The 121,896-nt window shown below is 42.6% G+C and overlaps 1 long non-coding RNA gene across 2 annotated transcripts; it reads left to right on the forward strand.

Annotated features, from left to right (window-relative positions):
* Window positions 1–36,202: 36,202 nt before the first annotated feature.
* Window positions 36,203–120,657, forward strand: LOC117196198 (uncharacterized). 2 transcript variants are annotated; one of them, XR_007477633.1, is made up of 7 exons: window positions 36,203–36,345; window positions 40,212–40,286; window positions 109,825–109,951; window positions 111,344–111,381; window positions 111,845–115,554; window positions 115,889–116,003; window positions 118,868–120,657. It is a non-coding gene; the product is annotated as an uncharacterized LOC117196198 (long non-coding RNA). The 2 variants fall into 2 exon arrangements; XR_004476274.2 differs by lacking the exon at window positions 118,868–120,657 and having other exon boundaries at window positions 115,889–118,302.
* The last annotated feature ends 1,239 nt before the right edge of the window (window positions 120,658–121,896 follow it).

Genomic DNA, 121,896 nt, shown 5'->3' on the forward strand with positions numbered 1-121,896 from the left:
CTAGGCATAAAATTCTATATTCTATACTAAAAATGATTTTTCCTCAGAACTTTGAACCATGGGCTTTGAACCATAGGCTCCTAGCATTCAGTAGAGCTAATGAGAAGAAATCTCACGTCAGTCTGAATCTTACTTTTCAGGGTACCAATTTTTCCTTGCTCTGTAAGCTTTTATACATTTTGTTTTTATCCTTTGAGTTCTGTCATTCCTTCAGAATGCGTCTTGATGTTGGTCTTTGATATATAAATCCTTCTTGACACTGTGTGAACTGTTTCAAACTGAAGACTCCTGATTTCTTCAGTTCATGAAATGTTTCTTCTATTTTTTAGATGTTTATTTTCTATTAAAACTCCTACCGGGCAGATTATGAACCTTCTGATGTATCTTCCATGTCTCTTGGCTTTTCTCTATTTTCTCTCTTTGTACTTTTGTTCTATATTCTAGAGATTTCCTTTCCAAATTACGAATTTGGTTTTCAGTCTTGTCCATTACATTATTCAGCTTATCCCATTGAATATTTATTTATTTATTTGTTTGTTTATTTTTGGCTGCGTTTGGTCTTCGTTGCTGTGCACGGGCTTTCTCCAGTTGCAGGGAGCGGGGGATACTCTTCGTTGTGGTGCGCAGGCTTCTCATTGCGTTGGCTTCTCTTGTTGCAGAGCACAGGCTCTAGGCGTGCGGGCTTCAGTAGTTGTGGCTCTCGGGCTCTGGAGTGCAGGCTCAGTAGTTGTGGCATATGGGCTTTGTTGCTCTGCGGCACTTGGGATCTTCCTGGACAAGGGCTCAAACCCGTGTCCCCTGCATCGGCAGGCGGATTCTTAATCATTGCACCACCAGGGAAGTCCCCCATTGAATTTTTAATTTCATCAGTCATGCTTTGAATTTCTACACTGTCTTTGTTCTTGTTCTCAGGTGACTTTTCACATCTGAGAAACAAGTCTACTTCGGTTTTATGGATGCAATACCCTCTTGATCTTTCTGAATGCCATTACAATATTAAGAAAACATTCTTAGTGGTTCATTGAATTATGTCTGATTCTTCCAGGCTAGCTGGTGCTTATTTATGACTTTAGCATCCCTCAAACGTCAAGAGGAGGTAGGCAGAAGGATGTGCATTCAGGAAACACATTTGAATCTCAGAACAGAGGGGCATGTATAGTTTGGAAACTATACATATTCACAAAGAGATAAACATAACCCACAGTTTAAAAAACTCCATAGGTGGTTCTGTTACAAGTCACATCCTACCCCCACCTACATGCCCTTTCCATCCCCCCCACTTTGACTGAGAACTGGTGGACAAGATCAGCAATTCTCAATCCTGGTGGAACATTAGAATGAACTAGAGAACTTCTAAAACCTACCCACGCCTGGGAACCCCCAGGTAAAGCTGGCGTGCATGTAAGGTTGTGAATAATTAGAATAGACTATTTCTAAGGTCTTACTTTTGTAACTGTGGTCCATGAACCAGCAGTATCAGCAACACCTGGGAACTTGTTAGAACTGCAGAAGCATGGACTCACCCCAGGTGTTCTGAATCAGAATCTGCATTTAAACAAGATCGGCAGTGATTGATAATTAAAGTTCGAGGAGCACTACTTTATGGGAGATCATAAGGCAGAGTGGTGTGTTTGGGTGTGACTTCCAGAATCTAACAGATCTGAACTTGAAGTACAGCTCCGTCACTTAACTAATTCATGAGTACATTAAAGGGAGACCGACGTGGCTGTAGAGCACTTAGCACAGTGCCTGGCTGCTGGCAGAGGCTCAGTAAATGTCATTCCCTTCCTCATCTACTTCTTTGAATATTCCTTCCCAGGTTTGAGATTCTTCGGCAGGAATGTTTCTCCTGTGCCTCCATTTCTCTCCTGTCTGTGAATCATCTGATTAATCACACTCTTTGATCTTTCCCTTCTCTCGTACTCTCAGAGCTGAACCATCAAGTCACTCTTTCTAGCACTGTCTTAAAGGATGGCTTCTGGTCTCCCTTGTAAAATTTAATAGCAAAATGCTTTTGATATGCAAGCTTCTTTGAAGTCGACCCAATCTATATTCCCAAGTTAAAAAGATGTTCTGCATTGTGACTCTTTCTTATATGAACCTGGAGTGTCAGTTGAAAAGAGAGCTGTGCTCTCTGCTCTGCTAGTTCCATTTTCCCTGGTTCCATTTGGAGTTTTCTGGAGAAGCACGGGAAATCTCTTCTGTGTCAGGAGACGAAGACACCATCCTGTGGCTGTGATTCATGTTGAGGCCACCTTTGATTCACCACCAACTTTATGGAGCTCAAAATGCTCCACAGGACTTTCTAATTTGTCCTCCCTACCCAACTCCCACCATCACCACCCAAAGCCTAGGTTAGAGGCAGAGATGTCTGCCTCTGCTCCACAAATGAGGAAACAAATGCAGAGAGGGTGGGACACTTTCCAAAGAACGAACGCACACACACAAACACACACACACACACACACACGCACAGTCTTGATCCTACGTCTTCTTAACTAGATTCAGTGTCCCAAGAAAACTAGAGGAAATCCTAGTTTCCTCTAGTTGCTGCTAGCCATCAAGTCTGGAGGTAATTAACCAGCCAGCATCCCCTCCCCAAGGATTCAGTCACTTTAGGAATCACCATATGCAGCTGTTTAAAGCAAACCATCACGCGGCGCTTCCTAGAAAAAGCTCTCTCCACACGCCCCCTGCTCTCCTCTCCTCCCTGCACTACCTCAGGGGGCACGCCCTTCCCCAACCCATGTACCTGAGAGCTTGGCTCACAGAGGAGGGCCAGGTCACTTGTGATAATTTCTCAGTGATGCTGAAAAGGATCGTGCCCATGTGTGCTCATCCCAGGCCCGCTCTCTGTCTGCCTCTGTCTCTATTTGTCTCTCTCTCATATACACACAGAGGAATACCCCAGAACTTCTCTCAACCACTCTTAGGTGGGACGAGAGGGCTTCCCTGTTGGCAGAAGTGAAACTAGGAAAAGCCATTGCACCACTGTGTTGGAGCCGTGCTCCTAAGACTTTCATGGTCACACACACACTCCTGGGTGGTCTTGTTCAATAAATGTCAGATTCTGATTCCATAGGTCTGGAGCAGGGGGCTCTGAGATTCTGCGTTTTGGATAAGCTCCCTGGTGATCCTGAAGCTGCTGGTCCATGGGCCACACTTTGAATGGCAAGAGATGAGAATGACTGCCTCATCCTGTGGGAGTCTTTGGGGATGTACTGGAGGAAGCAGAAGTAGGCAGAAAGGGAGGGCCTGCAGGGGCGCTGCCTGCTAAGGATGGACGCCCCGCAGGCCTGTGTCCTCTCATGCTTCTGCTGCTACGTCTGACCAACTCAGAAGATGGCTACTCAAGGAATGACATTAGTTTGATTTTTCAGCAAAGCATATCAGTAAGTCGAAGGAAAAATGACATGCACATATCAATGAGTACTGTTAAGACGTAAGATAAAATTCACGTCAACTCCTGAAAAAGAAAAAGATATTCCCTTTTATGCTAAATAATATCTTTCTTAAACCAACTTCAAGCATAATACCTAATGACAAGACCCTTAGAAGCAATCTTATTAAATCAAGGCCAGACAAGAATGTCAACGATAGCCACTATTAATTAACACTTTTAAAATTGGGGGCCAAGGCATATGAACCAGAAATAATAAGTGTAGCTATGGGAAAATGAAGAGGAGACACAGTTAGGACAATTTGCAGACGGTGTAATTGTCGACCCAGAAAATCCAAGATTCAGCTGAAAATCTTTAACATTAATAAGAAAGCTCAAAGTAGTGGGATACAAAGGAAACACGAAAAATAATAACTTTCATACATACACAGCCAACAATCAGTTAGGAACTACTTGGAGGAAAGTTCCTTTCACATATGACAATAAGCATAAGAGAAATATGTAGAAATTAACTTAATAATGAATGTGCAAGCCATCAGTAAAACAGAAAACCTCACAAAAAGCCGAAAATGACTTGATACACAGTGAGACATACCGTGCTTCTCAATGGGAAGATTAAATAGTCCCTGACTTTTGATCATATCTAAGGGTGAAGCAGAAAGATGCTGACACAAAGTGCTGAGTGTATGTGTGGCTTATTGGCTGAGGGCATCACTGTAAGCTAATCTGGCTAGGCCATTTCATGGAAAGTTCCTGATCATGTTATATTTAGGGATTTTCTGTTGGCCGGGCCCTAGAGAAGATTCATCAACCTCCAGCCTGGAGTGTATTCACCTGGCTGCCCATGTTCTGGGAGCTACGTGTCTCAACAGTCACCATTTAAACTTTCACATACTCGTGTTTTCAATTCAGCCCCCTTGCGGTCAGCAGGGCCTGGGGTGCCCCAGTCCAGCACCCTCTGTGTTACCCTTTCTGGAGATAAAACAGCAGTCCTCAGGAGGGGCACAGAATGTGCCTCTGCGTGGAGTGGGGGGAGATGGTCTTGGGATCTATCTGCTTTTTAAGTCGACTTGCAACCTGTCCTCCTCTTCTGATGCTATTTTGCTCTCACTTACAGACCAGGTGCCCTGTTCCTGACTTAGATACATCAAGTCAGTTACCACTTGTCTAGCTGCTTCTCAGCTTCCAAATTTTGTTGCTAGTGCCTCCTCTCCTGTGCTATTTGTGCTTTAAAAAGTCCAATATGTCATTTCGAATGTTACCAGATAGCAATCAACTCAAGAGCCCAGATGGAAAAAAAAAAAAAACCTAGTATTGACTGCATACGTTACAGTGCAAATCCATTTCCAAGAAAAAAGCAGGGGATCAGAGGAGAAGAGCACCAAATTTAGGGCATAGCGGAGTGGGGCATGGGATTTCTTTCTCTTAAAACATCTTTTTTAGAGGTAGGTTAGTCTATCTGCTTTGTGTAGCAAATTAGTGCTAAGTATCACAAGTCTTGGAAGTATTCAAACTCTTTAACCCAATAAACCCGCCATGTGAATATATCCTAATGAACAATTTAAAATCTTAAGAGGTACAAACTATTAGGTATAAAATAAGCTACAAGGATATATTGTACCACACGGGCAATAGAGCCAATATTTTTATAATAACTATAAATGGAGTATAACTTTTAAAAATTGTGAATCACTATATTGTACACCTGTAACTTATATAATATTGTACAGCAGCTATACTTCAATAAAAAATAATGATAATAAAAAATAAAATTTGACTAAACTTCATGAACAAAGATGTTCATCAAACCATACTTATGATCATAAAAAAAATGGAGATAATTTAAATGTCCCACAGTAGGGGAATGTTCATCCACTTGGTGAAATATATGATACAACCATTAAAGTAATAAAATAATGAAAAATTTTTACATTAAACAAAAAACTCAAGATAAAATTAAATATGTATTAGCCTCAAAAATATATAAAATAAAACTTTTTTAAACTTTGCCCAGAAAAGGAGTGAAAAGAAATATCACAAAATGTTAACACAGGGTAAGTACCATTTTTCCATTTCTTTCTACTTTTCTATAATGAGCAAATATTTTTCTCTAATAACAGCTTTTTTGAGATATAACTCACATACCAGACAATTCACTCACTAAAAGTGTACAACGCGATGGTTTTTAGTATATTCACAGATATGTGCAGCCAACACCACAGTCAATTTTAGCACATTTTCATCATACCAAAAAAAGAATGTCATACACTTAAGCTGTCACTCTCCAATCCCCACTTTCAGTCCTAAGCAGCCACAAATCTACTACCTCTCTATAGAGTTGCTTGCTCTGGACTCCTATTCTGGAATCAGATAGTGTGTGGTCTTTTGTGACTGGCTTCTTTCATTTAGCATAATGTATTTAAGGTACATCCATGTTGTAGCATGAATCAGCACTTCATTTCTTTTTATGGCTGAATAATATTCCATTGTATAGATGCATCTTATTTTGCTTATCCACTCATCAATTAAAAGACATCTGGGTTGTTTCTACCTTTTTGGCTATTACGAATAATGATACTATAAACATGCATATACAAGTTTTCGCACGGACATATGTTTTCATTTCTCTTGTGTATACACCTAGGAATAGAATTGCTTGGTTATATGGTAACTCTATGCTTAACCACTTGAGGAAATGTCAGACTGTTTTCCAAAGTGACTGCACAATGTTACATTCCCACCAGTAATGTATGAGAGTTCCAATTTCTCCACATTCTCCCCAACACTTGTTATTATCTGTCTTCTTGATTACAGCCATCCTAGTGGGCTCAAACTCATTGTGGTTTAGATTTTCATTTTCCCGATGGTTAATTATATTGACCATCTTCTCATGTGCTTATTGGCCATTTGTATATCTTTTTTGGGGAAATGTCTATTCAAGTCCTTTGCCTACTTCTGATTTGGATTTTCTTTTTATTATTGAGTTGTATTTCTTCTTGCTTTGATGTTGTTATTTTCCACTCAATTTTTTTGTAGACATTCCTTTGATCTTTTGACAAATCAGTCATCCCAGGTCAACTTTTCACATGATTTCCAGATATTTTGTTTGTTTGTTCGTTTGTTTGTTTGTGGTACGCGGGCCTCTAACTGTTGTGGCCTCTCCCGTTGCAGAGCACAGGCTCCGGACGCGCAGGCTCACCGGCCATGGCTCACAGGCCTAGCTGCTCCATGGCATGTGGGATCTTCCCGGACCGGGGCACGAACCCATGTCCCCTGCATCGGCAGGCAGACTCTCAACCACTGCGCCACCAGGGAAGCCCCAGATATTTTTCTTTAAAAATATCATTCTCCGGGCAGGAACTAATTATAGAAGATATTTGTTTGGTAATTGCCATTGTTTTGACACCCAGCATCTCGAACCCTTCCCCCATGCTTGTGAATTTACCACCTTATGAGTCATGATAAGAAGCAGAGCCCTCTCCCACTGTGGAGCCAAGAGGGTTAGATTTGTGTTTTTCCAGCCTCCCTTGTAGCAAGGACAGGAGCACATGGTTTGGACTCAGCCAGTCAGATTCAACTGCCCCAGAGATGAGCCAGGATCTGATGATGAAAGAGTAGGATCAACAGAAAGAGCATTCCAGTGATGGCACAATCTGTGGTCATGATAGCCACTCCTGGGGGAGGGGGAGGGCAGCAGGAGAAGCAAAGCCAACAGTAACGAGTGCTCGAGCGCTCAGCGTCCTGGGGTGGTGATGGTGGTGGGGTAAAATGGATGCCAGGTAAAGCTTTCAGATGTGACAATAGCATCTTCCCCAGCCTGGTTCTGGGCTGCAGCTTGGCTGTGAAACTGAGCACTGCTAATCTTCTCTGTTCTGGCCTATATTCTAAGCTCATAAGCCTATTTTTGGTTTAAATGAGCAAAATGGCTTTCCACTGTTGCAACTAAGAAGTTGACTAGCCAAAGATGATGTTCTTCTTCCTGAGAAATGCCTTTTTTTAATAATTCACTGACAGGCAATAGGACATTCAGACTATAATGAGGTGACAACAACCTGGGACTGGATGAAGAGCGAGAAGCTTAAACAGATGATGTGCCTCGACTGATCCCCAGCAAAATACTCTAGTTGTCAAAGCAACCCCTGCAGGCAGCAAAGCATTCAACATAGACAAAACCAGGGTGAGAGAGATTTACTATTTTACAGAATGAACACAGAGAAGCAAAAGAAAGTCTGGCTAAGGTGGTACAAAGTCCTGATTTATAAATTTAAAACACGACCTTGGGCTTCCCTGGTGGCGCAGTGGTTGAGAGTCCGCCCACTGATGCAGGGGACACGGGTTCGTGCCCTGGTCCGGGAAGATCCCACATGCCGCGGAGCGGCTGGGCCCGTGAGCCATGGCCGCTGAGCCTGCGCGTCCGGAGCCTGTGCTCCGCAATGGGAGAGGCCACAACAGTAAGAGCCCCACATATCAAAAAAAAAAAAAAAAAACCCACGACCTTTACAGTACCAGGAAATAACCAACACCGTGGCCCAGTTAACCAAATTCTGGTATCACCTGGGTGCATTAGAGGTAACACTCATTTCCATGACTCTCAGTGGGAGTCTGCTTTTTATACTGATTCTGGTAGCCAGCCTCCAAGACGGTCCCTAAAGACCCTAACCTCTCGATAGCCAAGCTCTTCTGTAGTCTCTTCTCAATTGAAATCAGCTGGTCTGAGTGAGGAATAAAACACTGCAGAAGTGACAATGTGTGACATCCAAGACTAGGACATAAAAGGCACGGCAGCTTCCTCCTTGGCCTTTTGGATCATTCACAGCCGCCATGTCAGGAGGACACTCAAGCAGCCTTGTGGAGAGGCCTATGTGGAGAGGAACTGAGGCTCCCATAAACAGCTGGTACCCGTTTCCCAGGCATGAGAGTGAGTCACCTTGCAAGTGGATCCTCCAGCATCAGACAAGCCTTCAGATGACTGTGGCCCTGGCTGATATGTGACTGCAGCCTCAGGAGAGCCCCTGAGCCAGAACTGCCCAGTCAACCTACTCTTCACTTCCTGATCCAGAGAAACCACAAGAGATACTAGATGATTATTGCTATTTTAACTTCTAAGGTTTGGGTGATTTGCTATGCAGCAACAGATAAGTAATACATCTACTAACAGTGCATACACTTCCTCTCTATTTTGAGAACCCAATAAATTATAACATGTGGGCAATAGGGACACTCCAATAACAACTCCCGGAGCAATTTGCATATTTAAGAGCACTGTTTTCCCTGTGTTCTGTGGGGTATCCCTCCACAGAACTGGCATCTTCCTGCCCAATGTAAAATTTTTAAGATAAAATCTGACCTTTTCCCATATATGTGTTGCTGGAGATGTTCTGGGGGGGTTTCTCTCATTTTGAAAGGGCTGGGTATGCAGACTGCTTCCTGGTTATTGCTGGAGCTGAGGGATGCTATAAAAAGATATAGCTACAGGGCGATAGAGTAAATGCCAAGTGTGAAGGCCACAGATTAACAGGTCAGGATCTCAGGCCTGCCCAGGACACAGGTGGACCCAGACATCCAGACAGCATCATGAATCTCTCTCTCAAGGGCCCTGGATCTGCTCCAATTCCTAAGACACAGCACTAATAAAACCCTTGCTTAGCCCTTTACTGCACACCATAAGCCTGTGTTGTCCAAGCTCTTAGATTCTTTACACTGAAACAATTCCCCATCCCCAGGCTGAAGAAGCCTCTTTACCCAGAAAAAATATTTATAAAACTTCTAACCTCTGCCAACACTACGCTCAGAAAAATGTCAACAATGATTAAGCATGTCTTATTCTGTACTCAAGTAGTCGTGCAAATCGGCAGGCAAAACTGCAATTATCAAATCAATCAACGAATATGTGCTTTGTTTTCAGAAATGGACCAGTTTAGCAATGCTCTAGAACTGGCAAAGCATCCTCTTTTACCCATCAACCGCACCCCAGCTACCCCATACACACACCTAACACTGTGTGATCGTTTGCAAAATAAACAGGACAAATTTTGCATCCAGTATGGAGATTCTAACAAGGACTGGGTGTGACAGTACCCTTTGGGTATGCAACCATAATGTCGGATTTTGCCTGCTCCAGGACCCCCACCTGTCCCACCCCACTCACAGGTGCTCTCAAGGTCCTTTCCTTCCAACACCAGCCGCTGTGAATGGGTGCAGCTGTCTCACCTCCTTCTCACTCTGGCCCTTTCTGGCATCTGGTCATCTTGCCCAGACTCAGGTCCTCAACACCTGTGCAAATAATTTTCTAAGCATCAGCTGGGGGTCTTAAGCATCAGCCATTTTCTTCCTGAGAAGGAAAAGACCCTCAAGCTTCTGAATTCTCCAAAGCTGCTAATGCTTCAACAAACATCACCAAGATGTCTTCTGCAGTAAATCTGTCCAACGAGATCCTCTGAAAGTTAAACAGCAAGTTCACTTCAGCCAGGCCGACCCCGTGCACACTCACCCTGGCAGCTGCAATAACACAAAGACCATTCAGGGCCTGGGTCACAGCTCCACTCCCTAAACACAGTGTCTGCTCTCATCCCCAGGACTCTGACTCAGTAACTCCAGCCCTCCCATCTCCATCCAGAAGATGAGTCTAGGTCACCCCAGCAGATGCCAGTTCACAGAAGGCTGAGAAACCACTTCACCGGGAACCAATTCTCAGAACTCAACTTGCCGAGCAAACCTTTCACCAAATTTACCTAATTTACTTATTGGAATGTTCAACGGGAATATTTAGCATCACTCATGGGAATGTTAGATTTGGGTAGCTATGATGAAGACATAGAAAAGTACACTCCAACGGCAACAGCCAAGTAGCTTTTCTACTGGAATTTTTAGTTGTGACTGATAGTTCGGATGAGACGGTTCAGGTTAATGTCAACTTCCTTCAAACACTCTTGAATTTAAATTTGCATTCCCATCCGTTGGATGGATCCATCTGCAGAACTGTTCAGAGCCCCAAGGCACCCAGAACACATGTCCTCACGCCTCATCTCTGTGGGGTCTGCCTCTTCAGCACCTGTGTCCCCTGGCTCTGTCATGGGGGGTCCTGGCAATAGCTGTCCAATACAGCTGGCTCTGGCTGGGGGGGCCCGTTGTTCCCCGTTGACAGGTGAGAATACTCCCAAGATACTGGGCCGTAGCTGGGCCCTGCCCGCCAGCTGCGAGGGCTAATGTCTCACCCTTTTAGGGAAGCAGCACTGAAGGGTATGGCAGCCTACAAGTCCCCTCCCTCGCCACCTTCCACTGGAGCGGCTGGAACTGGTAAATACTTGCTTTCCCAGCTGCCCTTTCATCCAGGGGTGGCCATGCGACCCAGCCCTGCTGTCAGTAGATAACCACACAAAGATCTGTTAAGGAGGTGTGAATAGTGGTATGCGAGTGATGGTGGCAGTGAGAGCAATCCTCCCTGGATGCAGAAAGAAGCTGGGGTACGTTGTCTGCAGAGAATTCAAAACACTGATAGAACTGACTAAAACTCAATCTGCCTTTTCCTCTCACCTGCACTGGAGATTCTGAACAACGTCAGTGATACGATACTCTCACAGCCGGGGCAGGTCGCCACCCTTGTTACCCCCACTTCCCCCTCCAACCTGGAAGGGCTCCTGAACTAGTAGACGAGATGAATCCATACACACATTAAGGGCAGAGTCTGTTCTAGAGGCTAAGATGGAAGTACACGTCAGGCTATGCAAATCACGTTCAGGGAGAGTGTCCCTCTCCCCTTCAGTCAGCCCCACGTCTTTATTAAAGCAGCCTCATTAGTGACTGCAGTGACCCGAGTCCTATTGCCATTTCCTGAGAGCATCCGTGCTTCAGACATTCAGGGCCTGGGGGAACTCACGTCCCCTCCTCCTGGCTCTGTTAATGAAGGAGCTAAGAGAAAGAGCCTCTGCTTCAGGTCAGATGCTTGCTGGTGCCTGCCATGCCTTCATCCTCACCTCTTACCCAGGTGCTCTCCCTTCCCCTAGGCTCAGGACCAAGAAAGCTTCCAGGACCACTGTCCCTAGGCTCCCTCAGCAATCCCCAGCTGCACAGCTGATCTGACACCTCGAGGCAGGGAGGCCCAGTGGGACAAGTCCTAAACTAGGACTTGGGAGACCTGGGCTTTACTGACCTACTGTACTGGTCTACTGGTCAGCTGTGTAACCTTAGGTAAGTTGCTCTCCCTTTCTGAGCCTCATTTCCCTGGCAGTAAAACCAGAGGGCCATACTGGATCATCTCTTGGAGGTTCTTTTCACTCTGATGTTCTCCCCGCATCCCTCCCCACCCTTTTCCTCTCTCTCATATATCTTTCTCTGTGTGTTTTACAAAGACCATAACATTGTATTGCTCTAAATTTTTAAACATGCTTTAAAATTTTGAGGAAATGATATATTAGTTATATACTTTCTAATGATTCCATTTCTCTTTACATGAGGTTTGTAAAGCTCATCTTCAGGGGCATGGAGAAGGATCTGTAACTTCCTAACCACTTCACTCTTAATCCATTTTGGATCTTAGTAGCTTTAGTTCATTTCATGAGCCAATGTGGATAATTAAGGCAGAAGTCGTGCTACCTCCTGGAGTTATTTTCAGTGACACAGCTTCTTATTTTGCCAAAAGAAATACCATTACTTGCCCAAACTGTTGGGCACCTAGCATGCACTTGAAGCAGATGCCAGTGCTGATGCCTCATGGATGCTGAGTCAAGCCCTTGAGGCTTGTTTAGACACTGAGCACAGAGGGACACTGTACTGAGTATAGCAGCAGCACTCCAGGGCAATCTGGTCCTCACCAGCTGCAGGAAGGACCCCACCCACGGGGGCAGAGTACACTTCAAGGACATCAGAGGCAGAACCCTGAGGGAAAAGGGGGGGAGATAAAGACCCAGCACCTAGATTGAGAGAGCAGGACAGTCTCAGCCATCCAGAATGGTGTATGCTGCTTATTTGGAAAATGCATTATCTTTTCCAGGTACTAAAGCCCATCAGGGGACTTCATATACAGCAGTGCAGTGGCCTGAAGGGGGCATGATGGGGCACTTGACTTCCAGTCAAGGTAGTGATCTGAATTGACATGGCAAGTCACCTTCCTGCTCCAAACACAGAGAAATGCTAGGTAAAACACTGAAAATTAAATTTCTTAACCTGAAACAAAGATCAGAAGCTAAATAAATCTGTGGATGCTTGAATGAATAGGAGATTCAGTGATGATCAGGGGTTGAACCCATCTTGCATATGCCTTAGAGCCTGAGTTGTTGTTGTGTGTGTGTGTGTTTAACTTATCAAAAATTATATTGAATATGCAATCTTGTGTCTTTTTAAAATTAAATTAAGGTATAATTTACATGCAGTAAAATTCATCCTTTTAAATATATAGTACTATGGGTTTTGACAAATGCATTCAGTCATATAACTACTAAGCCAATTAAGGCATAGGACAGTTCCATCACCCCCTAAACTCCCCTCTTCCCTTTGTAGTCAACCCCTTCCACCTCCTCCTGTCTCTGGCAACCACTGATATGTCTCTTTTCCAATACTTTTACCTTTTCCAGAATTCCATATAAATGGAATCATACAGTCTTTAGAGAGGCTGTAATTTTAATTCTCACCTATGGAAAGGTATAAAAGCTGCAGTCTTGCAGATAGCAGAGATATTGGAACTAAGCTCCTTAAATGAAACCAGGAGTCAAGAAAGGGTTTCTCTATTTGAGAACTGGGATTAGAAAAATTCTGCTTGCTGACCCAAATATTAGGCACAAAAGTGGGCCACATAACTTGACCTGTGATGAAAATAGTAACCATGAGATATCTAAACTTCTAGTCTGTGTGGCATAAATATATGGACAGGTATTCTCATACAATCAGCATGATATGAACGTCCTGAGCCTAGAAACTCACATAAAAGCTGGTCCAGAAACTGTTTATCCTTTAGACACAGCAGAGGTAATCCCAATATCACACCACAGGAACATTTCCAAAATTGAAGCATATATAGGAACCCCACAGAAAACAATTCCTCACTGGCAAAATTACAAAGTTTGCAAGAAAGCCCATGAGCAATAATCAGCAAGTACATTAAACAAACACAAGTGAGAAACTAAAAATTATGTAGAAGTCTGAAAGGGTCTTCAAAATAGGCTTGTTTGTATAATGCAAAGAAATTAAAAATGATTAGATTTATAAGGCAAAAAGCAGATTATTATAAAAGATAAATGGAAGGATTGGGAAAGGTACCAAATAGGAAATTACAGAATTGAACAATACAACAAATGATTTTTAAAGAATCAATAATCAGGTTAAACAATTACTAGATACAACTGAAGGAGGAATTAGTGAATAGGACAACAGAGCTAAGGAAATCTCTATAAAATATGAGAGAGGAATTAAGACATAGAGTAGAGATTGAGAAGCCACAGTATATATCTAATAGGAGTTCCAAAAGTAAAGAATACACAGAATGGAAAAGAGATGATATTTAAAGAAATAATAGCTGAGATTTCCCCAGAATTTAGGAGAGACATGTGCCCTTACATTGAATAAGAACACTAAACCCCAAGCAGGATAAATAAACATAAATGCACATCTACAAAGAAAAAAATCATAAAAGCTAGTTTAGTGAAAATATAGATACCTACAAAAGAATGGCTATTGGATAAGCAGCAGAGTTTCCATCATCATAGACAAAGTGCTAAGAAAACATATCTTCTAAGGGGATTCTAGTGTGGAAAATTTCCCTTTCCCCTCTCAGTGTATTTAGATTTAAGGGTATCAATGTACTTAAGGGTGTCACTTTACAGTGTAAACAAATTCTCGTTTATTTTAGCATGTCCCTTTGAGGAAATGACCAAAGAGAATCATTCCTGTGAGGGGTAGAATTTGGTGAAATGGAGCTTACTAAGTCCAGATACCTTGGGGCTGTGAATTGCTCCTAGAATTCTATGCCCAATTAAACTATCATTTAAGAATGAGGCAAAATAAAGACTTAAAAAGATATACTGAAACAGTTTAAACCCAGAGATTCCTCCCTGAAGGAGCTAGAACTAGTAAACAATTTAATTCAGAAAAAAAGAAAATGAGCTCAGGAAAAAAAATGGCCAAAAAAATTAATTTAAAAGGTAAGGATAAGCACGAAATCATTAAGATCTATTGGGTTGGCTAAAAAGTTTGTTTGGTTAGTGAATATGTTGTTCAATAAAGTTCTTCATGAAAATGAAAAATACGTCTTATTTTTACTTAAAACGGAACAAACTTTTTGGCCGACCCAATAAATAAGTACTGAATCATCATCACCAGTTTGAGGAGGTTTAGAAACATGGGAGAGGGCTTCCCTGGTGGCGCAGTGGTTGAGAGTCCGCCTGCCGATGCAGAGGACACGGGTTCGTGCCTCGGTCCGGGGGGATCCCACATGCCGCGGAGCGGCTGGGCCCGTGAGCCATGGCTGCTGGGCCTGCGCGTCTGGAGCCTGTGCTCCGCAACAGGAGAGGCCACAACAGTGAGAGGCCCGAAGAAAAAAAAAAAAAAAAAACAAACATGGGAGAATTAAAATGCTAGAAAGTAACAGGAAGATGAGTGGGGGAAGATAAAATTATAGTGAATAAAATCCCTAACTTTATTCATGAGGAGGATAAAGATATTGATTAACCTCAGGCTTTGCTAGAAAAATATAAAGTGAAGTGTGCATATTAAAAACTAGGAAAACACTAAAAGACCAGAAACAGAATGCATAACTACCAAATCATTAGAGGGCAAATGAGTGAAGAAAAATAAATCAATCTCACAGAAAGCAGGAAAAAATTAAGGCAAAGAAATGATATATGGAAAACACAAAACAACATTATATATATAAGTCCAAATAATCACAGTAATCACACAAGTCAGAAAAGAGTTAATCTTGTCTATTAAAAGATAGACACTCAGACTACATTTTAAACATCCAAATAAACGCAGTTTATGAGAAGTGCACCAAACATAATGACAAAGTTGGAAAATAATTCGACAGAAAAAGATATACCAGGTGAAACAGAAAACTCTGGTTACAAGTTATTGAAAAATCAACCTAAATTAGTTAACAATGAAGTAGATTTACTAGCTCAGATAAATAGAAACTCCAGAGGCAGGATCAGAGTAGGTGAATCAGCAACAATGTCAGGGATCCAGTATCTTCCCATCTCTGCTCTCTTCCATAGTATCAGCTTCATTCTAAGGCTGGCTTCCCTTTGGGAGCAAAATGGCTGCAAGATTTCAAGCCTTCATCTCACATAACCCACCAAGAAAAGCCAACACAATTATAAAGAAGAAAAACACGAGGGTAAGGGACATGATTTAACCAACAGGCTATAAAGACATTATAAAGCTGTAATAATGAAAATAGGGTGGTATTTGTACGACAATGAAAAATAGATCAAATTAACTGACAGGAGAGCCTAGAAACTACATCTATATGGTGTTGGGACAATGGCTTTCCATGTAAAAGAATGAAATTAGGTTTCTATCTCATAATATGTACCAAAATAAATTCTGGATAAATTAAGATCTAAATATTTAAAATATCACAAAAAAGTGACAGATTAGAAGTTATTTGAAATATAGCAAATAAAAGTAGTTTCCAGAGTATATAAAGACCTTCTACAACTCAATGAGAAAAAGACATTCAGCCCAATAGGAAGCAGGGTAAGAGATATGTAATCACAGAAGACGAAACTCAAAGAGCCAATGAACATCTGAAAAGATGCTCAACTTCCCAAGCACTCATGGAAAACAAATTAAAACATTATGATACCATTTCACTCCCTGTGCTTTGGAAAAAATTCAAAGGTCTCGTACTAACCTTTCTGAGGATGTGAGGAAATAGGAACATATACACTGCATGTCAAGGGATAAATAAGCATGGCCATTTGGAGGACAGCTTTGCAGTTTTAATTTAAATTGAAAAATACACATATTATATGATCTAGCAAATTCCCAAGGTATTGACCCTAGTGAATCTCTTCTATGTGAGCAAAGAGACAGCTCAGCACTGCTGTAATAATGAAAAAAAAGTGAACATCCTAAATTTCCATCAAGAAAATAATGACTAAATTAAAAGTGGTATATATGAATTAGCAGCAGTTAAAATGAATGAACTAAATCTGTGTGTCTCAACACGAACAGATCCCCCAGACCCTACACTGTGTGCAGAAAGCAAAGGGGCAGAAAGATGTATAAAGTGGATATCATTTCTTTATATTATTATGTAATATTTTTAAAATACAGAAGATAATACTTTACATCGCTTATGGGCACATACATCTGTTATAAACATTTCTGAGGTGGACAAGTAGGAACGTATCAAATTTACGACAATAATTTCCTCGGGAAGGGTAAGGAAGGAAATAGGATTGGATGATGATAAAAGTGAGAGTCCATTTCATCAGAGATTTTTCTTTGAAAGCTCCCCGTGGGAGTAGCCTGAGACTGGGGCTTCACATTTGACACTGCTTGGCTTCTGTTGCTTCTCTGACCTGCTTCTCCCACTCTTCCCAGTTTCTCCTGGGAGAACTTCCCTAATAAACCTCACGCACAGGAATCCTCAGCAGGGGTCTGCTTCTAGGGAGCCTGTCCTAGGACAGTGACAAATAGTCTCTCCCCAACACTTCAGCCTGTCCCTCTTCGATAAACTGAAAAATAGCGTCCCCACCAAGATCCTAATCCTTGGAATCTGTGAATGTTACCTTATGTGGCAAAAAAAAAAAAAAAAAAAAAAAAAAAGATTCTTTGAGATTGGGACTAAATTAAGGGTCATGAGAAGGGGAAACTCTCCAGGATTATCTAGATGGGTCCTAAATGCGTCACATCTCTCCTTACAAGAGGGAGGCAGAGGGAATTTTGACCACACACATACAGAGGCAAAGGCCAGGTAAAGCCAGATCAGGGAGAGAGAGTTGAAGATGCCAACCTTGAAGACTGGAGCGATAGAGCCACAAACCAAGAAATGCTGGCAGCCAAGGAAGAGGCAAGGAACAGATTCTCCCCTAGAGCCTTCAGGGGGGAGCGTGGCCCTGCTGACGCCTTGATTTTGGCCTTGTGCTCCAGCACTGTGACTGGGTGTTTTAAGCCACACAGTTTATGGTTATTTGCTACAGAAGCCACAGGAGACGAATGCACCCTCCTACTAATCAAAACTCTACTTCCATCATGCTTACCACGTGCCAGGCCCTGTGCTAAACTTCTCACCCTAATTATCTAATTTAAGCCTCACAATAACTCTCTGGGGTAGTTAATTTACAGACGAGAAAACTGAGGCTTGAAGAGGTGAACTGCAAGAGGTGACTCCCAAATCGTCATTCACTATAGGTACTGGGTCCCGCCTTTCAAGTTGAGGTGGCCCAGCACTGATGGTATTAACCAGGGAAGGAAAAGGAGGCATTTCCACCCCCTGCTCTGTGTCTGGGCCACTGTAAAAAGTGTCAGCAGCCTGGACTCAGACATCTTTCCACCCACCGGTCCCCGCCCCCCATTACAAGGAAAGGCTGCCCAGGGAGTGGCCGGTAGGCAAAACTTTCCGCCAGCACTGAGCAGGGCAGATAGACAGACAGCCGAGCAGATGAGGGAGACAGGTGCTGACTGTGCTGAGGGCCTGCTCTGGAAAACGAAAGTCCCCATCCCAGCCCCAGTGTTTCAAAGTCACCAGGCACAGGAATCTTCTCGCCAGAGTGGTTCATTCCAATAAAGAAAAGAAAAGAAAAGAAACACCCCATACCATTCCTCATCTGACGGCTGCATTCAACAAAGGAAAATTAAGTTCTTAAGGAACCAGGTGCTGTTTGGCTGGAAGGATGCCAAGTGGGTCCCAGAACCCCTGTCCGTCCTCAGGACCCAATTAGCCTCCCTTTGGGGCACCTGGCTCATTGGTGATCTCTCCTCTGGCTGGGAAAGAGGACCCTGTGCTTTGACCCCCTCCGCCTGCCTGCCAGGGCCCCTCTCTGGGAAATGTTATGTCTGCCACCACTTACGCCCCTGCCTCAGCTCACAGGGCCGCTGCTCAGCCATGACCTAGGCCACGCTGCCATGGCAGGTCCTCCTAACACTCACCTAGCCTTGACTGTGGTCTCCAGATACAACCTCCATATTCACTGGGCACAACACAACCAGAGAAAACTCAGACATAGTCTCCACCTTGAAAGAATTCGAGATTAGTGAGGGAGATAAACTTGCACACAGAAACCTTTAATAGAGGCCAGAACGTGATAAGGGCTATAATGAAGCTAAAGCTATCATTTATCATTGGAGCGTTTTCTCTGTATTGGGCACTGGCTAATCCCATTTCCCACACGGCCGCATCAACTCTTTGTGGGTCCTTTACCCCCAAGGGGCCTGTCCCCCCCCCCCACCTTCTGCCCTGAAGCAGGTGGAGGCTGGGAGGCTCAGGTCTTCACCTGAGAAGTCTGGCTCAAACGCTCAGCAGTTCTGGAATTCACTGGGAGCCAGAGGATGGTGCCCACCTGTTCTTATTCCTTAGGGTTGATGCAGAACCTGTGTTCCTCCTCGCTTTCCCTCTTCTCCACACCATGGGGACCTGCTTTGTTCTGCAGCTGTCCCACGAGCCCTGCCCAGAAAGTCCCAGTTGTCTTGGATCCTTACTTTCCTTTGAGCTAAACAGATCTCTGTCTTGCTAATATTGACTGCCTTTCAAAGCCGAATTATGATGCTAAATTATCACTCTTTTTAAGAAGCAAGATGGGGGAAGGCGAATTGGAGGAAGGGGGATGGACATGGGATGGAGAGGACCAAGAGTCTCTTCTTGTCCCTTGCTGCAGAGATTAAGCAACTGAAGGGGGCATTCTGGGGAAACTGGGGCTAAGAATGGTCCGATAACCTGCCCAAAGCCACATACCTTATAAGTGGTGGAGCTGGGACCCCACTGTTGACTTTATCATAAAGTGGGTGAGGATGAGAAGGGGGGTGTGGGCACATCAACCAGGCTGGGCAGAGCCTGCCCCAAGCTGTTCACAGTCCCCCCCTCCCTGCCCCATGCAGGACTCCAGGGAGAGCCTAGAATCACACCTCCAGGGAAGTCAGGCAGGAACTCTAAAGGCTGGGCAGGGAGGGCTGCGGAGCTGCCTCAGGACCCACTCGCCCTCGGCTTCTGCCATGCATTTCGGCATAACGCACACTTGCCGGTTCTGCGCGGGCAGGCTGGGTACCGGGCCCTGAGAAGGACAGATAGATCGGGCATGTCCCTGACCTCTAGGAGTTCACAGCCTCCTGAGGGAGACTTACTGCGGCTCTGGAAGCCACACCACCCAGAACGCCTGCAGTAAGACAGTGGCGTCAATTATCAAGTCACTGTGTCTGCGCTGGGCCGTAGCTGGCATTCCGCACTCACGCTTGGCTTTGCCGGCTGGCGCTGTGTTAGCTCTGCCCATAGGGGGCGCAAGAGGGCGCCTACGGGCTGGAGGCGGGAGAGCCGGCTGGCTCTTTCCTGTTTGTTCCCCGTCTGCTTCCTGCGGGCTTCCTGTTTCCGTGAGCACCATCCCACCACTATTCTTCCCTAGGCCCCAGGCAAGGCCGGACTGGAGCAGCAGCTGACTCCAGTTTGCAGCTTTTCCAGCTCCTGCAGAACCCATTTTACCCCACCCTGCCCCCCAAGAGACACTGTCAACAGCCGGCTGGCGCCCCTGCTGGGAGGTCTGGTCCCAGGCACATGGCCCTCCCTCCTCCCAAGTCTGAGTTCCAGCTCTGCGGGGCTCCTCCTCTGTGCTTCTAAATGTGCCCTTTGCTCCCTCAGCCAGGGGAACGGTGGCTGCTTCCTGAAGCTGTCCCAGCTTAGGGGCCTCCTTTTACCCTTCAGTTTATCTAGTTAATGACTTTATACCCAACAGTCCGTTCTATTAAGTTCTCTCTCTTCTTACTGGACACTGCTACAATATCTTTAGTGGATTCCTATTGTTTTGATCTCTCACAATATCCCTCTGGCCTGCCTCCGATAGCAATACCCCTCGTTTACAGAACTGCTCCTCCCACATGACTGCTCCCTAGGATCCTATGTGACTGCTGCCCTAACCTGGCCTGGATATGGTGTTGGTCCCAGAGGTGGGCATGTGGCCTAAGCCAGCCAATTAGAGCCTCCCCTGGGACTTGTATACACTGAGGTCTCTTTAGGGCCACTAACTGGGATGGTTTTAGCTGGGTTGTCTGCAGCCATGCCTCTCCTCTTCCCCCACCCCCATGTCAAATATTTCTATTTGTAGTAGGAAAAAATGAAGGCAACTCACAAAGAGAGAAAAGTGATTGAGCATGGTGAAAGACAGCTGACATCACTAAACTCTCAATCCAAACACCCCATGCCCACTCCACCCCTGTCTTTCCCAGTTTCCTGAACCCAAAGTTCCCCTTTGTGTTTAAGCAAGTGTGAGTTGGGTTTCTGTCACATTCCACCAAAAGAGCCCTGACTAATATGGCTGAGGCAAATCTCCTCAGAAATGAGTCGTCTAGAATCAAGGTGAGTCAGGGCCTCATCTAGTCAGATTCCTCACCAGGTGCGGCACCCATATGCAACGTCTCCACCACACAGCAGTCCTGGAGACACCGGAAGACAGCTTGTGTGTCCCTCTGGACAGAAGCAGAGAAGCTCTGGAGGATAAAACTAACCAGAGCACAAAAGGAGCTAATGGAGAGCCTGTGTATGAAAGTGCCTAGATGTTCAATCAGCCAGGGCTGAGCCAGGACCAAGTTGAAGAAGCAAAATCTATGTGGGAACCAAGTAACAAAAGAGTCAAGAGTATGGCCCAACTTCCATCCTAGAGTCCTGAGCGTAATTCTGCCCTATACAATTTTTCTCCCTCCCATTTGTGTGGAAAAATATGTAGACACTATGCGTGATATAATTATAGGATCATATTAGTATTCATTCTTTCCCTAGTCAGGCTCCTTTTGGAAATGGTGGTCTTCAAAGCTGGCTGAGATAAAAGCAATTCTAATCCAGACTACCTTTCCCCTTCCTGCAGGACCAGGGTCACAGGGACCTTAGAGACCATTTAGTCCACACACACCAGATAAAGAAACGGGGGCTCCTGGCTGAATCACATAGCTGGTGACCCTCTAGGTCAGGAGCAGAGCCCAGGTCTCCTTTCTGAATGTCAGGGGTCTGACTGAACAGAAACCTCACAGAACTCAGAGGCCTTACAGCCGCTCTCTGACAGGGTTTCCTGCAAGGCCCTTACAGGAGGGACAAGGCAGCTGAGGGCCCCGGGGTCAATAGGCCTGCAGGGCCACCCTCTCCAGCTGTGGTCATTTGTATGGGATTTCCCAAGAGTAGGAACTTCCTCCAGCTATATTTGCAAGTTTCTTCTCTGAACTAGAAACTCGAACAAAAACACAATTAAATGGCACGAATTTGCCAACCCCAGCCCAAACCCAGCAGGCTGTGTGATGATGAAAAAGCACCCTGGGCCAGCAGCCAAAGCTAGGGCTCCAGGTGGACAATTGGGGGTAAGTCACATAGCTTCTCTGGGCTTTTGCTTCCCCATTTGAAACACGGAGGGAAACGGCATACCTCCTTCCCTTCCTGCTTCCATGGGCCACTCTTTCCAACTGCCTCATCCTCAGGCACTGCCCTGACCCTGCAGCCCCTCAGTCAGTGCCCCCTTCCCCCAGGCAATAGTGGAACAGTGCCCATCGCAGGGTACAGAGTTTCCAGAAATGCTGAGGAGGGGGCTTGCCAGGCCTGAGATTCACTTGGGAGACCTGTGGGCAGCGATCACACACATTTACTCCTGTCTTCTGAATCACAGAAGCTGCAGCTCTTGGGTTTGCCCTGTCAGCCCGGCATCTGCAATCACCTGCTGACTGTGCATAGGAGTCAGGAAACCAGGGTGATCTCCAGGGGCTTGAGAAGCAGAGACTTTCATTCCTGCTCTGCTGTGAATTCCCTCCATGGCTTGACTCCCCTTTTTCCTGTGTCTTAGTTTCAAACCTGAGAATCACAGAAACCCAACAGGTCAGAGCCAGGAGGAGAGCTCACAGATTTTAGCCTCCTTGCTCCCAATTCATCTCATAGGTGAGGATCTGGAAGCCAGAGGGGAGAGGGGGCTTTTCGCAAAAATACGTACCTAGAAACTGCGAATTTAGTTCGTCAATCTATGAAAAATATTTCTCACACAACTTGTCATACCGGACCTCACTGTTAAATCTATCAACCCAGTCAGACTTACTTTCTATCAGAAAAGTAATGGGCATTTCAAAGAATACCATACAATCTACTGGAAAATAAATTTTGGAATAAATCTCATAAGATACTGTTCTAAAAAGAGGTCAAGATTTACATGATTTTGACCCAATATAATTATTTAATCTATTTTACAAGTTATAAAAGCAAAATCATAGCTTAATATGTGGTTACTGGTTACTTAATTTGTAAAGTTTATAAATAAGGTTGTAATGTGAAGACAAAATTGTAAGTTTTTTAGTAAGTTAGGAGTTTGATAAAAAAGCATCCTTTTTCTTTGAACTCTGGTGTTGGTTTTGGGAATAAGTTAAAGAAACAATTCCATTCATTTCATTGGACATTGTGATCAAATTGTTCTATGTATTTAATGAAAGAGAAAAGATGAACGCCACTAAAAAATAATTGGCCCATAGCCAGCATACTTTAAATGAGAGGTAGAAAATATGAACATTTTACAAGATGAAATAAGATAAAGATTGTCTGCACCTGGAATAAATAATTTATGATGTGATTTGACAAAAAATAACTTTAAACTACTTTATTAAATAATGCACACAAATATGAAAGACATCACATAAAATTTTATTTATTTTTCAGTGTATCTTGAAAAATGTGACCGTCCTGGAAACATTAGACTTACATTTGGAGGATAGAAGAGTTAAAGTTCTTAAACAAAAATTGTTATACTTCCACCACTGCACTCGTCTGTGCATCTGGATTCAGAATATCCCAGACTGAGCCCCAATTCCCATTTTTAATGCCAGGCTTTACCCTTTAACAGAAATGTGTGTAGGACCTTGAAAGGCTTTGTGCCCTGAGGGTTTGGGGTAGCTTGATTAATCCTTAAAAGAGGCTTCCATTTTGTTTATAGCCTGGGAAGTTTCACATCCCTCAGAGGATGAGGGCTTTCTTATGGTAGGGGAAGGGTTAGCATGAAGCCAGGTGCCTCCCAGGGAGATTAGCTTTAGGAAAGAGTATCGTGGGAAGCTGAGCATCCGGACATCGAGTCCTTTCAAACCTACAATGGCAGGTCTAGACTCTGTGGCTGCTTCTCCTACCTGTAGGGGTTTGCATCCCCTTTGAACGCCACTGCGTTAGGGCACGGGCATCCAAGATACCATCTAAGGTTCCCATGGAGCAGCCCTACCCATGCTCTAGGTCCAGCTGCCCTTGCTGCCCCTCACTTGCTCACACCCTGGTTTCTACCTTTCTGCCTCCAACCTTTGCTCCAGGCTGGAGGAAGCTGACAGGTGTCCAAGGTCACACAGGCTGGAAATAATCTCCCTGGACTCAAGTGTTTTGGTGGGAAGGGCTGCTGGAGAGCAGCAATCAGTTCCCATCTTCAGGACCTGCCCTCGGGAGGGACGTTGGGTAAGAATTCCCCTTTCTCAGCTCCACTGGATTCCCTGGAAATTCTTTCATTACAATCTCTATTCCTCGGAAGAAAAAACAGGAGTGCTTTATTCCCAGAGCAGTGGAAAATCCACATTGCTTGGCTTTTCTGCTTCCGTGGCAGAATCTTGGAGTGTGCCAGGCTACGCTGCATGACAACGGCTGTGGCTCAGGGGAAGTGCCAAGACACTGAGGTCAGCACAGCTGGACTCCAGCCTTGGCTCTGCCGCTCATCAGTTGTGTGACTTGGAGCAAGTCACGTAGCCTCTCTGAGCCCTAATTTCCTTTTGTCTAAAATATGGATGTTGATATCTAATGTACAGAGTTTGGGGAGGATTAATGGGAGTACACAGCTAAAGTACCCAACACTGCCTGCAGACAGGAGGTGCCCTGTGACCTCCAGTCCATCCTGCTGTCCCCTGCTCTTCAGCTCAGGGTCAGCATGCTCCCTGCTGCCTTTTCTGGGACAAGTCCAGGAGGCTGCTACTCTATTTCCCTACCTCTAACCCTCAAATCCCAGAAGACAGGCTCGGTTTCTCTGGGCTCCCCATTCCTCAAGCAGCCCTGCCCTGGCTCCTGCCCCCACCCCCAAAGCCTTCCTCAGATTTCACAGTCAGTGCCCTTCCCCTCTGAGCCTGGACCACTGGGTGTCACACACACACATATGCACGCATGCACACCCCGCCCCCTCAGAGGCTGCCTCCTTTTGGGGCTGAAACCAAACCCAGAGAGAAATGCAAAGTACAAAGGAAAAGACTAGAGTACGTTTTTCACATTCTTCCAGGATCCATGAACTGCAGGGTAATTACACAGATGTGAAATGAATATGGGCTCTTCTTAATCCTAGGTCTACTTAATTGCCTCAGTTGGGAGAGCCATTAATAAATGATTAATGGAGGGAAGATGGCGGAAGAGTAAGACGCGGAGATCACGTTCCTCCCCACAGATACACCAGAAATACATCTACGCGTGGAACAACTCCTACAGAGCATCTACTGAACGCTGGCAGAAGACCTCAGACCTCCCAAAAGGCAAGAAACCCCCCACGTACCTGGGTAGGGCAAAAGAAAAAACTAAACAGAGACAAAAGGACAGGGACGGGTCCTGCACCAGCGGGAGAGAGCTGTGAAGGAGGAAAAGTGTCCACACACTAGGAAGCCCCTTCGCGGGTGGAGACTTTGGGAGGCGGAGTGGGGGAGCTTGGGAGCCGCGGAGGAGACCACAGCAACAGGGGTGCGGAGGGCAAAGCGGACAGATTCCAGCGCAGAAGTTCGGGCCGACCGGAACTCGCCAGCCGAGAGGCTTGTCTGCTCGCCCGCCGGGGCGGGTGGGACTGGGAGCTGAGGCTCCGGCTTTTGTCGGAGCGCCGGGAGAGGACTGAGGTTGGCGGCGTGAACACAGACTGCAGGGCGTTAGTGCACCGCGGCTGGCCGGGAGAGAGTCCGGGGAGAAGTCTGGAACTGCCGAAGAGGCAAGAGACTTTTATGTCCCTCTTTGTTTCCTGGTGCACGAGGAGAGGGGATTAAGAACGCTGCTTGAGAGAGCTCCAGGGACGGGCGCGAGCCGCGGCTAAAAGTGCGGAGCCCAGAGACAGACATGAGACGCTAGGGCCGCTGCTGCCGCCACCGGGAGGCCTGTGTGCGAACACAGGTCACTAGCCACACGCCCTTCCGGGGAGCCTGTGCAGCCCGCCACTGCCAGGGTCCCGGGATCCAGGGACAACTCCCCCGGGAGAATGCACAGGCGCGCCTCAGGCTGCAACGTCTCGCCGGCCTCTGCTGCCGCAGGCCCACCCCACACTCCGTGCCCCTCCCTACCCCCGGGCCTGAGTGAGCCAGAGCCTCCGAATCAGCGGCTCCTTTAACCCCGTCCTGTCTGAGCAAAGAACAGACGCCCTCCGGCGACCTACACGCACAGGCGGGGCTAAATCCAAAGCTGAGCCCCTGGGAACTGTGAGAACAAAGAAGAGAAAGGGAAATCTCTCCCAGCAGCCTCAGAAGCAGCGGATTAAAGCTCCACAATCAACTTGATATACCCTGCATCTGTGGAATACCTGAATAGACAAGGAATCATCCCAAATTAAGGAGCCCTGTGGATGAAAGGCGCTTGGTGCTGCAGCCAGGAGTCAGTGCTGTGCCTCTGAGGTGGGAGAGCCAACTTCAGGACACTGATCCACAAGAGACCTCCCAGCTGCACATAATATCAAACAGCAAAAATCTCCGAGAGATCTCCATCTCAACGCCAGCACCCAGCTTCACTCAACGACCAGCAAGCTACAGTGCTGGACACCCTATGCCAAACAACTAGCAAGACAGGAACACAACCCCACCCATTAGCAGAGAGGCGGCCCAAAATCATAATAAGTCTACAGACACCCCAAAACACACCACCAGACGTGGACCTGCCCACCAGAAAGACAAGATCTAGCCTCATCCACCAGAACACAGGCACTAGTACCCTCCACCAGGAAGCCTACACAACCCACTGAACCAACCTTAGCCACTGGGGACAGACACAAAAAACAACAGGAACTACGAACCTTCAGCCTGCAAAAAAGGAGACCCCAAACACAGTAAGATAAGCAAAATGAAAAGACAGAAAAACACACCGCAGATGAAGGAGCAAGATAAAAACCCATCAGACCTAACAAATGAAGAGGAAATAGGCAGTCTACCTGAAAAAGAATTCAGAATAATGATAGTAAAGTTGATCCGAAATCTTGGAGATAGAATGGACAATAGAATGGACAAAATGCAAGAATCAGTTAACAAGGACCTAGAAGAACTAAAGATGAAACAAGCAACGATGAACAACACAATAAATGAAATTAAAAGTACTCTAGATGGGATCAATAGCAGAATAACTGAGGCAGAAGAACGGATAAGTGACCTGGAAGATAAAATAGTGGAAATAACTACTGCAGAGCAGAATAAAGAAAAAAGAATGAAAAGAACTGAGGACAGTCTCAGAGACCTCTGGGACAACATTAAACGTACCAACATTCGAATTATAGGGGTTCCAGAAGAAGAAGAGAAAAAGAAAGGGACTGAGAAAATATTTGAAGAGATTATAGTTGAAAACTTCCCTAATATGGGAAAGGAAATAGTTAATCAAGTCCAGGAAGCACAGAGAGTCCCATACAGGATAAATCCAAGGAGAAATACGCCAAGACACATATTAATCAAACTGTCAAAAATTAAATACAAAGAAAACATATTAAAAGCAGCAAGGGAAAAACAACAAATAACACACAAAGGAATCCCCATAAGGTTAACAGCTGATCTTTCAGCAGAAACTCTGCAAGCCAGAAGGGAGTGGCAGGACATATTGAAAGTGTTGAAGGAGAAAAACCTGCAACCAAGATTACTCTACCCAGCAAGGATCTCATTCAGATTTGATGGAGAAATTAAAACCTTTACAGACAAGCAAAAGCTGAGAGAGTTCAGCACCACCAAACCAGCTCTACAACAACTGCTAAAGGAACTTCTCTAGGCAAGAAACACAAAAGAAGGAAAAGACCTACAATAACAAACCCAAAACAATTAAGAAAATGGGAATGGGAACACACATATCGATAATTACCTTAAATGTAAATGGACTAAATGCTCCCACCAAAAGACACAGATTGGCTGAATGGATACAAAAACAAGACCCATATATTTGCTGTCTACAAGAGACCCACCTCAGACCTAGAGACACATACAGACTGAAAGTAAGGGGATGGAAAAAGGTATTTCATGCAAATGGAAACCAAAAGAAAGCTGGAGTAGCAATTCTCATATCAGACAAAATAGACTTTAAAACAAAGACTATTAGAAGAGACAAAGAAGGACACTACATAATGATCAAGGGATCGATCCAAGAGGAAGATATAACAATTGTAAATATTTATGCACCCAACATAGGTGCACCTCAATACATAAGGCAAATACTGACAACCATAAAAGGGGAAATCGACAGTAACACATTCATAGTAGGGGACTTTAACACCCCACTTTCACCAATGGACAGATCATCCAAAATGAAAATAAATAAGGAAACACAAGCTTTAAATGATACATTAAATGAGATGGAGTTAATTGATATTTATAGGACATTCCATCCAAAAACAACAGAATACACATTTTTCTCAAGTGCTCATGGAACATTCTCCAGGATAGATCATATCTTGGGTCACAAATCAAGCCTTGGTAAATTTAAGAAAATTGAAATTGTATCAAGTATCTTTTCCGACCACAACGCTATGAGACTCGATATCAATCACAGGAGAAGATCTGTAAAAAATACAAACACATGGAGGCTAAACAATACACTACTTAATAACGAAGTGATCACTGAAGAAATCAAAGGGGAAATCAAAAAATACCTAGAAACAAATGACAATGGAGACACGACGACTCAAAATCTATGGGATGCAGCAAAAGCAGTTCTAAGAGGGAAGTTTATAGCAATACAATCTTACCTTAAGAAACAGGAAACATCTCGAATAAACAACCTAACCTTGCACCTAAAGCAATTAGAGAAAGAAGAACAAAAAAACCCCAAAGTTAGCAGGAGGAAAGAAATCATAAAAATCAGATCAGAAATAAATGAAAAAGAAATGAAGGAAACGATAGCAAAGATCAATAAAACTAAAAGCTGGTTCTTTGAAAGGATAAACAAAATTGATAAACCATTAGCCAGACTCATCAAGAAAAAAAGGGAGAAGACTCAAATCAATAGAATTAGAAATGAAAAAGGAGAAGTAACAACTGACACTGCAGAAATACAAAAGATCATGAGAGATTACTACAAGCAACTCTATGCCAATAAAATGGACAACGTGGAAGAAATGGACAAATTCTTAGAAAGGCACAACCTGCCAAGACTGAATCACGAAGAAATAGAAAATATGAACAGACCAATCACAAGCACTGAAATTGAAACTGTGATTAAAAATCTTCCAACAAGCAAAAGCCCAGGACCAGATGGCTTCACAGGCGAATTCTATCAAACATTTAGAGAAGAGCTATCACCTATCCTTCTCAGACTCTTCCAAAATATAGCAGAGGGAGGAACACTCCCAAACTCATTCTACGAGGCCACCATCACCCTGATACCAAAACCAGACAAGGATGTCACAAAGAAAGAAAACTACAGGCCAATATCACTGATGAACATAGATGCAAAGATCCTCAACAAAATACTAGCAAACAGAATCCAACAGCACATTAAACGGATCATACACCATGATCAAGTGGGGTTTATTCCAGGAATGCAAGGATTCTTCAATATACGCAAATCAATCAACGTGATACACCATATTAACAAATTGAAGGAGAAAAACCATATGATCATCTCAATAGATGCAGAGAAAGCTTTTGACAAACTTCAACACCCATTTATGATAAAAACCCTGCAGAAAGTAGGCATAGAGGGAACTCTCCTCAACATAATAAAGGCCATATATAACAAACCCACAGCCAACATCGTCCTCAATGGTGAAAAACTGAAAGCATTTCCACTAAGATCAGGAACAAGACAAGGTTGCCCACTCTCACCACTCTTATTCAACATAGTTTTGGAAGTTGTAGCCACAGCAATCAGAGAAGAAAAGGAAATAAAAGGAATCCAAATCGGAAAAGAAGAAGTAAAGCTGTCACTGTTTGCAGATGACATGATACTATACATACAGAATCCTAAAGATGCTACCAGAAAACTACTAGAGCTAATCAATGAATTTGGTAAAGTAGCAGGGTACAAAATTAATGCACAGAAATCTCTGGCATTCCTATACACTAAGGATGAAAAATCTGAAAGTGAAATCAAGAAAACACTCCCATTTACCATTGCAACAAAAAGAATAAAATATCTAGGAATAAACCTACCTAAGGAGACAAAAGACCTGTATGCAGAAAATTATAAGACACTGATGAAAGAAATTAAAAATGATACAAATAGATGGAGAGATATACCATGTTCTTGGATTGGAAGAATCAACATTGTGAAAATGACTCTACTACCCAAAGCAATCTACAGATTCAATGCAATCCCTATGAAACTACCACTGGCATTTTTCACAGAACTACAACAAAAAATCTCACAATTTGTATGGAAACACAAAAGACCCCGAATAGCCAAAGCAATCTTGAGAACGAAAAATGGAGCTGGAGGAATCAGGCTTCCTGACTTCAGACTATACTACAAAGCTACAGTAATCAAGACAGTATGGTACTGGCACAAAAACAGAAATATAGATCAATGGAACAGGATAGAAAGCCCAGAGATAAACCCACGCACATATGGTCACCTTATCTTTGACAAAGGAGGCAGAAATGTACAGTGGAGAAAGGGCAGCCTCTTCAATAAGTGGTGCTGGGAAAACTGGACAGCTACATGTAAAAGTATGAGATTAGATCACTCCCTAACACCATACACAAAAATAAGCTCAAAATAGATTAAAGACCTAAATGTAAGGCCAGAAACTATCAAACTCTTAGAGGAAAACATAGGCAGAACACTCTATGACATAAATCACAGCAAGATCCTTTTTGACCCACCTCCTAGAGAAATGGAAATAAAAACAAAAGTAAACAAATGGGACCTAATGAAACTTAAAAGCTTTTGCGCAGCAAAGGAAACCATAAAGAAGACCAAAAGACAACCCTCAGAATGGGAGAAAATATTTGCAAATGAAGCAACTGACAAAGGATTAATCTCCAAAATTTATAAGCAGCTCATGCAGCTTAATAACAAAAGAACAAACAACCCAATCCAAAAATGGGCAGAAGACCTAAATAGACATTTCTCCAAAGAAGATATACAGAGTGCCAACAAACACATGAAAGAATGCTCAACATCACTAATCATTAGAGAAATGCAAATCAAAACTACAATGAGATATCATCTCACACCAGTCAGAATGGCCATCATCAAAAAATCTAGAAACAATAAATGCTGGAGAGGGTGTAGAGAAAAGGGAACCCTCTTACACTGTTGGTGGGAATGTAAATTGATACAGCCACTGTGGAGAACAGTATGGAGGTTCCTTAAAAAGCTACAAATAGAACTACCATATGACCCAGCAATCCCACTACTGGGCATATACCCTGAGAAAACCATAATTCAAAAAGAGTCATGTACCAAAATGTTCATTGCAGCTCTATTTACAATAGCCCAGAGATGGAAACAACCTAAGTGTCCATCATCGGATGAATGGATAAAGAAGATGTGGCACATATATACAATGGAATATTACTCAGCCATAAAAAGAGACGAAATTGAGCTATTTGTAATGAGGTGGATAGACCTAGAGTCTGTCATACAGAGTGAAGTAAGTCAGAAAGAGAGAGACAAATACCGTATGCTAACACATATATATGGAATTTAAGGAAAAAAAAATGTCATGAAAAACCTAGGGGTGAAACAGGAATAAAGACACAGACTTACTAGAGAACGGACTTGAGGCTATGGGGAGGGGGAAGGGTAAACGGTGACAAAGCAATAAAGAGGCATGGACATGTATACACTACCAAACGTAAGGTAGATAGCTAGTGGGAAGCAGCCGCATAGCACAGGGAGATCAGCTCGGTGCTTTGTGACCGCCTGGAGGGGTGGGATAGGGAGGGTGGGAGGGAGGGTGACGCAAGCAGGAAGAGATATGGGAACATATGTATATATATAACTGATTCATTTTGTTGTGAAGCTGAAACTAACATACCATTGTAAAGCAATTATGCTCCAATAAATATGTTTAAAAAAAAATAATAAATAAAAAATAAAAATAAAAAAAATAAGCACAACAACCAAAAAAAAAAAAAAAAAAAAATACCCAGGGTGGCTGAATAGATAAAAGAAACAAGACTCGGGCTTCCCTGGTGGCACAGTGGTTGGGAGTCCGCCTGCCGATGCAGGGGACACGGGTTCGTGCCCCGGTCCGGGAAGATCCCACATGCCGCGGAGTGGCTGGGCCCGTGAGCCATGGCTGCTGGGCCTGCGCATCCGGAGCCTGTGCTCCGCAACGGGAGAGGCCACAACAGTGAGAGGCACACGTACCACAAAAAAAAAAAAAGAAAGAAAGAAAGAAACAAGACTCATTTAAATAAAAAAAATAATAAATAAATAAAAAAAATAAATGATTAATGGAGGGCTTCCCTGGTGGCGCAGTGGTTGAGAGTCCGCCTGCCGATGCAGGGGACACAGGTTCGTGCCCCGGTCCGGGAAGATCCCACATGCCGCGGAGCGGCTGGGCCCGTGAGCCATGGCCGCTAAGTCTGCGCGTCCGCAGCCTGTGCTTCGCAACAGGAGAGGCCACAACAGTAAGAGGCCTGCATACCGCAAAAAATAATAATAATAATAATAAATGATTAATGGAAATAGCTTCTGTAAAAATTGAATTATCTCAGATGTGTTGCAACCTGCTGTCCAGATACTCTTTAGAGAGTTTAGAACTATTAATATCTTCAAGTTGACTGTCTTCTTTTACACAGAAGATAATGTCCCAGGCAGAGGGACTGTCTCCCCAGAGTCAAGCATTTGGCTCATTGTGAGAGAAGAAACTAAGATCAAGGTTAAACAACTAGTTCAAAGTGCCAGAAGCAGCCCGTGTGTAAACCAGGATGGGGGCACGAGGGCCAGGGCTTCCCTACCAGTAAGAGCCAGGCTGGTGCCCTATCATCCTGAACACCTCCCCCACTGCCTCGGAGACTTAATGGAAGCCAACGAAATGCCAAACAAGTAGGGGGAAAAGACAGGAAGTATACGTGCTCAACTGCAGCAGGGGTTAACTTCAGGTGAGATCATAGAGGGGACCTTATTTCTGTTTTACTCTGCTACTTTTCTGCATTGAGACTGTCTAGTTTTGTTTTTTGTTTTTTGTTTTTTTTTTTGCGGTACGCAGGCCTCTCACTGTCGTGGCCTCTCCCATTGCGGAGCACAGGCTCCGGACACGCAGGCTCAGTGGCCATGGCTCACGGGCCCAGCCGCTCCGCGGCATGTGGGATCTTCCCGGACCGGGGCACGAACCCGTGTTCCCTGCATCGGCAGGCGGACTCTCAACCACTGCGCCACCAGGGAAGCCAAAGACCACAGATTTTATAGATTAGATGTGTATTCAGCCCACATTTTGGTAACTGTATTATACTGATGACATAGAATTGGATTTTTTACATTGTTTTTAAACTACCAATAAAATGATATTATACTATATATAACACCCTGCAACTTCTATCCTTCTAGAGCTATCTGTGTTGAAATAAACATAGTCGTTTCATTCACTTAACTGCTCTACAATAATCCATGTAATATGTTACAATATCTTTCTCCAGTCCTTCACTGATGGACTTCGGGGTTTTTTTCTAATTTTTACTATAAGAAATGATACAATGAACATCATTGGGCATGCTTTCCTGTACACATAAGCAAGAATTTAACTAGAACAGTGGTTCTCAAAGTGTGGTTCCAGGACTGGTACCATCAGCATCACCTAAGAACTTAGTAGAAATGCAAATTCTCAGGTGCCACCCCAGACTGAACCAGAAACCTCGGCATGGGGCTGGGTGATCTGTTTTAGCAAATCTTCCAGGTGGTTTGATGCAAGCTACAGTTTGAGAAACACTGCTCTAGACTAGAACATGTCTCTAGAAATGGATCACTGGGTGCCTGGGTCTGCACATTTTAAGGTTCACCATACAACCCCAAAGAGCTCTCAAAGCAGTTTACCGATATATCTCCCAGCAGTGGCCTAGAGGCCTCCCCACCTCTTCACCTATACTGGCACTGTAAGACCATTTCCTTTTTGCTGAGCTGATGAATGGAAATGGTACCTCATTTTCAATTAAATTTACATTTTCATGATTATTAAAGAGGTTTTTATCTACTTACTGTCTGCTTAGATTTCTTCTTCTTTCATTAATTTTATAATATGAAAATCACAGATTTAAAAACACAAACTTCAAGCTGAACCCGCTTGCTTCATCATTATGTTTATGAAATGGAAACCTAGACCAGAGTGTCAGTGTGTCCAGCTGTTCAGACACCTCCCTGGTCAGTGCCCTGCATCTTTGGCTTAGATCTCAGTCCCCAGGCCTCTCCCAGGACCAGCTTCTGGGTTGAGGCTCACACTCTTCTGCTATAACCACAGCTGTCACATCCTGAGCCCATCTGCCTGGGAACAATCCTTGCCTAAGAGTTAACGACAGGGAAAACTCCTCTCCCCAGTCCAGCCCACCCCCGTGTGGCAGTAGGCCTAATTCAAGAGATCAAGGACAAAGGACCCTTAACAGGTCCAAAGTTTCAATCATGTATTCATCAGCCAAAAAAATATGTATTGCGTCAGCCGTGTGCCAGACACTGGGCTTGGCACAAGGGTGAGTGACAGCCATCAATTGACCTGCCCTCAGGGAGCAGACAGCTCCTTGGAAGAGAGACATTAAATGAACAGTTGCACAAATTAATGTAAACTGAAACTATCGCAAGTGCCAAGAAGGAGAGGTTGATGGTATGATGAGAATTGGTCAGGAGATCAGAGAAGGCTTCCCAAGGATACAATGACTCAGCTGAGAATGGGAAGAATTAGAGGAATTCTTTCTAGGACCACCCAGAATCCCCAAATCCTCAAAGCCCACCCCAGCCTTTCATGCACAGCTCTGATCCGGTGAAAGCTGAGAGAATGGGGCTGCTGGAACTGGGACCCCAGACGTGAGCCCAAGCCCACTCGAGTATCTTGGCTGGACATCCACACCCTGGCCTCCTAACCCAAGAGTCCCATGGGGTCTTGTGTCTGCCTCAGCAAAAGGGCAAAGACAGTATTTCATCAGCCACCATCAAAAATCGGTGAACCCCGGAAAGATACTACTGCCCAGAGACTGGAGAACCCAGAGACAGCCCAGAGAACGCAGGTGGAAGATTGGCTGTTAGCCGGGTTTTTAGGCAGACACAGTTTAATTTGTGCTGTGAAGAAAGGAGGGAGGAATTAGTTTTCCACCAACACTGACCCTCCCACTTTTCAGGCTAGAGATCTCCTCCCCCATGAGTTTATTGTAATGCCTCTCTTCACAGTTTACAGTGATGGGGACAGGCTGATTCACTGCTGCCTGGGAGTCAGCAGAGGAGAGAAGTCGTCATCCCCGTCTCTCTCTCTCGGTTTCTCAAGGATCGTTATATAACATCTCTTCCTCCCCCTCCCCCTGTGAAATAGTGAAATGAGCATCTACTGCTTTGATTCCTAAACAGCACAGAGAACCAGCTCACTTCAGGGTCTAGAGTTCACTTCACAATGATCTTATTTAAAGCAACTTATTTTTTACATGCCCACATTCTGCCCCTTGTGATGCAGAAGATTACACCTTCCTTTGGCTTTGGATAGACAGTGTTTGGGGTATGTTAACCTGACTGGTGAAGCCAAGAGAATCCCTAGGGGGAAGCCAGAGCTGCAAGATGGCTGAAGGGGATGCCTGGAGGGTGGGGCGCCTCGCCGGATGGGTGGGGAGGGAGTCAGCGGGTGGCAGGCCTACTGGCTGGATGAGCTGGGAAGGGGCAGGGCCTTCTAATCTCTGTCACAGCACGACTGGCTTGGACGGGGACCAAAGGCAGGAGTGGGAAAGCGGTTGCCTCGCTGTAGGTGAGCACCAGACTGGCTCAGTGCTTATGGGCATTTCTTGCTGCATCTGTTCATTGAACCAAAACGTCCTAATCACAATGGCCACGCAAGCTTGTTGACATATTGGAATTCTGCATTCATGCAAGTCAGGCTTCGGCCTTCCATCCACCATCTGTGCCGGGTATTAATTAAAACAGTGGGTGAGGAGAGACTGTTTAATCGTCTGGGGGAGGGGTGGGGCTTATTTTTCAAAGGGATAGGGTTGCAGCTTGCAGGTTGAGCTAGTTTGCTTTTCAGAGTTCCAAATGGGCATTTGCAGTGCACCACTGTGCCCAGTGCCTTCTGCTGGCTTCCTGAGCACTGCTGAACACTAAGGTGTGTGTGCAGGTGTGCGTGATCGCGTACATGGGACCTGCACGTGCACGAGTGCTTGTGTGCTCGTGTGTGCGGTGCATTTGCACGTCTGCGTCAGGTCCCAGCACCAGAGCAGCCACGCCCTCAGCCGATGCACTTGGCGGCCAAACAGGTTCCAGCTGCTCTTTGTTGCACTTAAAACACCGGAGAAGCTGCACTGCTCGCATGGATCACTTGAGACTGCAAGAGAGAAAGACTTGGTATTTGCGCTGACGTCCTTGTGGTGATTAATACTAGGACTCTGTGATTTGCCTCGTGAGAACCTAATCCGGAGGCTGGGAATACTTCATTGCGATTGTCGCCAGCTCCTCCGCGAAGGGCTCAGGTCACTCTTCCCCGGTGAGTTATTTCGTTATTTGTCTCATTCTGAGCCGCAGCTCAGGATCATGGAAGGCGGGGCGACTCCCTGGAGGAGGATTTTACATGAAACGTGATGAAATGGAGCCGCCCTCACCCCGGAACTGTACAAGACACCGGGGCCCTAAAGGCAGGAGCCCAGGCCTGGTCACTGTGAACTCTGGGGTCTGGGCCCTGACCCACCATGTGATTGAAAACTTAACCCCACCTCCACCCCTCCCAGCCTGTCTTGGGAACTGTTTTCTCATTTGCAAGATGAAGGGGTTGACTTGTGTCCTTTCTAAGGTCCCTCTATCTACCAGGCTCTAGGGCTGGTCCACAAAATGGAAGTAGTCTGCTTTTTTTGGTGGGAATCACAGACTCCTAAAACTGTTAGAGCTGGAAAGGACCTTAGCCCAACTCCTAGTCCAACCCCACAATTCCTGGAAGTCAGCAACTTGTCAGAGCAAATCAAGGCAGAGTAGACAGAATTACCTACTTTGGGATAGACTAGGACCATCCTGGCCCCTTGATGCTCTCTTGAATGCATTTCTTTTCCGAGAGGTGACAGCTCACATCCCCTCAGCTTTGGTCAGGTCTCGGCTAAGGCCTCAGCCCTTTCCCAGACTCTCATTCCCTCTTTGAGTCCCCTCCCCCCAGCACCAGGTGTACTTTCTCATCATAGCATCTGAAATCCTGGGGGGTCTTGTTTCACCAAGCGTGGTCCTCAGCCGTAGCAGGATCACCTGGGAGCCTGATGGAAAGGCAGACCATCAGGCCCAATTTGGATCTTTTAACTAGATCCCCAGGTGATTCACTGGCACGTTAAGCTTGAGAGCTGCTGTCTTAGGGACGTCTAATCCGTTCTGTGTCTATTCTGTTCACTGGTCTGTCTCCCCAAATAGTGAATAATTTAAGGATAGGGTCCGTGGCTCCTTCATTTTTGCATCCTGGGGCTAAGAACGCTCCCTGATGCAAAATAGGTTTTCAACAGTATTGAAGAAATAAATGATTGAAGTGAGCCTGTGCAGGCTTTTTGAAGGCAGTGAACTTGGCACCGAATCTGAAAGGGAAGACCTGGCACGGATGGACATAAAAAAGTGGGGATCTGGGAACTAGGCCCCCTGTCCAGAGACAGGGGTTTAAGGATTGGCCTGGCTGGAAGGGAGGGTACGGCATGAAAAAGCATGAGAGGAGGTAGTGTGGGGGAAGGATGTCAAGGAGTTGAAAGACAGACAGCTAGATCAGGATGTTTGGGACAGATCTATCTACCCGTCTCACATCTACCTCCTCCAATCTCATTTCCTATTGTTCAATTAACTTTCAACCCAGATGAGCATAATGGTTAGAAATGAGGCCGTGGGCCAGAGGGACTGGGTTCAAAGCCCAGATTCACCACAAAAGGAATGCTGTGTAATCTTAGGCAAATCACTGAACCTCTCTATGCATCAGTTTTCTCATCTGTCAAATGGGGACCACATTCAATTAAAAAAACAAGTTCAAAAAAATTTTTTTTAACAAAACAAAATGAGGATCACAGAAGTACCTTCCTCAGAGTGTCCCTGTGAAGATCGAATGAGATGATACAATGCATTGGCACAGTGCCTGGCATGAAGAAAAGGCTCGATGGAGATGAGATGATTCTAAGTAAAAGAATAAACTCTAAGCACCAGCTTGCTTGTCCAGCTTGAGAGTTTGGTACCAAGCTCTCTAAACCTGCAGGCTCTAAACCTTGCTCTTGCAACAAAGGCTACCATCTTCCCTCCCACTGGCCCTCTAGGCCCACTCAGACACTCTTCTTTCCCTGAGAGCCTCAGATTTGTATTTCTCAGGAGGGTTTTTCCTCTAGGCTCCAGGAGTCCTCACTTCCCAGAGGAGAAGACTGTACTATCCACTCACCTCTTTTGATTGTAGGGCAGGAGTGATTTTTGACTGAGGGGCAGTTCATGGCATGGCTTTGCCCAGGCCACAAAGCCCAGTCGATGGCTCCCAGACCCTGACACCCAAATGCATTGCCTTTATATTGGCAACTGACAAGAAGTCTGGAACACGTTTGATTCACTGGAGTAGGGAAAGCCTGGCAGCACCAGAGAGGGGTTTTCCTAGCTGCCTCCCATTATGTCCAAGATTCTGAAGCAGGGCCACCCACCTACAGTCCTGCAGCTGGTACACACTGGAGTCTGTGTGAGTGGCACCCTCCCACCCAGAGTTGAGCAGTGCACAACTTGAGCAGCTGTACACAGTGTTCCGCTCCCCGAGCCCCACGGCAATTCATATCGTGTTCTTTGTGAATAATTTAAGAGCCTTAGGAATAGCTGTGCAAGTGTTGGGCATGGGCAGTTCAAAGTGGTCCCAGATCTGTTCTTTTGAAACAGTCCCTGCCATTTTAAGTGATATTCTGGGAAAAAGCGTATCGATCTCCATCCCAGGCACCTAGGAGAGGGGAGAGCTGGGGTAAAGGACACAGCACGAGACATTCTAAACTGTGCACTCAGCTTGTTCCTTTCTGGGGCCCTGCCCCTGGGCTTCAGATTGCAGGTGGGTCTGCCATCAGCCGAGCACAGGGGTTACATTCTCTGAGATGCTTTGTTCGGAGGTGTGAGCGTGAGGGCTGAGAAGAAAGCCCAATGCTGAAGACAGCTGCAAACCACTCCATCAGCGCCAGCCAATGGCTTTGGTACCATTTGTCCCAAATAACCTGACAAATGTGCCCTGCGCCTTCCCAGAGTCTTCTCCAAGATAATGACCTCCTCACTCTCCTTGTCTAATGAGGCTCTTCTCACAGTTGAATCTGTATGGCGATGGAGAAATGGTGGCCCATTTATTCTTAATGTTACTGAAAAATACCAGTAATTATACAATGACTGCAGAAAAATCACATCTAAGTAAATGAAGAGAGGAATGATTTTTATTACATTTCCCCAGTGAATATGTAATTACTGGCTATAGAAGTACCTTCCCGACTCACAAAATGACCACCTTTTGTCCTTGTGAAAAGAGATGAGATGTGTGCTCATTTGTGCAGGCCAGGTAGCCTGAGATATTTGGGATAAACTACCCTCCTTATTCCTCCCAAATTACACTGCTCCAGCCTGAGTCAGCTGGTAGGATGAGCCCCGTCCCCTTATGCCTGGAGACTTGCACCTGGGGATGAGGGGTGGGGGCAGGGAAGAGTCTAGGTATAAGGGTCACCTCTGTACCTCTGCACACACACCCACCCATCTTGGGGAGAAGCCTCCCATCCTTCCAGGCCAGAGCCAACGCTACCTCCTCTATGGAGCCTTCCTGATGGCCCAAACTGTGCTCTGATTCGTTTCTAAAAGGAAGGAGAGGGATCCAGTGTGTCAGGAACTGCTGTTTGCCTCTTCCTCCTGGGCAGACAGCTGGATTACTCCCCCTTGTAATAATCAGGTGTGGCCTGGTAACTGAGTCCTGGCCAGTGGAATGAGGGAGGAAGAGGTGAGAGCCACCGCCAAGCCTGACACATACCGATGTCCCGTGTGCGGTATTTGCTCTCGTCCCCTCCCCGCTCAGAGGCCTCTGAGCAGTGAGGAGAGGAGGACACTGGGACCCTGAATGAGTGTGTGGAACCGAGGGCCCCACCCCGCCTTAGACTGTGCCATGAGTTACAATTTTGTTCCGTAAGAAATAAACTTGTATCGTGTTAAAGCCACTGAATTTGGGGGTAGGTCACTTGTTACAGCAGCGAGGCTCTCCTAACTGATAGAAGCAGAGATCTGAGGCCCCTGGTAAGTCCAGTTCCCCACGGAGGCTGCCTCTCTGAGGTCCAGCTGTAGCTGAAACCAGTAAATTGCCAAAAACCCTCTTCCTAATTTCCCACTTGTGATACCTCTTTCAATTTCTCCCAGCCTGGCGCCCTCTACCTGCTCCTCACTGGGTCCGGACTCCCTCACACTCAGGTCTTGGTGACTCCATGGCCCCAGGTAAGCTCACATTTTCAAAGAAGTTGCTAGACAGGGCGATGTTTAACTCAAAGGCAGAAAGCGCTGAGTGTGGAATCTCAGGGCTGTGAGACCATTCGTTGAAGGTGATAATTTAGGGAAATGGGTCATTCCAAGCCCTCTCCAGTCACCCCAGACTCAGGCTCAAGGGGGTCAGACTAAAAGACCTCTTCTAAGAGCCCCTTCTGCCCCCAAGACACCCTGCATCTTGTCGCCAGTTACTCCCATGCCGCGTCCTCTTCCAGCCCCCTTTGCTCCTGTGCATTCCCAGGCCAAGGCTCCTCCAAGCCTCTGTCATCTGGTAGCACTGGTCTTGTGTGACATGAGGCTCAGTCGAGCTTTGGGAGGCAAACAACACTGCCCAAGCCACCAGAGGAGCCATGGCTGGTCACCGGACTCCACGCTAAGGCCCTTCATGGGTCAGTGTCCTGTCCCTGCCCTGAGGGGGCTTTGCCCAGGCCTCCTGGGTGCACTGACAAATGCATTGCCCATGGGGTGGGGGGCATCCTCTCCTGAAGCTTTACCTGCTGCTCGTTCTCCGAGGAGCAGAGCACCTAATCCAACCCAACCCTCGCCAAAACAGCTTCAGCCTCCAGATGAGGACAGTGGGAGAAAAACTATATGAATAACTTTTAGGTTTGTACAGTACTGTGCGGTTCCCGGAGTATTTTCATTAAAGACACAAGAGTGCCATGTTTCAGAGCAAATGTTCTGGAGTCAGACAGATCTGTGTTAAATCCCAGCCCCACCACTTGACCTTCAGCAGCTTCCATTACTGTTCAGAACCTTGTTTCCGTCATCTGCATCATGGGCATAATAACTGTACCTCCATCGTGAGAGCCGTGTGGGGATTCAATGATTTCATGTATCTAAGGGGCTTAGACCGATACTGGGTGCACAGTAAACACCATATTCATGTCTGCAGTTAGGATTGTTCACCTACCCATTCCTCTGTCTACTATTTGTTTTGATTTTCAACCGTCCTGAAAGACTGGCAGAAGGACTATCCCATTTTGCAGTGAAGAAAACTAGGCTCAGAGCAATTGTATGACTGTCCAAGGTCATGGACCCAGGCATTGGCTGAGGTCGGATGAGAGGCTGGTCTCGACCCTGAGACCAGTGCCTTTGCCCTTGCCCCTCGCTGCCGCCGTGTGAGTGTTGGGGTGTTTTTAGATCCCCTGGTCTGAGAAGGGCCCCTCTTCTTCTCTAGCAGGACGTGAGGCTCTGGAGCGCAGGAATCTTGTCCTCCATGTCTCAGGACCTCCCTGCCTCCTCTGGGGGCAGAGGACTGGGCTGCCGGCTCAGTCTATGGGACAATTTGGTAGCTTCGTGCTGGCCCCAGCGCTCTCATTTGTCTCTGCCTGGGAGACCCCAGACATCCTGAGCTTCCACCTCCCTGTCTCTTGCTGCATGTCTCCTGAGGGCCAAAGGCCCGGGAGGGTGATGTGCAGCCTACAGGCTCTGCCTACCCACCTCCCAGCGGGGAGCAGTGCACAGTCTGAAGCACGATGCTGCCCAGGACAGCACAGAGCAAGGAGGCTTCTGCCAGCTCCCAGCATGGCAAGGACCACTAGGACTCCCCGGGCAAGAAGCAGGCCCCCTTCCTGGCCAGATTTGGGGCCCATCACCTTCTCTCACGTTTGAATCAGCCAGACAGGACTGGTCCCGAAATCACTGGATGGAGCGCTCCAGCTCTGTGCTACCGGCCCACGTAGGAGGGGCTTGGGGACTGCGAACACATCCGCCTACAGACCATCCTGTGGTCTGGTCTAAGGCCACGGCCACCCAGATGGCCTCTTTCTCCCCACCTCTCCCTGACATTCTGTTTCCGAGGTCATCATGATGTCTCCAGTTTCACTTACCCTTTTGTTATTAGCCTTTTGTTATTAAGGACGAGTAAAAGAAGCAAAAATACACAAAGGATGGTTTGGGCAGCTCTAAATAGTTCTGACCCACATCCAACCATCAGTTCCCTCAAAGCATTTGTGAAAGGATCATAGAATCTCAGAGTCGCTTGTGAAAAACCTAAAAAAATAACAAAGAAGTTAACTTTCCCCTCATCTATCATTTGCCTATGATCTAACATTCAGGTCTAAAACTTCGACTGCTAAAACTTCGCTTCTGAAAAATCTGTTGCTCCACGGACATTTCCTTCGTAACACTTGACATATCTGGCTAATTGACTCTAAAAATCAGATGCTAAAAATTAGATAGGAAAAGAGAGGAACCACAGGAACCAAAGCAATTTTGGAAAAGAGCAAAGTTGGAGGATGTACACCCCCTGCCTTCAAGACTTCCTGTAGCAGATGACAGTGTGGTATTAATGAAAGGAGAGAGACTCAGATCAACGGGCAGAATAGAGAAACCAGAAATAGACCCACACGTGTACCATCGTTGAATTTCGTCAAGGGCACCAAGGCAATTCATAACACTTAACCACTATCGTGGTTTAAAATGATGTGTCTGCGTTTTAGTTAACGCCCTTCTCCCCTCCTAGGCTGTATGCCCAGGCAGGAGAAAGACTGTCTTGCTTGTTCGTATCTATGTCCTCAACACTTAACACAATTCGAGTGGCGCAAACTCGAAGCACAGCAAATATGTTCTGAAGGAAAGACCGGAGAAGGCCGGCAGGAGAGCAGGCTTGATACTTTGGGCATGAATGGGATCTTTCTTCAAACTCAGACTTCTGTCAACACCCATATAGCTATTCTTTTTTCTTCACATTTACAAGATATTGCATAATTCTTCATTCATTTTACAGCTCTCTTTACTTCAAAAATGCGGGGTTTTTTTCAGTTACAAAGACATGAATACCGAAAGCAAGCAAGCCTTTGTACCATCTGCTCTGGCAGGAAGGGGTGCATTGTTAAGATGGCAAACCTTCACTTCAGCTCCACAATTTAATCAGCCCCAAGGAGCCCCTTGCAACTCCTTCTATCAGCTCATTGTGGTCTGGGTGAAGACATCTTCTGTCTTTTGTAAGGACATTTGTTATTGATTTACAGTTTACCCAGATAATTTAGGATGACATCATTTCAAGAGCCTCAATTTAATTACAACTGTAAAGACTCTTTTTCCACATCAGGTCACATTGACAGGTTCTAGGGATTAGGATGTGGACATACCTCTTCAGAGGTCACCATTCAACCCACCGTACGCATGCAGCACCAAACTCACATCCGGGACCAGCAGCTCGTAACTGTGAGCCGGGCTGCTGTCTAGGTGTCAGTTAGCTAACACTTGTCTTCCACCAGGCGTGCTTCACAAACATCAAATCATTTAATCCTCGAAGAGATCTGGGAGTAAGTATTATTATCCTATTTTATGTAAGTGGAGCTTGAGCTGCAGGAAGTTTGAGTGAGGTCTCAGGAACACGCAACCCCTAGGAATTAGAGCTGGGACTTAAAACCAGGCCAGTGAGGCAGAAGACCAGAGGTTTTCATCCACTTTTAGCAAAAGGAGGGTTTTATATGTTCAAGGAGAAAGCTGGGGCACTCAGCCTGCAGCTACAGAAAACTTGGGGGCAATACTTCTCGTCCCTTCTCACTACCTCCTGCCAACCCCCATTGGGGTTCACCTGTGCCAACACCCCTGCACGGAGGAAAGACCCTGGGCTGGGCCTATGCCACTCCCATCTGCTCCCCACTGCCCTGTCGGAAGTGAGGTCTCACACAGGCTCTGATGGCGGGCCTCTGGTAATGCTCCTCCAAAGAAAGAAGAAATGAGTGAATGGCAGCCATACCACTGGAGGAGTGACCGGCACAAGGAAGAATTTTCTAGCAATTTGCATTGCCCTCCAATGGCCTCACAGTGACCTCTCCCTGGAGATGTTCAAGCAGTGTCCAGATGACCACCTGTCAGGGGATACTGTCAGGGGCCTTGGCCCTCCCAGATGTGGCACTAGAGGACCACTGAAGGTCCAGCAGCCATAAGGCCTCTTATCATGTGGAAGAGGACACGAGCTATATCCGAAGCACTGCCTTCCTTCTCCAGGACCTGGGTGGCTCTCACTGACAGATGACACAGAAGGGAACCAGACACAGAGGAACACACACCGTACGTGTGATGGTTCAGATCCTCTAAAAACCAGATACCAGCTTGAGTTTACACATACAAGAGATTTATGGGAGAATGGCTGTGAAGGATAAAAGGGAGAGAGCCAGGGATGGGGGAAGACCCTTTAGACCACAATGCAGGCCTGACCTGGGTAGGAGAGAGCCCTTGACCTTCAGGAGACATGTAGCAAGAGACAGGGAAGTGGGCTGCCCCCAGCCAATGACGAAGCCAACGGAAGGATCAGCATGGCCTCTTTCTTGTGATGAGGGACTCTACCAACAGGTAATTACTCAAGGATGCTCCACTGGGGGTCTGACACCCCTCCTCCCCAAATTCCCCCCCTCTCACCTCCCCTTCCAGGACAGGGCTGGGCTGCCTAGAGCTGCTGTGCCAGCCGCCAGTTCCCAACAGCAGCCCGTCCGGGTGGGTGCTCTTCACGCTGGGGCACAGCGGGGTGGCTTCCCCTGGCCCTGGTTCACTGCACTCACTCTTGACATCGCAGCTCCAGTCCTCCTCCCCTGACCCTGGCTGGCTGATCCGGAGCTCCATTTCCCTTCAGAGGGAGGAAAGCGTGGGGGGGAGGGAGAGCTGGGGCCCAGCCATCTGGGCTGTGCACTGTGAGCCTCGCCTGTCAGCCGAGGAGACAGGCAAGAGCTTGGCCTGGAGCCTGACACCAGAGCAAGCCAGGCAGCTGCAGAGCCAAACTCCCCCCTGCACAGTTTAGGAGCATCAAGCGCCCCATTTCACAGGCCGAACAAGACAGCCTCCTCTCTCCACCATTCCGTAGCGTTCCCGGAGCCCGCCTGCCCCTGAGATAAGGGACCCTGGGAAATCAAGACAGCAGAGTGTGCCACCCTGAGCACCTACTGCGGGTCAGGCCCTGCTGTTTAGCAAATGTTCGTGGAGCCCCTGCTGTGTGCCAAGGAAGGAGAAAACACAGGCCCTCCTGTGTTGGGAGGTAATTGCTCAACACAGGAGCTCAGGTACCTGGCACCCGCCTCGGGCCCTGTGTTTACCACGGGCAACACAGAGGGGAAGCAGGCACATCGTCCCTGTGCTCAGACAGCTTGGCAGATCCAGGCGCTTGCCTTTAATACAGGAGGGTCAGGAGATGTCTGAGGGGTTCTGAGGAGGGAGAGACAGGAGCAGAGGAAGAGCTCAGGCTGAAAGGAGAGCTGAGCTGAATCAGCGGCCAAAGAAGTAAAGCTGACCCCTGCTCTCAGAGCAAATGTTCTGGAGAAGGGCTTCTCTCTCCCCAGGGCGGGTGGCCCTGGCTCTGCATTCTAGGTCCCTCCCCCGTTTGCACAGCCTTGAAGAAGCAGAAGGGGCAGCATATATGTCCCCCAGCTGGGGCTTAACCTACTCTAAGGCTGGTAAGCACATGGGCATGTCAGAAACTACCCATCTCTCCAAAACTCAGGGGTCAGGCAGGATCACAGATCAAAGCCCCTACTTCTGAGCCTTGGTTCTTTTCTCAGAATACTCCCAATTTCAGCCAGATTTACACAGTGAAGAATTGCCACAGGTCCAGGCCAGGGACAATGCAGATGACCCTACTATAATGACTGTGGGGTTATTTGATCTCCCTATCTTTATAGGATAGATAGGTCGAAGCATTGTTAAATACCATTAACTATTCTTACGAGCTGGTAAACATGGGTGGTTACATGCAAGGCTGCCTCCAGAAGCCAAGTTATTACTTGACCCCCTGTATCTGTCCTCCTTGGATGTTTCAGTCTCCCTCATCTGGAGCACCTGGCCGTAGCAGGCTAAGCATCTCAGACAGCTTTACATTTGCAACATGGGAATCTAGCTTTCTGCTACTGGGGACTGCAGTATCTACAGTGACTCAGATCATTTTCACAGCTTTTAAATATTTTCTCCCAGATCACCCAAAGTATGTGATAGGAAACGACGCAGTGTTAAATTGGTCCAATATCTCACACCAGATGTTTCAACAAGAAAAGAAATATACTTAAGAAAATATAGGGAGAACACACGGTTTGCTTTGCCAAATGGAAACTGTTCCTCCCCCAAGGTTCCCTCAGCATCTTTCGGGGCAGGGAAGGCTTTGTGAGAAACTGTTACTTCTCCAGGAGGTGAGAGCCCTGGCTTCAGATAGGATCTCTGGCAGGAAATGAATGGAGCATTTCATAAATGTATTTTTTCACTCAGCACTGCTCAGAAGGTACAGAGCCAATCTAACCAGGACTGTGCTATGCCTCCAATTATAGGTTACATCAGGCCTCAGTGCCCAGCCTCGTCTCCTGATGGTATCTCACACCCAGCACTGTGATCACAGTGCAGTTTTATGTACTGTAATGTCCCCACCATGCTGCCCAGTGCTCAGGAGAGACTGCCTCTATGGAGCTGCCATACTTGGTATTTTTAAGGTTGACTTCAAGGGCCTAATAAAGGCCCCTTTGACCGGTCCAGATTGTGCTGACGTCTTTCTCTGAAGCTTTACTACACCTGAGTCTGCACCTAAAAATGCAGCTCCTAACCAGAGGCTGGAAGGGCTAGAACGGGCCATGGGGATCAAACAACCCCCCCTTCCCACTCCACTCCTCCATCGCCCATTCTCTGCTCAATAGCCCCAAGAAGAATTTTCCAGACTCTGAGCACCTGCATCAGTGGGTACTCGCGACCTCATGAGGGAGGGAGGTTGGTCCTCAGGCAGGTCTAACTGTGGGGAGTGGCTGCACAGTGTTAGGCCAAGACGTGTCCCCCTTTAATTTCCACTCATGGCTCATGGTTCCACCTCTGGCAGCCACACGATTCTAACCCTTCTTCCATCTGACAACTTCTCTGGGGCCCTGGCTAAAGAGCTCCTTTTCTTTCTATAATCCAGCCCTCCGCCAAATGCCACTGATTCTCCTCTAGTTACTTAGCTACCTTTTCTCATCAAGTGGACTCAGGCTCTGGCCTTTTCTTTACTTCCTTCATGTTCTGCCTGGCCTCCAACTCCCACGTCTTTCTCACTGTAAACCCCGTACAGGGTCAAGCACACAGTAAACGCCCACCATGCAGATGCCCGGCAAACTCAGCACCCTCTGCAGGAAGCCACGTCGAACGCTGGCTCATCTTCTTCTGAGGCCCTTTGAATGATGTAGGGCCAATTGAGAAGCAGGGTGAGACTATATCAAGTGCTCTGAAGGCCTCATAGCAAACACAAAGCCAGGCCAATCCTGAGCTCCGAAGTCCACGGTGGATAAATGAGACCCTCGTGCTAGCCCATAGCAGAGGTCCCCTTGGATCTGAGCCTCAGCAGGGACCCCCAGACATCAACAGTCAACGACCTGAGTGAGGCCTGTTTTCTTGCTGCAGCTTAGATGGTGAGGGATCTTCAGAATTGCTTAGAATTGAGGGGTTTTTTTGCAAATGAACGTTCACAAGAATATAAAACAACTCCAGCAAAGCTTCACAGGATGACACTCCGGCAGGAGGCCTAAGGCCCACAGCTGATCTCCCCCTCACCCCTCAGAGGTCCCTGAGAATCATTATTGGAACCCTGGGGTTCCACGGAACACAGTGTGAGAACCGACACTCCAGATCTTGCTCTGTAACTTGGAATTTGTGGAGGCCCTGCGAAACCACCAAACATTCATGTCTCACATCTCCTGCACCTATTAGAAGATAGGACAACTCAGACTCAGAGACCTCTGGGGTTGGAGAGAATCAGAGACATCTGGACAAACTCAACTTGACAGGGAAGGAAATCAAAAACCCCAGCTGGAGAAAGAACCCATGTAAGATGCAGAGTAAGTGGTAGCAGAGCAGGACAGCAGCCCAGGGTGGAGAAGGAAGAGGCGCCCTCACTGAATGAGAGATGGGAAAGCCCTGAAGCAGCGTTTTGGCCCTGGGAAAGTGACCACCAGAGACCTGCAATGTCCCTTCTGTGCTCTCTCTCAGGCTCCAGGGCCCCATGGTGCCCCTCAATGCCAATCACCTCCCTCCACGGTGCTCTGGCCAGGCCTGCCCTATGGACCACTGCTCTTCCCTGCCTCGTCCTGTCATCTGAGTCTACTCTGTTTCCATCCCTTTGGCATCCTCCTCTCCATAAGTTAAACTGATCCATGTTAAAAAGCCTGAGAGGCCTGTTAGCTCTCAAATAACAGACACAATTTTGGGGCAAATTTGTCTTTTCTTTGAATTATCTAATTCAATGGTATACATTTGTTCATAAAACCCTCTTATTATCTTTGTATCTGCAGCATCCACAATGATGGCCCCTTTTTCATTCTTGATGTGGGTTATTTGAGTTTTTTCTCATGTTTTCTTTAGTAGCCCTGCCATATGTTTGTCTATTTTATTATTTTCTGCAAAGGTCATGGTTTCTATTTCATTAATTTTTTTTCAGTTATAAAGATCTATTTTCCATTTTATTACATAAAATGCAGTATGCTATACACAATGTTTTGGACCCTGACAAATTGCTTTCCATATGTGGATATATAAATTTGCACTACACCAGCAATGTTTGAGAGTGGCTGTTTCCCTACATTGATCACAACAGAGCATATGATCAGTCTTTTGGGCTTTAGCCAGTCTGATAGTGTAACTGAGCAAGCAGGCTCATTACCCTCTGCCAAACAGAAAGACCAAACACATAAGCAGTGGTCTATTACAGAGAAAATAACTTATTGCAGGGCAGCCAAGCAAGGAGACTCAAATCTGTCACCCCAATCAGCTTTTGAATGGGGGTAAGGAATAGGAGGGTGTTGGGGCTAAGAAATGTTTGGTAGAAGGGTAAGGGAGAAATTTCAAGAGTCCTCTGTGCAGGTGCAAATGTCTTTTGTGTCTTTTCATTGGTTGCATGTGCAAATTTGAGGCCGGGGGGGGGGGGGTGTGTGTGTTGGGTTCAAAGTGTTGCATGTGGTGGATTTTCAGCCTGTGACATCCAAAGTTCATTGGTCAGTCTTTCCTGTCCTTCAATGCTCCTATGCGATGCTCAAAGGAAACTATCAGGAAGTTGTTTCCTTATTTTCAGTTTCCTTGGTATTCTGCAAAGCAGCTTAGAAATCTCAGTTAATCATTTCTTGCTAGTGGATGTGGAGTATGGTTTGACAGTCAACAAGCTGTTATTTTTCAAGATAGCTCAGAAGTCCCAGCCAGTCACCTCCTACTTCAACCCAGTGGAAGTGGGGCACAGTCTCAGTAGGTTTTTTAAAATGGCATTTCAATGTAGTTTTAAATTTTCTCTTATTAGTGAGGTTGCATAACTTTTAAAAATAAAAATTGTATATATTTAAAATGCACAACATGATGATTTAATATACATACATAGTGAAATTATTACTACAGTCAAGCTAGTCAACGTATCCTCTCCTCACAGTTACCATTTATGTGTGTGATGAGAATACCTGAAAATCTACTCTCCTAGCAAATTTCCAGTATTCAGTAGAGTATTACTAACTATAGTCATCATACTGTTAGATCTCCAGACTTATTCACCCTACATGACTGCAACTTTGTACCCTTTGACCAACATCTCTCTCTTTTCCCCTGCCTCCCTGATCCTGGTAATCACCATTCAACTCTCTGCTTCTATGTATTCAACTTTTCTAGTTTCTACGTAAAAGTGTTTTTTTTTCTTTCTGTATCTAGCTTATTTCATTTAGCATAAAGACTCCAAAGTTCACTCACGTTGTGGCAAATGGCAGGATACCCTTCTTTTTTAAGGCTGAATTTTATCTATATATATGTATGACATTTTCTTTGTCCATTCATCTGTTGACAGGTACTTAAGTGGTTTCTATATCTTAGCCATAATACTGCAGTGAGCTTGGGAGTGTAAACACCTCACAGGTACTGATTTCATTTCCTTTGGGTGTATAACCAGAAGAGGGATCATATGGACATTTAGTTTGCTTCCATGTCTTGGCTATCGTATATAGTGCTGCTATGAACACTGGGATGCATGTATCCTTTCAAACCATGGTTTTCTCTGGATATATGCCCAGGAGTGGTATTGCTGGATCAAAAGCTTTTGCACAGCAAAGGAAACCATAACAAAATGAAAATACAACCCGCAGAATGACAGAAAATATTTGCAAACAATGTGATGACAAGGAATTAACCTCCAAAACTTACAAACAGCTCATGCAGCTCAACATCAAAAAAAAAAAAACAACCCAATCAAAAAATGGGCAGAAGACCCAAATAGACATTTCTTCAAAGAAGATATACAGATGGCCAAGAGGCACATGAAAAAATGCTCAGCATCACTAATTATTAGAGAAATACAAATCAAAACTACAATGAGATATCACCTCACACCAGTCAAAATGGCCATCATCAAAAAGTCTACAAACAATAAATGCTGGAAAGATTGTGGAGAAAAGGAACCCTCCTACACTGTTGGTGGGAATCTAAATCAGTATGGCCACTATGGAGAACAGTATGGAGGTTCCTTAAAAAAACTAAAAATAGAGCTACCATATGATGTGATTTTAAAAGGAACTTTTTTTAACTTTCCCTTTCTGATATTTCATTGTTAGTGTAAAGAAATAGAACAATTTCTATATGTTAACCTTATATCCTGCTACCTTGCTGAATTTATCAGTTCTAGTAGTTTTTGTGTGGAGTCTTTAGGGTTTTCTCTATATAATATGTCATCTGCATATAATGACAATTTTACCTCTTCTCTTCCAATTTGTATACACTTATTTCTTTTTCTTGTCTGATTGCTGTGGCTAGGACTTCTAATACTATGTTGAACAGAAATGGTGAGAGTGGGCATCCTTGTCTTGTTCCAGATTTTAGCAGGATGGTTTTCTGCTTTTCACCATTGAGTATTATATTGTCTGTGAGTTTGTCATAAGTAGCTTTTATTATGTTGAGTCATGTTCCGTCTATACCCACTTTGGTAAAAGTTTTTATCATGCATGGATGTTGAATTTTGTCAAATGCTTTTTCAGCATCTATTGAGATGATCATGTGGTTTTTGTCTTTTCTTTTGTTGATGTGTTTTATCACATTGATTGATTTGTGTATGTTGAACCATCCTTGTGAAATTGAGGTGAATCCTATTTGGTCATGGTGTGCGATTTTTTTAATGCGTTGTATTTGGTTTGCTAATACTTTGTTGAGAATTTTTGCATCTATATTTATCAAAGATATTGACCTGTAATTTTCTTTTATGGTGGTATCTTTGTCTGGTTTTGGTATCAGGGTGATGGTGACTTCATAGAATGTCTTTGGGAGTGTTCCCTCCTCTTCAATCTTTTGGAAGAGTTTGAGAAGGATCAATAAAAGTTCTTCTTTGCATGCTTGTTAAAATTCCCCAGTGAAGCCAGCTAGTCCTGGACTTTTGTTTGCAAGAAGTTTTTTGTTTTTTTACAGATTGTACTTCACTTCTAGGTCTGTTCAAATGATCTATTTCTTCTTGATTAAGTTTTGGTGGGCTGTATGTTTCTAGAAACTTGTCCATTTCTTCTAGGTTGTCAAATTTGTTAGCATATAATTGTTCATAGTATCCTCTCTTGTTACTTCTCTTCTGTCATTTCTTACTTTGTTTACTTGGGTCCTCTCTCTTTTCTTCTTGGTAAACCTGGCTAGAGGTTTGTTGATTTTGTTTACCTGCTAGTGTTAGAGGGTCTCCTGCAGAGGCACGGGGTGGCTGTGTCTCACTGTGGGGACAACGATACTGGCAACAGAAGTTCTGGGAAGTACTCTTTGGTGTGAGCATTCCCAGAGTCCGCCATTAGCCCCACCAAAAACCCAGGTAGGCTCCAGTACTAGGTTGCCTCAGGCCAGACTTCATTAATTAATTTTTTACAATTTTATTTTAGTATAGTTGATTTACAATGTTGTGTTTCAGGTGTACAGCAAAGTGAATCAGTTATACATACACATATATCTACTCTTTTTTAGATTCTTTTCCCATATGGGCCATTACAGAGTATTGAGTAGAGTTCCCTGTGCTATACAGTAGGTCTTTATTAGTTATCTTTTTTTTTTTTTTGAAGTACACAGGCCTCTCACTGTTGTGGTCTCTCCCGTTGCGGAGCATAGGCTCCAGACGCGCAGGCTCAGTGGCCATGGCTCACGGGCCTAGCTGCTCCATGGCATGTGGGATCTTCCCGGACTGGGGCACAAACCTGTGTCCCCTGCATCGGCAGGCGGACTCTCAACCACTACGCCACAAGGGAAACCCCGAGTTATCTATTTTATATATATTGTGTGTAAATGTCAATCCCAGTCTCCCAGTTTTTTCCTACCCCTCCTTCCCCCCATGCTGACCATAAGTTTGTTTTCAACATCTGTGACTCTATTTCTGTTTTGTGAGTAAGTTCATTTGTACCATTTTTTTAGATTCCACGTATAAGCAATACCATATGATATTTGTCTTTCTCTGTCTGACTTACTTCACTCAGTATGACAAACTGTAGGCCCATCCATGTTGCTGCAGATGGCATTATTTTGTTCTTTTTTATGGCTGAGTAATATTCCATTGTATATATGTACCACATCTTCTTTATCCATTCCTCTGCCGATGGACATTTAGGTCACTTCCACGTCCTGGCTATTGTAAATAGTGCTCCAATGAACATTGGAGTGCATGTATCTTTTCAAATTATGGTTTTCCCCAGGTATATGCCCAGGAGTGGGATTGCTGGATCATATGGTAGCTCTATTTTTAGTTTTTTAGGGAAGCTCCATGCTGTTTTCCATAGTGGCTGCACCAAGTTACATTCCCACCAACAGTGTAAGAAGGTTCCCTTTTCTCCACACCCTCTCCAGCATTTATTATTTGTAGATTTTTTGATGATGGCATTCTGACCAGTGTGAGGTGATATGTAGTTTTGATTTGCATTTCTCTAATAATTAGTGATGTTGAACATCTTTTCATGTGTTTTTGGCCATCTGTATGTCTTCCTTGGAGAAATGTCTTATGCCCTTTTTTTTTAATTGTGTTGCTTGTTTGTTTGTTTTTGGTATTGGGCTGCATGAACTGTTTATATATTTTGGATATTAATCCTTTGTCCGTTGATTCATTTGTAAATATTTTCTCCCATTCTGAGAGTTGTCTTTTCATTTTGTTTATGGTTTCCTTTGCTGTGCAAAAGCTTTTAAGCTACATTTTTGTGTTTATTTTCATTACTGTAGGAGGTGGATCAAAAAAGATCTTGCTGCAATTTAAGTCAGAGAGTGTTCCACCTATGTTTTCCTCTAACAGTTTTATACTATCTGCCTTACATTTAGGTCTTTAATCCATTTTGAGTTTATTTTTGTATATGGTGTTAGGGAGTGTTCTAATTTCATTCTTTTACATGTAGCTGTCCAGGTTTCCCAGCACCATTTATTGAAGTGGTCTTTTCTCCATTGTACATTCTTGCCTCCTTTGTCATATATTAGGTGACCATAGGTGCATGAGTTTATCTCTGGGCTCTCTATCCTGTTCCAAAGATCTATATTTCTGTTTGTGTGCCAGTAGCATACTGTTTTTATTACTGTAGCTTTGTAGTATAGTTTGAAGTCAGGGAGCCTGATTCTTCCAGCTCCATTTTTCTTTCTCAAGATTGTTTTGGCTATCTGGGGTCTTTTGTGTTTCCATACAAATTGTGCAATTTTTTGTTCTAGTTCTATGAAAAATGCCATTTAGGGATTGAACTGAATCTGTAGATTGCTTTAGATAGTAGAGTCATTTTGACAATATTGATTCTTCCAATCCAAGAACATGGTATATCTCTCCATCTGTTTCTGTCATCTTTGCTTCCTTTCATCAGTATCTTATAGTTTTCTGAGTACAGGTCTTTTGCCTCCTTAAGTAGGTTTATTCCTAGGTATTTTACTCTTTTTGATGTGATGGTAAATGGGATTGTTTCCTCAGTTTCTCTTTCTGATCTTTCATTTTTAGTGCATAGGAATGCCAGAGATTTCTGTGTATTAATTTTGTATCCTGCATCTTTACCAAATTCATTGATGAGTTCTAATAGTTTTCTGGTAACATCATTAGGGTTTTCTATGTATAGTATCATGTCATCGGCAAACAGTGACAGTTTTACTTCTTCTTTTCCAGTTTGTATTCCTTTCATTTCTTTTCCTCCTGTGATTGCTGTGGCTAGGACTTCTAATTCTATGTTGAAAAAAAGTGACAAGAGTGGACATCCTTGTCTTGTTCCTGATCTTAGAGGAAATGCTTTCAGTTTTTTACCATTGAGAATGATGTTTGCTATGCGTTTGTTGTATATGGCCTTTACTATGTTGAGGTAAGTTCCCTCTATTCCCACTTTCTGGAGAGTTTTTATCAAAAATGGATGTTGAATTTTGTCAGAAGCTTCTCTGCCTCTGTTGAGATGATCATATGGTTTTTCAGTTTGTTAACATGGTGTATCACATTGATTGATTTGCATATATTAAAGAATCCTTGCATCTCTGGGATAAATCCCACTTGATCATGGTGTATGATCTTTTTAATGTGTTGTTGGATTTGGTTTGCTAGTATTTTGTTGAGGATTTTTGTGTCTATATTCATCAGTGAAATTGGCCTGTAATTTTCTTTTCTTGTAATATCTTTGTCTAGTTTTGGTATCAGAGTGATGGTGACCTCGTAGAATGAGTTTGGGAGTGTTCCTTCCTCTGGGATTTTTTGGGAGAGTTTCAGAAGGATCGGTGTTAACTCTTCTCTAAATGTTTGATGGAATTTGCCTGTGAAGCCATCTGTCCTGGACTTTTGTTGGTTGGAATTTTTAAATCACAGTTTCAATTTCAGTATTTGTGATTCATCTGTTATTATTTTCTATTTCTTCCTGATTTAGTATTGGAAGGTTGTACCTTTCTAAGAATTTGCCCACTTCTAGGTTGTCCATTTTATTAGCATAGAGTTGCTTGTTGTAGTCTTTTATGATCCTTCGTATTTCTGTGCTGTCAGTTGCAACTTCTCCTTTTTCACTTCATTTCATTTGCTTTAGGTGTAAGGTTATGTTGTTTGAGATTTTTCTTGTTTCCTGAGATAAGATTGTATTGCCATAAACTTCCCTTTTAGAACTGCTTTTGCTGCATCCCATAGATTTTGGATCATTGTGTTTTCATTGTCATTTGCCTCTAGATATTTTTTTATTTCCTCTTTGATTTCTTCAGTGATCCATTGGCTGTTTAGTAACATATTGTTTAGTCTCCATGTGTTTGGGTTTTTTACGGTTTTTTCCTGTAATTGATTTCTAATCTCATAGCGTTGTGATCAGAAAAGATGCTTGATATGATTTCAGTTTTCTTAAATTTAGCAAGCCTTGATTTGTGGCCCAAGATGTGATCTATCCTGAAGAGTGTTCCAGGTGCACTTGAAGAAAGTGTATTCTGCTGCTTCTGGATGAAATGTCCTATAAATATCAATTAAGTCTATCTAATGTGTCTAATGTGTCATTTAAGGCTTGTGTTTCCTAATTGATTTGCTGTCTGGATGATTTGTCCATTGGTGTAAGTGGGGTATTAAAGTCCCCCACTATTATTGTGTTACTGTCAATTTCCCCTTTCATGGCTGTTAACATTTGCCTTATATATTGAGGGTCTCCTATGTGGGGTGCATATATATTTACAATTGTTATATCTTCATCTTGGATTGATCCCTTGATCATTATGTACTGTCCTTCTTTGTCTCTTGTAACAGTCTTTATTTTAAAGTCTATTTTGTCTGATATGAGTATTGCTACTCCAGCTTTCTTTCAATTTCCATTTGCGTGGAATGACTTTCAAGTCTGTAAGTGTCCCTAGATCTGAAGTGGGTTTCTTGTAGACAGCATATATATGGGTCTTGTTTTTGTATCCATTCAGCCAGTCTGTGTCTTTTGGTTGCAGCATTTAATCTATTTACCTTTAAGGTAATTATTGATATGTACGTTCTTACTGCTATTTTGTTAATTGTTTTGGATTTGTTTCTAAAGGTCTTTTTTCTTCTCTTCCTCTTTTGTTCTCTTGTGATTTGATGTCTATCTTTAGTGTTGTATTTGGATTGCTTTTTCTTTTATGTGTATCTATTGCAGATTTTTGGTTTGTGGTTCCCATGAGGTTTCAATATAGCAGTCTATATATGTACAAGATTGTTTTAAGTTGCTGGTCTCTTAATTTCCAATGTGTTTCCAATATCCTGCATTTGTACTCTCTTCACACAACTGCTGGTTTTAATATATTTGTGTGTGGATGATTTCCTACCTTTTCTTTATGTTTGCCTTTAATGGTGAGCTTTACCATTCATAATTTTCTTGATTCTAGTTGTGGCCTTTTCTTTTCTGCCTAGAGAAATTCCTTTAGCATTTGATTCAAAGCTGGTTTGGTGGTGCTGAATTCTCTTAGCTTTTGCTTGTCTGTAAAGCTTTTGATTTCTCTGTCAAATCTGAATGATAGCCCTTGCTGGGTAGAGTATCCTTGGTTGTAGGTTTTCCCCTTTCATTACTTTAAATATATCCTGCCACTCCCTTCTGGCCTGCAGAGTTTCTGCTAAAAAATCAGCTGATAACCTTATGAGGATTCCCTTATATGTTATTTGTTGCTTTTCCCTTGTTGCTTTTAATATTTTTTCTTTGTATTTATTTTTTGTTAGTTTGATTAATATGTGTCTCAGCATGTTCCTCCTTGGGTTTATCCTGTGTGGGACTCTCTGTGCTTCCTGAACTTAGGTGACTACTTCCTTTCCCATGTTAGGGAAGTTTTCAACTTCTATTTCATTAATTTATGTTTTCACCATTATTTTCTTTTCTTCCTTTTACTTTCTTTAAGTTTACTCTTTTGTACTTTTTCTGGTTTCATGAGTTGTAGGCTTAGCTCATTCATTTTCCAGCTTGTTTTTTGGAAATAAAGCTTTTTATTAAGATATAATTTACATACCATATTAATTCACCCATTTAAAGTGTATAATTTAATGGATTTTTGTACCTTCACAGAGTTGTTCAGCTATTACCATAGCCAATTTTAGGGCATTTTATCACCCTAAAAGGAAATCCTATACCTATTCTCTTAACACGCCTCCCTTTTCCCACCCTCAGCCCTAGTCAGCCACCAATCTACTTTCAGTCTCCATGGATTAATCTAGTTTGTACATCTCACATAAATGGAATTATACAATATGTGGTCTTTGGTGACTGGCTTCTTTCGTTTAGCATAATGGTTTTGAGGTTTATCCATGTTGTGGCATATATCAGTACTCAGTTTTTTTTCATTGCCAAATAATATTCCACTGTATGGACATATCACACTTTGTTTATCCATTCCTCAATTGATGGACATTTAGGTGGTCCCCACTTTCTGACTATTATAAATAATGCTGCTATGAACATTTATGTACAATTTCTATGTGGGCATATGTTCTCATTGCTTTTGGGTTTATACTTAGGAGTGGAATTACTGGGTCATATATGGTAACTCTATGTTAAACATCTTGATGAGCTGCCACACTGTTTTCCAAAGTGGCTGCACAATTATACATTCCCACCAGCAATGTGTAAGGGTTTCAATTTCTCCACATTGACATCAACAATGCTATTATCTGTTTTCTATTATAACCATCCTAGTGGGTATGAGATGGTGTCCAATTGTGATTTTGATTTGTATTTCTCTAATGGTCAATGATGCTGAGCCATCATCATGCATCATTTCATATGATTATATGCTTTTTGTATATTTTCTTTGGAAAAATAATTATCCAAGTCCTTTGCTCATTTTTAAATTTGGGTTGTCTCTTTATTATTGAATGTTAAAAGTTCTTTCTATGTTCTGTAATGTAAAATGTCCCTTATCAGACGTATGATTTGCAAAAATTTTTCTCCCATTCTGTGGATTGTCTTTTCAGTTTCTTAAAATGATATCCTCTGAAGCACAAAAGTTTTTAATTTTGTTGATGTCCAATATTTTTCTTTTGTTGCTTGTGCTTTTAGTGTCATATCTGAAAAACCATTGTCTAATTCAACGTCATGAATAATTACACTTACGTTTTCCTCTAAGAGATTAATATTTTTAGCTCTCACATTTAGGTCTTTGATCCATTTTGAGTTAATTTTTGTATGTGGTAGAGATACAACTTTGTTCTTCTGCATGTGGATATTCACTTATCCCAGCACCATTCGTTAAAGACTAATCTTTCTCCGTGGAATTATCTTGGTGGTACCTTTGTTGAAAATCAATTGACAGTAAAAGTGAGGGTCTACTTCTGGACTCCCAGTTCTATTCCATTGATCCATACAAGCTACTTTTAAAATATGTGTATGTAGATAATCCATTTCCCCTAAGGATCACTTTAGGTGTATCTCACATACTTAATATTAACTATTATTCAATTTTAAATATTTTCATAATTTTAGTATTATTTCTCCTTGATCCATGGATTATTTATAGATCAATTTTTAAATAACCAAGTTAAATTGGTGTATTGATTACATATTAATTTTTAGTTTTATTATATTATAATCAGGTATTGAGGACTGTAGATATTAAATCTTAGATGATTGTTTTGAAGGTTTATTTATGACCTAAAGAGAGTTTAATTTTTACAAACACTATAAGATATTGAACATATCTGCTAATCCCAAACTCCTAATTTATCCCTTCTCCACCCCCTTCCCTCTTTGGTAACCATAAGTTGTTTTCTGTGTCTGTGAGTCTGTTTCTGTTTTGTAAATAAGTTCATTTGTATCATTTTTTAGATTCTACATATAAGTAATATCATATGGTATTTGTCTTTCTCTGTCTGACTTACTTCATTTAGTATGATAATCTCTAGGTCCATTCATATTGCTACAAATAACATTACTGCATTCTTTTTTATGGCTGATTAATATTCCATTGTGTATATATATGTGTGTGTGTATATATATATGTATATATATATACACACATACAACATACATGTAATATAGATATATTACATCTTCTTTATCTGTTCATCTGTCAATGAACATTTAGGTTGCTTCCATGTCTTGGCTATTATAAATACTGCTGCAGTGAACACTGGGATGCATGATCTTTTCAAATTAGTTTCCTCTGAATATGTGCCTAGGAGTGGCATTGCTGGATCATATGGCAACTCTATTTTTAGTTTTCTAGGAAACTTCCATACTGTTTTTCATAGTGGCTGCACCAATTTACATTCCCACCAACAGTGCAGAAGGGTTCCCTTTTCTCCACACCCCCTCCAGCATTTATTATTTGTAGATTTTTTGATGATGGCCATTCTGACTGATGTGAGGTGGTACTTCATTGTAGTTTTAATTTGCATTTCTGTAATAATTAGTGATGTTGAGTATCTGTTCATGTGTGTATTGGCTATCTGTATGTCTTCTTTGGAGAAATGTCTATTTAGCTCTTCTGCCCATTTTTTTATTGGGTTGCTTGTTTTTTTGTCATTGAGTTGTATGAGCTGTTTGTATATTTTGGAAATTAAACCCCTGTTGGTCGCATCATTGGCAAATATTTTCTCCCAGTCCGTAAGTTGTCTTTTCACTTTGTTTATGGTTTCTTTTGCTGTGCAAAATTGTAAGTTTGATTACGTCCCATTTGTTTATTTTTGCTTTTATTTCTTTTGCTTTGGGAGACTGACCTAAGAAAACGTTGCTATGATTTATGTCAGAGAGTGTTTTGAATGTAGTCTCTAAAATATTGGTGCATGGTCCACGTGTATCCCATTTGGTCAAACATTAATTATATTATCCAAATCTTCTCTATTGCTAGTCATTTTAATAATTAACACATTCATATGGCTTAAACATCAAAATAGTATAAAAATATACACCGTGAAGGGCTTCCCTGGTGGCGCAGTGGTTGAGAGTCCGCCTGCCGGTGCAGGGGACGTGGGTTCGTGCCCCGGTCCGGGAGGATCCCGCATGCCGCGGAGCGGCTGGGCCCGTGAGCCATGGCCGCTGAGCCTGTGCGTCTGGAGCCTGTGCTCAGCAGCGGGAGAGGTCACGGCAGTGAGAGGCCCGCGTACCGAAAAAATATATATATATATATATACACAGTGAAAATCTTCATTCCCACCCTTGTCCCATCTACGCATCCATACTCCAATCCCTATGGTCAACAATAGTTACTAATATTTTTGCATATTCTTTCCATGTCAACACAAATAAAGATAAGGACATAAATTCTTATTTTTACTCTCTTTCTTAAATAAAAGGTAGCTAATTATATAGACTTTTACTGGCTTTTTTCAGCTAACAATATGTCCTAGAGAAAATTTTTTTTTCTTTTGCCCGTGCCTTGCAGCATGTGGGATCTTAGTTCCCCAACCAGAGATCAAACCTGTGCAGCCTGCATTGAGAGCATGGAGTCTTAACCACTGTATCAAAAGGAAAGTTCTGACATAGAAATTTTTTTACATCAGTACATAAAGAGCTTCATCATTTTTTGTAGCTGCATAGCCGTCTTTGGGTAGGTGTACCACGGTTTATTTAACCTGTCCTCTAAATAAAGACATAGGTTGTTTCCAGTTTTTTTTTTTTTTTTTTTTTTTTTGCTTTTAGAAATAATACTGCCACAAATAAGCCTGTCCACATGTCATTTTGTATGTGTGCAAGCTCTGTACTAATTTTAGACACATTGCATTCTTTATTTGACTGTCTATTATCCCAGTTTCCTGGAACTCTAGTCATTCAGTCCATCATGTTGTTAGACTCGTGTGCATGGTGGGCATTTTCCTCATCTTTGGTGTGGGTTGTGTGTTCCATGAAACTCTTGTCATCCCAGATTATTGAATAGTCCCTCCAGAGTGTTGCTATATTTACTCCTCCAGGTAAATCCAAAGTATCAGCAGCCTGGGATCAACTTTTTATTAAAGTTTTTTGGCTTGGGAGTTTCCTAGACTTCTGGATGGTATAAATTCAAACTTAAATCTATGTGAGACACAAGCCCTGGGTTTTGATTTCTCAAGGGAGAATTTTTTACGCTGAGCCCAAGCAGAAACACACATGCTTTCTTCTTATCTTACTGAGCCAGTGAACAGGTTTCTTTCTAATCTATACTTCCCCTGAGGGTGTGGCCCTCTGAGCATGCCAGCTATAAGCAAGGGTTTCATTCTAACTCCTTGCCTTATGTGGCCCAAGATTTCATTTCCTGTCTCTATGTGGGCATGAAAGCCCAAGCCCCCAGGTTCCTAAAACTGGCAGCAGTGTGACCACCACATCTACCTCCACACCAGCCACTCCCACAGCTACCCCACCTCCACCCAGGAGTCAGTAGCAGCAGCTCATTCACTTTCCACTAAAGCTTTTATTCCCCTCTTCATTTCTGGTGCCTGGTGAGTTTCCTTTCTTGCTTGCACACTTGGATATTCACTTAGAATAATTTTTATTGTATTTTATCTAGGTGCCTGTGGCAGAAGAATTTATGCTTATCCAATTATTTTCCCACAATCCATTTCCTTCCTGGGCTTTGCAGTAATTCACATCAACACTGTTTACCATCCATCTACCCCAGGACCTGTTTGGTAAATGCAAGTAACTACTCCATATAAGAATCATGGTATTTTGGGCTGGTGAAGGATCATACAGATAGTCTAAGACTTCAAGAGCTAAATTTCAGTTGCTGTTACAGTACTTGTATTCAGGCTAGGATTCTGGTACAGTCATTTTCTCTTTCCATTTTGCTACGTGGTTCTCCTTTTATTTGGATTAAAGAATCATCTAAGTTATAGAGGTTTTTTTTGTTTTGTTTTGTTTTGCAGTACATGGGTCCCTCACTGTTGTGGCCTCTCCCGTTGCGGAGCACAGGCTCTGGACGCGCAGGCCCAGCGGCCATGGCTCATGGGCCCAGCTGCTCCGCGGCATGTGGGATTTTCCCGGACCGGGGCACGAACCTATGTCCCCTGCATCGGCAGGCGGACTCTCAACCACTGAGCCACCAGGGAAGCCCTAAGTTACGGATTTTTAATCAAAACCTTTAATATCTATTTTGTAAACAGCCAGAGATGGTGTCAATAAACAGATTCTCATTTTAATCCCAGTATTTTCAGATGGAACATGAGGTCAGGAGAGTTTAACTGACATACTTGTCACTACTTTGGTAGGGTGACATTAACCAGAAGTGAAGAACTCTTTCTGACTCCCCACATAAGCAGTGATGATTGGAGTTTTGTTTAATATTTCTGCCCTTTTGTTCTTTACCATTAGGCACTATGAAGCTATTTATCAGTGTCAGTTTATTATCTATAAACAGGATGATAGTCTGCACTCCTTTTGTTCTTAGAATATTGTCCCTGTACCTCTTTTCTGACGTGCTCGACTTATGTAATGTTGATATTCCTCTAATCTACTGATGCTGGGCTTGAGAGCAACTCAGGCAATATGTCTTATGCCAAACAGTGGTATAAAGCCCCATTCCATATGGAAATATCTCAGTGCACTGGGCAGGTGATTAGCATCACAAGATGTTACGAACTGACCAGAAGATAGAAGGAGACTTCCCAGGACAAAGATCTCGAGATTGGGGCTAGAGGTCATGTTGACAAGCTAATGCCTCCCATTTCTCCTGAAAATGCATCTGTTGCTGGTCATTGAATTGATGTGATGGTGATAGAAGTGGTTGGGGGGAACTCAGTAAAACTAGATTACTATTGCAAAGTGTTCAATGGTTTTGTGATTTTATATGAGCCTTGTTCAAAACGTCCCTCTTTCCTTTGATCTAGGCTGGGAATATATAGTTCTGTCCCAATATGAAGCAAGAATTGTAATGTTGGAACGGTCCTTGTTTTCTCTCTATTATTCCAGGACATATGGGGGACCCAGTACTTATATGGGGGTGTCCTACCATCAGTCTGAAAATTGTGGTTCTTTTAGAGCTAGAACCACACAGGACATTCCTCTCTCACCTGCTGCTTCCTTTGCAAAGCTGCTTCCAAGATATAAGCACTAACTCAAATTCTCTAAAGAGAAGAAAACTTTGATAACCCAGAGTCAGCAGGGGGAAATGCTGAGTTTAGGAATAGAAAATTCCAAAAGTCACCAGCAAACCAAAAGAATATGTATCAAAATGATACTCCATTTCCAGCCATTCCATCATGCTTGCTCAAGAGAGATGAATACTGTGGTAATTTATCAGTCAGCACGATGGTACATCTGCTCCATCATAATTATCTGATACTTAGGAGAATTGGCCTGGAATGAGAGTGCAAGAATCACATAATCTATTCTAAGCACACAGCATTTTTAATCCATTCCCTTGGGGAAGCTGAAAGGCAGGTCACTATAATTTGCATACGCTGGAAGTAATTTGATTTTGTTAACTTACTTACAATACCTAGAATTACAGAATCATAAAATCCCAAGGTTGACAGAGAATGTAAATGTTATTTAGCCCATCCAATTCAGGAATAGGCTTATACAAGCTCTGTTTCAATACCTTCAGTGATGGGCAACTTGCCTTTCCCCAGGGAAGGCTAATGGGACTATCTTTTCCCCACTATGAGGAGACAGAGATTTCCCAGGAAAGGTCACAGCTTTTCAAAAACCAGGTTTTCTACAAATTCATGTTGAGCTATTGTAGCAGGCATCTCCATTTCCTCACTACCCAATGATTCACCTCTCGGGAGTTCCCCAAACCTTTCCCCTTTGTCTCAGATCCTGTCCCACCAACCGTTCCCACCTCTCACCAGGCATCCTCATTCCTACACTTATTGAGGAAATCAAAACTACCAGACAAAAGCTGTTAGCCTCCTTCCTTCTGACTCTCTCTCATTGCTCATCATTTCCTTCCCTTTGTGCTCAAGGAAGAAGTATCTCTCTTCTTGACCCAAGGTAAACCTTTCTCTTTATGCGCCAGGGTGGGGTTTATGGTAAGAGTGCATCTCAGCCTTTCCTACCTACTTCGATGAGGGTATTTTCTAATTTGCCAAAATGTATAGGAGTTGCTCAGGTAGCTTCTGGATTGTTTCAGAAGGAGTTCTTTCATGTGTAGCTGTAGATTCAGTGTGTGCATGGTAAGAGATAAGTTCAGCAGCCTCCTATATTGCCATCTTGGACAACATAAACCTTCCTCTCTTGCTGGAAATCACACACCTTCTGTCATATGTTAAACTTGAATGGCCAGGCAGGTCCTCTCTTTCCTGTAGCTCCAACTTCTCCACCTCTTCTGGGTCATTCTCCTCAATTTATAAATATGTTCAGGCCTTTCTTTTATTTAAAAATAGCCGCTCTTCACCCTGCTGCCCTTCTCATTTCTCTTTTCTTATCCTTCTTGTATTAGTTAGGACAAGCTAGGTTATGCTGCTGTAACAAACAGCCCCAAATCTAACATAACAAAGGTTTGGTTTATTTTTCCTCACTCAGGCAATGTCCACTACAGGTCAAAGTGACTTTCCAGAGCAACTGTCTTCCATGTGGGAACACAGCAAAGCAGGCTGCTTTAATCTTGTGTCTCCCCCTTCTCAGCACAAGGTCTCCTCCACTTGCTGCAGCAGGAGAAGTGATAACCTCCTTCTAACTCTAAGGGGGAAAGAAAAGTTTCAAGGAAAAAAGAACTAAAAATTCACTAGAAGATTTTCACCACACCTTCACCAACTTCCTTGACTACAGATTCAATGTCTGCTGTCTCCACTTCCTTGCTTCTGAGTTGTACCTTAACTCCTGAAAATGGCTCCTGCCCCACACTCTACAGAAAATGCTAACTCTCCCAATGACCAATTATTGTCCTGGCTTTTCCTACTAGGATCGCAGGAATTCAGCCTCCTGCAGAATCCCCTTTACTGGGCTGTATTTTAATGTCTTGCTCTGGGCTTTTCTTGACAGTCATTATAAGAAACAGTCAGAATTAATTTTCTACATTTACTATGGAGTTTTTTTGGAAGAATTAGTCTAATAAATGCCCCCTTTTTCCTTATATAAACACTAGGTGAAAAATAATTTTAGAATTTAGTGCCAGCAAGAGTGTCTTCTCGCCTAAGAAAATATGTTCATATCTTTTACATAACATTCCATGGGTTTTTTTGTTGTTTTTTTTGTGGTACGCGGGCCACTCACTATTGTGGTCTCTCCCGTTGCAGAGCACAGGCTCCGGACGCGCAGACTCAGTGGCCATGGCTCACGGTCCCAGCCGCTCCGCGGCATGTGGGATCTTCCTGGACCGAGGCACAAACCCGTGTTGCCTGCATTGGCAGGCGGACTCTCAACCACTGTGCCACCAGGGAAGCCCATGTTTTGTTTTTTATACTGGCTACCAAGAAGCTTAGAACCAAACCGTATGATCCATTTTAATAGTAATATATATACAGACATCCAAATCAGAGAGGAAGAAGTAAAATTGTCTTTGTTTGCAGGTGACAGAATCTTATATATAGAAAATCCTAAAGACTCCATCAAAAAACTGTTAGAATGAATCAATGAATTCAGTAAAGTTTCAGGATACAAATTCAACATACAGAAATCAGTTGTATTTCCAACACTAACAATGAAACATCTGAAAAAGGAAAAGAAATTTTAAAAAAGCAATCCCATTCACAATAGCATCAAAAACAATAAAATGGTTAGGAATAAATTTAACCAAGGAGGTGAAAGATCTGTACATGACTCTGATGAAAGAAATTGAAGACACAAACAAAAGGAAAGATATCCCATGTTCATGGACCAGAAAAATTAATATTGCTAAAATATCAATAGTAACCAAAGTCATCTATATGTTCAATGCAATACCCATCAAAATTCCAGTGGCTTTTGTTTTTTTACAGAAATAGAAAAATCAATTCTAAAATATGTATGGGATCACAAAAGACCTCAAATAACCAAAGAAATTCTGAGAAAGAGAAATAAAGCTGTTGGCACCACATATTCCTGATTTCAAACTATACTATAAAGCTATAGTGATCAAAACAATATGGTACTGGCATAAAAATAGACATATAGACTAATGGAACAGAATAGAAAGCCCAGAAATAAATCCTAACAAATACAGTCAATTATTATTTGACAAAGTAGCCAAGAATACTCGATGGGGAAAGGATAGTCTCTTCAATAAATGGTTTTGGGGAAACTGGATAACCATATACAGAAGAATGAAATTGAACCCCTATCTAACACCATTCACAAAAATTAACTTGAAATGGATTAAAGACTTAAACATAAAAGCTGACCCATAAAACTCCTAGAAGAAAACATAGGGGGAAATTTCCTTGACATTGGTCTCGGCAATGATTTTTTTGGATATGACACCAAAAGCACAAGCAAAAAGAGCAAAAATAAATAAGTAGGACTACATCAAGCTAAAGAACTTATGCACAGCAGAAGAAACAATCAACAAAATGAAAGGCAACCTATGAAGTGGGAGAAAATATTTTTAAATCATATATCTGATATCCTAAATATATAAAGAGCTCATACAACTTAATAGGAAATAATCCAATTAAAATGGGCGAGGAGCTGAATATAAATTTTTCTGAAGAAGGTAAATGGCCAATAGGTACATGAAAAGATGCTCAGTGTTGCTAATCATCAGAGAAATGCAAATCAAAACCACGAGATATCACCTCACACCTGTTAAAATTACTGTCATCAAAAAGACAAGAGGTAACAAGTGTTGGCAAGAATGTGGAGAAAAGAAAACACTTGTGCTCTGTTGGTAGGAATGTAAATTGGGATGACCACTATGGAAAATAGTATGGAGGTTCCTCAAAAAAATTAAAAATAGGACTACCATTTGATCCAGCAATCCCTCTTCTGCATATATATCCAAAGGAAATGAAAATAGGATCTCAAAGAGATATCTGCATTCCCATGTTCATTGCAGCATTATTCACAATAGCCAAGATATGGAAAAGCCTAAGTGTCCATCAGCAGCTGAATGGCTAAAAGAGATGTGGTGTACACATACACAGTGGAATATTAGTCAACTATAAGAAAGAAAGAAATCCTGCCTTTTGTGACAACATGGACGAAATGAGGCAATTATGCTAAGTGAAATAAGCCAAATAGATACTATGTGTATAATATCACATGTATGTGGAATCTAAAAAAGCCAAACTCAGAGACAGAGAGTAGAGTTACGAGGGGCTGGGGGGGGTGGGAAATTGGGGAGATGTTGGTCAAAGAGTACAAATTTCCAGTTATAAATAAGTTCTGGGGATCTAATGTACAGCATAGTGATTATAGTTAACAGTACTGTATTATACACTTGAAAGCTGCTAAGAGAGTAGATTTTAAACGTCCTCACCACAAAAAAAGCAATGGTAATTATGTGACATAATTGGGGTGTTAGCTAAAACTATGGTAGTAACCATTTTGCAATATATGTGTATCAAATCAACATGTTGTATACCTTAAATTTACACAATGTTATATGTCAGTTAAATCTCAATAAACCTGGAGAAAACTAATAATAATAATTTAGTTTACTTGCTTCCTCTTTTCCTCAGTCTCAATTTTCTCTACTTATCCGTCCAGCCTATTTGAAAGATACCTTTTCCTCTGAGATCTCAAATTTATTTTTTAAAGCATTGAGGGTATAAAAACTTTAAAAGGCCTTTTCTGACCAGACTGGAGAATCTACCTGTGGTGTTCCTAACCCTACAGCAGAGCTAGAGAGTCTCACATGATGCAGCTAAGCTACAATCAATCACAGTTATGTTAGAGAAGATGGGAGAAGGTACTCCAGGCAGCAGAAATCCTCAGCTCTTGTCTGAACCTTCCAGATTCTCCTGCCTGAGCCCCAGGACAGACACAGGAGATTCTGAAGAGAGAACAGATTCTGTAGCTGCTGAGTCTGCAGCATCCTTCCCCCTAGCAGCACAGGAAGGGAGTAAGTCACTGTATTCAGAGAACAAGTGGGACAGTAAACCAAAGGTCTGAGGAGAGAGCTTTGTCTAAGAAGAAGGCATGATGATCAAGATTTGGGTATCAGGGTGATGCTATCTTTGTAGAATTAAATGGGATGTTTTTTTAAACCAGAGGTCCCCAACCTTTTTGGCACCAGGGACCGATTTTGTAGAAGACAACTTTTCCATGGACCAGGGGGATAAGGGGATGGTTTCGGGGTGATTCAAGCACATTACATTTATTGTGCAGTTTATTTCTATTATTATTACATGTAATACATAATGAAATAATTGTACAACTCACCATAATGCAGACTCAGTGGGAGCCCTGAGCTTGTTTTCACTTGCCACTCACCTATAGGGTTTTGATATGAGTCTGCAAGCAATTGATTTTATTATGGCCTCTGTGCAGTCAAACCTCTCTGCTAATGATAATCTGTATTTGCAGCCGCTCCCCAGTGCTAGCATCACTGCCTCAGCTCCACCTCAGATCATCAGGCATTAAATTCTCATAAGGAGTGTGCAACCTAGGTCCCTCACATGCGCAGTTCACAGTAGGGTTCACACTCCTATGAGAATCTAATGCCGTCGCTGATCTGACAGGAGGTGGAGCTTAGGCGGTGATGCAAGCAATGGGAAGTGGCTGTAAATACAGATGAAACTTTGCTCACTGGCCCACCACTCACCTCCTGCTGTGCGGCCTGGCTCCTAACAGGCCACGGACCAGTACCAGTCCATGGCCCGGGGGTTGGGGACCCCTGTTCTAAACTCTGGGATAAATGACATGTGAATTGTGCTTTAAAGTTTTGACAGAATTCACCCATGGATCTGTTCTTTGAAATCTCTTTGACTCTTCTGATTCTTTTTCTATAATCACTCATTTTTTATTTTCCAAAGATTTTTGAATCTCTCAGCAAACGTAGCACAATGTTCTCTTTCATTTGAAAACAATGTCCTTTGTTCATGTAGTTATATTCCCTTTCTCAAATCTAATGTTAGATATGTCTTCCCTTATTTTCTTAGTTAACTCTATTAGAGATTTGCCTATTTTTTTTTAATGAGCACCTAAATTGTTTATTAATTTTATTATTTTCCAGTTTGTTGATTTCTGCATTTGTTCTTCTGTCTTTCCTTAAGTCTGTTTGTTGGGAAGTATAGGAAGATTAGCCTCCTAACTTGAAGGTGGGGTCCATTTATTTTTTGTTAAATATCATTACCAATTAATGCTATAAAATTTCCTCCAAATATAGTTTTGGTTGTATTTCTTAGGTTTGATACATAGTTTCTTGTTATTGTAGTTTTACTTTACAAATGATTTATTTTCTAGCCATATTGCTTTGTTACTAGAAAACGTGGCCTCCAAGGTTTCTACCTTTTCAAATGTATTGTGTATTTCCTAATGATTCAGTGTGGTAGGCAGCTTCTGACAAGACTCCCAATGATCTCCATCTCCTGGTATTCATGCCCTTGTATAATCCCCTCTTCTATAGAGTAGACTGTACCTAGCGACTTGCTTCTAATGAGTAGAAAAAGTGTTGTGATGTCACTTTCAAGTTAAGATTGTAAAAGACTGTGAATTTTGTTCTCTCTCTCTCATTTGCTCACTCTTATGAAAGTCAAATGTCATGTTGTAAGACCCACATGGCAAAAAACTGAGGGCAGACTCGAACCAACACCCAGTGAGGAACTGAATACTACCAATTGTCAATGTGAACGAGCTTAGAAGTAGATCCTTCCCAAGCTGAGCTTTCATATGAGACCACAACTTCAGCCAGCAGCCTTGTAAGTGACTCTGAGACAAAGGGCTCAGCTAAGCTGAACCCAGATTACTGGTCCACAGAAATTGTGATAATAAATATTGGAGGTTTTTTTTTAATGTATTTGATATTTTTATTGAAGTATAGTTGCTGTACAATATTATGTAAGTTACAGGTGTATGATATAGTGAATCACAATTTTTAAAGGTTATACTCCATTATAGTTATTATAAAAGATTGGCTATATTTCCCATGTTATATAATATATCCTTGTAGCTTACTTTATACATAATAGTTTGTAACTCCTACTTCCCTACCCCTATATTGCCCCTCCCTGCTTCCCTCTCCCCACTGGTAACTACTAGTTTGTTCTCTATATCTGTGAGTCTGCTTATTTTTTGTTATATTTACTAGTTTGTTGTATTTTTTAGATTGCATATACAAGTGATATCATACAGTATTTGTCTTTATCTCTCTGACTTGTTGTACTTAGCATAATACCCTCCAAATCCATCCATGTTGTTACAAATGGCAAAATTTCATTCTTTTTTATGGCTGTGTAGTATTCCATTGTATATATATACCATTTCTTTATCCATTCATCTGTTGATGGACACAGGTTGCTTCCATATCTTGGCAATTGTAAATAATGCTGCTATGAAAATTGGGGTGCAAGCATCTTTCTAAATTAATGTTTTTGGTTGTTTCCAATATATACCCAGGAGTAGAATTGCTGGAATATGTGGTAGTTCTATTTTTAGTTTTTTGAGAAATCTCTACACTGTTTTCCACAGTGGCTGCACCAATTTACATTCCCACCAACAGTGTACAAGTGTTCCCTTTTCTCCACATCCTCGCCAACATTTGTTATTTGTGTTCATTTTGAGGTTAGCCATTTTGACAGGTGTGAGGTGATATCTGCTTGTGGTTTTGATTTGCATCTCCCTGATGGTTAGCGACGTTGAGCATCTTTTCATGTGCCTATTGGCCATCTGCATTTCCTTTTTGGAAAAACATCTATTCAGTTCTTCTGACCATTTTTAAATCAGGTTTTGGGTTTTTGATGTTGAGTTGTACAAGCTGTTTATATATGTTTTATATCAATCTGTTATTGGTCCTATTATTTGCAAATATCTGTTCCCATTCAGTAGGTTGTCTTTTTGTTTTGTTAGTGGTTTCCTTTGTTGTGCAAAAGCTTTTAAGTTTAATTAGGTCACAATTGTTTATTTTTGTTTTTATTTCATTTTCTTTAGGAGACAGAGCCAAAAAAGTATTGCCATGACTTATTTTAAAGAGTGCTCTGCCTATGTATACTATCTGGTCTTACATATAAATCTTTAAATGTAAGTTTTTTTTTTTTTTGTATATGGTGTTAGAGAATGTTCTAATTCATTCTTTTGCATGTAGTTGTCCAGTTTTCCCAGCAACACTTATTGAAAAGACTGTCTTTTCTCTATTGTGTATTCTTGCCTCCTTTTTCATAGATTAATTGACCATAAGTGTATGGGTTTTTTTCTGGGCTCTCTATCCTGTTTCATTGATCTCTGTGTCTGGTTTTGTGCCTATACCATGCTGTTCTGATTACTGTAGCTTTGTAGTATAGTCTGAAGTCCAGGAGCATGATTCCCCAAGCTTTATTTTTCTTTCTCAAGATTGTTTTGGCTACTCGGGGTCCTTTGTGTTTCCATACAAAATTTTAAATTATTTGTTCTATCAATAATTCTGTGAAAAAATGCCATTGGTACGTTTTTAGGAATTGCATTGAATCTGTAGATTGTCTTGGATAGTATGGTCATTTTCACAATATTAATTCTTTCAATACAAGAACATGGTATACCATACCATCTGTGTCATCTTTAATTTCTTTCACCAGTGTCTTATTGTTGTCTGAGTACAGGTATTTTGTCTCCTTAGGTAGGTTTATTCCTAGGTATTTTATTCTTTTTGATGCGATGGTAAATGGGATTATTTCCTTAATTTCTTTTTCTGCTACTATGTGGTTAGTGTAAAGAAATGCAACAGATTTCTGTATATTAATTTTGTATCCTGCAACTCTACTGAATTCATTGATGAGGGCTAATAGTTTTTTGGTAGTGTCTTTAGGATTTTCTATGTATAGTATCATGTCACCTGTAAACAGTGACAGTTTTACTTCTTCCTTTCCAATTTGGATTCCTTTTATTTATTTTTCTTGTCAGATTGCTGTGGCTACAACTTCCAAATCAATGTTGAATAAAAGTGGCAAGAGTGGGCATCCTTGTCTTTTTCCTGATCTTAAAGGAAATGCTTTCAGCATTTCACCATTGAATATGTTAGCAGTGGGTTTGTCATATATAACCTTTATGATTTTCCCTCTATGCCTGCATTTTGGAGAGTTTTTATTATAAATTGATGTTGAATTTTATCAAAAGCTTTTTCTACATCCATTGAGCTGATAATATGGTTTTTATTCTTCAGTTTGTTAATGCAGTGTATCCCACTGATTTTGAAAAATCCTTGCATCCCTGGGATAAATCTCACTTGATCCTAGTGTATGATTCTTTTAATGTATTGTTGGATTTCGTTTGCTAGTACTTTGTAGAGGACTTTTGCATCCATGTTCATCAGTGACATTGGCCTGTGTTTTTCGTTTTTTGTGATATCTTTGTCTGGTTTTTGTATCAGAGTGATGTTGGCCTCATAAAAGGAGTCTGAAAGTGTTCCTTCCTCTGCAATATTTTGGAATAGTTTGAGAAGGATAGGTGTTAACTCTTCTCTAAATGTTTGGTAGAACTCGTCTGTGAAGCCATCTGGTCCTCGATTGTTGCTTTTTGGGAGTGTTTAAATTACTGATTTAATTTCTGTACTGGTAATTGGACTGTTCAGATTTTCTATTTCTTCCTGGTTCAGTCTTGGGAAATTGTACATTTCTAAGAACTTGTCCATTTCTTCTAGATTGTCCATTTTATTGGCATATAGTTGTTCATAGTAGTCTCTTATGATCCTTTGTATTTCTGTGGTGTCAGTTGTAACTTCTCCTTTTACATTTCTGATTTGATTGGTTTGGTCCTCTTCCTTTGTTCCTTGATGAATCCAGCTAAATATTGATCAATTTTGTTTATCTTTTCAAAGAACCAGCTTTTGATTTCATTGATCTTTTCTATTTTTATATTAGTCTCTATTTCATTTATTTCTGCTCTGATCTTTATGATTTCTTTCCTTCTACTCACTTTGGGTTTTGCTTGTTCTTCTTTCTCTAGCTCCTTTAGTTGTAATGTTAGGTTGGTTACCTGAGATTTTTCTTGTTTCCTAAGGTAAGCCTGTATCGCTATAAACTCCCTCTTAGAACTGCTTTTGCTGTGTCCCATAGGCTTTGGACCATCATGTTTTCGTTTTCATTTCTCTCTAGGCATTTTTTAACTTACTCTTTGATTTCTTCAGTGATTCATTTGTTGTTCACTAGCATATTGTTTAGCCTCCACGTGTTTGTGGGTTTTGCAGGGGTTTTTTGCTTGTAGTTGATTTCTAGTCTCATTGGCATTATTGCAGAAAAGACACTTGATATGATTTCAATTTTCTTACATTTATTGAGGCTTGTTTCGTGACCTAGAATGTGATCTAAGATGGAGAATGGTCCATGTGTATTTGAAAAGAATGTGTATTCTGCTGCTTTTGGATGGGATACTCTTTATCTATCAATTAAGTTCATCTGATCTAATGTATTATTTAAGGCAAGTGTTTCCTTACTCATTTTCTGTCTGGATGATCTGTCCATTGATGTAAGTGAGGTGTTAAAATCCCCCACTATTATAGTGCTACTGTCAATTTCTCCTTTTGTTTATTAATCTTTGCCTTATATATTTAGGTGCTCCAATGTTTGTTGCATATATATTTTCAATTGTTGTATCTGCTTCTAGGATTGATCCCTTGATCACTATGTAGTGTCCTTCTTTGTCTCTTATAACAGTCTTTATTTTAAAATCTATTTTGTCTGATATAAGTATTGCTACTCCAGGCTTCTTCTGATTTCAGTTTGTGTGGAATACTTTTTTCCATCCTCTCACTTTCAGTCTGTGTTTGTCTCTAGATCTGAAGTGAGTCTCTTGTAGGCAGCATATATATGGGCCTTGTTTATATATCCATTCAGCCATTCTATGTCTTTTGGTTGGAGCATTTAGTTCATTTACATTTAAAGTAATAATTGATATGTATGTTCTTATTGCCATTTTGTTAATTGTTTGGGTATTTATTTATTTATTCATTTATTTTTGGCTGCATTGAGTTTTCATTGCTGCATGTGGGCTTTCTCTAGTTGTGGCGAGAACTGCAGTGCACAGGCTTCTCATTGCTGCAGTGCACAGGCTGCAGTGCACAGGCTTCTCATTGCAGTGGCTTCTCTTTGTTGCAGAGCAGGGGCTCTAGGCGCATGGGCTTCAATAGTTGCGGCATGCAGGCTCAATAATTGTGGCTCGTGGGCTCTAGAGCGCAGGCTCAGTAGTTGTGGCACATGGGCTTATTTGCTCCGCAGCATGTGGGATGTTACCGGACCAGGGCTCAAACCCACATCCCCTGCATTGGCAGGCAGATTCTTAACCACTGTACCACCTGGGAAGCCCCTGGGGGTTGTTTTCTGTATGTCTTTTTTTCCTTTTATCTTCTTTTGTTCTCTTCATTTGTGATTTGATGACTATCTTTATAGTTATGTTTGGATTCCTTTTTCTTTTTTGTGTGTATATCTATTACAGATTTTTGGTTTGTGGTTACCATGAGGTTTTTGTATAGCAGTCTATATATGTACATAATTGTTTTAAGTTGCTGATCTCTTAATATCAAATGCATTTTTAAAACCTCCATTTACTCTCCTCCCCTCACAATGACTGCTTTTGTTATCATATTTTACATCTAATTGTTTTGTATATCCCTTGACTGCTTATTGTAGATATAGATTATTTTTACTACTTTTGTCTTTTTGTGTGTGTGTGTGGGTGGATGATTTCCTACCTTTAATATATGTTTGTTTTTATTGGTGAGCTTTTTTATTTCATAATTTTCTTGTTTCTAGTGTGGCCTTTTCTTTTTTGCCTGGAGAATTTCATTTAACATTTGTTGAAAAGCTGGTTTGGTGGTGCTGAACTCTTTTAGCTTTTGCTTGTCTGTAAATCTATTGATTTCTCCATCAAACCTGAAGGAGAGCCTTGCTAGGTAGAGTATTCCTGGTTACAGGTTTTTCCCCTTTTATTACGTTAAATACATTGTGCCACTCCCCTTTGGCCTCCAGAGTTTCTGCTGAAAAAAATCATCTGATAGCCTTATGGGAATTCCCTTGTATGTTATTTTTTGCTTTTCCCATGCTGCTTTTAATATTCTCTCTTTATCTTTAATGTTTGTCTTTTTTTTTCCACTTTTTTTTTTTTTTTTTTTTTTTTTTTTTTGCGGTACGCAGGCCTCTCACTGTTGTGGCCCCTCCCATTGCAGAGCACAGGCTCCGGACGTGCAGGCCCAGAGGCCATGGCTCACGGGCCCAGCCGCTCCGCGGCATATGGGATCCTCCCGGACCGGGACACAAACCCGTGTCCCCTGCATTGGCAGGCAGACTCTCAACCACTGTGCCACCAGGGAAGCCCAATATTTGTCATTTTGATTACAGTGTGTCTTGGTGTGTTCCTCTCTGGGTTAATCCTGTATGGGACTCTCTGAGCTTCCTGGACTTGAGTGACTATTTCCTTTCCCAGGTTAGGAAAGTTTTCAGCTATTATGTCTTCAAATATGTTCTCAGACCCTTTCTCTCTTCTCCTTCTGGGACACCTATAATATGAATATTACTGCACATGATCTTGTCCCAGAAGTTTCTTAAACCATCTTCATTTCTTTTCTTTCTTTTTTTTTTTTTGTGTTCAGCATCAGTGATTTCTACTATTCTGTCTTCCAGCTCACTGATCCATTCCTCTGTATCATTTAGTCTATTATTGATTCCTTCTAGTGTACTTTTCATTTCAGTTACTGCATTCCGCATCTCTGTTTGGTAGTTCTGTATATTTTCTAACTCTTTATTAAAAACTTCTAGCCTCTCACTCTGTGCATCCCTTCTTCTCCAGAGTTCTTTGATCATCTTTATGATCATTACTCTAAACTCTTTCTCAGTAGAATGCCTATCTCCACTTCACTTAGTTTTTCTTCTGGGGTTTTATCTTTTTCCTTCATCTGGAACATGTTCCTCTGCTGCCTCATTTTGTCTATGTTGCTATTTGTATTTTTATATATGTGATAATTTATTTACATTTCTTAACCCTGCAGAAATGGCCTGCTATAGGAGATATCCTATGTGCCCCAGTAGTGCACTCCCCTCTTGTCACCCAAGCTATATGCTCTAGGGGTTCCCACATGAAGGCTGCATATGTCCTTCTTTTGTGGTGGACTGACTATGTGGGTGGTCTAGTAGGCTTGTTTGGCCTCTAGCCCAGTTGGTTGCCAGGCCGTGCCTTGTGAAGATGGTACTGGTCTCTGGTGAGTGGGAGCTGGCCATGAAGTAGTTGGCTGCAAAGCCCTAGGGGGACCTGGGCTAGTGCTGCCTCACTGGTGGGCAGAGTGAGGGGCCAGAAGACTCTGGGGCTGTTGTTCACCCACTGGTGGGTGAAGCCATGTCCTGGGATTATTGCCAGACTATTGGCAGGCAGAGCTGAGCCCCAAATTCTTGCTGCAGGGCCCAGGGATCCCAGAGCTAGTGTCAGATCACTGGTGAGGGGCAGGGATACCAGTTCCCTACACAGTTGGGTATGGGGTACAGAGTGTCCTGAAGCTTTTGTTGGTCTGCTAGTGGACAGGGCTTTGGCCCAGCTGGTCCCAGGGTAGGATCTGGCCTGCTGTGCAGGCTGTGTCCACAGGTTGTGAGATTATGGTTTTCTTGCATCTGGTGTCTGTCCCCTGGTGGGTGAGGCTGGCCTAGAGGCCAGTGCAGGCTTCCTGGAAGGCAAGGCCAATGCCTGTACACTGGAAGATGGAGCTGAGTCTTGGCCCTCTGGTTGGCAAGGCTGTGTCTAGAGGCATGTTTATAGGTAGCTGTGGGCTCAGAAAGTTTTTAAGCAGCCTCTCTGCTGATGGATGGGGCTGTGTTCCCCTCAGTTAGTTGTTTGGCCTGATGTATCCCAGCACTGGTGCCTACAGGCTATTGGGTGGGGCCAAGTCTTGGCACTAATGAAGCAGAGGGAGGATCCCAAGATGGCGGCCACTAGTAGCAGTGTCCGTGAGGTAGAAGGAACTCCCATGTATGGCTGGGCCAATGTCTATGTCCCCAGGGTGAGCCACAGCCACCCCCAACCTCTCCAGGAGATTCTCCAAGACCAGCAGGTAGGTCTGGCCCAGGCTCCTATCAAATTACCTTTTTTGTCCTGGGTGCTGGAGCATGTGAGATTTTGTGTGTACCCTTTAAGAGTGAAGTCTCTATTTCCCTCAGTTGTGTGGGGCTCCTGAAATTAAACCTTGCTGGCCTTCAAATCCAAATGCTTTGGAGGCTCATCTGGAGGCTGGGGAGCCCAATGTTGGGCTCAGAACTCTCATTTCTGTGGGAGAACCTCTGCAATATATTTATTTTCTGGTTTTTCAGTTGCCCACCTGCATGTATGGGACTTGATTATATTGTGAGTCTTCCCCTCCTAACTGCCTCATTGTGGTTCCTTCTTTATGTCTTTAGTTGTAGAAGACCTTATCTGGTAGGTTCTGCTCTTTTACATCAATGGTTGTTCTGTAGATAGTTGTGATTTTGGTGTGCTCATGAGAGGAGGTTAGCTCAATGTTTTCCTCCTCCACCATCTTGGCTGACCTCCATAAATATTGTTATTTTAACCCCCTAAGTCTTGTGGTAATTTCTTACACTTCAATAGGTAGCTAGCTAATATATTCAGATTGGTCAATGTGTATATATTTCATAATCTTTTTCTTTGGAGAAATGTTTTCTCTGTTCAATATATATATATATTTTATATATTATATATGTATAAAATAAAGTTTATTTTTTACAAGTTTTTCTCTCAGCACTTGACATCAATGATTACTCCTCCTTGGGTGTTCCCTTGACACCACTCTTTGCTGATTCTTCTGACTTTTCTCTAGTAGGAGTGATCTAATTCAAGCCAAATATAACCTTCTCCAGAACTTTTCTGCAAAATTTACAATTAAAGGGGAAAAAAAGAACTTTCTATTAGAGTTGATAGAGTTTCCAGTGGTTATCTTGCTGCTTCATGCAGAGAGGCTGTAAGAAAATAAAGCCAAGCATATGAGGTCAGAGAGATAAGTGCCTGAGGCCTGAGGACACTGTTTGAGCCCCTAGATCCAGCCATGCTTGCATTCCTTAGACTTCCCAGATCCACACATAGACTTTTTGCCTAAACTAATTCAAGCTGGACTTCTCCCTCTTGCAACTAAACATCCTATTTAATATCACTCCCAGTATTATCTCTTATCTCAGCATTTTCCTGGAGTTTCCCACATCTCCAACTTCATACTGATTAAATCTACCTGGATTCCTTCACACACTAAACACATCCAAATAGTCATCTTTTCTACCAGTCCTTCTCATTTCTTCATGATCTCTGTTTCTTTAGAGGTGCCACCAACCTCTGAATTACTTAAATTTAAAGCCCCAAATTTTCTTCAATACACCTTCCTCTCTCTTCATATTCTGTTGTTATCAAGTCGTCTATCCTTTCCTAATCATGGAAACTACCTGGCTCAGATCTTCCTCTTCTCTCATCTAGACTATGTCAGCAGCCTCCTCCCTGGTCTCTTTGACTCCCATCTCATGCCCTTGCAACTCACCCTGCACAGGTGACCAGGTGACTTTTCCTAAATTTCAGCTCTGATAACATCACTCCACTGACCAAAAGCTGCACTGGCTTCTCATTGCCCACAGAATAAATCTGGCATTAGGAGCCCTCTGGTCATATGGGAGCTGACACTTAACTGAACCCTTCCTGCTGCCATGTCTGGCCTGAGTCCTCTACCTACCTTACCTATCAAGTCTTCATAAAACCCTAAGAGTCTCTATCATTATGTCCATTTTACAGAAGGTAAGTTAACTCCAGAGGTCTCAGAGCTGGTAAATGTTATAGTGTTTGACCTGATTTTTACTCACTGTACCCTATTATACTGCGTAACATACCCTTATAGAAATATCTCCTTAGCTGTCACTTTACTAAAGATTACATTTCAGTAAAACTATTGTGTGACCCTCTCCAGTTCCCTCCTCCAGCTTCCCACCGCTATGTTTTACTTGTGCAGTCCCCTTGCCCAGGACGTTCTGGCCCATTATCACCACCCTTCAAGACCTAGCTGATGCCTCTTCCCCCAGGAAGCATTCCCTGAAAATCCCAGTTAAAAGTAAGCTCTTCCCTCCATGAAATGCATTATTTAATTTGTTTTTTTAAAAATTCTGGGTAATTAACTCATGACAAGGTATAAAATACAAAACATACATTTAGAATGATTTGGAATAAACCAAAATAGCCTTTGCATCCTGTTAACTAGTTTCCCTCCCCAGAGGCAATCGGTCCTAACAGTCTCTTAAATACCATTTTAGAGATATTCTGTGCATTTATAAGCTGATATATGGATTTTTCCTTTTTTTTTTTTGCAAATAATGTAGCAACATAGAATACCATAGACATTGTTCTGAATGCTGCTTTTTTCACTTCATTTATTGGAGACTGCTTCATATCAGATATGCTAAGCTGCCTCATGTCTGTCTGTCTGTCTGTCAGTCTCTCTTTCTTATAGAGAACTGTACTATCTATCCATCAGCCTTTTTAATTGAATTGGGCTTTATTCATATACATTTCAAATTCCTTGAGGATAATAATAGTTTTTTTAATTCCTTTATAACATAGCCCCTGGCATGGCTGGTCCACAAGTTGTGGAGTTTTCTTTGTTACTGTTTTTCTTTTAGAAGATTTTTAGATTTACAGAAAGGTTGAAAAGGGTACAGAGTTCCCATATATTCTTCCTTTGTGCCTTTTTAACAACTGATAATACTCCTCATGTGGATGTTCCACAATTTATTAAACAAATCCCTACTGATAGTTATTTAGGTTACTTACAATCATTTACAATGACAAAAGGTTGCAATTAATGCTCTTAAACATGAGTCATCTTGTACATGTGCAGGTATATCTGTAAGATAAGTTCATAAAGGTAGATTTGCTGGATCAAAGGGTTGTGTAACTTTTTGCAGGATGTTGCTAGTGCTCTTCAGAACAGTTGTACCCACTTACACCCCCGTTAATAAGAGTATGACAGAGCTTGTTTCTTCCCACCCTCACTACTTCACCACATTTTCCAGCTTTATTATCTTTGCCAGTCTGACAGGCAGTGGTTGTAGATCATTGTAATTTAATTTGCATTTCATTTTTATAAATGAAGTTGAATATCTTTTCATTTATTTAAAAATTATTTGTATTTTCTTTTCTGTGCATTTTCTATTCACATCATTTGCCCATTTTTCTATTGGGCTGTAGGTCTTTTTCTTATGGCTTTGTAGGGGTTCTTAAATATTAAGAGGCTTTTATTTATGATATAATTTGTAATTTTCCTAATTTATATCCAGACTTTGTTTATGATGTTTCTTTCCATACTGAGCTTTTTAAAAAAATTATGTACCTAAATTTATGTGTTTCTTATGGATTCTGGGTTTGCAGTTATAGTGAGAAAGAACTTCCCTACTCTGAAAAATAAAAACAAAAAATCTCTCATGGTCTCCTATAATATTTTTATATTTAAACATTTGATCCATTTGGAAATTTATTTTGATGCAAAACATGAAGTATAGATCCAAGTTAATTTTTTCCAGACAACTAATGATTGTACCAATTCTATTTATTAAATAATCCATATTTGTATCACTTATTTGAAATGCCTTTAACTTGCTGGTGTATTTTTTTTTTTTTATTTTTTATTTTTTTGGTTCTCGGGCCTCTCACTGTTGTGGCCTCTCCCATTGCGGAGCACAGGCTCCGGACACGCAGGCTCAGCGGCCATGGCTCACGGGCCCAGCCGCTCCACGGCATGTGGGATCTTCCCGGACCGGGGCATGAACCCGTGTCCCCTGCATCAGCAGGCAGACTCTCAACCACTGTGCCACCAGGGAAGCCCTTGCTGGTGTATTCTTTTGGCTAATACTTCATTTTGGATTTCTATGCATTGATAATCAAAAGTGAAACGGGTTTGCAGTTTTCTTTTTTGTGTGTGCTTTTTTGGGTTTTGGTATCAATGTTATGTGTCATAAAAAGAATTTCCCTGTGCTCTGGAATAACAAGTAGCATTACTGCTATCTATCCTTTTAGATTTTCATGGAATTCTCCTGTGAAACCATCTGAGTCTCCTGATATTTTTAGTAGCTGTTTGACAATATTTTCTCTCTGTTCTCTATTAATTTTTCCATTTACATGTTCTGTTTGGGGATAAGTTTGGGCAATATATACTCTCTTATAAAATAATCTATTTCATCCAGATTTTCAAAATGATTTGCATAGAGTGGAACAAAGTAACATCATACAACCCTCTTAGTTTGCTCTGTATCTGAGAATATTACCTTCTTATCAAGAAATAAGTTAATAACTAAATACATTAAAGATTTTCTAATCTTTAGATTAGAAAAATAATAAAAATTAATAAATCTGAGAACTGCTTCTTTAAGGTAAAAAAAAGATGAACTATTGGCCAACCTGATTAACCACTAATCTTTTTACTATCTCCATAGTTTTGCTCTTTCCAGAATGTCATATAGTTAGAATCATTTGGTTGTGTAGCCTTTACAGGTTGACTTCTTTCACTTAGTGAGATGCATTTAAGATTTATGTGTCTTTTAGTGACTTGACATCTCATTTCTTTTTAGCACTGAATAATATTCTATTGTGTGGATGTACCACAGTTTATCCATTCACCTACTGGAGGACATCTTTGTTGTTACCACGTTTTAGCAATTATGAATAAAACTGCTATAAACTCTTGTTTGTAGATCTTCATGTGGACATCTTAGTCAGCTAGGGCTGCTGTAACAAGATACCATAGACTGGGTGGTTTAAAAAACAGACATTGATTTCTCACAGTTCTGGAGGCTGGAATTCCACGGTCAGGGTGCTAGCATGGTCAGGTTCTGGTGAGAGCCCCCTTCCTGGCTTGTAGACAGCTGCCTTCTTCCTGAATCCTCACCAGGGGAGATCTGGTCTCTTCTTAAAAGGACACTAATCCCATCATGAGGACCCCACCATCATGACCACCTCTAAAACTAATCACCTCCCAGAAGTCCCATCTCAAAATACTGTCACATTGGGGATTAGGGCTTCAATACATGAATTTTTAAAGGACACAAATATTCAGTCCTTAACAGTAGACATCTGCTTTCAACTTATGTGGGTAAGTAGCAAGTAGTGTCATGCTGGCAAGAGTGTATTAGCCTGGTAAGAAACCCCCAAACTGTCTTCCAAGGTGGCTGTACCATTTTCCATTCCCACCAGCAATGAATGAGAGCTCCTGTTACACCACATCCTCACCAGCATGTGGTGTTGTCAGTGTTCTGGAGTTTGGCCATTCTAACTGGTATGTAGTGGTATCTCGTTGTTTCAGTTTGCTTTTCCCTAATGGTATATGGTGTGGAACATTTTTTCATATGCTTATTTACCATCTGTATATCTTTTTGGTTTTTTTTTTGGTGAGGTGTCTGTTTAGGTCTTTTGCACACTTTTTAATCAAGTTGTTTGTTTCCTAATCATTGAGTTTTAAGAGTTCTTTGCATACTTTGGATAGCAGTCCTTTATGAGGTATAATTTTTGCAAATATTTTTTCCCAGTCTATGTGTTGTCTTCTCATTCTCTTGTATCTTTCACAGAGTGGAAGTTTCTAACTCACAGAGTTGTCCACACTTAAGCCTTCAGCAATTCGTTGATTACAATTCAGGTTTTCCTAACTTGGTACTGGTTCCCATGGAGGGTTCTGCTCTACTAAGTTGTGATTCTCTGTCTCTTCAGTTTTGGGGGCAGTGGTTTGCCCTGTGATCTCCCTTCTCTGACTGATCTAAGAAGAGTTGTTGATTTTTCAGTTCGTTCAGATTTTTACTTGTTATTAGGATCAATTGGCAAGTTCCAAGCTCTTACATGCTAGGCCAGGACCCAGAAGAACAAAATTTGGTTTTATTTTTTTTAATTTAAATAATAGGGATTTTTGCTTCTAGTTTTATCCATTTTTATTTGTATTGCATTGAGATCAAAGAAAGTCTATAGTAGTTCTACTTCCTGGAACTTACTGAGCTTGCCCTTGTGGGTAGCAATAAGGTTTGATCATAGCCATCATATTTTATGTTGATTTTTGTTTCAGCACAGTCTGGAGGAAGGCCTGAGTCAAGGTGGTGGGGAAATGTAAGGAGAGGTCTGGGTATAGTAACAATTCTGTTCTATTTAGCTGTGGAGAAGACAGTGCCAGCTATAATTTTTGTTTGCCCTGAGCCCTTTCACTTTCTCTTTTCTTCTGCTAATAGAACCCTTCCTTAAAAGTGGGAGCCCATGGAATTCCCTGGTGGCACAGTGGTTAAGAATCCACTTGCCAATACAGGGACATGGGTTTGAGCCCTGGTCCAGGAAGATCCCACATGACACTGAGCAACTAAGCCTGTGCACCACAACTACTGAGCATGCACTCTAGAGCCTGCGAGCCATACTGAGCCCATGTGACACAACTACTGAAGCCCACGCACCTAGAGCCCATACTCCACAAGAGAAGCCACCACAATGAGAAGCCCATGAACCACAACAAAGAGTAACCCCTGCTCACCACAGCTAGAGAAAGACCACATGCAGCAACAAAGACCCAACACAGCCAAAAATTTTTAAATAACATAAAATAAATAATTTTTTTTTAAAATGTAGCCTCATCCACCAAAAGGCAGACAGCAGAAGCAAGAAGAACAAAAATCCTGCAGCCTGTGGAATGAAAACCACATTCACAGAAAGACAGAGGAAATGAAAAGGCAGAGGACTATGATGAAGGAATGAAGGAATAAGATAAAACCCCAGAAAAACAACTACATGAAGTGGAGACAGGCAACTTCCAGAAAAATAATTCATAATAATGATAGTGAATATGATCCAGGACCTCGGAAAAAGAATGGAGGTAAAGACTGAGAAGATGCAAGAAATGTTTAACAAAGACCTAGAAGAATTAAAGAACAAACAAATAGAGATCAATAGTACAATAACTGAAATGAAAAATACACTAGAAGGAAACAATAGCAGAATAACTGAGGCAGAAGAATGGGTAAGTGACATGGAAGACAGAATGGTGGAATTCACTGCTGTCATAAAGAACAGAATAAAGGCAAAAGAATGAAAAGAAATGAAGACAGCCTAAGAGACCTCTGGGACAATATTAAATGCACCAACATTCACATTATAAGGGTTCCAGAAGATGAAGAGAGAGAGAAAGGACCCAAGAAAATATCTGAAGAGATTATAGTCAAAAACTTCCCTAACATGGGAAGGGAAACAGCCACCCAAGTCCAGGAAGTGCAGAGAGTCCCAGGCAGGATAAACCCAAGGAGAAACATGCCAAGACACAGAGTAATCAAATTGACAAAAGTTAAAGACAAAGAAAAATTATTAAAAGCAACAAGGGAAAAATGACAACATACAAGGGAACTCCCATAAGTTTAACAGCTGATTTCTCAGAAGAAACTCTACAAGCCAGAAGGGAGTGGCATGATATATTTAAAGTGATGAAAGGGAAGAACCTACAACCAAGATTACTCTACCCAGCAAGGTTCTCATTCAGATTCGACAGAGAAATCAAAAGCTTTACAAACAAGCAAAAGCTAAGAGAATTCAGAAGCACCAAACCAGCTCTACAACAAATGCTAAAGGAACTTCTCTAAGTGGGAAACACAAGAGAAGAAAAGGACCTACAAAAACAAACCCAAAACAGTTAAGAAAATGGTAATAGGAACATACATATTGATAATTACCTTAAATGGGAATGGATTAAATGCTCCAATCAAAAGACACAGGCTCGCTGAATGGATACAAAAACAAGACCCATATACATGCAGTCTACCAGAGACCAACTTCACACCGAGGGACACATACAGACTGAAAGTGAGGGGCTGGAAAACAATTTTCCACACAAACTGAAATCAAAAGAAACCTGGAGTAGCAATACTCATATCAGATAAAATAGACTTTAAAATAAAGAATGTTACAAGAGACAGAGAAGGACACTACATAATGATCAATTGATCAGTCTGAGAAGAAGATATAAAAATTATAAATATATACACACCCAATGTAGGAGCACCTCAATATATAAAGCAAATGCTAACAGCTATAAAAGAGGAAATCAACAGTAACACAATAATAGTGGGGGATTTTAACACCTCACTTAAACCAATGGAAAGGTCAAGCAGACAGAAAATTAATAAGGAAACACAAGCTTTAAAGGACACAATAGACCAGATAGATTTAATTGATATTTATACACCATACCATCCAAAAACAGCAGATTACACTTTCTTCTCAAGAGCACAAAGAATATTCTCCAGGATAGATCACATCTTGGGTCACAAATCAAGTCTCAGTAAATTTAAGAAAATTGAAATCATTTCAAGCATCGTTTCTGACCATGATGCTATGAGATTAGAAATAAATTACAGGAAAAAAACATAAAAAATACAAATACATGGAGGCTAAACCTTACATTACTAAATAACCAACAGATCACTGAAGAAATCAAAGAGGAAATCAAAAAATACCTAGAGACAAATGACAACAAAAACAAGACGATCCAAAACTTTTGGGATGTAGCAAAAGCAGTTCTAAGAGGGAAGTTTATAGCAATACAATCCTACCTCAAGAAACAAGAAAAATCTCAAAATAAACAATCTAACATTACACCTAAAGGAACTAGAGAAAGAAGAACAAACAAAACCCAAAGTTAGTAGAAGGAAAGAAATCATAAAGATCAGAGCAGAGATAAATGAAATGGAAACAAAGAAAATAATAGCAAAGATCAATAAAACTAAAAGCTGGTTCTTTGAGAAGATAAAATTGATAAACCTTTACCCAGACTCATCAAGAAAAAGAAGGCAAGGACTCAAATCAATAAAATTAGAAATGAAAAAGGAGAAGTTACAACGGACACCGCAGAAATACAAAGCATCCTAAAAGACTACAACAAGCAACTCTATGCCAATCAAATGGACAACCTGGAAGAAATGGACAAAATATAGAAAGATATAGCCTTCCAAGATTGAACCAGGAAGAGATAGAAAATAGGAACAGAACAATCCCAAGTGATTAAATTGAAACTGTGATTAAAAAATCTTCTAACAAACAGAAGGCCAGGAACAGATGGTTTCACAGGTGAATTCTATCAAACATTTTGAGAAGAGCTAACACCCATCCTTCTCAAACTTTTCCAAAAAACTGCAGAGGAAGGAACACTCCCAAACTCGAGGCCACCATCACCATTATACGAAAACCAGACAAGATACTACAAAAAAAATTACAGACCAATATCATTGATGAATATAGATACAAAAATCCTCAACAAAACACTATCAAACAGAATCCAGCTGCACATTAAAAGGATTATACACCATGATCAAGTGGGATTTATCCCAGGGTTGCAAGGATTCTTCAATATATGCAAATCAATCAATGTGATACACCATATTAACAAATTGAAGAATAAAAACCATATGATCATCTCAGTAGATGCAGAACAAGCTTTTGACAAAATTCAACACCCATTTATGATAAAAACTCTCCAGAAAGTGGGCATAGAGGGAACCAACCTCAACATAATAAGAGCCATATACGACAAACCCACAGCAAACATCATTCTCAATGGTGAAAAAATTGAAAGCATTTCCTCTAAGATCAGGAACAAGACAAAGATGTCCACTCTTGCCACTATTATCCAACATAGTTTTGGAAGTCCTAGCCATCACAATCAGAGAAGAAAAAGAAATAAAAGTAATCCAAATCAGAAAAGAAGAAGTAAAACTGTCACTGTTTGCAGGTGACATGATACTATACATAGATAATCCTAAAGATGCGACCAGAAAACTACCAGAGCTAATGGATGAATTTGGTAAAGTTGCAGGATATAAAATTAATGCACAGAAATCTCTTGCATTTCTATATACTAACAATGAAAGATCAGAAAGAGAAATTAAGGAAACAATCCCATTGCAACAAAAAGAATAAAATACCCAGGAATAAACCTACCTAAGGAGGTAAAAGACCTGTACTCAGAAAACTATAAGACACTGATGAAAGAAATCAAAGATGACACAAACAGATGGAGAGATATACCATGTTCTTGGACTGGAAGAATCAATGTTGTGAAAATGAATATACTAAATCAATCTACAGATTCAATGAAGCCCTATCAAATTACCAATGGCATTTTTTACAGAACTAGAACAAAAAAAATCTTAAAATTTGTATGGAGACACAAAAGACCCTGAATATCATAAGGAATCTTGAGGGAAAAAACGGAGCTGGAGAAATCAGACTCCCTGACTTCAGACTATACTACAAAGCTACAGTAATCAAGGCAATCTAGTACTGGCATAAAAACAGAAATATAGATCAATGGAACACGATAGAAAGGCCAGAGATAAACCCACACACATGTGGTCACCTAATCTATGTCAAAGGAGGCAAGGGTATGCAATGGAGAAAACATGGCCTCTTCAATAAGTGGTGCTGGGAAAACTGGACAGCTACAAGTAAAAGAATGAAACTAGAACACTTCCTAACATCATACACAAAAATAAACTCAAAATGGGTTAAAGACCTAAATGTAAGGCCAGACACTATCAAAGTCTTAGAGGAAAACATAGGAAGAACACTCTTTGACATAAATCACAGCAAGATCTTTTCTGACCCACCTTCTAGAGTAATGGAATTAAAAACAAAAATAAATAAATGGGACCTAATGAAACTTAAAAGCTTTTGCACAGCAAAGGAAACTATAAACAAGATGAAAAGACAACCCTCAGAATGGGAGAAAATATTTACCAATGAACCAACGGACAAAGGAGTAATCTCCAAAATATACAAACAGCTCATGCAGCTCAATATTAAAAAAGAAAAAAACCCAATCAAAAAAATAAACAGAAGACATAAATAGACATTTATCCAAAGAAGACATACAGACGGCCAAGAGGCACATAAAAAATGCTCAACATCACTAATTATTAGAGAAATGCAAATAAAAACTACAATTAGGTATCACCTCACACTGATCAGAATGGGCATCATAAGAAAATCTACAAACAGTAAATGCTGGAGAGGGTATGGAGAAAAGGGAACTCTCTTGCATTGTTGGTGGGAATGGAAATTGATACAGCCATTATGGAGAACAGTATGGAGGTTCCTTAAAAAACTAAAAATAGAATTACCATATGACCCAGCAATCCCACTACTGGGCATATACTATGAGAAAACCATAGTAATTGGTAGTTTTCTAAGGAACCTCTATACTGTTATCCATAGTGGCTGTATCAATTTACATTCCCACCAACAGTGCAAGAGGGTTGGTTCCCTTATCTCCACACCCTCTCCAGCATTTATTGTTTCTAGATTTTTTGATTATGGCCATTCTGACCGGTGTGAGATGATATCTCATTGTAGTTTTGATTTCCATTTCTCTAATGATTAATGATGCTGAGCATTCTTTCATGTGTTTTTTGGCAATCTGTATATCTTCTTTGGTGAAATGTCTATTTAGGTCTTCTGCCCATTTTTGGATTGAGTTGTTTTTTTTTTTGTTATTGAGCTGCATGAGCTGCTTGTAAATCTTGGCGATTACTCCTTTGTCCATTGATTCATTGGCAAATATTTTCTCCCATTCTGAGCGTTGTCTTTTCATCTTGTTTATGGTTTCCTTTGCTGTGCAAAAGCTTTGAAGTTTCATTAGGTCCCATTTGTTTATTTTTGTTTTTATTTCCATTTCTCTAGGAGGTGGGTCAAAAAGAATCTTGCTGTGATTTATGTCATAGACTGTTCTACCTATGTTTTCCTCTAAGAGTTTGATAGTGTCTGGCCTTACATTTAGGTCTTTAATACATTTTGAGTTTAGTTTTGTGTATGGTGTTAGGGAGTGTTCTAATTTCATACTTTTACATGTACCTGTCCAGTTTTCCCAGCACCACTTATTGAAGAGGCTGTCTTTTCTCCACTGTACATTCCTGCCTCCTTTATCAAAGATAAGGTGACCATATGTGTGTGGGTTTATTCTTTGGGCTTTCTATCCTGTTCCATTGATCTATCTTTCTGTTTGTGTGTCAGTACCATACTGTCTTGATTCATGTAGCTTTGTAGTATAGTCTGAAGTCAGGGAGCCTGATTCCTCCAGCCCCATTTTTCGTTCTGAAGATTGCTTTGGCTATTCGGGGTCTTTTGTGTTTCCATAGAAATTGTGAAATTTTTTGTTCTAGTTCTGTGAAAAATGCCAGTGGTAGTTTGATAGGGATTGCACTGAATCTGTAGATTGCTTTGGGTAGTAGAGTCATTTTCACAATGTTGATTCTTCCAATCCAAGAACATGGTATATCTCTCCATCTATTTGTGTCATCTTTAATTTCTTTCATCAGTGTCATAATTTTCTGCATACAAGTCTTTTCTCTCCTTAGGAAGGTTTATTCCTAGATATATTATTATTTTTCTTGCAGTGGTAAATGGGAGTGTTTTCTTAGTTTCATTTTCAGATATTTCATCATTAGTGTATAAGAATGCCAGAGATTTCTGTGCATTAATTTTGTATCCTGCTACTTTACCAAATTCATTGATTAGCTCTAGTAGTTTTCTGGTAACATCTTTAGGATTCTCTATGTATAGTATCATGTCATTTGCAAACAGTAACAGCTTTACTTCTTCTTTTCCAATTTGGATTCCTTTTATTTCTTTTTCTTCTCTGATTGCTGTGGCTAAAACTTCCAAAACTATGTTGAATAAGAGTGGTGAGAGTGGGCAACCTTGTCTTGTTCCTGATCTTAGTGGAAATGCTTTCAATTTTTCACCACTAAGCACGATGTTGGCTTGGGTTTGTCATATATGGCCTTTATTATGTTGAGGAAAGTTCCCTCTATGCCTACTTTCAGCAGGGTTTTTATCATAAATGGGTGTTGAATTTTGCCAAAAGCTTTCTCTGCATCTATTGAGATGATCATATGGTTTTTTCCTTCAGTTTGTTAATATGGTGTATCACGTTGATTGATGTTTGTATATTGAAGAATCCTTGCATTCCTGGAATAAACCCCACTTGATCATGGTGTATGATCCTTTCAATGTGCTGTTGGATTCTGTTTGCTAGTATTTTGTTGAGGATTTTTGCATCTATGTTCATCAGTGATATTGGCCTGTAGTTTTCTTTCTTTGTGACATCCTTGTCTGGTTTTGGTATCAGGGTGATGGTGGCCTCGTAGAATGAGTTTGGGAGTGTTCCTCCCTCTGCTATATTTTGGAAGAGTTTGAGAAGGATAGGTGTTAGCTCTTCTCTAAATGTTTGATAGAATTTGCCTGTGAAGCCATCTGGTCCTGGGCTTTTGTTTGTTGGAAGATTTTTAATCACAGTTTCAATTTCAGTGCTTGTGATTGGTCTGTTCATATTTTCTATTTCTTCCTGGTTCAGTCTCACCAAGTTGTGCATTTCTAAGAATTTGTCCATTTCTTCCAGGTTGTCCATTTTATTGGCATAGAGTTGCTTGTAGTAATCTCTCATGATCTTTTGTATTTCTGCAGTGTCAGTTGTTACTTCTCCTTTTTCATTTCTAATTCTATTGATTTGAGTCTTCTCCCTTTTTTTCCTGATGAGTTTGGCTAATGGTTTATCCATTTTGTTTATCCTTTCAAAGAACCAGCTTTTAGTTTTATTGATCTTTGCTATCATTTCCTTCATTTATTTCTGATCTGATCTTTATGATTTCTTTCCTTCTGCTCACTTTGGGGTTTTTTTGTCCTTCTTTCTCTAATTGCTTTAGGTGCAAGGTTAGGTTGTTTATTTAACATGCTTCCAGTTTCTTAAGGTAGGATTGTATTGCTGTAAACTTCCCTCTTAGAACTGCTTTTTCTGCATCCCATAGGTTTTGGGTCGTCATGTCTCCATTGTCATTTGTTTCTAGGTATTTTTTGATTTCCTCTTTGATTTCTTCAGTGATCCCTTCGTTATTAAGTAGTGTATTGTTTAGCCTCCATGTGTTTGTATTTTTGACAGATCTTTTCCTGTATTTGATATCTAGTCTCATAGTGTTGTGGTTGGAAAGGATACTTGATACGATTTCAATTTTCTTAAATTTACCAAGGCTAGATTTGTGACCCAAGATATGATCTATCCTGGAGAATGTTCCATGAGCACTTGAGAAAAATGTGTATTCTGTTGTTTTTGGATGGAATGTCCTATAAATATCAGCTAAGTCCACCTTGTTTAATGTATCATTTAAAGCTTGTGTTTCCTTATTTATTTTCATTTTGGATGATCTGTCTATTGGTGACAGTGGGGTGTTAAAAGTCCCCTACTATGATTGTGTTACTGTCGATTTCCCCTTTTATGTTTGTTTGTATTTGCCTTATGTATTGAGGTGCTCCTATGTTGGGTGCATAAATATTTACAATTGTTATATCTTCTTGGATCGATCCCTTGATCATTAAGTAGTTTCCTTCTTTGTCTCTTTTAATAGTCTTTATTTTAAAGTCTCTTTTGTCTGATATGAGAATTGCTACTCCAGCTTTCTTCTGATTTCCATTTGCATGGAATATCTTTTTCCATCCCCTTACCTTCAGTCTGTATGTGTCCCTAGGTCTGAAGTGGGTCTCTTGTAGACAGCATATATACGGGTCTTGTTTTTGTATTCATTCATCCAGTCTGTGTCTTTTGGTGGGAGCATTTAATCCTTTTACATTTAAGGTAATTATCGTTATGTATTTTCCTATTCCCATTGTTTTAATGTTTTGACTTTGTTGTTATAGGTCTTTTCCTTCTCTTGTGTTTCTTGCCTAGAGAAGTTCCTTTAGCATTTGTTGTAAAGCTGGTTTGGTGGTGCTGAACTCTCTCAGCTTTTGCTTGTCTGTAAAGGTTTTAATTTCTCCATCAAATCTGAATGAGATGCTCGCTGAGTAGAGTAATCTTTGTTGCAGGTTTTTCTCCTTCATCACGTTATATATGTCCTGCCACTCCCTTCTTGCTTGCAGAGTTTCTGCTGAAAGATCAGCTGTTAACCTTATGGGGATTCTCTTGTGTATTATTTGTTGTTTTTCCCTTACTGCTTTTAATATGTTTTCTTTGTATTTAATTTTTGGCAGTTTGATTAATATGTGTCTTGGTATGTTTCTCCTTGGATTTATCCTGTATGGGACTCTCTGTGCTTCCTGGACTTGATTAACTATTTCCTTTCCCATATTAGGGAAGTTTTCAACTATAATCTCTTCAAATATTTTCTCAGTCCCTTTCTTTTTCTCTTCTTCTTCTGGGACCCCTGTAATTTGAATGTTGGTGCATTTAATGTTGTCCCAGACGTCTCTGAGATTGTCCTCAGTTCTCTTCATTCTTTTTTCTTTATTCTGCTCTGCAGTAGTTATTTCCACTATTTTATCTTCCAGGTCACTTATCCATTCTTCTGCCTCAGTTATTCTGCTATTGATCCCTTCTAGAGTATTTTTCATTGCATTTATTGTGTTGTTCATCATTGCTTTCTTCCTCTTTAGTTCTTCTAGGTCCTTGTTAAATGTTTCTTGCATTTTGTCTATTCTATTTCCAAGATTTTGGATCATCTTTACTATCATTATTCTGAATTCTTTTTCAGGCAGACTGCCTATTTCCTCTTCATTTGTTAGGTCTGGTGGGTTTTTATCTTGCTCCTTCATCTGCTGTGTGTTTTTCTGTCTTTTCATTTTGCTTATCTTACTGTGTTTGGGGTCTCCTTTCTGCTGGCTGCAGGTTCGTAGTTCCTGTTGTTTTTGGTGTCTGTCCCCAGTGGCTTAGGTTTTTTCAGTGGGTTGTGTAGGTTTCCTGGTGGAGGGGACTAGTGCCTGTGTTCTGGTGGATGAGGCTGGATCTTGCCTTTCTGTGGGCAGGTCCACGTCTAGTGGTGTGTTTTGGGGTGTCTGTGGACTTATTATGATTTTAGGCAGCCTCTCTGCTAATGGATCGGGCTGTGTTCCTGTCTTCCTACTTGTTTGACATAGGGTATCCAGCACTGTATCTTGCTGGTCAATGAGTGAAGCTGGGTCTTGGTGTTGAGATGGAGATCTCTGGGAGATTTTCGCTGTTTGATATTACATGGAGCTGGGAGATCTCTTGTGGACCAGTGTCCTGAATTTGGCTCTCCCACCTCAGTGGCACATCCCTGATGCCTGGCTGGAGCACCAAGAGCCTATCCTCCACACAGCATTTAGGGCAGTTCCTGCAGCCATATGCTGTGGAGTTACTAAATGTCAACAATTCCCCTAAATATGTTATTCATCTCAAGTTCAACTGCATATCACCTGAGCACCTAAGCGCGGAGCCCGCTACAGCTTCTGGTGCAGCACCAGCACAGTCCGATTGTCCCAGTGTAGTGGCAAAAGCTTCCTACTTGCAACCAATCCTGGTGTTGAAGCCAGTGCTATGTCTCTATTACTTTTTCTTGCTTGAGTTTTTCCTTTGTTTCTTCATTTTTTCATTTCTCTGATTAAATTTGTCTTTTGGAACTCGAGGAAGGCCTAGGAGGCTAAAGTTTTCCTATGAACAAGAGGCAGGTGGAGGACATGGGGCAGGGGGCTGTGGACCTCTGCACTGGGAAGGCCGCATAGGGTCCTGCTCAGTTACGCAAGTGCATCTGAGAGCAGGTGGTTGGGAGTACAGGAAAGAGAGGTGGTAAGTGTGCCACCCTGGCATTAAAAGACTGCTTATGCACCAGTAGAACACAGTTGTTTTGCAGAGAAACTTCCCTCCCTTCCAACCAGGAAGAGTGTTGATACTGTAGGCCTAACAACAAGAGCTAATGTTAAATGAGTGTATGTGAGGGACCAGGCACAGTGCTAAGCACTTTGTATGCATGCACTGACTCATTTAACCCTCCCAATCCTGTGGGGTATGTGCTCTCATTATCCTCATTTTACAGATGAGGAAATTGAAGCACAGAGAGGTCATATAATATGCCCTGGGTCACGCAGCTGGGAAGCACTGGAGCTTCAGTTAACCCAAGAACTTTGCTTCCAGACACTATGTGATCAATTACTATTTTCAAAGGCGAGGCTGTTCAGTGGAGACAGTCACTCAACACTTGGTTTACAGTAATGTATAGGAGGATTTGGTGGGAGGAGACCATATTGGGAGCTGGGTGCTGCCTCTGCCATCTTCTCTCACAGGAGTCATGAGTTGGGAGTTGGCCCTTCTCCTGTCCTGCTCTCCATGACAGCTGGGTGAGTGGCTGGGAGAGATTACCCCTTTTATCCCCATTTCCTTCCAGACCAGCACAGACTAGGTGGCCCCCAGATCTTTGCTCAACTGAAACTTGACTTTAATTTGCCAAAAATATGCAAAACCATGGGCAATTCATGCTCCTCCCTAGAAAGTTTCTTGACTTGGCAAACATAACCAATCCCATCCACTGACCTCAATGTTTTTTCTCCCTTTCCCTCCAGCTCAGGTGTCCCCAATCCTAGCTGTTTATTAAAGCCATTTGTGGCACTGTTAGAAATATCCATGTCTGGGCTCTCAAATCAGTTAGATCCCAATGTGGGTGGAGGGGCATCAGGTGATGCTACTGCAGAGCCAGGATGAGAATCACTGCTCCCATCTCCTTACAACATCCCAATCAAAGCCACAGGCCAGGGTCATTTCTTTCTCTCCTCAAACAAGATAAATCAAGGGCACTATACTGAGAATGATTTTAGAAGCAATTGCTTCTCCAAAGGCCATTTTTACACAGACCAACACTACATAAGATATTCCAGGTTGGGCAGGCTGATCCTCAGGCCCCTGAGTGGTCTGTCAGGCTGGGGGGAGGCGTAGCACATGTTCTGGGGAAATTACATGGCAATATGGCCCATTAAACTCAGTTGAACACCTGCCTCATCTGAGAGAGACCCAGGCTTTACCAGAAGAACTGGAGCAAAGCCCTTATCAGCCAGGAATGCCAGCTGGGACAGGGTCCAGGATTCGGTTGGAAGTAAGTCCAGAATTTATAAATTAAACAAGATAATTGCATTCTGTGAAGTGTTAGAACCCATCTCTTATAAGTAATGGAAAATGAGAAATTTTTCTCAGCAGAAACAGAGGGAGTTACAAGGAACCACGATTTAAGTTCTGGGCTCTCTTCAGCCCAGAGACAAGTTCCCCTTACACAGACATCTAATTCTCTAGTATCAGGACAAAGGTGAAGTAACAGGATGGGCCTTAAATTTTCAGATAAAAAAAACTGGATTTGAAGGCCAGTGCTGCCCTCCACTCACTCCTGGCAGGTGTGACCTGGCTTCCCCATTTCTCTGGCCTTTGTTCTCCCGATCTTTGCAAAGAGCGCATCAGACCCAAGAACACTCAGATTCCCCTAGCTCAAAGGCTCTGGGGTTTCTCCCTTCCTGTGGAAAGGACTTTTCCTCTCCTACTGCCTCATTCTGGAATAGCCAGCAAGCTTCATGGATAGTTCTTACTCCTGAGAAATTTACCCTGTGGACTTCGAGGGACAAGTTCTCTGGAGAATATGAACTTTGTTTAACATCTTTTAATTGCCAGTAGCCTGTGATCCTGAAGGAAAGGGTATGACTCCTCTGAGGTCCCTCTCCCGTAGGAGTTCTGGGGTTCTGACCTTTATGATTGCTTTCTTTCTACTAACTTTGGGTTTTGCTTGTTCTTCTTTATGGAATTCCTTTAGGTGTAAGGTTAGGTTGGTTACTTGGGATTTTTCTTGTTTCCCAAGGTAAGCTTATACCACTATAAATTTCGCTCTTAGAACTGCTTTTGCTGCAGCCGATAGGTTTTGGATTGTTGTCTTTTTGTTTTCATTTGTCTCTAGGTAATTTTTACTTTACTCTTTGATTTCTTCAGTGATCCATTGGTTGTTCAGTAGCATATTGTTTAGCCTCCATGTGTTTGTGTTTTTTGCAGTTTTTTTCTTGTAGTTGATTTCTAGCCTCATAGCCTGTGGTCAGGAAAGATGCCTGATATGATTTCAGTTTTCTTAAATTGACTCAGGCTTTCTTTGTTGTCCAACATGTGATCTGTTTTGGACAAGATTCCATGTGCACTTGAAAAGACTGTGTATTCTGCTGCTTTCAGATGGAATGCTCTATACGTATCACTTAAGTTCATCTGATCTAATGTGTCATTTAAGGTCAGTGTTTCCTTACTGATTTTCTGTCTGGATGATCTGTCCATTGATGTAAGTGGGGTGTTAATGTCCCCCACAATTATTGTTACTGTTAATTTCTCCTTTTATGTCTTCTAACATTTGCCTTATATATTGAGGTGCTCCTGTGTTGGGTGTATATATATTTACAATTGTTACATCTTCTTCTTGAATTGATTCCTTGATCATTATGTAGTGTCCTTTTTTGTCTCTTGTGACAGTCTTTACTTTAAAGTCTACTCTGTCTGATATAAGTATTGCTACTCCAGCTTTCATTTGATTTCCATTCACATGGAATACCTTTTTCCATCCCGTCACTTTCAGTGTGTAGGTGTCTTTAGGTCCGAAGTGAGTCTCTTGTAGCCAGCAAATATACAGGTCTTATTTTCGTATCCATTAAGCCAGTCTCTGTCTCTTGGTTGGAGCATTTAGTCCATTTACATTTAAGGTAATTATCAATATGTATGTTCATCTTGCCATTTTGTTCATTGTTTTGGATTTGGTTTTATAGGTCTTTTTTCTCCTTTCTTCTTTTGTTCTCTTCTCTTGTGATGTGATGAATATCTTTAATTTTATGTGTGGATTCCTTTATCTTTTTTATGTGTATAGCTGTTATAGATTTTTGTTTTGTGCTTACCATGAGGTTTTTGTATAGGAGTCTGTATTTATACATGCTTGTTTTAAGTTGCTGATCTCTTAATTTCAAATGCATTTTAGTGACCCTGCATTTGTACTCTCCTCTTCTCACAATTGCTGTTTTTAATATTATATTTTACATCTAATTGTTTTATGTATCCCTTAACTGCTTATTGTGGACAAAAATGATTTTACTACTTTTGTCTTTTAACCTCCCTACTAGCTTTGTGGGTGGATGATTTCCTACCTTTATTGTATGTTTGCTTTTACCAGTGAGATTTTCCATTTTGTAATTTTCTTGTTTCTTGTTGTGGCCTTTTCTTTTCTATCTAGAGAAGTTCTTTTAGCATTTGTGTAAAGCTGGTTTGGTAGTGCCAAATTCTTTTAGCTTTTGCTTGCCTATATAGCTTTTTTTTTTTATTCACTCAGTAAACTGCAAGTTTTATTTCTAAGGAAGTAGGGAGAATAGCTATTGGCATCTATGCTCTGTTGGGATTTTGGGTAGTTCATGGAACTGAAGGTCAGGAACATCTCAGGGATTCACAGAAAGTCTCTTTAGGAAGTTGTTGTGGGATAATTTTGCCCTGCTTCTTCAATCCCTGGGAGCCCACTCAAGATTCAAATTCCCAGGAGAAAGAGTCTAAATTTAAGTTTGCCTTAGCTGCTCGCTGGGGGATTGGAAAAGTGGACCTCCGTTGTTGACTCTCCACCAATTATAAGGACTGGGCCAGGATCCTTCCTCAAAAGAAGGGATTCTGGGCAGAAAAAAGTCACAAGTGTCTCCCAGGCTTCATTTGTTGTCTCATTTTGTTCTCTCTCTTCCAGCCCCAGATTCTTCTTAGCAGAGAGAAGGCATGGTAGGGTGTGGAGTGGAAACAACAGTGCTTTTGAAATTAACACACCTGGGTTTACTCACAGTTCTGCATTTACCAGGTGTATGACATTGGACCCGTATTACTTCACTTGGCTGAGCCTCAGTTTCCCCAGCTATTGGAAAGGGGATAATCTTACGTGCCTTAAAATTGGTTGTGAGGATTAACATAGTGGAATTGCCACAGTCTCAGTATCACTAGTCTTGAGGATGAATAGGGCCACTTTGACAGTGGTAATCTAAGTTTCACTGATTCTCCATGACCTGTGAACCCCCACTTCTGCTGCTTCAAGTATTTGTGAGGGCAGTTAGGGAATGCCCTACACTACACAGCTTTTGATATCTCCATCAAAACTGAACAAGAGTCTTCCTGGGTAGAGTATTCTTGGTTGTGGGTTTTTCTCTTCCATCACTTTAAGTATATCATTCCACTCCCTTCTGGCCTGCAGAGTTTCTGCTGAAAAATCAGCTGATAGCCTTATGGGAGTTCCCTTGTATGTTATTTGTTGCTTTTCCCTTGTTGCTGTTAATATTCTTTCTTTAACTTTCATTTTTGTCATTTTGATTACAATGTGTCATGGTGTATTCCTCTGTGGGTTAATCCTGTATGGGATTCTGCATTTCCTGGACTTGAGTGACTGTTTCCTTCCATGGGATAAGGAAGTTTTCAGCTATTATGTCTTCAAATATGTTCTCAGGCCCTTTATCTCTCTCTTCTCCTCTGGGACCCCTATAATATTAGCATGCTTGGTGTTGTCCCAAAGGTCTCTTAAACTGTCCTCATTTCTTTTCATTCTTTTTTCTTTTTTCTGTTCAGTGGCGATTTCCTCTACTCTGTCTTCCAGCTCACTGATCCATTCTTCTGTATCACTAAGTCTACTACTGATTCCTTCTACTGTATTTTTCATTTCAGTTATTGTATTTTCATCTCTGTTTGGTTGTTCTTTACATTTTCTGACTCTTTGTTAAAAACTTCTAGCTTCTTCCTTTGTGCATCCATTCTTATCCCGAGTTCTTTGATCATCTTTATGATCCTCACTCTGAACTCTTTTTTGGATAGATTGCCTATCTCCTCTTCACTTAGTTCTTCTTCTGGGGTTTTATCTTTTTCCTTCATCTGGAACATGTTCCTCTGACCCCTCATTTTGCCAAAGTTACTGTTTGCATTTTTATGTATCTGGTATGTTAGTTATAGTTCCTGACCTTGGAGAAGTGGCCTTTTATAGGAGATGTCCCATGTGCCCCATTAGAGCACTCCCCTCTCGTCACCCAAGCTATGTGCCCTAGGGGTTCCCCCAATGAGGGCTGCTTGTGTCCTTATGTTGTGGCAGGCTGACTATGTGGGTGATCTGGTATGCTTGTTTGGCCCCTAGTCCAGTTGGTTGCCAGACCCAGCCTTGTGCAGAGGTTGCCAGCTGCTGGTTGGCAGGGCCTGGTCATGAGACAGCTGACTACAGAACCCCAGGGCTAGTGCTGGCTCTCTGGTTGGTGGAGTCAGGGTCCAGAAAACTCCAGGGCATTTGCCTGCCCACTGGTGAGTGAAGCTGGGTTCTGGAGTTAGGACCAGACTACTGGCAAACAGAGCCAGAACCTGGAGGATGGCTAGAGAGCCCAAGGATCCCAGAGCTGGTGTCAGATCGATTGGGGGCAGGGGAAGGTTTCTGACACATTTGGGTGAGAGGTATGGTGTGTCCCAATGCTTGTGTTGGCCTGCTAGTGGGCAGGGCCGGGGCCCAGCTGGTAATAGGGCAGGGTTGGTCCTACTGTGGGCAAGCCCAGTCCACACGCTGCTGGATTGTGGTTTTCTTGCATCTGTTGCTTGCCCACTAGTGGGTCAAGTTCAGTCCTGGCCCTCTGGTGGGCAGGGTCATGTCAAGAGGCAAGTCTAGGTAGCTGTGGGCTCAGGAAGACATTAGGCAGCCTGTCTTCTGATGGGTGGGGTTATGTCCCCATTGAGTTATTTGCCCAGTCTGAGGTGTCCAGCATTGGTGCCTACAGGCTGTTGGGTGGGGCCAGGCCTTGGTGATAATGAGCTACAAGGAGAACCACAATGGCATCCGCCAGTACCAGTGTCCATGCAGCAGAAGAAGCTCCCAAAAGTAGTTGCCACTAGTGTTTATGTCCCCAGGGTCAGCCACAGCTGCCCGCCACTTCTCTGGGAGACTCTCCAAGACCAGGAGGTATGTCTGGCTTAGGCACCTATTAAATTACTACTTTTACCCTGGGTTCTGGAGTGTGAGATTTTTTGTGTGCCCTTTAAGAGTAAGTCTTTATTTCCCGCAGTCCTTTGGGGCTCCTGAAATTAAGCCCCACTGGTCATCAAGGTCAAATACTCTGGGGAATCACTTTCTGGGTTCAGGACCCGCAGGCTGGGGAGCCCAACATGGGACTCAGAACTCTCACTGCTCTGGAGAATCACTGCAATATAATAATTCTCCAGGTTGTGGGTCACCCACCCAGGGTTATGGGACTTGATTATATTGCAAGTCTGCTCCTCCTACCTGTCTCACTGTGGTTTGTTCTTTATGTCTTTAGTTATAGAAGATCTTTTCTGGTAGGTTCTGTTCTTTTTCATTGATGGTTGTTCTGCAGATAATGGTGATTTTGGTATGTTTGTGAGAGGAGGTGAGCTCAGGATCTTTCTACTCTGTCATCTTAGCCAATTACCAAAAGATATTTTTGGTTGTTAACATATATTTGATTTACAATGTTGTATTAGTTTCAGGTGTACAGAAAAGTGATTTATTTATATATGTATTTTCAGATTCTTTTTCATTATAGGTTATTACAAAATATAGAATACAGTACCCTGTGCTATACAGTAAATTGTTGATTATTTTATATATAGTATGGTGTATAATCCCAAACTCCTATTTATCCCTTGCCCACCCACCACTTTCCATTTCAGTAACCATAAGTTTGTTTTCTATGTCTGAGTCTGTTTCTGTTTCTGTAAATAAATACATGTATATTATTTCTTAGATTCTACATATAAGTGATAACATATATTTGTCTTTCTCTGTATGACTTATTTCACTTAATATGATAATCTCTAGGTCCAACCATGTTGCTGCAAATGGCAGTATTTCATTCTTTTCATAATGGAGAAGTATTCCATTGCATATATGTACCACATCTTCTTTATCCATTCATCTGTTTATGCACACTTAGATTGCTTCCATGTCTTGGCTATTGTAAAGATTGCTGCTATGAACATTGTGGTGCATGTATCTTTTAGAATTAAAGTTTTCATTTTTTCCAGATATATGCCTAGGAGTGGGATTGCTGGATCATATGGTAGTTCTATTTTTAGTTTCTTTTTAAAGAACCTTGATACTCTTTTCCATAGTGGCTGCACCAATTTACATTCTCACCACCAGTGTAGTAGGGTTCCCTTCTCTCCACACCCTCTCCAGCATTTATTATTTGTAGACTTTTTAATGATAGTTATTCTAATTGGTGTGAGGTGATACCTCATTGTAGTTTTGATTTGCATTTCTCTAATAACTAGCGATTTTGAGCATCTTTTCAGGTGCCTGTTGGCCATCTGTATATCTTCTTTGGAGAAATGTCTATTTAGGACTTCTTCCCATTTCTTGGTTGGGTTGTGGGGTTTTTTGATATTGAGTTGCATGAGCTCTTTGTATATTTTAGAAATTAACCCTTTGTCAGCCATGTAGCTTGCAAATATTTTCTACCCCTTTTGTAGGTTGTCTTTTTGTTTTGTTTCCTTTGCTGTGCAAAAGTTTTTAAGTTTGATTAGATCCCATTTGGGTTTTCTTGCTTTTATTTCTTTTGCCTTGCCTGATCTAAGAAAATATTGCTACAATTTAGTCTGAAAATGTTTTACCTAAGTTTTCTTCTAGGAGTTTTCTGGTATCATGTCTTTGATTTTTAAACCTAAATTTTGAGTTTATTTTTGTATATGGTATGAGGGAGTGTTCTAATTTCATTGATTTACATGTGGCTGTCCAGCTTTCCCAACACCACTTGTTCTCAGTTGTATACTCTTGCCTCCTTTGTCAAAGATTAACTGACCATAGGTGTGTGGGTTGATTCTGGGCTCTCTATTCTCTTCCATAGATCTATATGTCTGTTTTTTGCCAATATCACATTGTTTTGATAACTGTAGATTTGTAGTATTGTCTGAAGTCTGGGAGTCTTATGCCTCTAGTTTTGTTCTTTTTTCTCAGGATTGCTTTGGCAATTTGTTATTTGTTCTAGTTCTGTGAAAATATCATGGGTAATTTGATAGGGACAGTATTTCTGTAGATTGCTCTGGGTAGCTTGGCCATTTTAGCAATATTACTTCTTCCAATCCAAGAACATGGGATATCTTTCCATTGCAGTGAATCATTTTCAACTTCCTTTATCAGTGTTTTATAATTCTCACTATAAAGATCTTTCACTGCCTTGGTTAGTTTTATTCCTAGGTATTTTATTTTTTGATGCAATTTTAAATGGGATTTTTTTTTTACTTTCTCTTTCTGATATTTCATGGCTAATGTAAGTAAATGCAACAGATTTCTGTATATTAATCTTGTATCCTGCTATATTACTGAATTCATTTGTTACTTCTAATAGTTTTTGTGTGGTATCTTTAGGGTTTTCTATATAGAGTGTCTTGTCATCTACATATAATGACAATTTTACCTCTTCCTTCCAATTTGGATACATTTTATTTCTTTTTCTTATGTGATTGCTGTGGCTAGGACTTCCAATACTGCATTGAATAGAAGTGGTGAGAATGAGCATCCTTGTCTTGGAATCGTGAATTTAGTAGGACAGCTTTCAGCTTTTCACCATTTAGTATTATGTTGGCTATGATTTTGTCATAAAATAGCTTTTATTATGTTGAGATATGTTCCACCTATACCCACTTTGGTGAGAGTTTTTATCATGAATGGATGTTGAATTTTATCAGATGCTCTTTCTTCACCTATTGATATGACCATGAGTTTTTGTTTTTCCTTTTGTTAATGTGGTGTATCACATTAATTGATTTGTGCATGTTGAATCACCCTGGATTGAATCCAACTTCATCATGGTGTATAATCCTTTTTATGTACTGTTGGCTTCAGTTTGCTCATATTTTGTTGAGGATTTTTGCATCTATATCCATCAAAGATATTGGCCTGTAATTTTCTTTTTTTCTTTTTTTTTTGTAGGGTCTCTCTCTGGTTTTGTATCAAGTTGATGGTGGCTTCATAGAATGAATTTGGGAGTGTTCCCTCCTCTTCAGTCTTTTGGAAGAGTTTGAGAAGGATGCGTATAAGTTCTTCTTTGTATGTTAGATAGAATTCCCCAGTGAAGCCATCCCATCATGGACTTTTGTTTGCAGGGAGTTTTTTTTTTATTATTACAGATTCTATTTCACTTCTAGCAATCAGTCTGTTCAAATTATCTGTTTCTTCTTGGCTCAGTTGTGGTTGGCTGTATTTTTCTAGAAACTTGTCCATTTCTTCTACATTGTCCAATTTTTTGGCATATAACTATTTGTAGTATTTTCTTTTTTTTTTTTGTATTTCTGTGGTATCAGTTGTTGTTTCTCCTCTTTAATTTCTTATTTTGTTTATTTGGGTCCTCTCTTCTTTTTGGTAAGCCTGGCCAGGGGTTTGTTGATTTTGTTTATCCTTTCAAACAAACAGCTCTGGGATTTATTGATCTTTTCTATGTTTTTATTTCTCTTTTATTTATTTCCTCTCTGATTTTATTATTTTCTTCCTACTGTTGACTTTGGGTTTTGTTTGTTCTTCATTTTCTAATTCTTTTAGGTGTTAGGTTAGGTTGTTTATTTGAAATTTTTCTTGTTTCTCAATGAAGGCCTGTATCGCTATGAACTTTCCTCCTAAAACTGCTTTTGCTGTAACCCATAGATGTTGTAAGGTGGTGTTTTCATTATCATTTTGTCTCAAGATATATCTGATTTCCTCTTTGATTCCATCATTGACCCATTGTGTTTTTAGAAGCATGTTATTTAGTCTTCATGTGTTCTTTTTTCCCCCATTTTTCTTTCTGTGGTTGATTTATAGTTTCATACCATTGTGGTCAGAAAAGATGCTTGAAACAATTTCTAGTCTCTTAAATTTGTTGAGGCTTATTTTATGTCCTAGTGTGTGGTCTATCCTAGAGAATGTTCCATGCATGCTTGAAAAGAATGTGCATTCTGTGTTTTTGTTTTTGTTTGTTTGTTTGTTTGTTTTGGGTATATATTGTCCTGTAGATATCAATTATGTCCAACTGTTTTATTGTGTCATTTAGGATCTCTGTTACTTATTGATTTTCTGTCTGGAAGATCTGTCCTTTGATGTCAAGGGCTGTTAAAGTCTCCTACTATTGTGTTCTTGTCAACTTCTCACTTTATATCTGTTAGTATTTGTTTTATGTATTTAGGTACTCCTATATTGGGTGCATATATGTTAACAAGTGTAATATCCTCTTCTTTTAATGCCTCCTTTATCATTATTTAGTGTCCTTCTTTGTCTTTCTTTATGGGCTTTTTAAAAAGTCTCTTTTGTCTGATATGAGTATTGTCTACCCCCCACTTTCATGTCCTTTCCATTTGCATGAAATATCTTTTTCCATCCCTTAACTTTCAATCTATATATTTCTTTCAGCCTAAAGTGAGACTCTTGTAGGCAGCATGCTGTAGGTTCTTATTTTTTTATCCAATCTGCCACTCAATGTCTTTTGATTGGGGCATTTAGTCCATTGACATTTAAAGTAATTATTGATAGGTATGTATTTATTGTCATTTTAAACCTTGTTTTCCAGTTGATTTTGTAGTTCTTTTTTCTTTCTTCTTTTTGTTTTTACTTTTCTGGTTTTATAGTTTTCTTTTGTATTATAGTTGTGTTCCTTTCTTTTTGTTTTTTGTGACTCTTTTATTTTTTTGATTTGTGGTTATGCTGGTTTTCATGTATGTTAACCCATAACTATATCTACTTTTTGTAAACTGATAGTCATACAAGTTCAAACACATTCTAAAAGATCTACTTTTTTTACTCCCCTCCCCACACTTTGTGACTTTGATATCTTATTTTACATCTTTATGTTTGTCCATTTGCTATTATTATACTTACAATTGCTTTTACAAAAAATTTTAATTGTTTTTTAATCTATGTACTGGCTTAAGTTATCTTCAATCCTTTTACATATTTGCCTTTCCTATTATGTTTTTTCCTTTCCTATGGATTCTTTCTCTTTTCTGTTTAGAGAAGACCTTACAATATTTCTTTTAGGGTAGGTTTAGCACTGCTGCATTGTTTTGTTTTTCTTTGTTTCCCCTCCTATTCTAAATGATAATCTTGCTGGGTAGAGTATTCTAGGTTGCAGGCTTTTCCCTTTCAGGGCTTCAAATATATCATGCCACTCTCTTCTGGATGGCAAAGTTTCTGTACAGAAATTAGCTGATAGCCTTATTGGGACTCTGTTGTAAATGACTCTGATTTTTCTCTCACTGCCTTTAGAATACTCTCTTTTTCTTTAACTTTTTCCAATTTAATTATATGTTTTGCTGTGGGTCTGTTTGGGTTCATCTTCTTTGGGACCCTCTGTGCTTCCTATACCTAAATATCTGTTTCCTTCTTTAGGTTTGGAAAATTTTTAGCCATAATTTCTTCAAATACATTTTTGATCCCCCTTTCTCTTTCTTTTCCTTCTGGAACCCCTATAGTTTGGTGTGCTTTATATTATCCCATAGATCTTGTATGTTGCTTTCATTTTTTTCATTTGTCTTTCTGTCTGCTGATTGGGTTATTTCCATTATTCTATCTTCCAGATCACTTATTCATTCTTCTGTACTATTTAGTCTGCTATTCATTGCTTCTAGATTGGTTTCTATCTCAGCAATTGTATTGTCTAATTTTGATTGGTTCCTCTTTATAGTTTCTAGTACCTTGTTACAGTGATCTGCACTTCTTTTGATAATCTTTCTTAATTCCTTTAGTATTTTTAGTACTTCCTTTTTGGACCTGGGGTCTGGTAGAATGGAGAGGTCTCTTTCATTGTTTGTTCTTTCAGGGGATTTCTCTTGCTCTTTTAATTGGCAGTAGTTCCTGTGCTTTTTCATTTTACTTAAGTTTCTCTGACTCTGTATTTAGGAGAAAAAGTTATCTACTGTGTTCTTGAAGGCTGTTTTTCTGTGGCAGCATCCCTGTGTAGACTGTGTGCATCCAAAATTTTTGGTGTGAGGACTGTTTTCAGTATGGATGCCAGCTATGTCTTTCCTCAGAGTGTGCTGGTCATTGTCCCCTTGGTAGGAGGTGTATTTTTTGTTGTGGTGATTAGAGCCTGCACTGGTTGTTGGGCAAATCCTCCTCTTTGCTCTATGGCTGTCACAGCCCTGTCAGGGGCAGGGTCTGGTCCCCAGTTGTTGGAGTAGAAGCCCCCAGATCTGGCTGTAAGCTGTGGTGTGAGGTAGGTGGGACTGGAGCCCTCCCACTGGGAAATGAATCGCTGCATATTCCTCCCACAGGGCTTTTTACCATGGACATGAGATTCTGTTACACTGCCCACCACCCTCTGTGTGGATCAACAAAGTCCACTGCTCGTGGACCCGTCTCCAGACTTGGCTCCAATACCCTGCCTCCCATGAGTGAGCCCTCACAAAGCCTGCCATGGCCAGAGCTGCATGCTATTATGAGAACAGCGACAGTGGGTATCTTATGGCAGACCCACATCCCACCCTGCATGTGCTGATAATGGGGCTCCTATGGCAGACCTGTACCATTTTGCACATGTTAACAATGGTGGCCTGGACCACACCCTAGGCCCTTCAGGCTGTCTCTGCACAGCTAAACTGAGTCTTCTCTCAGGGTCTGTACTCTGAAACCCGAGTTTCAGTACCTAGCCACTGCACGTACTAGCAGGCACGTGTTTCAGGCTGGGAGGTGCGGTGACCACGGCAGCCATTACTGCCAGTCTCTCTTTGCCCTGATTGCTAGCAAACCAGCACCTGCACACTCCTCTTGAGCAAAGTACAGGTGACTCCACCACCATATATGCCCAGGTGGACCTCCCTGCCAGTGAAGGGGATTCCCAGGGCAAGGGAACTTTTCCTCTTTCACAGCTTCCTCCCAGGGGCACAGGTTCCATTCCAATTCCTTCCTTTTTTTTTTTTTTCTTTTTTCATTCTACCTGGTTATGCGGGGATCTTTCTTGCAGTTTTGGTTGTATAAAAGATCTTCTGCCAGCTTTCAGTTGGTTTTCTGTGAGAATTGTTCCACATGTAGATGTATTATTATGTGTTTGTGGGGGGAGGTGAGCTCCACATCCTACTCCACCATCTTGATCTCTGTCCCTGAAAGATTTTTTTTAAGTTGGCAAGAGTTAAAATATCACCAAGACAATTATCCAAGGTATGTAGTGCTTTTTTATTTTGCAATATCTTAGATTCACAGAAAAGTTGTAGAGATAGTACAGAAAGTCTCCCTACACCCTTCACTCAGCTTCCCTCATGTTCATGTCTTACATAATAGATACATTTATCAAAACTGAGAGGTTAACGTTGGTACAATTAAATTATAGACTTTATTTGGATTTTACTAATATCCTTTTTTTGTTCCAGCATCCAATCCAGGAGACCACATCATTATGTTTCCTCAGTGTCTTACCGTCTGTGACAATTTTTCAGAGCCTGCTGCTGTAAATCAGGGGTTCTCAGCCCTGACTGTCCACTAGAATCACTTAGGAAGCCTTTGAGGAGCACCAAGGCCAGAGCCACTCACCAATTACACCAGAGTTGCTGGGTGTGGCCGGGACCAGTATCAGTTTTTCTGTAGCTCCAGGTGATTCTGATGTGCAGCCAGCCAGAGTTAACATATCAGAATTCCTACTCATCCAGCCAAAGTTCTTCTTAGCATGAGCCAATGACTATTTATAACTTAATTTTTAATGACACATGAATATTTAAATACATTTCTTTCTTTTTTTTTTTTTTTAAACATCCCCATTGGAGTATAATTGCTCCACAACGGTATGCTAGCTTCAGCTTCACAACAAAATGAATCAGCCATATATATACATATGTTCCCATATCTCTTCCCGCTTGAAACTCCCTCCCTCACACCCTCCCTATCCCACCCCTCCAGGCGGTCACAAGGCACCGAGCTGATCTCCCTGTGCTATGCGGCTGCTTCCCACTAGCTATCTACCTTACGTTTGGTAGTGTATATATGTCCATGCCTCTTTATCGCTTTGTCACCGTTTACCCTTCCCCCTCCCCATAGCATTTCTTACATAGTGCTTACTAGTGCTTTATAACTATTTTATGACATCAGAACATTGCAGACAAAGGTTGTCTCTTTTAATTACCCCTCAGTTATAGGGATAATTAAAAGAGACTTCCCCTTCTCCAGAAACACAGACACTCACCCTTATGACTTTGGTTTGTATCTTTACTGACTTTTTTCTATGATTTTTCATCAAAACATTAGGAAACAAGATGGCACGGTGTGTTTATGGTTTTAAATGGTATCATATGTAACATTCTACAGTATGTTTTTTCACTTGATATGTCTCAGAGATTTATCCACATTGTGATGTATAAGTCTAGCTCATTCATTTTAATAGTTTCATAGTATTTCATAGTATGAAAATACACTAACTTGTTTATTTATGGACATTTAACTTATATCTCTGTGTTTGCTCTTGCAAGCCCTGCTGCCATGTGCATCCTTTGGTATGTCACAGAATGCTCCTTACAGTATAGCATTTATGTCAATAAATACAACACCATCTGGTTTCCAGCATGTTTCTATGTAAAAGAATGAATATCTAGAAATAGAAGTGTTAGACCTCAAAGGGTGTGGAGTCTGCATGTTTTGTTTTAGTTGATATTATCTTATTCCCATCCTTACCAGCTTTCCCAATTGATTCTCACTTTACTCTCCCAGAAGCAGTGTATGAGAGTACCAGTTATCCCAACATCTTTGCCAACACTTAATTTATCAAACTTTTTAATGCTTGCCAACAAACAGGTAATAAATGTTATCTCATTCATTTAATTTTCATTCAGTGACTATTTTAATAGAACTGTAAAACACCAGAGTTGAAAGAGACCTCATTGATCATATAGTCCAACCCCTCTGTTTAAAGAAGAATTTTTTAAATTGCATGTAAGTAATACATGAACACATTATCATGATGAAAGTCTAAAATGAAATTGCAATGTATTGAATAAAAATGAAAGTCCTCTTTTGCATCTTCCTCTGACCCCCTTACTGAGAAGTAAACTAATGTTGATTTGTTGGTATATTATGATGGCTCATTTACTACATATGTATCAATACATGCATATGTAAATGCACAAAAAATATAGCAGGTGGTGATGGTGTTTTATGTAAAAGGAATATAGCTCTGTGTATTTTTCTGTGGTTATCATTTTCTCAAAACAACATATCTTAGAAACCTTTTCATATCAGCACACAAAGTTTAGTCTATTTTTAAACTGTTGCCTAAAATTCTATAGTATGGCGTGTATTAGCTATTTATTGCTGTGTAACAAATTATCCCCCAATTTAGCACTTTAAAACAACACACATTTATTATCTACTCAGTTTCTGAGACCAGGAATCTGGGAACAACTTATCCTGGTAGTTCTGGATCAGAGTCTCTCGTGAGGTTGCAGTTGAGCTGTGGGCCAGGGCTACAGTCAACTGAAGACTTGGCTGGGAGTAAAGCATTGGCGTATAAGGTATAAGCCATCACTTACATGGGTATTGGCAAGAAGACTCAGTCTTTCTGTGCATGGGGCTTTCTATAAGGCTGCTCACAACAAGGCAGCTTCCTTAGTGATGAGAAAGAGGGAGAGAACCCAAGATGGAAGCTGATGTCTTTTTATAGCCTAAGTTCAAGAATGGCATGCCATCACTCTGCCATGTGCTATTGGCTATTGGTCATGCATAACAACCCTGGTTCAATGGGAAAGGACTACACCTGGGGCAATACCAGGAGGCGGGGTCATTGAGGGCCAACTTGGATGTTGGCTACCACATCAGGTTACTGTGGTGGTTTTCAGGTTTTCACAATCACATGCAGCGCTGCCATGAACATACTTGGTCATGCTTCTTGATGCACCTGAACTTCTCTCCAAGTCTTAAAGTAGAATTGTGTTCTTTTTCATTTTCAAATAGGGAAATTGAAACTAGAGAAAAGCGACTTCTCCAAGGTTACACTGCTAGTCCCCTGTTAGTCCAGGATTACAACTTCAATCACCTGACTTTCAGTCCATTCCACCTCCAGAGCCTTTCTGTGGGCAAGGTAAATATGGGCTGAGATTTCAAAACATAACCTGAGACAAAGCCTCGCTGGTAATTGTCAACGGTCATTTCCCAGAATACCAGCAAACGTGTAACGGCAAATGTTGCTTTGTAGGTGCTAAATATACGTCCCTGCACTCAAAGGCTAGCTTAGCCAATGTGTGAATCCCTGGTCTGCCTTGATTAAAAAGAAGCTGGTGGAAACAAGGAATCCTTTCTGTGCCATAATCAACAGAAACACTGGAGTCAGACAGACCTGTATTTGAATTCCAGCTCTAGCTCTATGACTGTGAACCAGCCACATAATTCCTCTGATCCTGTTTTTTCACCTATAAAATGGGAACGTGCAGAGTACCTATTGCACAGGGTCGTGCTGAGGATTACTCGTGCTGATATATGTGATGCGCCAGCTCAGGGGCTGGCCTGCTCCATGGAGGAGCACCATGGGGCTGCTATTCTCTGTACTTTTCCTGGCGGACCCACTTTAGCTATCCATCAAGCTTCCTGAATGAATGAACTACAATTTTCTAACAATAAGTGATGCAGACAGAGCCTAGTTTATACCCTTTTCACATCTCCTGATTCTCTGCTGTTTACACTGACCGCTATATTGTGGCCTGTGTTTCCTGTTGCAAGTGATCCAGATATTTGGTGAATGGGTGTGCCGTAAGCATGGAGCCCACTGAGGGCTGCCCCTCCAGCTCGGTACACAGTGCTCTTGCTGGCCCAGGTGTGGGTGGTAGTTGTCTATGCTACTCTCCCGTCAGGCCTAACCTGAATCTTCCTCACCTCTGCGACTCTAGCTCCAGCAGAGGGCCCCAGCACCTTAGAAGTGTCTGGAATGAATGAATGAATAATTGAATGAATGAAAAGAGATCAATTTAACCAAATCAAGTGAAATAGGGGTTGTCATAATGGACATCTTTGGGACATCAGATAATCACCTGGATTCTGATTTAAGATGTTAAGATGTTTGGGGGATGTGGAATAACTGAGTTCTCAGATGTCCAACAGAAGGAAGGAGGGTAGAGTAGGACAAGAAGATGGAAGAGGGGCAGGTGGGGAGCTAGCTTCTATGTGGTCATTTTATGGTGCCCTTGGGACTTACAGAATAGACATCATCTACTGGGTGGAGCTTGAGAGAGACACCATGACTTTTCACCAGCTGATAAGCAAATGGACTTTTGACCATAGGTCACTGGATTTCCTTGAGCTTCAGGAAAGAATTTCTGGGACCCCAACTGTTCTTTAGCATGTAAAGGACACACAGGGTTTCTGGCCAGCACCAGACAAGGACAGAGATGTATAGATATAAAGGGGAAGTGATAAATGTCACAGGCAAGTGATTCCCAAGGCCATTACCAGAAGGACACAAGCATTCTCTCTCTTTTAGGATCCTGGAAGGTCCAATGACACCCCCACAGGGAACATGTGAGTTTCGCTTCCCAACCCTACCCCTCGCCCCAGCATTTCCTCCACAGCCCCGAAGAAGACCCAGCTCCTGGAGGGAGGCTGGCTCACTGGCTTCAGTGGCAAAGACTCATTTCCTCCTCTGCTTGGGAAGCTGTAGGGAGCCAGACTGGGTCCATCAGCTGCCCTCGCTGGCTCAGAGGGAGGTGCACCCCTGGAGGGACCTAGGTGGGAAGGGCAGGGGATCCAGGGTACCCATGCAGCGGTAGCGTTCAGCGCAGCCACAATGCCACTCCTGGCGAGGCTCCGTGGGGCACGCCAGGCACTAACCCTGACAGGCAAAGGCCTGCACAGGCCAAGTTTCACACAGTGCTCTCGCTCCAAACCCCTCCACTGTTCTTCCTCGGGAAGCTTCCTGTTGAAAGATAAATGTTTTGCCCGTGACCAAATGGATTGATATTTATTTATTTTCCTTTCCTTCCAGGCCTGCGCCAGCCCAGACAGGTCAAAGGGCAGGATTCCAAGCAGCTGAGATGATCTCTAGAGAAACCTGGAACTTCCCTGTGACACAAGTGTGGCAGAAAGAGGCAGGCCCAGGGGTTGCCAGCACCCCACGATCCCTTGGCAAGTGGGGTACCCCTCAGGGTGGGAAGGGGCCCCTACCTGTTTGGTGAACCTGGCCACTGGTTCCTGAATCTCTGCTTTCAAGGGCCTTGAGTGGCTTATGTCCCAAGAACATGGAGTCATCACAGAGCGCTTACATCCAAAATCCATTTTCCTTCAAAAGAGTGCCCTGGTCAGAGTAAGTAAAGGCGATCCTGTACACTTTGGTAAATCAGTGATTGGTCTATACTGTAACTGGGCCTTTAGAACTGACAGTGAGCTTCCCGATGTGATTCTCACAGGAGAGCGCTACAGAGTTCCTGGAAAATCCCCTGTCGACCCTGCCAGGAAACAGGTGTTCCACAGAGGTGACCGTGGCGGACAAGTAAAGACAATTCCAAAGTGTAAACATATTTTTTATAATTTAGATATAAAACGTCAGAAGAACACTGTACTCACCTTATACTCTGAAATAAATTGAACAAAACAGTGAAGTCAGACAAAGACAAATATTGTATAATACCACTTATGTGTGGAATCTAAAAAATAATACAATTGAATCTATGTACAAAACAAAAACAGACTCATGGACAGAAAACAAACTTATGGTTACCAAAGGGGAAAGAGGGCGGGGCAGGGATAAATTAGGAGTATGGGACTGACAGATACACACTACTAAACATAAAATAGACAAGCAACAAGGACTTGCTGTAATATGGCAACACAGGGAACTATATTCAATATCTTATAATAACCTGTAATGGAAAATAATCTGGAAATATGTATATAACTGAAGCACTTTGCTGTCCACCTGAAACTAACACAATATTATAAATCAACTCTACTTCAGTTTTTTAAATTGAGCATAATTTGATAGCTCAGGCCCACTGGGGAGGGTGGAGCAAGTGCCCCTACACAGGTGGCCCCCGAGAGTCCTGCATTTGAGTTCTTGCTGTGGTTGGCTTATTATAATTTTGTGACCTGCCCCTTTGTCAAGCTGTCAGCATGTGACCCTCAGCAGCTTCTCTACCTCCTTGAAGTTACTGCTTCCATGATTGGAGCCAAAATGTGGTACATGGGGAGGGGCCGAGGGGGCAGGGGAGGGGGCGAGGAAGTGTGGTTCTGCCTTCGTCCTCCATCCTGGAGTGTGTAACTTCTCTGCCGTGGACCCCAGGCTCCCCATCTGAAATACAGGGAATTAGAAAAAGTGACTCCGTAAGGCTCTAAGCTTGGTAATTCCCATGAAGATGCTCTGAAGTGATCTCAAACTCAGCGTATCAACCCAAATGAGATTAAACTGTGGTTGTCTGTGTAGCTGCCTCACTCCTCCTGTAATCGGTGCCCTCCTATGGGCAGGGACCATCTTATAGTCATCCTCCAGCGCCTGGCAGGTAGCAGGGCTGTGATACACAAGGGTGGACAAGCAAATGGACCGACCAGCTGAGACCGAAGCACTGATTCTCTCCAGCTGTGAACCTCTCACCTGTCTCCTCAGCTCAGTCACAAGCTCTCTGGGAGCGAAGAATAGATCTTTTCTTCACGAGGTCTCCAAGCAGGGCTGATGGGCACTCAGGGTGCACTTGTGTGTCCAGGTCAGTTGTTAAAATACTGAAAAACTTCCGTACAGTTGCTGCCTGAGCCCTAGAGTGCCCCCCACCCCTAGATGCCCAGCACCTCATCCAATGCCCCCAGCCCCCTGTCTGGCTGCTAAAGGGTGATGTCTGGCCTAGCAGGGCCTCCAGGACTCTGCTCCAGCTCTATGGCTGCATCCTTCTCACTGGTCAGTGTATTGCCGTGCTATCGTTAAATGTCCGAGTGATGGACCAGCCCGATGCAGATGATGGGGATGCAGCAGATGCCTGGTAAATGCTACTTGTTACCTGAGAATCGATATATGTGGGCTCTGGTCTCCCAGTGGACTGACGGAGTTCTCAGCAAGGAAGTGGGCAGTGTGCTGCCTGATGCCCAAAGACAAGTTTACAGGGTCCCTGGCTGGACAACATAAGGCCCTCCAAGGACCCCCGCAGGGGAAGGAAAGTACAGACTTGCTGTCCTTGCCACTCTCATCCCTGTCAATCCATCCGTCCATCCATCCATCTGTCCACCCGTCCACTGTTTGGGGCCCACACTTCAGGCACATCAGCTCCAGGAAGACCAGAGAGCAGGTCATGCCGTACAGTGAGCTGGGCCAGACGGGCAGGGGCAGTAGGAAGAGGTCAGACTTGGTGCTGGGGGTCGGAGTCGGGGTCGCTGGTCTGAGCCCCAGCCCTCTGACCAGCCTGGCGGCCAGACTCTCGGAGCCTGTATTTCCTCTTCTGCACAAGTAACAGAGTTAAACCTACTTTTAGCTTGTTGTGAGGCCTGGTGAGTCTAACAAAGGCTCTGATCTGGGCCCACAGTTGGGGCTTCTCCTCTAGATGGAATCTTATTTGGAGAAATCAGGACTTGAAAAATGACAGAGTGGTTACACAGGTATGTCTTGTTTGCAAAGACGCATCGAGCTGTACACTTATGTATGCCCTTCTGTATGCAAAGTAGATACAGTGAAAAGCTAAAACACCACACGTTCTCAGGCATCGAAAATATCATCAGGAAAAAAGTTGAGATGCTAAAACAGATAGCTGAGAAAAATCTAGGATTTTAGTCGGTTTTAGTCGATTTAGTCGATTTTAGCCAGGGGGTCGGTACATTCCAGGCCAGGGATCATTATAAACAAAGGTAGGACAGGCTTTTTCACAAGGCTGTGGGAGGACAGGGGTAAGGCGGGCACGGGGCCAGGACAAGGCCCTGAGCTATGTGAGGAGGTCTGTGTAAGAAGCCATGCAGCAGTGGGCAGGGGAAATGAACACCAAGAGCCTCTCAGGACCTCCCATGTTCCTGAAGCCTGGATGCCCCAAGGCAGGCAGAGATGGAATCCTCCGGACAACTTCTCTCTGCAACTCATCCAGCTCCTCTGCAGGCTATCTCCTCTGCGGGTGGAGGGGCCCAGGGCCTGGCGAGGCCACCCCTGTCCACGTGGGAAAAGTGGAGGTAGGTCCAAGAGACAGAATCTCCTTCCTCACCGTGGGGAGCGGAGGGGTGTGTGTCTCCTTCAGCTCCTGGGTCAGCCTTCCTGCCTGGGGCCTCAGAGAAGCCTCAGAGACAGGACCCCTCCTGTCCAGGGCCAAATCTTCAGATCAATGGGTTCATGCCACCGAGGTTGTGCAGACAATCCCCCACTACACCCCTCTCCTCCTGGAAGAGCTCTTTCTGGAGCAGCTGAAATGGTGTAGGTAACTTTCTGTGCTTTCCCAGGGAAGTCAGAAGTCAGAGACAGCCGGCCAAGCTCTTGTGGGTTCATTCATCTGGATACCAGATGGGAGGGGCAGAAAGAGGGCTCCTTAAAGCAAAAGGAAATGAGAGCTGAAGACAAAGTCTGCAAGCAGCCAGAGGCCCGCCCACCTGTAGCAGCCGAGGCTTGTTGGTCCCAAAATCTGTTCTCCACTGTTCCATGGGATATTTAGCTGAGAATATGGCCACTCAGAAGGAAGACTACATTTCCCAACGTTTCTTACAGTAGATATGGCCATGTGACTAACATCTAGTTAACAGGTAAGTGCCATTTCAGGGACGTTTATTTAAAGGGAAGAGATAGACCTTTTCTCCTTTTCCTCCTTGGTGTCTGGAATGTGGGTTTAATGGCTGGAACTGGAGCAGCCATTTTGGACCATGAGGTAATCTTGGGACTGAAGCAATATATAGAAAAGCAACAAGGCAGAAGGATACTGTGGGTTCTTGACCTCATGGAGCTGCTATACTAGCACTAGGCCACCTACCTCTGACTAGTTCTGTGAAAAGAAAGAGCCTTGTATTTTGCTTAAGTCATTTGCTGTTTTGGATTTCTCTGGTACTAACAGTCAAACTTAATATTACACCATTTTTCAAGGTGCAAATCCAGCCTCCTCCAAGAAACGCTGCCAGATGGTGTGTTGCTACTTGCAAAGTCCTTTCACATGCATTTAAAAAAATCCATTTCCTGTTTTCTGCACAATCACCTCTAGGTAAGTATTATTGCCAGCATACCACAGGTAAGGAGGAGGCGGCTCAGAGGGGTAAACGGTTTTCTGGTTTGGCAACTCTCTTCAGCTTAAATATGAGTTACTAATGCCTGTGTTGATCTCCCCTCCTGCCCGTGATCTTCTCCGTGGCCCAGAGGGGGCTGATTCAACTCTGATTCCCTCCAGGGCTGAGGGCTCCACCCACAGCTGGTGCTCTGTAAATTTGTGCCAAATTGATTTACTGTGTATGCAGCAAGTTCTCCTCCATCCAAAGACATTGATTTCTTCTAAACTCCATTTCTCTCTTTGACATTCTCTAAGAAAGGGAGAAAAACTCCAAGGAGAGAAGAGCTTGGTCCTTTTGGGTGAATCTTTGGCCTGTAGAGGGCCAGGTGGCCAAGGCTTGGTAGTGTATGAAGGGACCTGCTCTGGGGTGTCAGAGGACCCAGGACAAAGTACCAGGGACCCGGAGCTGGGGCTGCAAGAGGAAAGTGTGGGGAGGAGGGGCCTCTGAAGCTGGGGGCCTGGCAAGGGTTCCACCCAGCTCCCTTTCTGGGGGCAGGGAGGTGGGCATGCAGAGCCCAGGGAAAGCAATGAAAGGAGCTGGTTTCATAGCCAGATGGTTTTTGCAAGTATTACTTCATTGAACCTCACAGCACTCCTCTGGAGTTGGGTGGCAGGCAATTTCATCTTTTGAAGGGGATGGAGAGCTGAAGGAGGAGAAAGAAAACGAAATCTGGTGACCCGGCCATGAGGAAAAAACACTGCCCCAGATCTGCAAATCTCCTGCGGGGAGGGAGGGACCCAAGGATTCTACCTCATGATGAAAATAACTGTTCTCCCCCCATATTCAACCAATGGCTCTTTACTGGGTTCATAGGCCAGCAACTTTGATCTGCCCAACAATTCTTGGAGGACAGAGGCAGGCATTGCCCCTTTCAACAGATGAGGAACCTGAAACCCAGAAAGGGAAAGTGACTTGCCCAAGGTCACACAGCAAGGGCAGGGGCAAAACCAGGACTGCAGTCACTTCTTGGTCTTAGCAATGGAGAAGGGGCCTTGTGTGCCACAGGCTCCCATAACCATGCACAGATGTAACCTGGGACTTCAGACTCCTTCTTCTGGCACCTTCTTTTGACAAGGGCTTATGTAGGAGACTGGCTTCCCTGGAGAGACAGTACTGCTTGTCCTAAGCATCCCAAGACCCTACTTGGATGCTACTTTCTTCATTCATTCATTCATTCATTCATTCATTTATGGTTGCGTTGGGTCTTCGTTGCTGTGCATGGGCTTTCTCTAGTTGCGGCGAGCGGGGGCTGCTCTTCATTGCGGTGCGCGGGCTTCTCATTACGGTGGCTTCTTTTGTGGAGCACGGGCTCTAGGAGTGCAGGCTTCAGTAGTTGTGGCACGTGGGCTCAGTAGTTGTGGTGCACAGGCTTAGTTGCTGTGCAGCACGTGGGATCTTCCCAGACCAGGGCTCGAACCCGTGTCCCCTGCACTAGCAGGCGGATTCTTAACCACTGTGCCACCAGGGAAGCCCCTCGGATGCTACTTTCTTCAAGGAGTTGTCATTCATCTTCCTTCCCCCATGGTCCTCCAATACTTGTGACGCACTGTCTGTGCCCTGTCACTCGTGTCACATATAATCCTTGACCCAGGTCTTGGCTCTCTGACTACTGGGTGCACCCAGGGCATGACTGCCATGCCTGGGTACCCCTCACGCTCCTTGGGTATGAGAGACGAGTTGGAGTGACTTCCTGATGGAATGAAGTCAGCTGTGGCTGTGAGACGCTGGGCTGGAGGATGCCGCTAAGTGCCTGTGGTATACACTGGGCCCTGGGAGGGCAGTCTCGAAGGCTGGGGGTATGCGAAGGATTGGCAGCCTCTCAGCAGTGCTCTAGGCCAGGACTTTCCCTGAGGGGTTTGCAGAGCTAAGGAGAAGCGTCCATGAAACAACCCAGGGTCCGTCTCCCAGTGATTGTAGCTGCAGTCCTTTAAGAAACCTGCTAGTGGAGACTGTTTCAGATGCCCAGGAAGGGCCCCTTCTGCAAAGGAGAGGCGCCAAGCCAGACCCCATCACCCAGATGGGCCTTGCTGAGCTGCCCTGGAGTCTGTCTGTCCGGGGGCGATGGGCTCAGCCCCGGCAGCCACAGTCCCGTCACACTCTGCCGGGGCGCTGAGCAGTGTAACACCCTCCCCCAAATCCTCGGCTCCCACCTCCACGCCGTGGTTGATAGCTGTAAGTGTAATTTAAATAAATAGCAGCATAAGGCCAACCGCAACGAGTAATCTTATTCTATTTTTTTTTGCGGTACGCGGGCCTCTCACTGTTGTGGCCTCTCCCGTTGCGGAGCACAGGCTCCGGACGCGCAGGCTCAGCGGCCATGGCTCACGGGCCCAGCCGCTCCGCGGCATGTGGGATCTTCCCGGACCGGGGCAGGAACCCGTGTCCCCTGCATCGGCAGGCAGACTCCCAACCACTGCGCCACCAGGGAAGCCCCACAATGAGTAATCTTAAAACTAATAAGAACCTTAAGCCAAAAGGATCGTTTTCCCTCTTGTGTCTTAATGCTGCTTTCCGGGGTGGGGGCAGATGGCTGGCTGCTCAGGGGCTGGAGAGCAAACGAGGTGAGGGCACACGCCTCACCCTCACCCTTGGTCCTTCTCTGTCTTCCCAGACGTTTCTAAGTGTGATTTTTTTTGTTTGTTTGTTTTTTAACATCTTTATTGGAGTATAATTGCTTTACAATGGTGTGTTAGTATCTGCTTTATATCAAAGTGAATCAATTATACATATACATATGTTCCCATTATCTCTTCCCTCTTGCATCTCCCTCCCTCCCACCCTCCCTATCCCACCCATCTAGGTCACAAAGCACCAAGCTGATCTCCCTGTGCCATGCAGCTTCTTCCCACTAGCTATCCATTTTACGTTTGGTAGTTTTGAGGAACGCAAAAACGCTAGACACGCAGGCCCAGTCACATATATGAAAGAGATTCTCTCTTCATTTCTTATTAACTTCAGCCCACAACTTCCTCAAAGACATCTCCCAGGACTGCAGCATCTAAATGCTTCTGCACATGAACTTTATTCCTTTGATTTCCCCTTCATGGTGTTTCAGCAGGATTTTGCAGCAGCATTCTCACTCTGCTCAGCTCCCTGCCCCCAGCCCTCCTTGGAGGGCCCCTTGTAAAACTCCAACGGGGTCTTCACTCTCCTGCGTCAAATTCTTCCATGGCTCTCCAATACCCAGAGCAGGCTCTCAGCCTACACAGCAGAATCACCTGGGAGCTTTAAAACAAAATTGATGCTTAAGCCCCAACCAGACCAATTAAATCAGAATTTGGAGGGCAGGCACTAATCATTTCTTTTTTTTTTTAACATCTTTATTGGAGTGTAATTGCTTTACAATGGTGTGTTAGTTTCTGCTGTGTAACAGTGAATCAGCTATACATATGTATCCCTATATTTCCTCCCTCTTGCGTCTTCCTCCCTATCCCACCCCTCTAGGTGGTCACAAAGCACCCAGCTGATCTCCCTGTGCTATGTGGCTGCTTCCCACTAGCAATCTATTTTACATTTGGGAGTGTATATATGTCCATGCCACTCTCTCACTTCAGCCCAGCTTACCCTTCCCCCTCCCTGTGTCCTCAAGTCCATTCTCTACGTCTGCATCTTTATTCCTGTCCTGCCCGTAGGTTCATCAGAACCATTTTTTTTTTTTTTTAGATTCCATATATATGTGTTAGCATATGGTATTTGTTTTTCTCTTTCTGACTTACTTCACTCTGTATGACAGACTCTAGGTCCATCCACCTCACTACAAATAACTCAATTTCATTTCTTTTTATGGCTCAGTAATATTCCATTGTATATATGCAGGCACTAATCATTTTTAAAAGCTCGCAGGTAATTCAAATACAGAGCCATTGGTCTAAAGGGTAAAGTAAAGAGAGAGAAAGCTCCTCTAATCCAGAAGGAATTAGAGAATTAGCAAAGCACCATTTGCAACCACTGATAGAATAATGGACACCTGCAAGTCAATAGATGCTAAAACCATTGGGTGAGAGGTCTTTGAGGAGCAGGATATTCACACAGTCCCCAAATAATACTCTGTGTGCTGGGTATAAAAAGATGAGACTAGAACAGTGTGCTCAGAATGTGGTCCCCTGGGGTGGCAGCAGCATCACCACCTGGGAGCAAATTCTCGGGCCCACCTGGGACCCGCTGAATCAGAAACTCTAGCACTTGGGGCCCCAGTGATGGTTTAACACAGCCTCCAGGTGATGTGAGTTTGAGAACCACTTAGCTCAAGGACCTCTGGGGCGGGCATCACCAGGAGCTGCTCAGACCCGCTTAGGAAAGAAGGATTCATCATCCCTGGTGCTAAGAGCATGGTCAGACAGCAGCCTGCACGCGGCCCGTGAGGCTGGGCTGAGCTGAAGAAACCTGCCTGGAGCAAGATCTCCCCTCCCTCCAGGGCCGTCCCACAGTGGGTGAGTGATCAACTTAGTGGTATAAATGTCTGGGCCCTCCCCGCAACACAGGACAACACCGAAGCGCCCCCGCCCCCGCCCCCACCTCCGCTCCCAGCCCCTGGAGTCAGCTGAAGCCTCCACTTCTTCCCTTATGCAATCCTGCGTCCACCCTTCCCCCGCCCCCGCACAGGTGTGGCTCCTAACAGCTCTCGGCTGTACGACCCCGAGAGGCTGCTCTTCATCTCAGAGTCCATTTCCGAGAGAGGCTGTGCTGCAGCAGCTCCGGAGGGCTCTGCCCCGAGTAGTCTTCGGCAGCGCCGTCTGCTTCGTCCTCACCACGCGTATCACTCGCTCACTGTGTGCAGAGCCGGCAGCGGGGAACGCTAAGAGCATTTTTCCGTTCAGTTCTCAGGCCCACCCTGGGTCTCCGTCTCACAGGTGAGGCTCAGAGAGGTGAAGGTGGAGGGCCAGGGCTGGTCTCTCTGACGCCAGTATCACTCTTCTATCTACCAAGCTTCCATCTACTCACTCTCCTGTCTCCCAGGGGTGCCCACACTCATGAGGGTCTGTGGGGTCAGGGTGGGGTGTAGAGGGGCCGGGAACAGGGTCCCAGAAGCTTCATACACTCGGGGAAGTGCTGGGCTGACCCCAGGCTTTCCACGGTAACCCCTGAGCCAGCAGCCAGGGCTCTTCAGCCACTCAAACAAACAGTTCTGAGGGGGGTGCTTCCCTGGTGGCGCAGTGGTTGGGAGTCCACCTGCCGATGTAGGGGACACGGGTTCGTGCCCCGGTCCGGGAGGACCCCACATGCCGCGGAGCGGCTGGGCCCGTGAGCCATGGCTGCTGGGCCTGCGCGTCTGGAGCCTGTGGTCCGCAACGGGAGAGGCCACAACAGTGAGAGGCCCGCGTACCGCAAAAAAAAAACAAAAACAAAAACAAAACCAGTCGTGAGGGGAAGCAAGCACATGTATGTCTCTAATATAAGGCCGACTATGACGGGCACCAGGAATGAGAACCGGGAGGGGGCACAGAGAGGGCAACGGGAGAACTGGGGGAGACTTCCTGCGGCGGGTGAGGTGCTGGACACCAAGCAGAAACCCAGGAAGACCAAATACTTGGTGAGCCTGGGGTGTGGGGTGGCAGCCAGGCCACAGAGCAGCCGTGGCACAGAGACGGGGCCAGGGCCCAAACAGCTCTGCAGGGGCAGCTGCCCTGGGGGGCTGAGTGGAGGAGCTCCATGCGTGGGGAGGGCTTGCCCGGGCCCAGAAGGCGATGGGAACAGCTGCAGCTCATGCCCAGAAAGGGAGAAAGAACACAAGCCGATCCCAGGCCTCTCTACCCTCCTGGGAGATGCACGGTGGGGAGGGAAGGGCAGGGGGCTCAGAATCAGATGCTCTGGCCACATCTCGGCTCCGCC

Source organism: Orcinus orca, chromosome 5, assembly GCF_937001465.1.
Source record: "Orcinus orca chromosome 5, mOrcOrc1.1, whole genome shotgun sequence".
Taxonomy (NCBI): Eukaryota; Metazoa; Chordata; class Mammalia; order Artiodactyla; family Delphinidae; genus Orcinus; species Orcinus orca.